This window comes from Megascapheus bottae, chromosome 12 (genome assembly GCF_031878675.1).
Source record: "Megascapheus bottae isolate mThoBot1 chromosome 12, mThoBot2.hap1, whole genome shotgun sequence".
NCBI classification, from domain to species: domain Eukaryota; kingdom Metazoa; phylum Chordata; class Mammalia; order Rodentia; family Geomyidae; genus Megascapheus; species Megascapheus bottae.
Genome location: NC_143520.1, coordinates 34,478,325 through 34,622,503, shown reverse-complemented (window position 1 = coordinate 34,622,503; position 144,179 = coordinate 34,478,325). Strand labels below are relative to the sequence as shown.

The 144,179-nt window shown below is 34.5% G+C and overlaps 1 protein-coding gene and 2 pseudogenes across 1 annotated transcript; all 3 read left to right on the top strand.

The window, feature by feature from the left end:
• The first annotated feature begins 8,605 nt into the window (after window positions 1–8,605).
• LOC150056417 (myosin light polypeptide 6 pseudogene) lies at window positions 8,606–9,099 on the top strand (annotated as a pseudogene).
• Window positions 9,100–13,069: 3,970 nt separating this feature from the next.
• On the top strand, window positions 13,070–13,692 carry LOC150056416 (U6 snRNA-associated Sm-like protein LSm1 pseudogene; annotated as a pseudogene).
• A 24,627-nt stretch (window positions 13,693–38,319) lies between these two features.
• Kynu (kynureninase) lies at window positions 38,320–130,107 on the top strand. Its single transcript, XM_090343129.1, has 14 exons — window positions 38,320–38,392; window positions 46,215–46,394; window positions 58,096–58,216; window positions 65,547–65,629; window positions 78,076–78,137; window positions 80,390–80,461; window positions 81,787–81,861; window positions 83,769–83,915; window positions 98,122–98,220; window positions 99,423–99,496; window positions 119,203–119,255; window positions 123,619–123,704; window positions 127,718–127,948; window positions 128,976–130,107. The coding sequence occupies exons 2-14, from the start codon at window positions 46,226–46,228 to the stop codon at window positions 129,099–129,101; spliced, it is 1,398 nt and encodes a 465-aa protein (XP_090199255.1). The 5' UTR covers window positions 38,320–38,392; window positions 46,215–46,225; the 3' UTR covers window positions 129,102–130,107.
• The last annotated feature ends 14,072 nt before the right edge of the window (window positions 130,108–144,179 follow it).

The window sequence follows — 144,179 nt, the reverse complement described above, 5'->3', positions numbered from 1 at the left end:
ACCCTGCTCAAGTTACTTGCAGTCAGAGCATGCTCAATATTTGCAAACTTCATTTCTATCTCAAAAGTTGAATCTCTCAGAGGGTAAAATGCTAGTGCTTTGGGGGAGAATGAATGAACAAATCAGGCATTGGCTGAAAAAACTCTATAAAATTTCTGAGTACTCAGAAACCCCAGGACTGACCCCCCCCCAAAAAAAAGGAATGAAGAAAAGCTGTCATGAATCTAATCTATTTTCAAATTTTCAAGAGCATGCATTTTTATCTTTTTTAAACATGTTTTTAATGCTAGTTCTGTGGCTTGAACTTGGGGTGAAGAAACTGTTCCTAAGCTCTTTTTGCCCAAGATTAATATCTGACCACTTGATGCACAATTTCAGTTCTGCCATTTTTGCTGTTAATTGGAGATAAAAATCTCCTTGACTTTTGTGTATAGGGGTGGCTTTGAGCCGTGATCTTTAGATCTCAGCCTCCAGAAAAGCTAGGATTACAGTTGTGAGCCCGTAGTACCATTCTAAGAGCATGCATTTCCAAGGTATTATACCAATTTGTAGGAAACTCACTTAATGCATCATTCATACAACTATTTTTAATTCAAAGGACAAAGAAGAGTTAAAATCAAGTTTTATCTTTCATTCTCTGACTTCTCTTATTTTCCATTCAATCCTGACATACTTTAAGAGAAATTTTAATGTCATATATTTTATGGCATTGAAAAATTTGGTGATGACTTTAAGGAGAATTTAGAAGTAATTTTTGTATCATACTTTCTGAAACTTAAATTATGCTGCTGTCTTTTGAATTGTTATCATTGTGTATATCTATTATAAATTCTCACAAAAAATTTGTGCTACTTATCAGTTCTGCCTCACAATTCCATTTAAAATACAGGTTTTAGTTAGTTTCAAAGGAAATTTGTCTTCAACAGAAATACACAACCAGTTAAAAAAAAAAACTCTCCTCAGAAATAAAGGAACCATTTACTACCTCAAAAGAAAGAAAGAAAGAAAAAAAGAAAGAAAGAAAGAAAGAAAGAAAGAAGAAATGTCTAACTGACTTTCTAGAGTTTCTAAATTTGTTTTGTTTAGCATTGGCCTTGGATTCATATTAGTGTCATCCATGTGTGAAATAATTTTATCTTTTGCATGTCTCACTGTGTTGTAGTACAAATGTGACCTCAAAATAAACAAAGTATTAGATTGTTTACACACATTGCCATTTAAATAAGCCAGTGAATGTTTTTTTAGTAACTCCAGGATAAATGTATTTAATTTAAATATATATATATATATTTAAGCAGAATGAGAGGCTTGACCCTTGTTTATAATTATGGGGCCGTAAGCCTGTTTAAAGATATAGAGAATGACTATGGAGTTTTATCATCAAGGTAAAGGATAAAAAGTTTGAAATTATGCTATAAATTGGGGGAAAGACTACTTTATCTATATACTTAGTTTATTATTCAACCTGATGCAGAAAAGACATTAATAGATGTCTTTTCAATAATCTTTAGAATTTTCCAAATTTAAACTTTGTTTCAAAGGTCACTAGAATATAAATATACTAAACATCTTCTACATAATTAGATACCAATTGTAAATTTATACACCACAATGACATTACCAACTACTGATGTATTCTATATCCTGAATACAAGTCACCAAGAACTGTGTTTAACTGTGTATGATGAAAACACTAAATGGCTACTCTCATAAATTTAAAAACAGTACAAAATCATCATTTTAACCAAAGTGTAACACAGAGATAAAGACTTGTTTAAAATATATTGATATGCAGTAGGGCACCGGTGGCTCATGCCTATAATCCTAGCCACTCAGAAGTCTGAGATCTGAGAATCGTGGTTCAAAGCAAGCCAAGGCAGGAATGTCTGTGACATTGTTTTCTCCAATTAACAAGAAAGCCAGAAGTGGCTCTGTGGAGCTTTAGCCTTGAGCTAAGAGCTCAGGGACACCACCCAGGCCCAGAATTCAAGCCTCAGGACCAACAAAAAATAGAGAGAGATAGAGAGGAGATAGAGATAGAGATAGAGATAAGAGATAGAGATAGAGATAGAGATAGAGACACAGACACAGACACAGACACAGACACAGATAGAGATAGACCATATAGCTGTAGATATGGGCTGGGAGCGTGGACTAGTGGTAGAGTGCTGGCCTAGCATCCATGAAGACATGGGTTCAATTCCTCGGTACCACATATACAGAGAAAAAGCCGGAAGTGGTGCTGTGGCTCAAGTGGTACAATGCTAGCTTTGAGGAAAGCCAAAGGACAGTGCTCACTCCCCGAGTTCAAGCCCCTGGAATGCACCCCCCCAAAAAAGTAGATAGACAGACTGACAGATAGATAGATAGATAGATAGATAGATAGATAGATAGATAGATAGATAGATAGATAGACAGACAGACAGACAGACAGACAGACAGACAGACAGACAGACAGACAGACATGGACAATGATGTGTAGTGATTCAAATGACCTTACATAAATATAATTGAATTCTCTTAAGATAGGGATTAGAGAGGCAAAATATTTGAAGAAAAATTTCCAAATATGCTACAAATATAAGCATACAATTTCAAACAAAAAAGATGGTAGACACAAGAAATTTGAAGGAAAATTACTCCACTACAGAATAAAAGTAATTATTGATTAAAACTAATAAGGAATTATGCTTTAAAGCCAACCTGAGAATTATGGCATATTACAATATCAAACTCTCATTAAACTCAAGTGAGAAAACAATGCATTGAATATTTCTAAAATATGAAATTACTCATCCATTTTTTTCTTTTCAGATAAAACAATATCATCCAGGCTGGCCTTGATGTTAAGAACATCAGCCTCTCATTTGGCTGGCCTTAACAGTGTATTTCAACACAAAATAGATAAAACAAATGAAGATTTGTGTAAAATGTGTGCATAAAAAAGTCCAAAATGTTCCCAAGAAAAATTAAAGTTGACCTAAAAACTGTTAAGATACACCATGTCTGCAGGTCACAGGTATGACATCTTTAAACTCTCATGTACCTTAGAAGTTCTTGTATAATGCTATCTCAGTCGAACATCCTAAAAGCTTCTTTCTTTTTCTTTTTCTTTTCTAAAAGCCTTTTGATTTAATTAACAGGTAGTTTCCACTGAGACAGATACATTCTGATGAGAGAGGTGGGGAAAAAGGACCACTCTTGGTATTGATTTCAGGGCTTCTTATGTTAAAATAATCAAGAAATGAAAGACAAATGGATTAATAGAACTTAAGAAAGGGAGTTTAAATATAGACTAACCTGGATAGTTAACTGAATTTGTAAGTTTAAAAAGTAGCTCAACAGAAAAAAGAAGTGCTTTTAAAACATTGCAGAAATAAAATATTTCAAAAAGTATGCAGATTTGAACATTTAAACAAAGAAGGTAACCTGATGACATATAAACACAAGATGTTCCAAACTATTAGTCATAGGGTAATTAATTAAAGTACAGTAGAATATCACTGTGGCTGTATTAAAGAGCAATATAATTGTATCAGGGGCAAATAACTCACCTATATTCCTAGTGAGGTGAAGTTTCATGTGACTTTGTAAAATAGTATGACATATTAAAATGTTTAACATTCACTGACTACCATGGAACCCTTTCATTTTACTCCTAGCTATTAATGTAAGAGAACTGTAAACATACCTCCAACAAAAGGCTTGTGCATGAATATTCATAATAGCTCTATTGCAGTAGTCAAAACCTGGAAATAATGAAAATGTCCATCAGAGTGCAATATATAAACACATTCCATCAGATGAACTTGTACTGGACCATAAAAGCAATTAACCACTGATGAACACAATATTGATGATTTCAGTAGAATTGTGTGTTATGAAGGAAGCCAAACAAAAAGTATTATTACTGTTTTGTAACATTTAGAGAATGGTAGCTTATGCATACTGGCCAAAAAGCAGATTATGCAAAGACAAGATGGATTACGTGTATGCACAAGCAAACACTTTCTGTTGCTTAGTGATAATTTGCAATACTTTCTTACATTAAATGAAGAAAATATGTTCTCTGAATTAAAATCTGAATTGACAGAAAAACCTTGAACTTCTCATCCATCCTGAAATGTTTGTAGATTAGGAGAGGTTTGTAAAAATGATATTTGAAATGAATTTCAGTTTTGCTATAACTTCCACATTTGGGCTTAGTCATTCTACCTTCTCTTGAAGTTAATGTTAATTACTAGATCTCTCACGGATTGATAGTAATGGATTTCTCCTTTTATTTTGGGCCAAGGTTTACCTATATAGTGTCTTCAAATTTGAGTGGAAGACCTAGTGTCATTTTTTTTGCCTGGAACATCCAAATAAGGGCTATGCTGTGATTTGGATGTAAGAGAGAGAGTGGAGGCCATTGGTAATATATTTAATCACAGTTTTCTAAGTAGACACATATGAACAGTTGGTGTGAACCATGAATGTGAACAAATACTATCATGATATATATACATACATTTATATTTGAGATCCCTAGAAGAGGCTGTATCTAACATGATACAATTTAAGGAAAGTAGAAGGAGCCAGACTTAAAATCTTTTTATTTTCCCTCATCATTTGACTTGACAGTTCCTAATACTGAAGGCTCTCAGAACATAGCAGAAAAGCACTAAGAAGAGGAAGAAAAATAGTTTTATATTCATGCATGTATCTGAAAGAGAAATGCCAGTAGATTAGAGTCTAAAATAGAGGACAGCCTTGGGTATCCATTTTCTCTTCTCCATTCTACCCACAAGCATCTTTCTTTCCTTGGCATCTTTCTATCCCCATGTACTTGTTCAAGTGTTTAGCCAGTTCAAGTTAGATTTGTGAAAGGATGAGATGGGAAAATCAAAAACACACTCTACCTATCAAAAGTATTTCAAGGAAGTGAATTTCAACCAGGTATGTCAGGGAAAAAAAAACTTAAGCTCAAAGTTTTGTGAGATAAAATTAGATTATTGTCTAAGTTGGACTGGTTATATATTTTATTGTTGTTATAAAGGTGACGTACAGAGAGGTTACAGTTATTTGTCAGGTAATTAGTACATTTCTTTTTGGACACTATCACCCTTTCCCTTTCCCTCCTGTCCACACAAACAAGCTGTATAGTTCACTTTAAACATAGTGTTGACTGGTTGTTACTGCTCACATTTGATCACCCTTTGTCTCACCTTTTTTTGTGCCTCCCTTAACCTAATTTGAAGCACCAACAATCAACTTTTATTATGTAGAAATATTTTAGGACTAAAGCCGAAGACTGAAGATTTATCCCTACTGCATCTATGCAATGGAAAGAGAGAGAACAATTCTTTATAGTTAATGGTATTTTTTAAATATTGTGTTTCATTTAGTAAATGAGAAGGATGATCAAATGTTAAATTCACTTCCTTTTGATAGAATATTTCAGAAATAGGCACATGAATAAGATCAAGTGGTACACAATTAATGAATCCTACTTTTTATAATTCATGAAAAGAGAATCAAAATGTTCCCTCAAAAATGCAGCATCACTAATGACTGCCCTCTAGGTTATAATGGTCCAGTGAATGCATGCATGTATTAGTCAAAACTCTTGTGTCACAATGACCTTTAAGTATTATGACCATTTGTAATTGAAAATGCTGTGTTACTGTATGAAATATTGAAAAGATTTGAGTATGTTCCACCTACAAATAAATCCCATGCCTCAACAGGCAGCTTTATTAGTTTGGATAAATGAATGTTTTGATAAATGTCTCCTATAAATAACACTGACCTTGAGAAAACCCAAGGCCAGTGCTCAGGCCCAGAGTTCCAGCCCCAGGACTGGCCAAAAGAAGAAAAAAAGAAAAAAAAAGAAAAGAATAAAAAGAAAGAAAAAATTCTAAACTAAGAGTTAGAAATTTTGAGTCCGTTTTTGTTTTTGTTTTTGTTTTTGTTTTTGAGGGCATGTTTCAGGCCTTGTGAGAGTAACTTAAGAAATGTTATTCAAGTGTCTGTAATGCCAGAGCTGATTGATATATGAATTGGGATGCTGAACAAACTGGTGACATCATCTAATTCCTCTGTAGGTGAGAACAGTATAAAGAGTAAAATACTTCCATTTTTTAAAAAAAGAAATGCTATTCAACTTCTCTGTCCTCTCTTTCATATGTGCTAATGACATGCACTGTATATTACTCCAAACAGAAATAAAAGTATGGGATCTATATCTAGTGTGGGTTCCCAATAGGTAGACCTAAGATAGACTTTTGGTTTTAAAAAGGGATAGAGAGAATTAAAATTTGTCTGGAAACAAGTAAATGAAAAGTAAAGGTAAAAAATGTATTCACAGTAACAACATGGATGCAAGCATAGAAATGAATGGAATGAAAGAAGTGCATAAAATCTACATAGAAAATTACCAAATTCGCCCAAAAACAAAGCTTGATGTGATCTAAATGAAGAAAGATTGGAAATCTCAATATTTCTAAGTTCTCAGTTCTCAAATTGATCTACAAATTTAATTTTGTGCCATCTTAATTATGTATCCCAGTAGAAACTTTTTTTTTCTTTTTGTAAATATTGACAAGTTTCAAGGTCATAAAGTAACTGACTACCAGAAGTAGTGTAAGAAGAAATACTATCTACTGGATACAGGGTTTCAGTCTCAGTTAATGAAAATACACTAGACAGGAACAGTAAGAATAGTTTCACAATAATGCAAATTTACTTAACAGTTAATTCCTCACTTAATTTTGCCAAAATTAGACAGGGGTAGTGGATGTGCACTTGTAATCTCAATAGTCAGGAGGCTGAGGCAGGATAGTCCTGAGATTGAGGACAAATTGAGATACCCAGCAAGGTCAAGACCAGCTTGACCTATAAATAGGGAGATCCTATCTGATAAACAAGGGCTAGAAACACAGATACACTCATATACACACACAGGCACAAATACACACAAATTTCAAATTTTTGAAAAGATAATTTTAGGTATCCTCTGCCATGATTAAAGAAAAAAATCATTAAATACTTGAGTAACCGAGTGTCAATTATTGCAGACTGTCGTATTACTATCTGCCTTATCAAGTAGGTAAAGTGAAACATCTTAGTCTTATTGAAGACAGGGGATTAAAAACTTGAAATCATATGCAATGTGGTGAAAAAATTTCAGACAAGTATATTTTTATAGTGTGAACCACAAAACATAATATAACTTCCACTGATCTATGACTGTTGGATATCTGTAGGAATACAATACTAGGATCCTTGCACAAATGTATTACTATTGTTATGACAACTTCCTCAGAAATCAAAAAAGTTTACTGATGGATCTGTTCATTACTTTTATTGTGACATTGACTCAATGGGAATATATGTGTTAAAATTCATCAGATACTACAGCTTGTGCACAGTTTAATGTGTACCAATTAATAATCGTGTGAAAAATGATTCTCAGTGGATAACAGGACAAAACATAAAACCTCAAAGTGGAAAATGTTTATAATAAAAGAAAAAATAACAAATACAAATATATTCAATATATCAGATAACAAAGTGAGTTTGGTTATTTGAAACTGGAAAGGGAAGGGGGGAAAACAAGATGAGGGGTGGGGGTTGGGGGGAGGGAAATGGAGACCAAGACATGAGAAATGGTATCAATGTATGTGAATTAATGCACCTTCTATCTGGTGAGTATAATGTAACCCTTCTATTAATTACAATAAAAATATATGAAAAAAAGAAAAAAATACCTTTATGAGACTGGGGTAAACATGTTTCTTATACAATAAAGCACAAATATTTTTAAAATTTTATAACTGTAAAATAAGATTTGATCATACAAAGGAACACTGAGAAATGCAAACATGTACACACAAACAGACAAAACAAATAAAAGTAATCCATATTTGATATAAAAATCACAATAATCAGGAGACTGAAACAAGTGAAGGGAATGAAGTATTTGCTATATCAAAGCAGATTCCAAGGATTTTTTTTCAGCTCTGTAATGGTTCATTATCTGCTGTACTGAGAACACAGGAACATTTGAGTAAATATTGATTGATTGAATGATTGCAAAACAAATTCGAGGACATTTAAAATGTGAGTGATTTGCCTGAGCTGTACAAATCAAATTACACAAATAGAACTATTCCCCTGTGATTTTTATGGCACACAAGTGTTCAATATGTTTGACTTGGCAATTAATACATGTTTATTGCTTATGAGAAGAAATCCTTGTTGGTTTATAGCTTAGGAATATAAAATGTGAAAAATTAACTCAGTGATTTTGCAATCAAATGCAAGAAATGTACAATAGCCATTCAACAGTTAGGAAAGATAAAAATTCAAAAGAAGATGTTCGTATGGTCCAGAATTGCATACCCATAATAATAATGTGCAGAGAAAGTTCTATGCTTCTCAGAGGACAGAGGATAAACACTTCTCTAACAGTCATGAATACGAATGAGACATGTCGGTGAATCATTCCTATATAACTGAGGAAAGTATTTGGATCCTATATTAATACTTTTAGGTGGAATTCTTTAATACATTTAACTGAAAAAGTTAAAAAGATGATGCTTTAGATTACTGCAGAAAAGGTCCCGGAGAGCCGAGCAGCCAAGATGTGTGACTTCACCCAAGACCAGAGCACAGAATTCAAGGAGGCTTTCCAGCTGTTTGACCGAACAGGTGATGGCAGTGTGGGGATGTGATGAGAGCCCTGGGCCAGAACCCCACCAACTATGAGTTGCTCAAGGTCCTGGGGAGCCCCAGGAGTAATGAGATGTAAAGGTGCTGGACTTTGAACACTTCCTGCCCATGCTGCAGCCTGTGAGCAAGAACAAGGACCAGGGAACCTACGAGAACTATGTAGAGGGCCTTCGGGTGTTTGACAAGGAAGGGAATGGTACTGTCATGGGTGCTGAAATTCGTCATGTGCTCGTCACACTGGGTGAGAAGATGACTGAGGAAGAAGTGGAGATGCTGGTCGCAGGGCATGAGGACAGCAATGGCTGTATTAATTATGAAGAGCTCGTCCGGATGGCGCTGAATGGCTGAGGACCTTCCCAGTATTCCCAAGCCTGTGCCTTGCCCCGTGGGAGATTTTTATGTGGCCCTTGAAGTTTCGTAGGCTCCTTTGTCACAGCATACCTTTCCCATTTGGTCTCTCGGGGGTTTGCCATCAGCATTCACCTCACCAAATAAATTAGCTCTCTTTGCCCCCTCTCCCCCCAAAAAGATGATGCTTTAGACTACTTCATTATGATGTCCTGACTATTTTAAAAACTACATATTTTTCAGGACTGAGGTTTTAGCCCAGTTTTAGTACAGTTTTGCACAATGTACATGAGGTCCTAGATTCTATCCCCATCACTGAGAGAGATAAATTATCTGTTTTGAAGAAAGAGACTTGTTTGTTGACAGCAGTATCAACATAAGTATTTTAAGGTGGGAGTGCAAGATAAAAAGCTTGACATCATCTTCTTAATTTGAGTGTAACATTTCCTATATTATTCTGGATATCTATGAATTCTTTGTTCTATTATACCTCACTCCAATAAATTTAAGGAGCCCATGATGAAAATCCAATTTAGCACCTAGTGATTAGTATTCATGTCTCCCCATAGTAATGCTTTTATTATGTGTGATGATGGGGTTAAACTAGTTTTCCATATGCAGAAAATTAAAAAAAAATTCCCCTGATAAAATACCAAGAAAATGAAAACAAATAGGTAGATTTATGGATGTGTACCTACAATCATCAAACAATAGCTGATTCTGCTTGCAAAACTACCTTAATAATCAGAAGAGATTACTGACCAATTATTTAGATCAAAGCCATTGATATCAGCAATAAAGAGGAAGAATTCTTTCAACTCTACTTCATCCTGACGCAGTTGTCTAGCCAGTCAGTCATGATCTGAAACACTGACCCCTGTCACTCTCTGTCCTTTATTTTCTCCCCGCCCTGTCCTACAAACATTCTATAATAAATGAAATACATAGACTATTTCTAACATAGACATTTCTAACACTAGACATATGAAGCTAAAATAGGCTCTCCTTCCTAGGTGTATCAAGATAGAGGATAGGTTCTGACAGGCATGTGTCTTCAGCAGCAATTTTTCAGTTTTGAAATGAAATAACAAGTGGTTCACTGCATTTGCACAAAGTAATTTAATCATTCCACCAGAAAACACTGTGTGCTTCACAATAATCTACTTTCATACGAGCTATTTCATAAGGTTTGCTTTTGTTTTAGGAGATACAAAGTACTTGTTACCTAAATAAAGTCCTTTGCACTTTTTAAACTGATGGTCTAATTCAAGTAGATAACTTTCCATATCACACCATGGGTAAATTTTCCCAGTTTACCCTGTGTATGTGTTCTCCAAGAGGACCCAAGACAATGTCTATTAAGAGTAATTAAGAATAAACACGTAAGCCAGGCATTCTAGGCAAGCACTCTACCACTAGGCTAAATTCCCACCCAAACTTAAGAATAATTTTAACTAAGAGTTGATGCATAACTAATTATCATATAATCAGTAATTATTTGCAACTCTTTCTAAAGGAGTCTAGTGGCCCAGGCTTGTACACATGCATTCCTACAAGATTTGTAGGCCAGTTCATGGGCCAGTGGATTTTATTCTTCTATATTCCCCAAATTAACAATTGTCATCACAATTCTCCATTTCTCACATTAGAAACTGTGCATTCCTCTGTGAACTTCAACAAAATCACTCGCTTCTAAAACATAACAACCTAATGCAGTATAATCCAGTTTAAATCTTCTAAAGAAAATAAATAACTTTATATTTGATCTCCTTTCACTTTTTCATCCAAGAAAGAAACCATCACTGCTTAAGCAGACACAGACCTAGCTTACTCAACATTGCAAAAGCTTATATTCCAAGTTCTATTTGTTCTCAGCTTAATGGATCAGTTCTTGTGATAAGCAGCAATTATATTTTTAATATTTCTCTATATGTTTATTCACAGTAACACAGATTTATTTCAAAGTCGCTTGTGAAAAAGTATTCTACCGATTCAGCCTTGCCCCAGTCCGGGAAGTAATGGTTGGATGTGTTATGGGATTTTGTGGGCTACAATAAAGGCACTCAATTATTCCAACTTTGTTTTAATGGCTCATTATTTACTTAACACTGACAAATTGAGATAAATGAGCGTTTTCCTTTTCTTCTGATACTGGGGATTGCACTGACTATCTTATTCATGTTAAATACGTATCCTACTAATGAGCTGTTTTCTCAGCATTTTTTAAATTTTGTAAATTTACAACCTTAAATTTGAGTCTCCCTTCTAAAACTAAATATCTGGTATTATGGAGATACCAAATCAGTTTAAAATGTTTTTACAAATCTCTGCACTTTATAACACATCCACACAGGCAACAATGTACAGCATCAGTGGGCATTAGCAGTGTGGGTTGTTTCTTTTAGAAATTGTGGCTTTGTCTAGCCTTGGCAGTTTCCTGGGTATAGCTTATTTCTGAGATCAGCATCTGTAGCATTGCCTAAACCCTAGTAAAAGAGTTGAAATACAGGAACTACAATGAAGCTAAAAGTAGTAGTCATAATAAATATTCCACATGAGAATATGATTAGGTATTCATGAGGAATGAAACTTGAAATTGATACTCATGATACCAAAATTATGTTCATATGATAGTAAATCTATTTTTTTTGGCCAGGCCTGAGAATTGAACTTGGGGCCTAGGCACTGTCCTTGAGCTTTCTCAAGATTAGCACTCTACCACTTGAGCTGTAGCACCACTTCCAGTTTTTTCTGTGTGTGGTATCAAGGAATTGAACCCATGGCTTCTTGCACGCTAAGCCAGCACTCTACCATTACACCACACTGCCCCCTGATAGTTAATCTTCAAGTACCTTCGGATACATTTCTTTGTACCTGCTCTATTTGTTGTAATTTGTATTACTCAAATGTATGTCTCTTATTTACCAGATGTATGTATGTATGCATGTATGTATGCATGTATGCATGTATGCATGTATGTATGTATTATCTCCAATGTTCAATTTAGAAGGATTTCCTTGTCAGATGATTTGAGGTATAATGAATAGAGACTTACAAATAGAAAGGTGTCAACAAATATCTGTATTATAAAAGGAAGATATAAGAATGTGAGTGAGCAAATAATAAAAGATATGATATTTTCATAAGGATGAATTAATAAAGTTGACAGCATGAAAGAAAATCTTGCATGTGTGTTTTGCAAAGTAATCTTGAGTGACTATGGAAGCCTGGTACAATATTTATAAAAGTCATCTTGCTGGACTTGGTGGCTCACACCTGTCATTCTAGCTATTCAGGATGCTAAGATCTGAAGATAATGGTTCACAGCCAGCACTAAAGTCCATGAGTCACTTATCTCCAATTATCCACTAGAAAACCACAAGTGACTGTGGCTCAAGGGATAGGAGGGGTAGCCTTAAGCTGAAGAGCTCAGACACAGCATCCAGGCCCAGAGTTCAAGCACCACAACTGACCAAAATAAAGGTCATCTTGAATATTTCCTCTGTTTATTAAAATAAAACATTTTTACATAAATGAGGAAATGGACATTTGATAAGAGGAGGGTGGGGTAAAGGGAGGGGGTAAAGAGATGAAGGGGAAAATGCAGTTAAAAAAGAAGTAAATATACATCCTATAACATTAAGAAAAGTGAGAGAAAGCGAGATTAGGGAGGGAGGGATGAGAATGTGCAAGGGTTACATTGAGTATGACTTTTTTTATGGTTCTGGGGCTTGAACTCGGGGCTTTAACTCAAGGGTAGGGCGATAGCCTTGAGCTGATAAGCTCAGGGACAGCACCCATGCCGAGTTCAAACCCCATGACCCATACATACATACATACATACATACATACATACATACATACATACATACATACATACAGCAAGCAAACAGTTCCCAGGTCTGTGACCTTGTTGCTGCTAAGGGAGGTTGACTGCAGTAGGGGATGGGGAAGGTTGTGGGAAGTGCTAACCCATGCACTGGTGGCAACTTTACCCCAGCACAACATGAACTATATGCCTGGCGCTGCTAGTATCCTCGAGGACAAAGACAAAAAGAACTTGGCCCTGCTTCATGATGGAAGGACACTTAGAGGATTCTTAAGAAGCATAGATCGGGCTGGTAGTTTGGCCTAGTGGTAGCGTGCTTGCCTAGTATGCATGAAGACCCGGGTTCGATTCCTTGGTACCACATACATAGAAAAAAGCCGGAAATGGTGCTGAGGCTCAAGTGGTAGAGCTCTAGCCTTGAGAAAGTCCAAGGACAGTGCTCAAGCCCTGAGCTCAACCCCAGGACTGGCAAAAAAAAAAAAAAAAAAAAAAAGTTAAGCATAGATCGGTGGAGCATATTCACGTGTGGGGGAGGGGGTGGTACGGTGATACTTCTCAAGGGATTTTGGTGGTCAGAATGCGGTCCCACTAGGAGAAATCGACTTGGACAAGGAGAGTGCCACACCTCAGCAATGACTGTGTGCAGATGAGATCCAAGAAGAATAAAAGGGTGGACAGCAAACCAAGTCGGAGGCGAGGAAGCTGAAAGCTCAGGCCTTAAAGGTCAGGGTCCCTCTATTTCCACAGTAGACACTCCTGATGAATATCAAGCTGTTTTGCTCCAAAGTGCTCACTCTTGATGATCAGGGGTCATATCACTGGAAAGTTACGTATTGGCCACTTCATACATGAAACCAGAAGCTGTCATTTTTAAGTTATTTTATTATTATTTTTTTTCTCATGGGTATTGTGAAGATATTGTGAGATTAATTATAATTACCTCCTGTAAATATTTATTTTACATTGTTCATTTTACATTATTTAAAAAATTGTTTAAGCAAACAGTGGCATGGACTGTTTCACAGTTTGTTCCTGCCGAGCTGGCAGCTACATCTTTATATCCCTTTTCTTCTCCTCGACTTTCGTTTGTGTGAGACATTCTGTATTTCTTGATAAACTGTAAATAAAATAGGAATTTACTTTTCCCTCCCAATAAAACAAACTAAAACAAGCAAAAATACTCTCAAAGCATGCTAAATCTAATGAAGATCTAAAATAAGTGAACACATGAGATATCACTGTTAGGCGATGCATTCAGGAAGAATCTCCATGAGAGGTGACTTAGCAACTGACCCAGAACAATCAAACTGCATGTGTTTAGAAAAGATTATGGACAAGATTATCCTAGGCAGAATGATGAGTGAATACAAAACACTAAAGGGCAAAATGAGCAAGAATGAGGCATATAATGTTGGCAACTATCTCTGAAGATGACTGGGAAAAGAAAAATAGATTATGAGCTGCAATGAGCAGAGTGATCTAGGTCATGCAGGATTTTGCTGATCTCTAAAGACAAAGGGTAATCTTTTCTGTTTGTTCAATTGCAGTAAGCAAGAGGGAACATTTCCTGTTGGAAGTGACACCATCTGATTGATACTTTTAGAAGAAATTGCAACCACATATATGAAAAGCCTGCACTTGTGGTGAAAAATACCCATATCCCTGCACTTTTCTCCTTCTTGCCAAGTTTTTAAGCAAGAGAGGATATAAAGGAAATATTGGTTTACTAGTGCAATTCTACACATCTTTGATGCTTTGAAAGTCTCTGTGTAATTTCACTCATGTCCATTATAAATATAAATATTTTGAGTATATCATTTATTTTTATTTTCAGAAACATTTCAAGGTGTTCACTTAATCTAGAACTAACCTTAATCCTCCTGGATCTAGGAGAAAATTAATGACCTTCATTCCAGTCCAAGAGTATTACTTTTTATAGATATAGCCCTAAATTTTTGTTGACTTTAGTCCTAAGTGAAATTGCACATTAAAACTGGCTGATTGAAATGGGTAAAATCATCAATAATTCACCTTTTACTTCTAAAAAAGAATAAAAAGAAAACTAAAGCCTGATGTGATAAACTAAATTTAAAGTCTAAGCCACAATGTTACATTAAATTTAGTTTTGGCAGGAAGTAGATACATTTTATCCTGCAACAACAGATGTGACTAAAAGAATCGATCATGTTGAGATTTTTACTCTTGTATGAATAGAAATCAATATTAACAATAGCATTCTCTACAGCACATTCTGGCAGGGAAATTTTTACCATTCATGAAGTCAGGTGGAGCTTACCCTTCATTGTAGTGTCACAGCCCACTCTTGATGGAAAACATTTTTATCTGCAATTCACTAAGTCATTTATCTTAGTAAGACATCACAGGTAATAAGACAGCATCTACAAGTAGCTATAGGGAAACTGTCTTCATTAATTATACGGAGGGGTGGAATTGAGGTCTGTGAGCTCCCAGTGGCAGAATCACAAATAAGGTAATGCAATTTGCCATTCAAATACAATTAAGTGCAATATATTGTTAATGTCTTTTTATTCACCTCATCAAATGAAGGCACAGCTCTTAAGCCTACATGCTAACAACTAACATGCAGCTAAATGTTTGACTGCATGAGCTAAACTTACTAATAACATTGTATTTAAGTTCTTTGAGAAATCTGCTGGCAGTTACCAGCATGATGTGGGTAAATTTAACCAGTATAATACATGAAGAAGAATAAAGCAATTTTCAAACCAGCTTTTCTATGACATTTTTATTGTCTAGATGATTAAAATTTGCAGTTTGCAAAGGCAATCAGTTTTCATGTCCATTTTCCAAAAACCATTCAGGTAAGTATCATTAGTAATAGAATAATCAACCAATATCCACTCTTGACAAATAGGACACAGCTTCAAAATAAATTTGATTGAGTCAATAAAGGTATATGAAAATCTTATCCCACCTTAATTACTTGTGTAAAGTGTAAAAATCTAGCTGAAAATGCTGGGCACAGTGGCTCATGCCTGTAATCCTAGCTATTCAGGAGACTGAGATCTAAGGATTGCCTTTCAAAGCCAGCCCAGACACTAAAGACTGTGAGACTCTTATTTCCAATTAGCCAGTAGGAAACAGAAAATGTCACTGTGCTTCATGGGGTAGGATGGTAGACTTGAGCTGAAGAGCTCAGGAACAATGCCCAGGCTCAGGGGTAGGGCAGCAGCCTTGAGTTGAAGAGCTCAGACAAAGCAACCAGGCCCAGAGTCCAAGCTCCATGAACCACACACACACACACACACACACACACACACACACACACATAGCTGAGTATTGGTCAATAACCAATAATAATAATTAGTAATAATGTGCAGTTAACAATCATTAATTTTCCATTATTAGTAATAATTAGTAATTACTAATTACAATTACTTATAATTGGTGATAATCAACATTAATTTGGTTTTATACACTATAACTATCAGCTTGATATATTCTGTTGTAGGATTGATATATTTTACATAAATTTTCTACTTATTTACATGTCTGAAATAGGCTCTTGTTTTGCTGGAAGAGCTGTAATACCTTTACCATGTTATTCTTTACCTCTATTCATTTATCCTATTAATATTTACAATGTGTTTGGGATTGAACTTAGTGTTGCCATGTGGTTATATTTTTCTTCTGTAAAACTACACTAGTTTTCTTTTTTTCTTTTTTCATATATTTTTATTGTAATTAATAGAAGGGTTATATTATATTCATCAGATAGAGAGTGCATTACTTCACATACATTGATACCCTTTCTTGTGTCTTGGTCCCCATTTACCTCCCCTCTACCCCAGCCCCTCATCTTGTTTTCCTCCCTTCCCTATCTGATTTCAAATAACCAAATACGCATATATACAATATATCAGATAACCAGGAGAAATACTGTAATAATATGAGATAACCAAGGGACAGCAAAAGAGATGAGAGATAACAGTACATTAAGGACAACAATCATTCATTATATGGCTTAATAATATAAATCTTTAGAATTAATATCTTATCCTAAAGAAAGATGCCAGGAAAATTGAATCTATATGAAATTGAACCAGGATGAAAACATATTGCCTCACAGGGCTCTTTGGGAGCAGGCAGGACTTCTTTGCAGAAGCTATGCAGTTTAATGCAGTTCCACTCATCCAGACTTTCTTTGATCTGTTGTGTTTCTGGGTCCTTATTCAGAAAGTTTCAACACTACACTAGTTTTCTACTTAAGTTTATCAGAACTTTTATATGTTGGTTCATCAATTTTTACCTTTCTTATGTTTTGTGAGTCCTGAGGCTTGAACTCAGTCCTGGGCACTGTCTTGGCCTGTCTCAAGACTAGTACTCTACCACAATATATCTTTCAACTTTTGCTGTGTATGTGATACATAGGAATTGAAGCCTGGGCTTCATGCTTGCTAGGCAAGCACTCTAACACTAGGCCACAATCCTTTTTTTAAAAATGGGAGCCTAATGCTATGTAGTAAAATCTTCTTACTTTTTTCATACAATTACCTGAGAGCAAGTAAAAAGCAATAAACAAATACTCATATATGTGTACAAAGTTTTTTCTCACAGTTATTAATCTCAAGATACTTTTCAGTAATATATTAACTTAAGGTAGATCTCAACAGATTAATTTTTAATCTGATTAAGATAAGATATATATGTTCATTGAATGCCTGTCATATTGTGAATGATTTGTACATTTTTCATTGGATTTAGGAGAATTAGTTGGTGTGGTATGGACACATAAAAATAGATTCGCCAAATTTAGGTTAACAATACTCGATATTTTTCCCATCTCTTATAAATATAGCATGATATCAGGATTGTTACCCTTTTCAGTCAACCTAAGAAAGTTGTTTATTCTTTTTTTTCTATATAGTGGAGGCATTTCTACAGATAAAAATTAACTTGGACATATTACAACTTATTTCTTTTGAGTATGAGTGTGATTTAAATGAACAAAAATAGAAACCCATTATCCAAGTTAAAATGGTCAAATGAGTTAGACAGTTATATATAAAAAACTACAATGGTTAGTAAATACATGAAGAAATGTTTAACATCCTTAAAAAAAGAGAATATAATTCAAAGCAACACTAGAATTCTAACTTATCAAAATCAGAGTAGCAATCCTCCAAAAAATAAAATTCTTGGGCATCCATCCAGAGGAGTATAAATCAACATGTAGGAGAAATAACTACATAGTCATATTTACTGAAACCCTATTCACAATAACCAAGCATTGCAAACAGTCTAAGTAAGCAACAGAATATGATTTAACCATAAAGAATAAAATTATGTCATTTGTAGGAAAATAAAGGGAACCAGAAATTATCATGTTAAACTAGATGAACCAAACTAAAAAAGCCAAACATTATATGGTTTTACTCATATGTACAAAATCTAGTCATAAAATGATGATGATGATGATGATGATGATGATGATGATGATGATGATAACATGAATATAAAAGGGAGTTTGGGAGATCAGCATGACAAGAGGTGTAAAGAAATAAAGAATATTGATGTATGCTACATATATATTCACACACATACATACATGTATATATATGCACACATATTAATGTACTTATTTATGTAAGCTTTTCCCTTTACTTTCTTAGACCTGGTTATATGTTTTCTTTTGTGAAGGTCTTCCCCGTGTCCTTACACCAAAATCAGGAATACCCATCAGTGACACAAAATTGCCCCTGGGATCAGATTATATAAACAGACCTTGCTAAAATTTAACCATTATGCTCCACTTCTAGCTACTTCATAGTCTCTCCCATCATGAGAGATTCATTTTTCCTTATATACCAAATCCTTTTCCCTTTTTGGTTACAGTATCTTATAATATTAGCTTCCTGAGTCTCATGGGGCAGGGAGGATAGCTCAGTGGTATTGTGCTTGATTATGGTTCACAAGATCCTGGGTTGCATATGCAGCAATACAAACAAAGTTGATCTCAAATATGTATTTTTATTTATTTTCTATGACTTTCTGTGATATAAACTATTAATTAAATTGTAACTGCTTTTCTTCTACCACATCTCACTAACCTAACTCAGGAGATTCTGGTTACTTCCCAGATGATTAAAGGAAAATTCTTCCCATCAAAATTACAATAGATAGACAATATTATTTTTATAATTTAAAATCCTTGGAAGTCTGAGTATATTCTTCAGAGCCTTTGACTCTGACAGTTTCAAAATCTCCCAATTCTAATGTAGTACATCATACCAGACATTGCTTTAGCATATTACAATGTAGAAATATATGTAAAATAAGTGAAGCTTGAATGTTTAGTTATCATCTTCTTAAATTATTTCCGTAATTGCAAAGGTAAGTGGTATGTAAGACTGGGTTCATTGACAGGAAGGTAGAGGAGAAAGAAGGAGCATATTCATAAACACTGCTACTTCAAGATTTGTTCCTTATTTGGTCTTTCCCAGAATTTCATTGTATAGGTTAGAACCATAAGTAGCATCATAATTATCTTAAAGTGGTGCATCATGACACTTCCCCAGAGGTTTTGAAGGAAAATGTGGCATTCTGAAGCCACAGGTCAGCATCCAGTACGATTATGCCTCTCCATACCAATCTCTGATGCCCTACTAAGTGACAAGATTCTGATGGGCAGTGCCCAGTTGACTCATTAGTGTAGAGCTCATGCTTCCAACTCATATCCATGGTCTCTGCTTTTATGAGGCCATCTGTAGAGAAATAAATCATCATAAAACTGACTGAGTGTGTCCTCTGTGCATCTGTTGGATTGTGTTTGATATAATTGACTGACAATAATAAAGAGTATTAGGGAAAAGAGGTCTTAGTGTTGTCAAGTGAGTGTCATCTGACTGGTGATTTCTAAAGGTTGGTCAGAATACAGATGGGCTTAGAGGAGAATGAAGCCATCCAAGGAGAGTGGGACAGACAGGACAGCAGGAGCATAGTAGCATGGCATCTGTGCCTGCATTAGGAGGGATTATATGTGAGGGGGATAGAAAAAGAGAGGAATTGTGGAAAATTACATTATTCTCAATAAAATAGAAAGTTTATTTTGTCAAGTACTAGGAGACAATTTTGAAAGAAAAGTGCACTGAAATTACTGAATGTCATCCTGTGATTTTGCTTTTAAGCCACACTGAACACCTCATTCCATTAAGACATGCAGAGCCACCTGTAGGTATCTTACATTTTTAAGCTCACCTTCTATGGAGGATATGGCTTTTGTGCTTTTCTCTTTCTTAGCATAAAAGAATATGAACCTGTGAAAGGCAGCATCCAACCAGAAGGCTGTAAATGGCAAAATTTAAACATGGGTATGAATGACAAAATCTTGAGAGCATTTTTGAAAGGATTGTATAGAAAGAAATGAAGAATATATAAAAACTAAGCCATTTCTGGAATGAGCATTAAGTACATGATACTCCATATGAAATGAATGAACTACAATCTATTTTAAGTGCTATGTCAGAATCTTAATAACCCCCATCTATCAGATAACTAATAAAAACTATTGGCAGAGCTGGGCATCAGTGGATCATAGCTATAATCCTTGATACTGAAGAGGCTAAGATCTGAATATCCAGGTTCAAAGCGATTTCTGGACAGGAGAGCCAATGATATCCTTATCTCCTATTCGCCACCAAAAAGCTTGAAAGAAAGCCGGGTGTGGTGGCTCACATCTATAACCATAGCTACTCAGGAGGCTGAGATCTCAAGATCACAATTCAAAGCCAGCTCAGGCACTGAAGTCTGTGAGACTCTTTTTTCTTTTCTTTTCTTTTTTTAAAATTGTTGGGATAATGTATAGAGGGGTTACAGCTACATTCGTCAGATACTAGGTGTATTACTTCTCAAACATTGATACCTCTTCTCATGTATTTGTCCCCATTTCCCTCCCTGTCACCTCCTCCCAATCATCTTATCTCCAATTAACAACTAGAAAATCCGAAGTGGCACTGTGGCTCAAGGGCTAGGGCTGTAGCCTTGAGCTGAAGAGCTCAGGGACAGCTCCCAGGCCCAGAGTTCAAGTCCCAAGACCACCACCAATAACAAAAATAAAAATACAATAAAAATAAAAAGCCTGAAAGGGAGTTATGACTCAACTGGTAGTGCGCTACCTTAATCAAAGCTCAAGGAGAATAACAGAATGATTTCATGCGCCAGGACTGGGGCGGTGTAGGGGAGGAGGGAGAGGAAGGGAGAAATAAAGGAAAAAAAAAAAAAAACACTGGCAGAAAATTCCAAGGATCTGATTTGATTTACTGCCTGCACTTTTGCTTAGGGTTGCTCCATGATTCCTATTGATTATCTGATATTCTCAATATTCTTGTATTAGTTTCTACAATAAATGTCTAAATAATTTCAGGAAATCATTGTTTGGGCAAATGTGTAATCTTGCAATCAGATTAAAACTTTTCCTTTAGACTCTGGTCATGGTTCCACTTCAGAGATGTTTTTTTACTCTTTTTTGGCAAAGCTGTGTATTCACAGCTACATACTGTTGGCTGCATACTTGTTAGGTGTGTAATCTTCTACTTGTGCCATACCTAAGTCCTTTTGCCTGTGTTTTCTGTTTCAGGAAAGGCCTCATGAGCAATCCTGGACCATGATGGTATGACTTCCACCACACCAGTAGCTGAGTTTACACATATGTGTGGACACATGGATTTTTGGTATTTGGAAATTTATAAATATCACTTCTTATAGTAACACTAAAGAGGAAAACAGAAAACAAAAACTTGATTTAAAGTGGACAAAGGAGTAGGTGGGCAGAGAGAACAATGAAAGGAGTGATTCCAATCAAAATGTACTGTACACATAGAAGCACCTAATGAATTTTAACCCCCTCTTATAACAAGTAGAAAATGCAATCCATTAATCAATACCTCAACATTGATAAATGGTTTTCTGCTAGATCCATATCAGGAATCACAAAAGAAGCTGATATAAATCTTGTCTTAGGTCTCATTTAGCAATCTCATTTTTATTCAAACATTGCTAACATTTTCAAATATTTAATATAATATTCCAAAATTACAATCTTTATTAATTCATATTTTAAAGGAATTGAGTGATATTAATGAAGGGCTTGGGGAAATAATTTTCTTTGCCTGTAAATCGCTTTCTCTCTCTGAAGATCATTATACCAAGATTTAGGATAAGCAGTTTCAGAAACAAATGTGGAATTTAGGAAGAAGAACTAACTTAGCAAAAGATACTTAAGAAAAAACATTTACTGTAGCATATTCTGAAATAGAGACATTTTGCTTAAGAGAAGCATTTCTTCATACACATAACTTGAAGTCCAAGAAGATGATGTGTTCTTCAGTGGTGAAGGTTTTAGCACAGGAAAAGGGACCAGTGTTCAGGGGACAAAGAACAGCTACTTCTTTAAGTTAAAGTAGCCTTAACATCATGTTGCTTCCTGATTATCTATTGATATTTTGCATGTGGAAAGTGTGTAAGTAATGCTGGAGGATTACTGTCATCTTCCAAGTCAAATTGAGACTTTTCTCCTCTGCCTTAAATATGTTTTGAGCTTCAAGATTGAAAATGATCAATTTCTATCAGAGGAACAGTACATTACCAAGAATATTGAGTTTATGATCTATTACTTGTTGAGCTATATTATAATAGTTTAACTTTGAAGATAATGTTACCAAAATAGTCCCAAAGCAGGAGCTAGATAATAGATTGTAATACAGATTAGAGGAAATTGCAGAATGTTTCTTCAGGGCATGAAGCAGGTGTAGTTACATCTTTGCATGTGCAGCCAATGTTTATGCATTTAAATGTAAATTGTTTCCTTTAAAAGAAAATATTATATTGAATATTGATGGAAAATAGCTGTATGTTGTGTTTCATTTCCCTCTGTGGGAAAACTCATTTTGTACCAATAAGTTATGTAAACTATTCCAGAGTGTTTGTATCAAATCTGGCTTTTAAGGAAGCAGATTTCCATAAACTGAAGCTGGGATTTTTCTATATCCTTATGCAGTTTCATTCTTAGCATCATTTTATACATGCTTATTAAGATTTTATCTATAAATGCATTCAAATATGCTTTGAATAGTAAAAGCAATGAAAATTTGTAATCAAACAAAACAAACTTAAGTAAGTTAGGAAAACAACAAGTTCTTAAATATTGAATTTTAGATAGAGGATAAAATATTCCAAGTAAAGCATAAGTATATAATCCCAGAATCACTTTAGGATTCAAATAAGAAATTGAAAGATTTTCTACATTTCTGCAATTATTATTTATGAGTATGTCATAGATGAATTTTACTATAAAATGGTAAACTTGTTTGGGTGCTACTTCTGAGAAAGTAAATGAAGCATTTTTGTGGCATTTTGTTGACTACATTTTTAGCAGTTCTTTTGTAATGAACAGTGTGCAATTTATTCATAAATCCTGACATAGTTTATATCTTAAGTATTCAGCCAGAGGCCTTTGAATTAAGAGCTGGTGCCCAACACATGGCGCTATTTGAGAGGTTTTAGAACATTTAAGTGATGGGGCCTGATGGGAAGGGAGGTTTAAAGACATTGGGGTTATTACCTCAAAGGAAATTGTTGAAACAACTTTTTTTTCTTTTTCTTCTTCTTTAATTTGCTAGCCATCATGAGGTGAGAAATTTGTTCCTCTTTTTGCTCCAGCTGTGATGCACTGCCTTACAACAGGCACCAAAGCAATGCCTTTATCTTAGTTATTTATTACAAAAATATAAAGCTGATAATTCTTTGAATCAAGTGAAGACTATAAGTTGAATTCTTCTAATAAGGGCTTATTACTAAGGTGTATATCTGTCCAATTTTAGGTTTTCACATAATAATCAGGAGAGAAGGACCACAAACCAAGAATCAACAATGCAAATCATTCATTTTCCAGAGAAGAAAATATATTGGATTATATATACCCAAATATTTTAAACTATGTTATTTATACCATTCAAAGGAAATAGTCAATGTATTTTAAAGATCATAGCTATCTCAACCCATGAGTACAATCATCCAGCCAAGAAAAGTGAATCTTCTCATTCCCAGCCAATGAAAAATCTTTTTACAGGGATGATAGAAGTCTGAAATTGGAATGTTATTGATATATCATTTAATCACTTAATATTCCTTATTAAGAACACCCAAGGTTCTTCTCTATATAAATTCTTTACTCAGTTGTATATAACTCAAGTTATTTTGTATAGGAATTTTTAATTAGTTTCTGCATTTTATATTCAAGCCTCTGGAATTTCTTTTATACTTAGGTTTTATACAGATCTTCTGGCTTTGTTATTTCTTAAAGGATCTAAAATATATCGATGTGATTATCCTAATTTTTGTGAAGTCAGACTATCATTAGACTGTTTAATCATTGCATATGTACTTTTTAGTGCTTCATTACTAAATATGATTTGGAAGTGTCTTTTCTAGATATAACTTGAGAAATAATTTCATGTGAATGTTATTATATCTAACCAGTCATTACTCTGTTCGACTGTCATTATGTCATAGTTCTAATAGATATACTTCAAGAAAAATTTTATTTTCCTTAATGAGTGAAGTTATAGCTTTTCATTGTTCATCCAGTTCTAGAGCCCACTGGCTCAATAACTTCAGCTTACTCACTTTACTGCTGCTTTTCTATTACTTACAATAGAAATTCTTGTTCTTTCATCCCTTCCTTCCCAACTCTTTGTCTGTACTCTCCTCTTTGCAATTTTTTTCTTTCTCTCTCCACATTGTTTTTCTTTTCAATTGACTCTTCACCACAAACACTAATGCCACCTTTGAGCCTTCACTGTTTAGTTTCCTCCCCCCCCCACCCCTGATAGGTACCAGTTAGCCAAACACCCATGGCTCATGATCAAGTAGTCCTAGCTACTCAGGAGCCTGATATTTGAAGATTATAGTTCAAAGCCAGACTGGACAAGAAAGTCTGTGAGATTATCTCCAATAAAAACTACTCAGGGGGGAAAACAAGATGAGCAGTGGGGGTAGGGGGAAGGAAATAGGGAACAAAACATGAGAAAGGATATCAATGTTTGTGAAGTAATGCACCTTCTATCTGGCAAATATAATGTAACCCATCTATTAATTACAATTTAAAAACTACTCAGAAAAAGGTGGAAGTTGCTCTGTGGCTCAGCGGTAGAGCATTAGCCTTGAGCACAAGAATGGTGAGGAACAGGGCCTAGGCCCTGAGTTCAAGTCTCAAGTTTTCCCCTCGTCCTACCAAAAGAGTACAAGTTACTTTGCTCACAATGTGCCAAACTGCTATTCTTGCCTTTGTGTGTATCAGTATCAATATGATTTTTAATAATGTTAACTAGGTGTGTTTTATACCCATCAATGGTGTTCTATAATTAACTTTGTAATAAAAATATCATGACTTCTGGCTTTCGTTGGTCATTTCATTTTTGATGTCTATATTATTAGACTTTTTTGTTTTACTGTTAGACAATATATCATATAGGCATATCTGTTGGTTTCCTTCTACTTGCCACATTTCTGAATCCTAGTTTCAGAAAGCATGTGAAGATGAACTTAGCCACATTTTTCTTTGTAACTGTGGACGGGTTTTTGCAGAATTTGGTGCAAACTGCAATCTCCCAATACAACTTTTCCACATTCTTCCAAGCTCTGAAGGTCATTTGAATGCCTAATTATTATCAATACAATTGACCTCTACAAGTTTCTCAGGATACTTTTGATATAGACTTCTCTGGTTGCTAAAGCACTTGGTTGGTCCTCCCTTTAAAAATGTGTTGATATTCAGCTTTCCCCTTGTCACATGCTTATATTTCAATCCCTTAGCTTTCTTTGCTTTTCTGCATTTCTTCTGAACAATTACTTAATTGTTAAAAAATGTATCCATATTTCTCATTCTCCTGTTCACTGAACTTATCTTATCTCTGTTCAATTTCACCTTTGTGAAATAGAAATAGTAATAATATTAAGCATTATATGAAAGAAAATGTAGTTGACTTCTACAATGCAAAACACTAAAACAGCATCTATGTGTAGAATGGGCTTTATTCATCCTAACAATGTATTAAAGATCCTTTGAGTTGAATTAATATGCATAGGTACATTTATACAAATTTAATGCTGATCTAGATTTAGACAATGTGGTATGCAATATCTTAAGTGACGTATCTTATCAGACTATGTACCCAAAGTTCAGCATCTATTATAAGAGTTGAAGAATGAGGCAGCTGGAATATCAGAAAGCTATTATGTTGCTCCTGAACTCCCATTAGCCCAACACTTCAGCCATGCAGCTGACCTGCTTTCCTGCATCATGCACCTGACCTTCTGGTGAAGGGGAAATCCAAAATGAATATGACTCTATCCCTACATTTGTATTATTAAAACATCAGTGCTTCCCTTTTTGAATACTTTTTTGTTAAACATGTCATGCATCTACAGAATGATTTATATGAAAAGATTTTGGAAAAGGCATCATGAAACACAATGTATAAGCTATATCTGCTTTCTTTACAAAAGGAAAACAAACCTAGAAGGAAAAGTAATGTATACTGCTAATATCATGAGAGTAAAAATCACCATTCATAAATTCATGAGGCAAGATTAATTTTCTGAGATTTTCAATATAGATATTGGTAGGAAGAGAGAGACATGAAAAATAGGGCATTCACATGTTCTTATATATACAGGACATTTTTCTCTTCATAGAAAAGTTTCTTCTTACTTGCTAAATCAATGCTGTAAACATTGAGAATATTTCAGAATTCCTCATGACATAATCAATAGAGTAGATTGCTAGTGTTTGGAAAGTTCCTATTTCAGAGTCTATTCTGTGTACTCTCAAATCAATATCCTTAGAGTCTTTACAAGCAAGTAGTCAAAGGCAGTGTTTTGTGTAATATAAATCAGAATAGTCTGAAATGCATACTGTTCCAGAAATGTGTATATTCAGTATAAGTTGGTAGAATATTTCATTTCTTAAAATTCATATTTGAATTACTATGCTAAGAGGATTCATGGCCATATCTTGGTGCAGAACAAAACAGCAATTTGTGAGCCCCAGTAGCAGTAACTGCCATAAGAAAGTAGCATTTTTTGTGTAACATCGTCTCCACAACATTTTCTCACCTTCAAGCAGAACAAATTCACCTGTTGGAAATTCTTGAGAATGTGCTTTCAGACTATTCTGAATAACTCAATTCTAATCATGTCCCCCTAGTAAATCAGGTAGAATTACATGGTAACTATCTTTCTTAGAAGCCTTTAAATTAGTCTAGATATTTATCAACAAATAGTCAATATAACAATTCATGAACCAAGTAGATTACCAGGTATGATTAGTTTAGGAAATGTGTGTGTGTGTCTGTGTGTGTGTGTGTGTGTGTGTGTGTGTGTGTGTGTGTGTAAAGCTTTCCAAACTAAGCTATCTCTTTTTTTTAATTCAGTGGGTATCGTATGTGTGTTCATATGGTATTAAGATTATTGAGAAAGCTGCATCCAGTTAATCATATGTCAACAGGCTCGCATCTCATATACACAATAAAAAGTGTTCCTTTTATTGCTTTGGACTATAATTGGACTATAATCAAGTTATAGAGCACACAGAGGGCACAGAAATAAATACACAAGGCACATCTCATAAATCATGACCAAAATTCATTTAATAAGCAAAGACTTTGGTCAAGTGTTAGGTTAAGAGGTACAGTGGCAAAGAATATCGTTTTATAAAGTTTCTAGCCCAAAATGCAAACACAATTGTTTTTTGTGGGCATATAATAAGAATGATTAATTCTAATTCTGGGAAGGTATAAGTATATACTTTCTTACCAATGCCCATGATTGTTCATAATAGTAACAATTTCAGTTTTGAAGGAAAAGACTGTGGGTTGTGATAATGTAGGGGGGAAAAAGCTCTTTATAATATTTTTACCTTGAGTGTACTACTTGGTAAGTATTTTATTACTATGATGGTTTCCTATAGAATGCATTTTCCTGGTAGATTTTTCCTTTATTTTAAATGAAACAGAGTCTCTGCCTTGGTGTATTTGAGAGAAATAATGTGGAAGTGAAAATGTACATTAAAATAAACCTTTTGGATTTTACTTGCCATACAATATTCTTTCTTAATTGAGAATAAAAGTAAATATATAAAAACACCTTAAAATTAGTGGCTCACATCTGTAATCTTACTATTCAAGAGGCTGAAATCTGAGGATGGTGATTCAAAGCCAGCCTTGGCACAAAAGTACCACAAAAGTACCATGAAACTCATCTCCATTTAACCATCTGGTTAAAACTGGAAGTGGTGCTGTGCCTCAAAATGTAGATCACTGGACTTGAGCTGAAGAGCTCAGGGACAATGTCCAGGCCCTGAGTTCAAGCCCCACAACAGAGAGAGAGAGAGAGACAGAGACAGAGAGACAGAGACAGAGAGACAGAGAGAGAGACAGAGAGAGACAGAGAGAGAGACAGAGAGACAGAGAGAGAGAGACAGAGAGAGAGAGAGAGACAGAGAGAGAGAGACAGAGAGAGAGACAGAGAGAGAGAGAGAGAGAGAGAGAGAGAGAGAGAGAGAGAGAGAGAGAGAGAGAGAGAGTAGAGGGAGTGGGAGAAGGAGAGAGAAAAACTTAAACTTGACTTTAATTTTGCTCATTTTTGGTCATAAACTCTTGGATTGTAGCCTAGGACTACCTTACACTCTCATTCATTTTGCCATGCCACAATATCTCAAGGACTGGGATTACAAATAGGTGACCCTAGACTCATATATTTTATATGAGATAATTTATAATATTCTGTTAAATATTTTTATTAAAAATATATTATATCTTATATTTAACAACATTCTCCTCTTTCTTCCAGGTTTGTGCCTATTTATCTTAGAACCCTTACATTCTTTACTGAAATGCTAAGTGTAGAAAATGAACAGATATAGAAGTCATGATAAAAAGTTTCATCTTTACCCTTTTTTCTTTTTTATGTTTTTCGTTTTCGTTTTGCTTTTTGTCAAGAAGGGAAAGGTGAGGACAAGTTGTTTCAATATGGTCCAGGCTGAATTTGAATTCTTAGCTTCAAACAATGCCCTCGCTTCCTGCCAAGTTTAATTTGTTATTTGATTTCTTTTATATTAGCTGTTAATTTTAGTGATGTTCTAATATATTTAATTGAATGGTATAATAGATTAATACACTTTTATGAATAGGGATAATACAAGTGTAATCAATATAATTAATCAAGGAGTTTAATAACCTGAATTTGGAAAATATTTGATTACTTCCTATGTAAAGGACAGTAAGAGAAGGTAAAAACATGTGTGCAAATAATACATACTACAGGAAGAATATCTCAATCAAGTCAGGGGCCTGTGAGAGTGCATGAATTCCAGCCAATAGAAGTTTATTTCCACAGGGCTTCTGTGTAGGAACTCCAAGATGTTGATTCTGGCAGGTACACGGACAGAATTTCCTTCCCAAATGGCGTCTGTTGCTCTGTTACCTGGAGGGAAATGAATGAATGTCATGTCCTCCATAGCCAGGTGGGGAAGGGAAAAATCTTAGGTTTGCTGCTAGGTACATGTGTTTATATTACAGGAGGATACTGGGATGTGAAATCAGTCCTCTGTAACGAAGAAAGTGATAAGACAAAGCCCAGTTAACTAGCTAATGAGGCCTAGTTGGAGGAAGTGTTTGAGGTGTGTCATTGAAGGATATATTGGGACTGCAATCTTTTTTTTTTTTAACTTTCTCTTTTCTTTCTATTTCCTGGGCCACAGAGTTCAGCAGTGGTGACCCCTCTCTGTCTAGTCATCAACCTGAAAAAGTGGGCTGAGTAAACATGAACTGAAATCCTGAAAACCACAAACTTAAATAAACCTTTTTCCTTTAAATCGTGTGCCGTAGAAAACAGGTTAATTGATGTAAGACCAATATTTCACATTAGAAAAAAAAAATGATGGCTTAGGATCATGCTTGCAATTCTAGCCACTCAGGAGGCTGAGATCTGATATTTCTGGTACTAGTTCAAAGCCAGCCAGGTCAAGAAAACTCATGAGACTCTCATCTTCACTGAACTCCTATATATGTTCTGGAAGTACAGTTGTGGCTCAAATGGTAGAGTGCTAGCTTTGAGCACAAAAGCTCATCAGTAGAGCCCAGAGCCACAGTTCAAGACGCATGACTGGCAAATGAAAGGAAGAAAGAAAGAAAGAAAGAAAGAAAGAAAGAAAGAAAGAAAGAAAGAAAGAAAGAAAGAAAGAAGTTTCTAACGTCTCCATCAAGAATTATAGATGAGAAAGAAGATGGCACCGAAACAATAGGGGCCCAGCCTAACTGCCAGAAAAAGAGAGAATTGGAGAATCCCAGGAGCCAACTCTTCAAGAAATCAACCACAACAAATTTAAGAAGCAATGGAGAAATATACAAACTGGAAAAGAAACACAGATAAAGCTTATAACCAATGCTCTCAAAGAGTTAGAAACACAAGTATCTCCCCGATACCCCTTGCCATGGAGCCTCTGAACCACAAAATCAGATGCCTGGGCCAGGAACCCCTGAATTCTAGCAAGCTGCAGAATCCAGATTCAGGAATCTCACACAGCCCAGGCACAGGACAGCACAAACCACCACTGAGACCAGAGGGGACACTATTGAACAGCTCATAACCAAACCCCCCAATGAGTAACTAGCCCACCAGGATGCCCCCAAACCCTTTGGGAAAGCAGAGCTGGTAGCAAATTACAGAACTTAACCCAGACCCCTCTCACTTCTGCTCAAGAAAGACTGATAAGCATTGGGAGTTGGGTGGACAAGGATATCAGAATTCTGTACATTCCCTCAACAACCCCCTCCCCCAGTCCATTATGACTTGGCACCCTCTCCCCCAGTCCACAATGACTGGGCACTGACAGGCAGGTGGGCGTTAAGATCCAGCACCCAAACAGCAGATTTGGGAGTATCTCTGCTTGCACCTGCCTGACAGCCCCGTCCCCCAGGCCACTGAAACTGGAGACTGAGGCATTAACACCCAGCTTCCCAACATCCCCTTGGGGGAGTGAATGCATGTGCAGTTGAGTGAGCCAAAACCTTGTGGGGCGACTTCTGCTCGGAGTCTCTGGCAAGCTAGCACCAGGGGACCTTCAAACTCAGCCAAAAAAAAAAAAAAGACTAGTAAAGAGTAAAAGCACTTGGAAGCTGAATAACAGACTTCTGAATTACTCCTGGGTTACAGAACAAATCAAAGAAGAAATTCAAAACTTTCTTGTAATAACAATCAAGATATATCACAAAGGAACTTATGGGACATAGCAAAAGCAGTCTTAAGGGGCACATTTATTGCACTAGGAGCCCATATTTAAAAAAAAAACAGAAGATCATGTAAATAACCTGAAGAAGCAATTGAAGCATCCAGAGGTGCAATAAAAAATTCACTCTAAAACAACTAGAAGGAAATAAATAACAAAAATAAAATCAGAAATATCAGACATTGAAGTAAGATTTATTATACATAAAATTAATAAATCAAAAAATTGGTTCTTTGAAAGAGTCAAGAAAATCAACAGACATCTAACAAGATTAATCAGAAAAGAGAGAGGGGAGACTCAAATAAACAAGATTAGAGATCCTATAGGAACAATCATCAGTGACATTCAAGAATTTCAATCCATTATGAATAAGTATTTTCAGAACCTATATTCAAAGAAACAGGAAAATTTATTAGAAATGGATGATTTTTTTAAAATAAACGTAGGCTACCAAGAAGAGATAAATCAATTGAACCAATTTCATACAATGAGATAAGCAATCAGAGACATGCCAATCAAAAAGAGCCCAGGTCCAGACCATTTCACTACGGAATTCTACAAACTTTTTTTTTTTTTTGCCCATCTTGGGCTTGAACTCAGGGCCTGAGCACTGCCCTTGGACTTTCTCTATGCTAGAGCTCTATCACTTGAGCCTCAGCAACACTCTGGCTTTTTTTTTCTACATATGTGGTACCAAGGAATCGAACCTGGGCCTTTGTGGATGCTAAGCAAGGACTCTACCACTAGGTCAAACTCTACAAGATTTGTAAAGATGAATTAATACCTATACTCTTGCAACTCTTCCAAGAAATGGAGGAGTCATACCATCCATTTTATGAAGCTAATATCACATTCATCAACAAACCAGAGAAAGACCCAACAAAAAAAACGAGACATAGTTGCAAATCTCCTCAATAAAATACTAGCCAACAAAATTCAGAAACAAATTTAAGAGGCTTTAAAATGCTTTCTGCAGAAGCCGAGAAGGCGTTTGACATAATAAAGCATCCATTCATGTTGAAAGCATTAGAAAAAAATAGGAATAAAAGGTATATTCCTTAAAATAATTAAAGCCATATATGACAAACCTATAGCCAGTATCATACTAAGTGGAGAAAGACTAGAACCATTCACCTTAAAATCAGGAACAAGACAGGGATGCCCACTCTCTCTTCCTCTCTTCAATATAGTGCTAGAACTCTTAGCCAGAGCAATAAGGCAAGAGAAGCATGTCAAAGGGATCCACATAGAGAAAGAAGAAATTAAACTATCCCTATTCACAGATGACATGGTTCTATACCTGAAAAACCCAGTAAACTCCACTCTCAAACTCCTTGAACTAATAAGCCACTTTAGCAAAGTGGCAAGATACAAAATCAACCTTCAAAATTCAGTAGCTTTTCTATATGCCAACCATACACAAACATAAGGAGAAATCAAGAAAATCATCTTATTTGCAATTGCCCCCAAAATAATAAAATATTTAGGAATTAACAATGATGTAAAGGAATTATTTAATGAAAACTATAAAAGCCTAAAGAAAGAAATTAAAGAGGACACCAGGAAATGGAAAGATATATCATGTTCATAGATTGGGAGAACCAATATAGTAAAAATGGCCACACTGCCCAAATTGATATATAATTTCAATGCAATCCCCATCAAAATCCCAAAGACACTCTTTACTGAAATAGAAGGTGTAATCCAAAGGTTCGTATGAAACAACAAAAGACCTAGAATAGCCAAAGCAATTCTAGGCAAAAAGAGCAATGCAGGTGGTATTAAAATACCAGAATTCAAACTCTACTATAGAACCATAACAAGTAAAACAGCAGCAGCAGCAATATGGTATTGGCACAAAAATAGACCAGAAGATCAATGGAACTGAATAGAAGATCCAGAAATGAAACCACATACCTACAGTCAACTTATATTCAACAAAGAAGCCAGAGGGATACAGTGGAACAAACACAGCCTATTCAATTATTGGTGCTGGGAAAACTGGGCAGCCAAATGCAGAAAGCTAACAATTGATCCCAGTCTATCACAATGCGCAATCATTAACTCAAAATCAATCAAAGACCACAATATCATATCTGGAACCCTAAAACTGCTACATGATAGAGTAGGAGAGATACTGGAACTCATAGGCACATGCAAAAAATTCTTAAACAGAGTCTCAGGGTCACAACAGATTGGAGAGAGATTTGACAAATGGGATTACCTAAAAATAAAACAGTTTGGCACAGACAAAGGCATAGCTACTAGAGTAGAAGGACAGCCAACCAACTTGGAAAAGATATTTATCAATAATACATCAGACAAATGCTTAATATCCAATATCTACAGGGAACTTAAGAAACTAATCCCCCCCAAACCCAACAAGCCAATCACTAAATGGGCAAATGAACTAAAGAGAGACTTATAAAAAGAAGAGGTTAAAATGGAAAAAAAAATGAGAAAATGCCATTATCCATGGTCATAAAGGAAATACAAATAAAAACAACCCTAAGATACCACCTTAACCCCAATTTGAATAGGTAATATTCTGAACTCAGACAATGCCAACTGCTAGTCGGGTTGTGGAGAAAGAGGAACCCTACTGCACTGCTGATGTGAATGTTCAGCCACTCTGGAAGGCAGTTTGGAGGTTTCTTAAAAAATGAAAATAGGGGGCCAGGAGTTTGGCCTAGTGGTAGAGTGCTTGCTTAGCATGCACAAAGACCCGGGTTCAATTCCTCAGTACCACATACATAGAAAAAAAAAAGCCAGAAGTGTTGCTGAGGCTCAAGTGGTACAGCTCTAGACTTGAGAAAGTCCAAGGAAAGGGTTCATGCACTGAGCTCAAGCCCAGGACTGGCAAAAAAAAAAAAAATGAAAATAGACCTTCCCTTCGACCCTTCCATACCACATCCTTATCATAACCTAGGATATGATAAAGACACTTGGTCAGCCATGTTCATCTCTGTACTAGTCACAATAGTAAAGTGATATAAACAACCCAGATGTCCTACTACAGATGAATGGATACAAAAAATGTAGTACATATATACAATGGAATTCTACATAGCCAACAGACAAGATAAAATAAAAATATTTGCAGGAAAGTGGATGAAACTAGAGTGAATCATGTTGAATGAGATAAGTGAAGACCAAAGGAGCAAAAGGCTCATGGTCTCCTTGATATATGGATATTAGATCTAAATAGTACAAGAGTGATGACTCATTATTTGGGTACCTAAGTTTATGGACATGGTCATGGTGATATAAACCTAACTACATGAACATAAAAATGTATGATGGGATATATAGAGACATAATGTTATATTAAGTGGATTGATATGTATCCATGACATACAAACCCTCAGCTTAATTTTAATTATGTTCTAAATTCTATGTGCCAGTGATTACATATAGAGATTCCCTTCTTGAATACTTTTTTGTTAAACATTAACATTTGAAACATGATGTAAAAATCAGTGTTAGTAAAATCTTTCAAAAAATTATGGGTAAAGAGAAGTTAGAAATAAGAAACAATTATTCTTACATGTTTTCCTGATTATATTTTTTGTCCTGTATCAGAGGCATTCAAATATTCATTCAAATTTGAGAACATCAAGCCTAGTTATTTATTAGTATTTGAGAAACATTAACTTTCTATTTCATGAAGACTGTTACTTTAGGAAAGTCCAAAGTTTTATTCTTTTAGTCAAAATAAAGATATAAAGGTCTTCTATAAGAAAATGTTTTCTAGAAATTCATTAGGTTTTCATGACACCAAACAAATATAATTGAAAATTTAGAAGGCCTATGTGTTGAAAGTAAGGCCTGTATAAATTACATAGGAAATATACTTCACTGCTTCATTCTCTAAATCCACTTTAGTGTTTATAGCCAAAGAAAACATCCAGATTTAAAAAAAAAAATCCAGATCATAAACCCTGCTTCTTAAATCCAACCAGCTGAGAATGCTGAAAATCAGTACTAGAAAGGTAATAATAGACATGACTTTGCTTTTTCTTTCTTGTTAGTTTTTAATTTGTTTTTCAGTATTGAGGGCTTGAATTCAAGGACCTGTAGCTCACATTTGATCCCTTCAACCTTTCAACCACTCTCCAGTCTTGTTATTTTGCTGGTTATTTGAAGATTTAATCTTAATGATTACTTTCTTTTTATTTCTTATTTTTTTATCAGTCATGGTGCTTGAACTCCTGCCAGGGTACTATCACTGACTGAGTTCTTTTGCCTAAGGCTGGCACTCTACTACTTTGAGCCAGAGCACCACTTCCAGTTTTTGAATGATTAATTGTAGATATGAGTCTTAAAGGGACTTTCCTGCCTGGGCTGTTTTCAAACATGTGATCCTCAGATCTCAGCTTCCTGAGTAACTAGAATTACAGGTGTGAATTACTGGCACTTGTCTTTGATTGGTTTTGATGACTTCTGTAGATGAAAGTCATGAAATAATACAGGAAAGGAAACATACTTAAAGAATGCAAAGAGTAAATGGATTTTAAAGAAACAACCAGAACTGGACAATACAACTAATTCCTCTTTCCAGGAGGTAGCCAGAGACAGTCTGACTCGCGGAAGGTTGGAATTTGAAGTCTACCGAGGAGAACAGCCTTGTCGCCAAAACTCCCTTTCTGTAGGATGAAACATAGCCTGACCAGAAATCCCCTGCCTGAAATGGGTCCTCATCTGTAACTGTAATTTCCTGACTGTCAATCACCTGACTGTGTCTTAGGAAAAGGACCACAGTCTCTGATTTCATTTCCTCATCCTCTGAAGGTTCTTCCACAACCAATGCAACCCTTTACTTCGCCTTTTCTTCTGTAATCTCTCCACTATTAGTTCCCTGTCTGCACACTTACATCTGGTTCAAGCTGGTGGTTTGTTTCTCCCAATAAATACTCAGCTGCCTGATCCACCAAGCTGTCTTAAGATTTTTGAAAGAAGACCACCGCGGGGTTCAGTTAGCAAGGGATTTAACTGTGAGAGACAAACTTCTGGGCCATGCTGGAATAAGGTTTATTGTTTTTAATTTATATTTTTCCATATATTTTATTGTAATTAATAGAAGGGTTATCTTAAATTATGTGGCAACTCCACTGATGGTGGAGATATTATACATGGGAGGACATGAAGGAAGCGTGGCTATAGCAGACCTCAGAGGATGAAGAAGTGACCTCAGAGTCTGGGAAACGTCCCACTGCAGTGGTACAGCAGTTACCTGGGTTATGAGTACTATGCAGGGACTTCTAGGGAATCCCTTAATGAGGTCATGCAGGGAGAGAGAACAACATTGAATGGGTCTACATGTGTCTTTTCATGGACAGAAAACAAAGAGGCCATCTTCTCTAGGTGGACCTAACATTAAGAATTTTTTTTCTCTTTGTTCCACCATAAATATCTCCTAGATTTCAAGCTCATTATTAATCTAGAATTTATATTCTCCCTAGAATTAGGCACGTTGTGCCTGGGTTAAGAAATATACTTCCTATGTATTTTAAGTAAATGAAAGTTACAAATGAATGGGATCAATACACAAAGCATAAGAAACACTAGCACAACTTTCAAGTGCTTTAAAGGAGACAATGGCAAATAATCGATTCTAAGACAAAATACTTCAAATAAATGCTTTTCAACAGTATTAGAGACAAAAAAAAGTGAATGCATGACTTTCCCACACTGGTTCACATCTATGTTTCCATACCTGTCTTTAGTATTCCAACAAGGGTGATTCTCTTAAACAAACTGACATGAATTTTCCTGAGGTTCATTTATCGTATATTAGAACAAATCATCTGAAGTGTTTTTGTTTTTGTTTTTTTTTGCCAATTCTAGATACTGAACTCAGGGCCTGAGCACTGTCCTTGGGCTTTCCTCAAGGTTAGTGCTCAACCACTTGAGCCACAGCAGCACTTCCAGCTTTTTTCTCTATGTATGTGGTACCGTGGAATTGAACATGTGTCTTCACGCATGCTAGGCAAGTACTATACCAATAGGCCAAACTCTAGGCCCATCAAAAGTTATTATAGGGCCAAAAGCCCAAGCAAAATAGGAAAAGAAGAGAAAATGATTTTGAAACTTTCCATGTTAATTAAACAAGGATATTCTAGCTATTTAGCAAGTTAATTGCCAAAATAAATTAGATTAAATGCATTTTGCTTTCACTGGCTCTTAATTTATTTAAAATTATGACAGCAAGTAACAGAGATGATTAATTGAAATAATCTTACTTTGTGTATTTTGGATATTCAAACAAAGTAGGTATAAATAAGTAATTCAATTATTCAAACCCAGGCTCAAGTTTCAATCCTAATTCTGAAGATCTTTGTTCTTAGTTTTTATGCTTGAAGAGATCTTTGTCAAAAAGACACAGTAATAAGCCTAAATAGGCAATATAGAACAATAAAATGCATAGAGATAAATAATTTGCAAAAGTATGACATATCTCAGGCTAATTTTGCTTGAATTTTCAAATCCTCAATTTTCCTTCTGTAATTGTCTCATTAACTGCAGAGATTATTAGCTAAAAGCTTTAAGCTCTTGTATATTAAGCAATGGAACATATTCTAGAGTTAATTCTCTGTTATTTTATTTTATTTCTTTTTGTTTTTCTGAGACAGGGGCTATCTATTCAGCTCTGGGTAGCAACCAGTTAAAAGCCTTAAACTCTGCTCTGAAAAGATATGACTGCAGAATTTGGCCTCAAAATTCAAAGGAAGTGACCTGAGAGAGAAAATTTTGCTTCAGTCTTCAGAGAATATCACATCTAACAGCAAAGACAAATTATAACATTTGGAATTTGAGTTCAATTAAGCTCATTAGTGAAAGCATAACAATTGTAAGTGGAAAACAGGAAAGTTTACAAGAGTCTAAAACATTAACTATAAGCTTGCAAAAGAAAAAGCCCTCAGTAGGTTGACCTATTAGTGCTTGTAACCATGCGTAAGAACAATTTTGGCTTAGATTTTTGTCAGTGGCTAGTGATTCACAGTCAGCTTAAGTGGAATGGGAGGAACTAAAAATTACCTCACAAATTCCCCACAGGGTGGAGTTTGAGCAGTTATTTGAATTTCTCACTTCAAGGTCTAGTCTATAAAGTTAGAAGAAATTGTTGAATGGCTCACTGAGAAATTGCAGAATCTGAGGACCACATCAGAATACAGGTAAGCAAGCACTAAAGCTATGGTTTAGTCAGTACACAAATTAAACCTTGTGTTTTCTGAATGGAAATGTTATATGACATAATAAAATATCATATTTTTTGAGGTTGCTTTTTCTTGTTTTCTGATTTTAATCAACTTCATAAAAAATAGCATGGTTGCTATAATATCTCCAACCCCTAAATGAAGATTAAATGAAGAAATCTATAGTTATATAATGAACAGAAAAGGTTGATTTCAATAGTACACTATGATTTATCTGTGAAATTTTGTGATATTTGACAAATGGAGGTCAGTACTGCAATTACTTGACTTTAAATGGTAATATTAGATCAAGATCTAGAGAGGGAACTTTACCTGGAAATTCACTTTAAGTTTTCTGTTTTCTTATAACTTATTGCTTATTAGTCATAGTAAAAGTTTAGAGAAGTGAAAATTCTATTTTTGAACATATTTTCTTCCCTTCTTGTAAAGTACTTGCCTAAGAGTGGAAAGTTTGTAGATTTTTCTCTGTGTTATAACTCCATTTTCTTTTTTTTAAAGGAACAAGTATTTAATACTTGTGCATACACTTGCATAACACTCAATGTATTTACTTACACATTTAACCAAGCTTAAACATATAAGGGAAAACACGCAACCTTTGTCTCTCTGGGCCTGACTTCCTTTCACCTTTATACTTCTTTGCTTTCGTTTTGAGGAAGGAGACAATAATATAAAAACCAATGTGCTTTTCTTTGTATGAAGGAGTGGATGCTATGAAGTCACCTCTCAATGATTCTCTAAAACAAAGCTTGTTCTGAGCACTTACATCAAAGAAGATTTACTTTCTTTCTGAGTGAAATGTCAAGTTCTAAACTTTGAACTTGGTACAATTTGCTCCCTTCTAGGAAGGATTGAAACTTTGCTGTGTAAAGATTAACTACTGAGTTGTAATGGTTATTTAACTGTTTAACCCTAAGCCAGAGATTAAGGTGAGCCTAAATATTATGATATCATGCAAACAAGCAGCTTTAAAGAAGACTGAATATTTTTGCCATATACATAAAATCATGGCAGAAAAATTTACAAGATTTCAAAAGCTAACCATGAATGGCAAAACAGTATTTATTATGAAAGTATCTCTTATTTTTTATATAAAAGATTCTCCACTGACCCAAGTCTGTAAATCTAACTACTTAGAAGGGTGAGATCTAAAGATAGTGTGATTCAACGTTAGCCAATGCAGGAAAGTTCCTCAGACACTTATCTCCAATTAAACAACAAATAACTGGAAGTAGAACAGTGAATCAAGTGGTAAATACTAGCTTTGAGTAAGAAAGCTCATAGTTGAGGCCCCAGGACTAGTACCAAAACAAGAAAAACAAAAATTGCAATGTAAATGGATCTTAAGCATCATCTCTTGAAAAAAGTACAATATGATTTTATTTTATACAGCAGTAGCAATGCTTTTTACCATACAGCACATGTTATGATTGTGCAGCTTCTTAAATTAACACTAAATATGTGAAATGCAAATTTTTACAGTTTTTACAAATTTACCGAAGCACATCAACTAATTGGTAAAAAGATACAAGGCACAATTTATGGCCTATGAAACATTGTTTAGCTTATGTGGTGAATGCAGAATTGAGCCTAAGTTGGTAGAGTTAATAAATTGCTTCTTGAAGTGATGGCACTGTGTTGTTTTGAAAACTGAAAATCATACTGAAATCTGCGGGAGGTTGAGCATGGTCAGGGTTAGAATATAGAAGGTGTTCAATCTTTAGGAAAAAGCTCCTCATACTGCAAGTATGACAATCCCAGTAATAGACTCCCCATCCCTACGCCCCACCCCACCTTGGGTGGAACTGGATTGTAAATAGTTCATTCAAAATAGTAAATGGGGTAAGCACAGGGGTTCATATTTCTTAGTTCAGCACTCAGGATTTGGAAGCAGAAAGAAGGTCAAATCTCTAGGACAACTGAAAGTAGGTCATAAGATGTTGTCTCAAATAAAATATTAAAAAAGAAAAAAGAAAGCTGAGAGGATATGTATATACAGAAAGAGAAAGAGGGAAACATAGAAAGACAAAAAGAGAGCAATAGGGACAAAGTATAAATTCAAAAGTAGTCTGTGTTACTGGGTAGACTGGAAAACTAACCAAAGAATTTAAAGGAAAAAGAGAATTAGGTACATACAGAAACATCAATTAAAAAATCAGGGAAAAAGATGCAAAGAGAAAATATGAGGCTCAAATTTTTGTTGTCTCACAAGTTATGTTCCCACATTCCATTTTGAAGGGAAGCTCCATCTTAGGCACAGCTGAAACACAAGCACTATACCCTTCTATCAACATAATCTACTTTACTTTTGTTTATTTATACTCTGTACATTGCAGGCCTGGAGCTTCAGAGAAAATAAAGACACTTTTACTTTTCAGAAATATTTATTTATGTTTTAAACTTATATTTATTTTCCTATTTTCTTTTTTTAGGATATTTTTATTTTATTTTATTTTTAATTCTTTTTACTGTAATTAATAGAAGGGTTACAGTTATATTCACCAGATAGAAAGTGCATTACTTCAAGTACATTGATACTGCTTCTCATGTTTTGTCCCCATTTCCCTCACCCTCCATCTTGTTTTCCCCCTTCCCTTTCATATTTCAAATAAACACTATACCCTTCTATCACCAAAATCTACTTTACTTTTGTTTATTTATATTCTGTACTCATTACAGGCCTGGAGCTTCAGAGAAAATAAGGACACTTTTACTTTTCAGAATTATTTATTTAATTATGTTTTAAACTTATATTTATTTTCTTATTTTCTTTTTTAGGATATTTTTATTTTATTTTATTTTTAATTCTTTTTTACTGTAATTAATAGAAGGGTTACAGTTATATTCACCAGATAGAAAGTATATTACTTCAAGTACATTGATATTGCTTCTCATGTTTTGTCCCCATTTCCCTCATCCTCTGTCTTGTTTTCCCCCTTCCCTTTCATATTTCAAATAAACAAATAAATGTATATACAACATACCAGGCAACAAGGTAAGATACTGTAACAATACGAGAATAACAAAGGGGCAACAAAAGATATGAGAAATAACATAGTACCTTAAGAACTACAATCACACATTGTATAGATCTTGTATCCATATCTTTTTCATGATTATTTATATTCATGATTATTTATATATAGCTGTTTAAGGGAGAAGTTGTAGGCAAGTAGAGTGGTACTTGCCTGTAATCCTGGAACTGAAAGGGCTGAGGCAGAAGGATCTAGAGTTTCAGATCAGCCTTGGCTACATAGGAAGAACCTGTTTCAAGAAACATAATTTTAGTGAGAAAGTTCGCTTTAATCCAGAATATATATTATGATAGCAAAGTATTCTGAATATCCAAGTAGCACCAACTAGGATTTAACATCTACTCTGTGGAGCTAGAAAGTGCTAATTCATCAAAAATGTTCCCAAGTATGAAGCAAGCTTGTATCTCTTTGAGTTCAAGGGAAATATTTCTTAACTGATAAGGAATGTCTTTTTTTGAATAGGATATTGGTTATGCCAAAACAATTCACACACCTGTTTTGTTTATTGCCTTAATCAGCTGTTATTTTGGGTGACCATATCGAAAAGAATGTTCAGTAATACAGTAGCCATAAAGATGCAGTAAATATGGAAGAACTTCAAGAATAAAACAGTTCATTAGAGAAGATCAGCATCTTAATCAAGCTACTACAAAATAAACAAAGCAGGTATACAGTAAGGACATTCCTATACAAATCTACACATGAAGCTTTGCACAGAATTTTCTGCAGAAAAATATTTGGTTATTGTTTACAGCTATTTATCCTCTGCCTTTGTGTAGCTCTGCGATTCTTCCTTGCTTCTGGAATAACATGCTTCCTTCTTTGCATCAATGCTTCTCTTTTACTCTGAAAACAAAACAAAAACAAAGAATCTCTCTTAACAACATTCCTCCTCCACCTTAGCTTCTTTCCCTGATTCTTCTAAAATTGCAGTCTCTTTCTAACTTGATGAATTTATGTATATCATAGTGCAAATTCCTGAACGAATTTAATTATATGCTCAGCTAAGCACCAATACCACTGTTTGCTTAGTGGTTTCACAGTAAGTCACTCACAGACCATGATCAGAGAATTGAGTTGTGGTTAGTGGGTCAAGTAGGGAGCAAATCTTCAACAGCCATGTGCTAACAGAACATTATGTCAAATTGGAGGGATACAATTTATTCATACCCACTTAGAATGGAATATGGCAAGCATATTCATCTTTCCCATCCGTGCATGTGCCTGACTGAGTACAGTACTTAGAAAAATATATTGTTTATTATAAGATGTGTGCTCATAAATATTGTTGATATTTAGAAGATACAACACTAAGTTTAGAAAGCACAGAAGATATAACACTTAATTTAGAAAACATACCATGATAGATTTTATGAAAAATGTGGTCTTTGACCAAGTTTTTTTGAATGGAGTCTAGCATAGGAATATGTAGAAGGGAAAGCAAAATATTTTAAACAAAGAATATGGCATTAGAAAATTCACAGATTTAAAATAGAACATGAGAAAGCTGAAAATAATTTAGTATGGTTAGATATTGAAAGACCATCAGCAATCTTAGAATCACTGACTTTGTTATAAATAACAAATTAAGTTACTCAACTGGCATCAGAACTTAAACACATTCACAAGTGAAATTTAGTATCTGTATAGAACAATAAAAAAGAAGTTAATAGGTCAGGATTAGCAACTGAGAAAGGCAATAACAATCCAGGTGGAAAATGTTCATTGCACTAGATAAAGTGTTCCCATTAATAATTCTTTAAGGTGGAAAATCAGAAAGGGAATAAAAAAAAGTGACTACATTCAAATTCTAGAACTCACTCTGGATTAGTGTTTGATCCAGTTTTTCATTCTAGACTTTAAAAATTGTATGAATTGAAAAATGTCAAACATACTTTGTGATAGAGTTTTACCATAAGCTACAGACTCCAATTTCCAATGAGACTCCCCTTGACATTGCTACTTAGAGATTCAATAGCAATCTAAATTTTAATATGACCTCTAGAGTTCTGTGATTTCCATCATCAATTTTTCTTCCCCATATATTTATTATTTTTATCACACTTCACATATATTATAGACCTGCAAACTAGAAAAAACTCCTTTCCTGTCCTCACTAGAGACAATTTGTTACAGTTCTGCCTGGTTTTCTACAAAGTAGGTCACAAATCCACATTCCTCTCTACTCATTCTCTCAGTCAAATTCAATTCATCAGATTTTCTCCTGTAACAGCCATACTATGATACTTTCGCAATTCTTATAATGCATGCAGATGCTGTCATTTTTTTATTAATGCAAATAATACACTATCCTTCTTCTACTCAAAACTCTCTATTGTTCTATGGCAAAGGAGATCAATGATTGAAATTTACCTGGGAAGTCAGGGCCCTTGGATTCATCCCTAGGACTGCAAATAGACGTAAGAATTTCCATTGCTTTCTCATTCAACTTATTGCTTTCTCATTCCAGACTTAAAAGTACTTCATAACGACTTTATGCCTCTTCCTATTCAAATTATAATCTATCATTACTCCCTCTGTCTCCCTTTTCAAATAGCATATTAGTTGAATTGTCTGATACCCTCACTCTTCAGAATATTTGCAGTTGCAGTCACTTTTCTTAAGGTTATAGTTCTTATATGGTTGACTTTATAACATGATTCAGAAATGTATTTTCTTTTTATTCTATTCTTCCACAAGTGCATACAACATGAGATTTTCACCTAAATATTTTCTCATTCTCAGTTCTTGCAAGGGTTTCAAGATAGAATCATAAAACAGGACTCTTTTTTCCAGAGAGTTTAAACAAGATGCATAGGGATGAAAACCACAGAACTGTCATAGGTAAATCAAGTTAGCCGGTGGATGAGAAATTATTTATAGCTTTGATACTCAATTCAAAATTGGTGGGAAATAAAAGTGAGTACAATCTTGAGTGTAGTGCTAAAAGCATATGCTGAAATCTTCATTTTCATTTATCCCCTCTAGAAACAATATACCTTCCATAAGACTTAGAAATATTGAATAAATGCTAAATACAGTAGAATTTTGTTCCACAAAAAAGCAGTATTCCCTCTTTCTAAGATGGTTCATGTGATTATGACAAGGAAGATCTTACTTACAATTCCCAGCAACAGAATCTTCTTTGATATTCATACAGAAAAGGTACCAATCTTTAATATGAAGTTATCCTCACATTAGTTCATTCACAAGTAAGCCATAGCCAGAGAAATATAGGATGCATAGTTTCCATCATTTGCAGTAGCTAGAATGTGCCTCTAAATCAAGTAAACATATATGTATATATACAACATATATAATTTATTATATATACATGGACACAGACACACACACACATATATATATATATATAAACATGCCTACACACATAAACTGGCACATGATAAATTATATAGGGCTGAGGCACAGAAGTGGACAATAAAAGGTCAATAGCTATGCGAATATGATCATATAAAATACTATTTTATGAAATGAACTTGAATAAAAGCAAACAAATTTATTTTAGCTTCTGTTGTTATGTTGTTGTTGTAGTTTTCATTTTGTTTGGGTAGTATTTTTGAGGGTAAGGGAACCACAAAGAAAGGTGGAAAAAAGGGTAACTAAATATGACCATGGTACTGACTAGACCCTATGTGGAAAATAAACTGAATATCTTGTGGGAGGGTAAACCTGGGCAAGGCAAGGGGAAGGGAGACAAAACAAATTGTACTCATTTCGGAGTCATGTAACTGTAACCGCTCTGTATATCACTTCTACAATAACAAGGAAAATAGCGTTTCTTTTTTTCCAGTCCTGGGCTTGAGCTCAGAACCTGAGAACTGTCCTTGCACTTTCTCAAAGCCAGAGCTCTACAACTTGAGCCACAGCACCATTTCTGGCTTTTTCTATGTATGTTGTATTGGGGAATCAAATCTGTGTCTTGGTGCATGCTAGGCAAGCACTCTACAACTAGATAAAACTCCTGGCCAAGAAAAATAGTTTTTTTTTTAAAAAAGGAAGAAACGTCTAAAATAATAGCAGCAGTACGACCACCACCACCAACAACAAATACATAGTTTGAACTGTGATTCAGAGCTCATTTGGGCTGAAGTAGCACAGGTGAGCCAAAGAAATTTTTCTTCCTAAATTTCCACAACAGCAAATTTTACTATTACCATCATGTAAGGGATCTAGAGGAAAGTGGATATCTCAAAGATATCTTTCCATTTTCCTAAGTAGCAAGAATAGAATCAATTAATATTTACTGACGACCTACTATTAGCTCAGCAGTTATCTAACTTAATCCTATTAATATCTGCTAAGATGTGGCTTTTTTATTTTTCATTTTATGGAAAAAATTTCAGTTACAGGTGTTAATGCTGGTAGGCAAATTATTTCTAAGTCTGGGAATTGACAATTTACTGTTTTATCTTTTCTGTTTTGTTTTGGCGCAGGTCCTAAGGCATTGCACCTAAGCTTTTTTGCTCAAGTTAGTTTGAGTCACAGCTCCATTTATAGCTTTTTGATGGTTTTCTGAAGATAAGAATCTCATGAACTTTTCTTCCCAGGCTGGCTTTGAACCATGATTCCAGCCTACTGAGTATCTAGGATGATAGGCATGAACCACTAATCCCCAGTGAGATTCCAAGTTAAATTTTTAATAAGATACATTAGTGAAAGGACACATTTTCTCCAGGAAAATGGTGGAAATGAGACTGTTTTATTGTTTCCTTTCTCTTTTAAAGAACAATTTATTATGGAGCCCCTACCTCTTGAGCTACCAGCAGACACTGTGCAGCATATTGCGGCTGAACTGAACTGTCATCCAACAGACCAGAGAGTGGCTTTCTACCTAGATGAGGAAGATAAGCTGAGACATTTCAGGGAGTATTTCTATATTCCCAAAATGCAAGATCTGCCTCCAAGTAAGAATAAAGGGAAGGGTTTTAAAAAATCAATTAATTAATTTACTTTTGCTATACTACATGTTTATCATAAATCTCTAAAAACCATTGTTCCAGGATATAATAAAGCCATTACAATTGTGTCTGAAAAATAGGAGGCCCTGGTATTATTAAATCAACCTGTCCGCCTACCTTAGCCTCATATTCTTTACATTTCTTATTCTCCATGGAATAAAATACTTATAGGGTGCTTATGTTGTCACCTACTTTCTCTGAACAATGCAGTGACTGATTGAAAATTATAGGCAGAAGTATTAACGTGTGCTCTCAGCACTTAGAGCTTAAAGCAATTTGTTTCAACATGATATTAGAATATCTCTTATTTTGTGGCACCTAGTTGATAGTGGTAAGATGTTCGTTTGAAATGAAATATGTTATGTAACCTGCACAGGTAAAGAGTAATGTTCTGTGAATAGACATAGTTTTTTGCTTGCTGTAATTTTTGTAAAGAGTTACCAAAAACATACATTCTACATTTCTAAACAGAATACAGGAAATTGTTTATGCTTTCGAGGAAGTAGTATTTAAAACAAACAAACTTGGGCAAGAAGCGTGGCCTAGTGATAGAGTGCTTGTTTAGCATACACAAAGACCCAGATTTGATTACTTGGTACTACATACAGAGAAAAAGGCAGAAGTGGTGCTGTAGCACAAGTGGTAGACTCTAGCCTTGAGGAAGCTAAAGGACAGTGCTCAGGCCCTGATTTCAAGCCCAAAGATAGGCAAAAATAAAATAAACTTAAATAACATTATGAAAAATATCAGAAATGTCACATCTAACTTTATTTTTTCATTTTACATCAACAAAAAATACTACAGACAGGCATGGGTTGCTCACAACTGTAATCCTAGCTACTCAGGAGGCTGAAATCTAAGAACTGAGGTTCAAAGCCAGCCTAAGAATGAAAGTCCATCAGACTCTTATCTCCAATTAACCACAAGAAAACCAGAAGTGGCACTGTGGATCAAAGTGATAGAGCCATAGCCTTGAGCTGAAGAGCTCAGGGACAGCACCCAGGCAGAGTTCAAGCCTCTTGACCACAAAAAAAAAAAAACAAAACAGAAAAAAAATACTACAAGGATAAGTGGAATTAATCCACTAAAATCATTTCACATAGCCTTAAGGTTAATGTATTTAGCAAACATTGTTATTAATTTTTGTCTATTTGACATAGTTTCCTCCTAACAACTTAGGTAAATAAGTCATTTTTGTCATGCATATGTGTTTATATAGTGTAAGGAGACACATAGCAAATTAAAAGAACTTAATTATGCTTGCTATGAAGTATTGCTTTCAGTGTTAGTGTTAGAGTCGTGAGCTGCATTTTGCCCACGGTAGTGTGAGATATAAGTGCTGATAAGGTGACAGTAAGTGGAGATAAGATGGTGGTGAGAAAGTGTGCCTGGCAGACTCAGTGTGAACCACAGCCTGGCAAGTGCTGAAGTTTGTTTTCTACAAACGCAATGATAGGGTTCTTGGGAGTAAATAATGCTAGTTTGCCTTTGGTATATATATATATATATATATATATATGATATATGTATGTATATGTCATGTGCGTGCGTGTGTGTGTGTGTCTGTTTGTTTGTGTGTGTGTGTGTGTGTGTGTGTATGTGTGCTTGCAAGGTAGAAAAACTTAAAATAAATCAGTATTTCCTGTCCTACTAAAATCTTCCTAGAGCATATAGTAGTGACATAAAATCTCAACGAATTTTAACATTCAAACACAACACAATAATGCTGACAACTCCCCCGCAGACTTTTCATCCTTCTGGCAATAAGTTAGCATGAGTACATTAGCCATGAGTACAGGACTAGAAATAGAAACATTTCATTGTCACCTTGCTCAAAGTCTTTCTTACCCACTGTTGTGAATATGTTATTTTAAAAATTAATTGATGGCATGGCATGGGAATACGTCTAATGGTAGAGTGCTTGCCTAGCATGCACAAATACCCAGGTTCAATTCCCTGGTACCTCATACACAGAAAAAAAGGCTGGAAGTGGTTCTGTGGCTCAAGTGATATAGCATTGAAAAAGCTCAGTACAGTGCCCAGGCCCTGAGCTCAAGACTCAGCAATGGCAAAAAAAAAAATGGCATGTCCACTCTGACCATTTAACTAAAAGATTGCAAACCAGAATACAGTAAAGCTACCACTACAATTATAGCAGTATTAACCATAGCCAAGGTATGGAATCAGCCAAGATGTCCATCAATGGACAAATGGATTAAAAAATGTGATATATATGTATGTATATAACATATATATATTGAAATTTTGTTCATCCATTAAAAATGATATTGTACCATTTGAAAATGAATAAAGAGACATGGAAAAATATACTAAGTATAGTAAATAAGGCCCAGAAAAACAAAGGATCCATGTTGTTTCTTATACGTGGAAGCTGTATTAAACATGTAAGCTCATAAGTAAATACATTGGTGGTATGCAAGTATACACAAATCTTGTAATTGAAATATGGTAGATTCATGGAAGATCTCAAATAATGTAATTCCTTCAAAAGCCAAAATCAAAATTTAGCAAAATAAAACACCAAGAATCAGGTATTTGAAAGAGGTGAGGTGCAGACGAGGGGAAATGGATAAAAGAATGAAGAGAATATAGGGGAGAATGCAGTTAATACAAAAAGAGATGAATAAGGGAAGGAGTTGGTGGGGAGGGATGGGGTGAGAATATTGAAACGGATGACTTTGATCAGGATGCATTATATTCATAAACTCCTTTGTTAATTGGCAACTCCTTTATAAAGCTACATGAAGATAATTTTTAAAAATTGTTAAAAAGGGCTGTGAATCAAGAGCCAGGTGATGAAAACAATCCAGATGCTCTACTGCAGATGAATGGATACAGAAGATGTGGCATATATATATATATATATATATATATAATGGAATTCTACATAGCCAACAGACAAGATAAAATAATGGCATTTGCAGGGAAGTGGATGAGACTAGAGCGAATCATGTTGAGTGAGACAAGTCAAGACCAAAGGAACAAAAGGCGCATGGTATCCTAAATATATGGCTATTAGATCCAAAGAGTACAAGAGCGAGGACTCAATATTTGCATACCCAATGCTATGGACATGGTACTGGAAATATAAACACAACTACATAGATATAAACACTTATGACTCTACAGACAATGTTTTTATTACATAGATTAATATATCTATGACATAAAACCCCCAGCCTAATTTTACACATCATTTGAAATATGATGTAAAAACCAATGTTAATAAATTCTTTAATAAAATATGTCAAACAAAAAAAAACAGAGCTGTGAATGTGGGGGCTGAAAGTTTAGCTTAATAGTTAGTTACCTTAAATTGGTTAGGGAAGGGGGGAAAACCAAGACAGGGTGGGGTGGAGGGGAGGATAATGGGGACCAAGACATGCGAAAGGGTATCAATATATGTGAATTAATGTACCTTCTATCTGGAAAATATCATGTAACCTTTTTATTAATTACAATAAAAAATAAAAAAAATAGTTAGTTACCTTGTCTAGAGCTGAAGGATCTGTCTTCAAATGCTACTACCACAAAAACTTATACATATTTTTTAAGTGTGGAGAATGCCTCATTTTATCAAATGCCTTTCCATTATCAAGCCACATCACAGAAAAGCCTAATGAACTCAGAATTAAACGTGAGTATAGAGAGAACATAGGAAGTATACTACACAAGTTATGCTTTTATTCTTCAATATTCTTTCTGGAAGTATTCTCAAAGACCTGTGAAATTTTCCAAAGCATCTTCTTGCATCCTTAGTAAATAAAATAAGAAGAGAAGTATTCCTGCAGAACAATACATGAAAATTACTATTATTCAGATGTAATTAGTTTTAATAAAACAATATTGTTAGGTGCATGATTATTAAGGCATTCAACAATATAAAAAGCTTTTGTGGATTATATTCAAATGACAATAAAAATGTAAACTTCTTATTTAATAAAATCTACAGAATATAGAGTCCTATGGATGTTATAGTGAGTGAATCTGTCCAACAAGATCTTAGATCAAGAAATGGAAAATTGCTACCACTAGGGGAAACTGTCTTCTAACTGTTCATTTTCCTGAGACAATGGTGCTATTTGGATCTATCTTCGGTATGTAACCATCAGTCACCAATTCAGGAATATATCCTGTTCTCAAATATTTTGGTCCTTGTTTAGGGTCAGATCCCCTTGTGCACAGTGTTCAGCATAGTCAGTAGCTTATATGCAGAGCCATCTGATGATCATTTTCTCAAGACTCTATTATTCCATGATAGTTCTGACAGTGTCTTCCACTCAGGATCACGTCTCCATTTTCCTCTTACCAGAAAACAGAATTTTATTTTTACAAAGAGAACAAAAGTCACCATGGTTATCAGCTAGACTTGTCTTCCCCAGAGATTTGGCACCTTTGTTGCTGCTGCTTCTGTGATACCACACTAACCAAAGGATTGAACTGATGAACAGCCTGAGAGAGGACAGAGAAAAGAGCATTAGAAATAAGTACAATTTCTTCCATTCTTTCTTTTGTAAGTTTTAGATACCTTAAAAAGAAGACTAGATATAGAGATAGTAAAATCCTCTCAGAGCTTCTACAATCCACACAGAGCTCATGGTTTGGGTTTATGGCCTATATTTGAATTCAGGCTTCCTTTGAATCCCCCTAAGTGGGAAAACAAATCCTGAAAAAGCACTACCAGTTTAGTTCTATTTCCATGTTTATTTTTTCTCCCACAGATGCTTCTTAATTTGATGATGGTTTTTGATCCCTGTAAACTAGTTTCTAAGTTGAAAATATTGTAAGTAGAAAGTACTTTTTTTTAACACTGACCTAATGAATTCCAATACAGTAAGCAATAAACAGCAACAAAAAACAGCAACACAGTAGACAGTAGAATATTGGTTTATTTACATTTTAGGTTCTATAACTTCCTTAGAATTGTGATTAGATTGTCCTACATTTTCCAAAACCCTAGAAATTATCAAAATTCAAAGATGTCAAATGAAACTATGCCCCATGTAAAATTCAAAACCAATGAGAAATGTGGAAAAAATTGTGTAAGGTTGAAAATGTTGTTAATCCCCCTTCAAGTGGAAGACTGTATCTGTTTCCACATACAGTATAATCCTCAGATAGCCATTAAGTATACTTCAGTTACATTCTATGGGTCCAACTGAAGTGTGTTTCACCATGTCAAGTTGTATCCATCTTCACTTGAAGCAGAAAGTTTTCCATTGTCTAAGAAAAGGTCTTAACTATACTTCAAACTTTTATCTGAAAGTATTTTTAATGTAGAATATGTTAGCAAACTACTCTTTCCTTCTGACAATCAGAAATATAACTATTACCAGGGAATTTTGATATGTAGTGCTACACATTGTCCACATTTAAATTTAAGAAATCCTATCACTGTTGGGTTGTTTCTGAGGAGTATTTTCCTACAGATAAAAGTTTTATCTAAGCCCGGAAAGGTGTCTCACCCTGTAATCCTAGCTACACAGGAGGCTGAGATTTGAGTATCAAGATTCAAAGCCAGCCTGGGCACAAAAGGACCTGAAACTCAACTCCAATTAACCCCTAGAAAATGGGAGATGGGGCTTGGCTCGAGGGTAGGGTGGTAGCATTGAGCTGAAGAGGCTAGGGACAGTGCCTAGGCTGAGTTCAAGTCCCATGACCCACCCCCCAAAAAAGTTTGATCTAATCTCTGATAGCAATCTGATTCCTAATTTATGAATCTAAGAATAAAACCCAGTTTATCACTATTGGAAACTGCTAAAATCCAATTCAATATGACCAACATTAATTTTTTTAAAAAGCCAAGCCAGGTACCTGTGACTCTCATCTGTAATCATACCTACTCAGGAGGCTGATATCTGAGGATGGAGGTTCAAAGCAAGCCCTGGCACTAGAGTTGGTGTGACTCTTATCTCCAACTAATTACCAGAAAACTGGAAGTGGCACTGTGGCTCAAGTGGTGGAGCGCTAGCCTTGAGCTGAAGAGCTCGGGGGCAATGCCTACACCTGGAGTTCAAGCACCACAACAGAAAGTGAGTCAAACTAGTAGGCCAATTAATAAGATTAGGGAAATTTTACTGTTTGATATATATTACCCTACAAATTCATATTTTTGATTTATTAATAACCAAATCACACGTATGATAAGCAGCCTGGATCGATGCATTCTGTCACTAATTATAGTGTACTCAGCAACAATTCCATGTTCATGAACCTGAATAAACATGATCATTTCCTAATATATTATTAGGAAACACCTTTTTTCCTTTCACATTTATTTTTCCTTTCCTTTCCCCCTACTACTTAACTACTTAAGAAAGTAGTTACTCACTTAAGAAAAATTAAAATAAAAAGCAAAACATTTTTTTAGATGAGCCATCTAATAGCAGAGTTTCAACAAAGTTTCTGGCTCCAGAGATTCCCAATTGATTACACCTAGCCACCTAGTAAGCCTGTTGAAGAGATGAGCAGTGATGGTAGAAATGTAGCAGTAAAAAAAGAGCTTTACTAACATCATGGTGACAACTGAAAGGACAGAAATATAATGATCTAAAGCCTATCGTCAAATAAAAGGAGGACTGAGCATTTCCATGGGTATAGTCCAGGTCATTGTGTGTAACCATGGCCAACCAGATCATTATCACCAAGGTCTCTGGTGTTTAGGGAAGTTTTGGGTCCTATGTCTTAGTCAATGATGTTCATCATTCAAATCTCCTGTCATGGTCCTCTAGCTGACTATAAGGGAAAAAGACTCAAGAGAGCTCAAGAGGAAGAAAAGGAAACAAAATGTATTCAGAAAGAAAATGGAGTTAGCTAGTTCAATGATTGGGCCCATGTGCAGACTCACTGTCAGTTATCCTTCCCTTTGACTAGGAGGTAGGACCAGAGTCATTTCCCCCACTACACTAACAAATTGACATTTTTAACTTATGGTTTCTAAACATGACAGCATTTTAACAGCACTAATACAGCCACTTAATATGAGGACCTTCAGGGAATCAATCGTGTTATACACATATGGGCAAAAACGCATGCTAACTATGAAGATATGGAAGCCAGGAGCATGACCTAGTGATAGAGTGCTTGCCAAACATGCAGGAAACCCTGGGTTTGATTCCTCGGTACCACCTACATAGAAAAGGCTGAAAGTGATGTTGTGCTCAAGTGGTAGAGCGCTAGCTTTGAGAAAGCCCAAGAGCAGTGGCCAGGCAATTGGAGCAGTGGGATTGGCAAAAACTAAATATGAGGATTTTTTAAAACAAAGGAACAATGTATTTCTGAATAGATCTGCAGAGACAGTTTCTTTGTGTTCCTTTATTTCATCTCTAAGTAGAACCACATGAAAAAATCTTAGCAGTAACAACTTTTATCAGAACTGTGGTCATCCAAGAAGCTTGAGCTCATCAGCTCAAGGCTACCACCTTACCCTTGAGCCAAGCCCCGCTTCCCATTTTCTAGAGGTTAATTGGAGATAAGAGTCTCAGGTCCTTTTGTGCCCTGCTTTGAACCTTGATCCTCAGATCTCATCCTCTTGAGTAACTAGGATTACAGGCATGATCCACTGTGCCTGGCTTAAGAAAATTCTTTACATAGAAAAGAAAGCACTTAAAAAAGTCTAACTTACCTTTACTGGAAAATAAAGCAGTCATTTATTAATCTATTTTTAATTTGCAAAAAAGTAAAAATATTTTCTATTCTATAACCTTAATTTAACTTTCAATATGAAATAATTAAATGGATATGTGTGTGCACGGGTGTGTGCATGGACTTGTTTTTCAGAGTCAGATATGAACAGAGATTTTAATTCCTTTAGCTCCTGAGGCAACAAACTGGGTTGAACATTTCACCTCCATCCTAAAATAGTTTGGTTTATTATAGTATGCTGAACAATTAATGTAATTTTTTGGTATTTCATCATATGAAAACTTTGTTCAAAAATAATTTCACATGTGTTTTGTTACTGAAATTTAAGCTAGCTAACATAGACTTAATTAAATATGAATAAATAGCTAATAAATATTAATTATAATAGTTATAAGCTTTATTACATTAAAGGTTACTTACTCTCTGTGACCTTGAACACTTTCATTAAATAATAATTCTCACTTTTTTCAAATCTTGTTTTTTATTGTGGTTTTAAATGAGTGGATTAAATGTAAGACCTCCTAAAACTAAGCCATTTAAGAAGTACTAAGTGACTTTGAAATGCTTATTCTCAATTTTTACACCAAGTCAATGAAATTAAAATCTATGGATCTAAATTTGTTAGACTTATTCCAAGCTTCCAATAGGAAAGAAAGAAATTGGGGATGGGAATTTGGCCTAGTGGTAGAGTGCTTGCCTAGCATTCAGGAAGACCTGGGTTTGATTCCTCAGAACCACATATATAGAAAAAAGCCAGAAATATTGCAGTGAGCTCAAATGGTAGAGTTCTAGTCTTGAGAAAGCCCAAGGTCTGTGCTCAGGCTTTAGTTTAACCCAGGACTGGAAATAAAAAGAGATTGTACTTTCTTTTAAGCATAAAATCCCTGGTTTGGTATGTTTTTCCAATGGAGAACATGTCTGACCAGATGTAACGATACTAATGAAATGTTTTCTAATCACATATGAAGTGCTTCTGTGTGGAAATCATTGTAGTAAGCAATTCATATAGGAACAAAATAAACAATTTTAACAAAGGACTTTGAAAATGTATAACTTAAAAACTTGAATCGATTTTATTATTATGTCAAAAATGTAATTAGGGTCCATTTTTTTTCAGTTAAATAAAATAAATAGCAGCTGGATCATACAAGCTACTCCCTTGGAATATGGAGTAACTTCAGCAGAAAATCTGGAAATGCACTCTAAAAATGGCAAGTGATGGCCAGAGCTGGTACCATGGTACATCAGATGGATTCTATATTAACTTCTTCAGGGAACTTGAGATTTCTTTTTTTTTTTTTTGCCAGTCCTGGGCTTGAGCTCAGGGCCTGAGCACTGTCCTTGGACTTTCTCAACGTTAGAGCTCTACCACTTGAGCCTCAGCACCACTTCTGGCTTGAACTTGAGATTTCTTGTTGGGAAGAGTATCTAAACTAGAAACAAACAAAAACAAAACAGAACAAAACAAAAAAATACTAAACTTACCTCCACAGGGAAGGAGCTATTTAAAAAAACAAACAAACAAAACAACATGCCAAAGCCAGATTAAGGATTCTTTGTGTTTTTCCACTTTACTGGAGAAATTGGAAACAATGGATGTAAAGAACAAAGCAATTATAATACACACAAATCTTCCCCAACTCCAGCATTTATTTTTTCATGTTGTTTTTTTGTGTGGTTGTTACACCTGATCAAGCCAACAGTGATGTAATCCAAAGCAATCTACTGTTAACCAAATTATGGTTTTCCACTTTATTCCTACTTTGGAAAGAAACTTACTTTGAAATTACTAATTACCTACTTGTACTGTTTCTGTTTCTTCAACTTTTACTGTGCCTAAAAAAGTGATGTAGTTGTTGTTTTCTTATCTTTTATTTTGTTTTGTTTGTTTCTTTGCTTGAAAAAGTTCTCACCATACTGCACATACCAGACTGGCATCAACTCACAATTCTCCTACCTAAAGCCAGTTACTTGCCTCAGTCTGTTCCACCATCTTATTTCATGAAATGTTATTTGACTCTAAAATAAAAAAAGCCAAATAATATCTTTAAACTAAGTTACTGTAGTGTTGTTTCATATAACTGAAAGAGTGAATAAGTGAATAATTAAGGTCCAGTGTGATGGACATTTTTTATTATTTAGAATGTTACTCAGAGGAAATCAAATGAGTTTCCACATCCATAAACTCTAAATCAATCATACTGTAGCCTTTGCCAAGGAAGAAAACTTCCAGAATAACTCCAAAGCATGCTTTCCTGAAATCTGTTTATAAGAAGTTAAAGTTTTTGAGCTTAAACAAGATTGAAATTCAGTGAACCTTCCTGGAGTGTTAGAGAGTGAATCAAGTCCCCTAAACTTTCTTACGCTGAAGTCCTAAACTTTTCTCCCTTAAAAAGTGACATTATTCTAAGATAGTCTTTTAACAGTAACCATGTTAAAATGAGATTAGTAAACTCTGCCCCTATCCAATATTTATATCCCAAGTCTAGTGATAAAAAAATGGTTTGAGGATATTATCTCAGCCTCCAGGGAGCTATGATTGCAAACATTTTGTGTTCTTTTAAACCAATATATACTCAGTAATTTAAACTATATTTAATGTTATATTAATTTATATACTATAAGTTTTATACTATATTTTTGTTGACCTAAAGAATACAAACTGTAAAGGTTGTCCACTGCATTACAGCCTCAATATCACTGTCTCCAGGTCTGTGTGCAGGCACTGTGACTTACACTCATGCTTGGTCTCCTGGGTTTTCCTCTGAAATCTGGGGGAAATGTCTATGATCTTGCAAATGTTGCACTTTGCAAGCTTTCAGAACCACATTCACATGGTTTACTGAATTATTACTTCCTTAAACATAATAAAAATAAACATTTTTTAAAAAGGCTTCCAAAGATTTGGCTTCCTTTTCTGTTTGTTTTATTACTTACAATTTTATTCCTCTTGAGGCAAATTGTTATATAATCCAGTCTAGTTTTCAACTTGCAATTTAGGCTCACATGGGTGACAAATTCACAGATCTCCTGTCTGCCATTGTAGTGCTACAATTACAGACATATTTCACTATGGTGGATTTATTTTTTATTTATTCTCTCCAAACTTTTCCAACCTTCCCAAACCACTTTTAGTTTAAATGTGTCAGTAGTAGTAAACTCTTCAACCAAGTCAAGTTTAAACAATAAAAAATTGTAGAAGTAATCAGGTTGAAATATAGTTTGCATTTGTATGTGTGTGCTGGTCCTGAGGTTAGAACTCAGGATGCAAGCAAATGTCTCTGAACTTTTTTGTTCAAGTGTAGTGCTCTACGACTTGAACCACAGACTTTCCTGTCTTGGCTGTCTTGGAACCACAGTCCTTAAATCTCAGCCTGATAAGTAGCAACCATTACAGGAGCTACGTGCATTCAGCCTAGAAATAAAATTTAAGCATATTAATTATTTGAATTTTGTTTGATATTTTCCAATGTAAGATGAAAATCAATATATTGTTTATTTAAAGAGTAGGGAAGAAGCATTGTCTGTGTGTTTTCCTATCATACACAGTTATAAAAGATGAGTAAACCAAAGCGAAATCATTTAGCTTAAAAATTCTCTATATTTACAATACTGAATAAATTAGTGTTAAAACTTGCTTAAATTCTGGTAATTTTATACATTCAGGTTGCTCTTATTTCCTGTGAAAACATTTTAACTCCCAATTACCTTTATCTATTTTTATTGTTGCAAATTTGTTTTCTTATATGGCACAGTAAATATGAACAATCTATGCAATTACTTTTATATGTATAAGTTATGTTTTCTTATACAAATGCAAGAGGTTAATTATTTTGCAGAATGACTGCTGCTTTCTATGTGAGTAACTGTAAGTTATTATACTATTTAGAGTTAATTATATTAATTGTTTATACTAAATTAACAATGCCAAATGCAAGTGTTGATTCATTTAATAAGCCTCTTGTGTTTTCTTATGTTTTAGTTGACTTATCTTTAGTGAATAAGGATGAAAATTCCATCTATTTTGTGGGAAATTCTCTTGGCCTTCAACCAAAACTGGTTAAGAAATACCTAGAAGAAGAACTTGATAAATGGGCCAAAATGTAAGTATTAGATCTGAGCCAAAATGAAAGTATTAGCTTTAAAGGCACTATTTGATATCACAGATAAAAAAAAATTAAAACTCACTGTAAGTTTTCTGGTATTTGGAAATATATAATTACCAAATCCTAAGTCTTAGGACACAGCAAGCACTAGAGATCACCCAATAATTCCTCTGTTCTTCTGGGGGTTTTTTTGATAAAGTAATTGAGGAGCAAAGGAACATGACAGGCAAGGTAGTGGCAGAAGAAAGAGTAAGACTTTTAACATATTTAAATATTTAAGTCATACCCCTGTGTTGACTCGTATGTATCACAAAATCTTTTTATATTCTTATTAATTTATATTATTATACTTGTGTTGTTATTTATTATATAATTTTGATTTATGTTATTTAACTAATGTAAAGAGGTTAATATACAGGATGTTTGGTTTTTCATTGACTCATTCTTAGCTAAACTGGCAATATTTTTTTATAAGGAAAGGGACCAAATTGTCAAGGAAATAATAGGGTAGGTGACGTGGTTAACACAAATATCACTTCTCTCTCAGATGAGGAAGATGATTCATGTGACCTGAGCGAGGCAGGCTAGCTTTAGCCATGAAGAATGTTTGTATCAAACCTATCCCTACCATCATTTCTATGCTATTCTCCCTCGCCCCAGTCCTTACTGTCCCTAAAGTCTTCAATTCAAGGCTACCACCCTATCCCTTGAGCCACAGCACATCAGTTTACTAGTGATTAATTGTAGATAGGAGTTTCATGGACTTTATTACCTGGGATGCATTTGAACTGTGATCCTCCAATCCATCTTCCTGAGTACCTAGGATTACAGGAGTGAGCCACTGTGCCCAGCTATGCTATTCTTTTCAGTGTGAAATTCTTCACACTTTCTTACTTCCTTAACAGTGTGAATATGACATTCTTAGTTGCACTGATTATCTTCAATAGATGTCACTAGCTATCAAACAGATTTTATCTTTTCAAATATTTAAGATTTTATGAATATAATACTGTACATGTTTATATGGCATAGCTTTATGTATGCACAAACACATATGTTAACTGCTTATCAGCCATGCATACATATATAAATGTAAGTATATATATGATCTGCTTATCAGCTATTATCATTATTTTGTTTTTGAAGAGGTTGACTTTTTTTGTAGTTATCTATAAAATGTGTAAGAGTCTATTTTGAACTAAAAGTTCCTCAGTTTTCTGGAACACTAGAATGCATTACTTTTATAAATCTCTGTTTGGGTGCTCTTTATTTAACCCCACATAATCTCCTCTAAGGGCTTGAGCAAAGTCTATCTCCAAAGTTGGAGACAACTTTTTAAAAATTAAATGTATATTATTAGCTGTATTATAAGACCCTGAAGAAAAATAATCTAGTTTTATGTGTTTTATCTTTTGCCAATAATTACTGACAAAGTTAAAAGCAGACACACTTGTTACATGTTTAATTTTTAAATTTTATTTCTAAATACTAAGTACGTAAATACTTTAAGATAATTTAAATGCTTAGAATTAAAAAAATAATTTCTATTTGATTAAAAATTCATTGCGGAAGTGAAACACACCTGAGGTCAAGAAATGAAATTTCAGGAAGATAAAGCTAAACAAGTAAGACTTTTAGAGGCAAGATATCTCACTCTTCCAGAAATTCAGTATTTTCTCATGTTTTCTTCAGTCTTTTTGCTATTGGTCTTTCATAACGGAAATAGAGCCTTCCTTTCTAAATTTAGTTTACACTGATTTTTCATCATGTAGAACTTACTACCATGAATGAAATGATACTGCAAAGTCTTCATTTTTGTGGTTAAGGCAGAAAGTTCTAACAATTAATAAACAAATGAACAAAGCTTATATAATATATTAAGCCTTTTATGACACTACCTGCCTAAATTTATGTGTGATAGCAGTTTTGACATTAATTGCACCACCATAATACCCTTCAGGTTCCCTAGGAAGGAGATTAGATCAGCTGTATTTATCCCTCAGCAGGCAAAGGCTAATCTTCCCTTTGTTAATGGGACCATCCTATTTCTATTATTGGGAAGCCTTCACTCAAGTTCAGCTACTATTGATCCCTATAACTAACTTTTGTCCCAATATTGTCATATTAGAGTAATCTTCATGCCCTTTGGTGGTTCATTAGCCTCCTTAGACACTTTTCTGACCTTTACTTTGATTTTTGTATGTGTTCAGATTTCCTGTACAACCAGGACTCTCATGATTTCTGCATGCTTTAACTGATCACATGCTTTTCATTGCCAGGTATTCTATTCCTTACTTGAAATTCAAGACAAGTCAGTTCCTTTCCTTCTTGACCAATGGAATACCATGAGCTCAAGCTTGGTATTTATTATATATTCTAATGCACATTACAGTTACTTGCTTAAGTAGAAAAGATAATATTTAAAACATGTTATCATAACATTAAAAATTGCTATACATTTATAAAGCAAGAAACAATTCAAGGATGTAGATATCAAAATTGTTAATTCAAGGTGCTTAATAAGACCAAATTAGTTATTTTGAATCTTCAATTATTTGAGGAAAATTGTCAAACTAATTTTGGGCCCACTTAGCATATTTGTTGTGGTAGTTTTAATATACTTATTATTGTTTACTATAGTTTGTTTTCATTGAGATTTTGAATATCAATAGCACTTCACATTAAACAAGATATTTCCTTTTTTTTTAATTGCAGTTTGTTGTCAGGATAATGTATAGAGGGGTTAGAGTTATATTCATGAGATAATGGGTGAACTACTTCTTGAACCTTGATACCCTCTCTCATGTTTTTGTCCCCCTTTCCCTCCCAATCATCTTGTTTTCCCCTTCCCTCAGTTGTTTCATATAAACAATTATATATACAATATACCAGGTAAAAAAAAGTCAGATACATTAACCAAATGAGATTAACCATAAGGAGAAAAAAGGGGGAAAGAAATAATTCTAATGGCATTAAAGACCTGTTAAAACACTTGAGTCCAATTTTATTAATCAAAATTGAAACCACCACCTTTATCTTCTAAATAAAGTCTGCTTTGTTTTTATTTTTTTTAAAAAAATATCTGCACATAGTACATTAAGAACAACAATCACAAAGATTAACCTCTTGTTTCTATGTCCTAGAGTCTCATAAGTCTCCATAAATCTCATCCTATAATACTACATGTACATGGGTTTTAAGTTATTGTGATCTCTTCTTAGGAGAATCCTAGATCTGTACTAAATATCACAAATGAGGGAAACTATGAAGCCTATGTTCCTTTGGGTCTGGCTTACTTCACCTAATATGATTTTTTTTTCCTGAGTCTCCATTTTCTTACAAATGCGGTGATGTCATTCTTTCTGATGGCAGTATAGAATTCAATTGTGTATAAGTACCACATCTTCTTGATCCATTCATCTACTGAGGAGCTTGGTTGGTTACATATCTTAGTCATGGTAAATAGTGCTGCAATGAACATTGTTGTGCTAGTATCTTTAGTATGGCCTTGTTTCTGAACATTTGGGTAAGCGATCAAGAGTGGAATTGCTGGGTCATAGGGGAACTCTATGATCAGTCTTTTATGAATCACCACGCTGCTTTCCAAAGTGGTTGAACTAGTTTACACTCCCACCAACAGTGTAGTAGCGATTCCTCTTGGGCACATTGCCTCCATCACCTGTTGTTATTAGATTTCTTGATCATGGCCATTTTAACTGGAGTGAAGTAGAATCCCAAAGTCATTTTTACTTCTCTGAGGAGGAAATAAAAATGGCCTATAGACACATGAAGAAATGCTCGACATCTCTGGCATTAAAAGATATTTGCTTTTGTGAAAAAGTTTCAGTCATCTTCATTGTCAAACTTTGTAGACAAATATTCTTCTTCCTTTTTGTTAAGAGCAATGTTTCTTAGAGTTGTGGCTTTATAGAGATTATTTCAAGAAGCAGGACAGAGCCAGCCATGGTGTCTCAACCTATAGTTCTAGCCGTAGATTAGGAAGGCAGTAGCTAGGGAAGTGCAATTTGAGGTTCACACAAGACAAAACATTTACAAGATTGTTTCTCCAACAATGGAGGTGGGTGACTTGGGCCTGTCATTCCATGATGTGGGTATGAATAGGACAATTACAGTCTAGACTGACCTCAGCATAAACATTCTCAAATAATGAGAAAACCTGTGATTTGATTAATAACAAAGAACATAAAATGAGATTCTTTTTTAAAATATGCAGAAATGGCAGACAAAAAGGCTCAAGTGATAGAATTTCTACCTAGTAAACATGAGGCCATAAATTATTTTAAATCCCAGTATGGCCAATGAAAAAGAGGACTAATAAATTGATGATTATTTCATCAGAGAAGTTGCCTACTCATTTATGTATCAAGGTTAAATTAACTGGTTGGTAGACAATGACTTACTGTACATGATAATGCATGTGCAATCACACTGATGATGTATGCAGAAATTTCTGCTAAACACACTTGTATAGTTTTATTTAGTTTAGTACATGGTTAAGAAAACACATGGCATAGGGTGTGAGAGAAACATCCTTGCTGGTTAGTCATCATTTGGGTGGTGGGAAAAATTGCAATAGCACTAAGCAAGAATGTGAAAATTTATGTGTTTACTTATGGGGGAAGCTTCCTAAAAGTAGAGCTGCTTTTCATTTTTGTAGGATGGTTAAAACATGGGCCTGTTTTAAAGAGGATCCAAGTTTCTATTAACTACCTTATTAGATTTTTATATCCTGCCAACTAACGTCTTGAGCAAATACTGCTCATAGATGTCTCAGAAAACACTCTCTTCATAGCAATGTTTTATACTGTGCTAGTGAGTTAACTCTCACATGTTCAGTTTTCCTTTGTGGCTATATAACAACTATTTCAGCAGTTTTGAATGAAATATATCACTTTTCCTAAACCTGTACTTCCTCTACCTCAACTTTCTGTAATGATGGGCTACATTAGTTTGGATTTATTTGGTTAATACTTTCTAAATACATTTCACTACCCCAGGCTAATAGGCTGAGGAAGCAGATTTGGCTTGTATATTTTAAAGGGAGGGAGATGCCAAATGCATTACAAGAAGAAAGAATCCATAAAGATTATTACCATGATATCTACCATAGTGAGAAGTAGGTGGCATAATATTCTGAGCTATATATTCTCTGAGTCAGAACATAGAATTTTACTACTTCAATGTAGTAAGATGTATTGTGCTATCAGCAAAGGCCATGGAGCTCTATGTGATTAAAATAAAAAAAAGATCCAAGTATCTGCCTTTAACTACCATTTAATGATAATGATTTTTGCCTTTAGCATTTATATTGGAAGTCAAGAAAGAGGCAAGCTGCAAGCTGTTCTAATAATAGTATGAATAATAATAACAACTAGCAATTGCCCCTTTATCTCTTCCTTAGTTCTTAGTCTGTTTATTCTCATAGTCCTTTTCTACCATCTTTATTTATGTGATAATGGAGATGTTAGTTTAAAAATCATGTTATATTCCACATGCTGGAGAAAAATTGGGCATGAGATTTACATTTGGGAAGTTCACTCAGTAAAAGTACTATATACTTGTCTCTTTTCTAAGTGATCTCAATGTCTTTTTTCATGGCCACCTATTAAGCTACATATTGTCATTCATTTACTTGTATTAATATAAAAGATTAGGCTCAATAATCTAATACATGTCATCTCCTATTAGTAAAGACCATGAATTTACTTATAGTATGCAATGAAAGACAATTGTTACACACTCAGAATTATGTTGAATGCATAGATTCTGCCATGACAGAAGTGAGTGTGCATGTCATGAAGTCAGCAAAGGCTGATGAATAGGGTTTTGAACAACTGAACTAGCCCTTTTGAGATTAGGGATCCAGGATCACCAAGGCTAGTTTATTGATTTTCTATATATGGATTCAAACCCAGACTTAAATTACACAAATGGCACAGGGTCATTCTTTTATTGCAACTCTACAAAATGTTGGATTAAGAACAATCTAATGAGTGGGGTGTGATGGTTCATGCTTGTAATCCTAGCTAATCTGGAGGTTGAGGTCTAAGGATCTTGGTTCAAAGCCAGCCTGGGCTCTAAATCCTTGAAACTTTTATCTCCAATTAACCATTAGAAAATGGGAAGTGGCACTGTGGCTCCAGGCACAAGGCAGTAGCGTTGAGCTGAGAAGCTCAGGTGCCAGTGCCTTGTATCTGTAATCCTAGCTCCTCAGGAGGCTGAGATCTGCAGATGGCAGTTCAAAGGCAGCCATGAGACTCATCTCCAATTAGCCACCAGAAGTGATGCTGTGGCTCAATTGATAGAGAGGTAGCCTTGAGTTGAAGAGCTCAGTGATACTGGACAGGCCCAGAGCTCAAGCCCCACAACACACACACACACACACACACACACACACACACACACATGTGTAAGATTTTAAAGGTATAAGTATAAATATCATTTCAGGTACTTCCCCTTATTTTATTTGTTTTCTGTCATTTATTTATTTTCTATCATAATTTTAAGTGTATTTGTTTCCCTCATAGAATGAAAATATCTTCAGTATGAGATTTTGTGTATTTTGAGTTTTTACATTTACTGCGATATTTGATCAAATAATCAAAATTGAGTTGTAATATGATAGCTGACTTACTAGAAAGTGAATCAGTGTATGGCTGTCTTTGATTTTTACTAATTATTTAACCAAGGGGCTTTGTCTAATTATACAAGAGTGGGAGTGCTGCTGAGATATGTCATAGTTTCTTGATACTTTACTTTTTTTTTTCAATTGGGAGATTTGAACTCTAGACTTAGGCATTGTCCCTGACCACTTCAGCTCAAGGCTAGTGCTCTGCCACTTGAGCCAAAGTGCCACTTGCAGTTTTCTGGTGGTTAATTGGAGGTAAGAGTTTCATGGACTTTAATGCCCAGGTTGGCTTTGAACTGCCATCCTCAGATATCAGCCTTTTAAAAAAACAAGCTAGGGGCCCCAAGTTTGGGCTAGTGGTACAGTGCTTGTCTAGCATGCATGAAGACCTGGGTTCGATTTCTTGGTATCACATACATAGAAAAAAAAACTGGAAGTGATGCTGTGGCTCAAGTGGTAGAGCACTAGCTTGAGAAAGCTCAAGCACTAGCTTGAGAAAGCCCAGGCCATGAGTTCAAGCATTCAAAAAAAAAAAAAAAGGACAAGCTAAAAAGTCGTATTCTCAACATGATTTCTTCTTTCTTAAATAATATGCATTATATAATTATTTAAAAATCACATGCAAATACACAATCACACAGTCAACTAAATATGGTTATGTCCTTTTTTTAATTTCAGAGGTGCCTATGGTCATGATATAGGCAAACGACCTTGGATTACGGGAGATGAGTGTATTGTAGACCTTATGAAGGACATTGTAGGTAAGTGCATAATTTTCCCAAAGAATCACAAATATTTTATTATTTAGTTATAACCCTACAGTATAAAGTTAAAAACTTATCTCATTGGATAGTATCCAAATATTCTGTTTTAACCCATGAGAGGAAATGGTTAAGAATACCTTTCACTTACATTTGGTTATTGTTGTAGTGCTGAGGATGGAACTCAATGCCTACTTTCTTCTTGGTAAATGCTCTGCCATTGATCTACATCCCTAACCTAGTGTTAAAAAAATAGTTTTGGAAGGGCGCTTTATCATGTATGATTGTTCTTCTTAATGTACTATGTTATTTCTCTTCTCTTTTTTGCCCTTTGGTTAATCTCATATCATTACTGTATCTGAATTTGTTACTTCATAGATTCTATATATGCTTATTTGTTTATTTGAAATAGGAAAGGGAAGGGGGGAAAATAAGATTAATGGGAGGGAGTGGAGGGAGGAAAATGGGGACAAAAACATGAGAAGGGTTACCAATGTGTGAGAAGTATTGCACCTAGTGAATGTAACAATAACCCCCTATACATTACACCTAGAATAAAAAATAAAAATTGAAAAAATTAAAAAAGGAAAGAAAGAACCAAAAATGGTTTAGGGATATTATTTCAGCCTCCAAAGAATTATGATTGCAAATATGTGCCATCATAGAGCCTTTTGTATTCTTGTAAACCAGTATATACTAATAAGTTTAAACTATACTTAATGTTATATTAATTTATATACTTTATTTTTTATTCTGTATTTTGTTGACCTAAAGAATATAAACTGAAAGTGACTCCAAATGAATTTTAAGCAATATTTTAGAGCTTGAGTTTTAAAAATTTTAATAAATACCTTATCTTTTATTTCTAAAATTATATTTGCTAGAAAGATGATTTAAGTCAAATTATTTTAAAAAAATATTTAATAATATATAACCACTTAATCTAATAGGAAAAGGTCTGTTGTTAATTAGTAATTTAAGCTAATTTACATAGTTTGCCTTTGCTTGTTTGCTTCAGACAGGGTTTAACCAAATAGTCCTGGTTCCCAGATTTCTGAGATTAGAAGCTTGATGTTCTCTTTAATATATGTAGGACACATTCTTTTTTTTTTATTTGTAATTAGTAAAAGGGTTACATGTTATTTGCCAGATAGAAGGTGCATTAATTCACATACATTGATACCCTTTCACATGTCTTGGTACCCATTTCCCTCCCCCCCCACACCCCCCACCTGTCTTGGTTTTCCCCCCTTCCCTATCAAATTTCATATATCCAAATACAAATAAATTCAATATATCAGATAACAAAGTGAAATACTATACCAATATGAGATAACCAAGGGATAGCAAAGGAGATGAGAGACAACATAGTACATTAAGGACAACAATCATTCATTATATGGCTTTTGTTACAATATCCTGGAAGTCCTTTCAATTAGCTTCACATTATATGGCCTTATGTATCAAGATTTTGCTCTATTGCAAATCTCTGCTAGTAGAGCCCAAGGTTTCTACTGATTATGACGAATGAGGGAAACCATTGAGCCTAAGTTCCTTTGAGTCTGGCTTACTTCACTTAATATGATTTTTTCTAAGTCTTTCCATTTCCTAACAAATGGGGCGATGTCATTCTTTCTGACAGCAGCATAGAATTCCATTGTGTACAAATACCACAACTTGTTGATCCACTCATCAACTGAGGGACATCTGGGTTGGTTCCATATCTTTGCTATGGTGAATAGTGCTGCAATGAACATTGTTGTGATAGTGGGTTTAGTATGTCCTTGTTTCTGGATGGTTGGGTAAATGCCAAGAAGTGGAATTACTGGGTGATAGAGGAGTTCTATGTTTAGCCTTTTGAGGCACTGCCACACTGCTTTCCATAGTGGTTGAACGAGTTTGCACTCCCACCAACAGTGTAGTAGTGATCTCTCCTGGCCACATCCCCTCCAGCATCTGTTGTTATTCGTTTTCCTGATCCTGGCCATTCTAACTGGAGTGAGGTGGAATGTTAGAGTTGTTTTGATTTGCATTTCTTTTATGACCAGAGATGTTGAGCATTTCTTCATGTGTCTATAGGCCATTTTTGTTTCTTCCTCAGAGAAGACTCTCTTTAAGTCTTTGGCCCATTTTTTAATGGGATGGTTGTTACTTTGGAGGTTAGTTTTGGAGTGATTCAATTTTTTGAGCTGTTGATATATTTTAGATATGAGGCCTTTGTCCATTGTTTGGTTGGTGAAGATCTCCCACTCTGTAGGCTTCCTGATTAGTTTACTAGCTATGTCCTTTGCCATACAAAAGCTCTTCAGTTTAATGCAGTCCCACTTATCCAGCCTTTCTCTGATTTGTTGTGATTCTTGGTCCTTATTAAGAAAGTTTCGACCTGTGCCAAGGAGGCCTAGTGTATCTCCTATTCCTTCCTTTAAAGTTTTCTGTGTGTCAGCTTTTACCTCCAGGTCTTTGATCCATTTGGAGTTAATTCTAGTGCAAGGTGACAAAGAAGGATCCAGCTTTAGTTTTCTGCAGGTGCTTAACCAGTTCTGCCAGCACAACTTGTTGAAGAGGCTGTCTTTCTTCCATTCTATTTTTTTGGCTCCCTTGTCAAAGATTAGGTGGCCATAGGTCTGTGGTTTAATATCTGGGTCCTCAGTTCTATTCCGTTGGTCTTCAGGCCTGTTCCTGTGCCAGTACCAAGCTGTTTTGAGAATTATAGCTCTGTAATAGAGTCTAAAGTTTGGAATTGAAATTCCTCCAGCGCTGTTCTTTCTGCTAAGAAGTGTTTTTGCTATACGGGTTCTTTTATTATTCCATATGAAATTTTGGATTGCCTCTTCTATTTCTTTCAAGAATGACATTGGGATATTGATGGGTATTGCATTGAATTTGTAGATAGCTCTTGGCAAGATTGTCATTTTCACAATGTTGATTCGTCCAGTCCAGGAGAATGGGAGGTTTTTCCATTTCCTTAGTTCTGCTTTAATTTCCTTTTTTAGGGGTTTAAAGTTTTCATCAAAAAGGTCCTTTACATTCTTAGTTAAGCTAATTCCTAGGTACTTTATTTTCTTTGAGGCTATTGTGAAAGGAGCTTCTTTCCTGATTATTGCCTCGTTCCTCTCACTGTTGGCATAAAGGAAGGCAGTTGATTTTTGAGGGTTGATTTTATAGCCTGCTACTCTTCCAAAGTTTTGAATCAGCTCAAGGAGCTTGGCAGTAGAGTCTATAGGATTCTTTAAATACAGAATCATGTCATCTGCAAAGAGGGATAGTTTTATTTCCTCTTTCCCTACTTGGATCCCCTTTATGCTTGCTTCTTGCCTTATTGCACTGGCTAGGAATTCTAGTACTATGTTAAAGAGGAGTGGAGAGAGTGGGCATCCTTGTCTCGTTCCTGATTTTAGAGGGAATGGCTTTAGATTTTCACCATTAAGTGTAATACTAGCAGTAGGTTTCTCATACACAGCCTTTATTACATTGAGGAATGTTCCATGGATTCCTAGTTTCTCCAGAGCTTTTAACATAAAGGGGTGTTGGATCTTGTCAAATGCCTTTTCCGCGTCTATTGAGACAATCATGTGATTTTTGTCCTTGCTCCTGTTGATGTGTTGAATTATATTAATTGATTTGTGTATGTTGAACCAGCTTTGCCTCCCTGTGATGAATCCAGTTTGATCATAGTGTATAATTTTTTTGATGAGTTGTTGTAGACGGTTGGCCAGTATTTTGAGAAGTTTTGCATCGATGTTCATCAAAGATATAGGTCTATAGTTCTCTTTCTTTGATGAATCTCTGTCTGGTTTGGGGATGAGGGTTATACTGGCTTCATAGAATGAGTTTGGTAAGGAACCTTCATTTTCAATTTCGTTGAAGAGCTTGAGGAGTATTGGTGTGAGCTCTGCTTTGAAGACCTTATGGAATTCAGCTGTGAATCCATCTGGCCCTGGGCTTTTCTTAGGTGGAAGTTCTCTAATTGCCATTTCTATTTCAGAGCTTGAAATAGGCCTGTTGAGTTGGCTTAGTTCTTCTTGGTTCGGTGTGGGTATGTTAATATTGGCTAGGAATTCATCCATTTCATCTAGATTCTCAAATTTGTTGGCATAAAGGTTTGAGAAGTATTCCCTCATGATATTCTGGATCTTGGTATTTTCTGTCGTGATATGACCATTTTCATCTGCGATTTTGTTTATTTCGATATGCTCTCTTCTTTTTTTGGTAAGATTTGCTAAGGGCTTGTCAATTCGTGGATTAGAGCCAGAGCCCGCAGCCTCTTTCCCAGCGTGGAGCTGGCACCCGCTCAAGCCGCTTTTCACGGCTTGATAGGCTTGACCCGGCGCCTGTTGCCGCTTTTTGCGGCTTTCCGTGGCTTTCGGGGCTTGGATCTGGCGGCGAGAGGTGGGGGAGGGGTCCTCGCATTCCGAATTCTTTGAGAAAGTTGAATGTGAGCTTTATCTGGATTTCTTTTCCGGTTTGAGTCCTTCTCCGTTGCTTTTTGAGTTTGTTGTTGTGGATTTCTTAAGGTAGTTTGCTTGTGGGACTCCCTGGTTCTCTCTTTTTGTCAGAGAGAGCTAGGCAGCGTCCCTATTGTCTGGGCGCCATCTTCCTTCCCAGGACAAATTCTTTTGAAAGGTGTGTGTGTGTGGGGGGGGGTGTATGCTTGTATTTACAAAATGACAACAAATAAGGTCTTAAGTTTATTTTTAAGGAGAGTTTATTTTTTAATACTAAATTTAATCTCACTTTAATCTTAAATTTTTGTTTTTTGAATGAAGAATTGAGTAATACTTTAAACTGAACTGAGGACATTGGGTTTCTAAGAAAAGAAAATAAACAGTTGAAGTAATCAACTGTTAGTTTCAAAATTATTTTCCAATGCAGGCTAGAAAAGAAGTTGATGGGCTAGCATCCTCTTATGACAGTTTACCTCTTTTTTGAGAAGATTAAGGCAGTAGGAACTTCTGTATTATGACAGTTGGAAGTGGCTAGATATTTCTGGTGGTCTGATACGCAGTTTAGTTTTAGCTTGGTGGAACAGTAGTGTAAGTGGCTTTGTTTTGAATATTGGTCCTTTTTTATGGGGGAGGGAGAAGACTTAACAAAGGAGCTTTCTCTATGACAATGGCTTATTGGAATGTTTATTTAACCTTCTGTCCATTTTGTCTATTACTAATAACATGTTTGGTTCCCTTTGAACCTTATGTACTAGTAAATTCGGAGAAAAGAACAATAAAAATTATCAAAAGAAAAAAAAGAAAAGAAAAGAAAAGAAAAAAAAAGAAAAGAAAAAGAAAAAAAAAGTAAAATGATACTTCATGGAGATTTTTGCTTTAGAAAACACGTGACCTCTGATGTTAACCTTACACAAAGGTGAAGCTTAACAAGGCATTCTCTTTTTCCCTTTCTGCTATCAATGTACTTGAAGGTGAAAATAAAAATGTCATTGTGTAGGTTTAGCCACCACATGGTGACAATAATATGTTAATAAATTCCCCACAAAAAAAGAACAAAAGGTCGTTTGAACTGCCAAAACAAATCAATATTTTCTAATTAGTGTCTTTACACATTTTACTCCTTTGTTGTGTGCGAGTGCCTGTGTGTGCGCATGTGAGTGTGTGTTTGTGTGGGGGGGGTATGTGTGTGTATGGTGTATGATAGGCATACTAGACAACTACTCTCCTATGAAACTATATCTTTGGGCTGTATTTTATGATTGTTCTCCATAGTCATAATGTAATATATGAAAATTCAAACTTTTTGGAAGTAGATTAACACAATTATTTAAAGAGTTCTGCTGAATATTAAGAGTGTAGCAGATTTCAAATTTCTCCCCATTTGTTAGCAAATTTTAATCTGTGCTGAGCAAACAGACATGTTGAACATGGTGTGTAATTTGGGTCATGAATGACTCTCCCAGTATCTTAAAACAGCAGCTCTTATTTTAACCTAAATTTCTTCAAAAAGAAGTAGCAAACAGATAATAAAAATTATTATGTGTTCAAACTGATATAATAGTGGAGAAGAGAAACAATAAACAGCTACATATATTCATAGATGCAGAAAGGAATTTCAATTTTAGAAGTGAAGATAATCTATTAATAATACACTTTATATACTGCCAACAATTCCACAAAACAAGGAATAATTTTTCCTAGTAATTAATGTCATTTTATCAAGATGCTAGAAATAGAGTTGCTGAAGAATCTTATTAGTAATTATATTAAGCCACATCTCCCTGGGTGCATAAAAATCACAAAGGGCTGGATGCAGGATTGTGAGCATATAAAAATATTGCAATGTGAATATAGATTTACTTTATGAAACTTATAACTGACCCTCAGAGAAACAACAATCCTTGCAACCTCTGCTCTTGTAGTTACAGACCATCCATCCTCTACCAGCCACATCTGAAGGTCATAAATTTTATTCTTTTTCTTTTTCTTTTTTTCCTGTCAGAGGGGTTTGAACTCAGAGCCTGAGCACTGTGCACTGTCCTTGGACTTTTCTCAAGGCTGAACTCCTGGTCCAGCCATAAATTTTAATTATAGAGTGGAACATTTCTTGGAGTTCACCTAATTATAAAGCTGACAAGTAAGGCTACAATAACATTTTGTCTGCTTTATAAAATATGAAGAAGGTGATACAGCAATAAGGAGACCCAAAATGAACCTTTTATCAAATGGTAAGCATTTTGGGGCCTTGTCATGCTCCCTTTGCAAACATAGAAATGACATTACTACTAAGGAGACAAATGTTGGTTATGACTCTCAATCTCCTATATTTGAATGACAAGGAGTGGGGAGATATATTGTAACATACACTTCTGAACATGTTTTTTCTTTCCTAAGAAACTTTTAGTTACTTCAGTAACCAATTGCTTGAAAAAATAACAGAAGGGCCAGGAGTTTGGCATAGTGATAGAGTGCTTGCCTAGCATGCAGGAAGACCCGGGTTAGATTCTTCAGTATCACATAGAAAAAAGCCAGAAGTGGTGCTGAGACTCAAGTGGTAGAGCTCTAACACTGAGAAAGTCCAAGGATAGTAATCGGGCCCTGAGCCAAACCCTGGACTGCCAAAAAATTAGTAATAATAAAAAAGGCCTCATCAATTTGCTGTGATGACTGGATGAGACAATATAAGTCTTAGATTTGGAAGCTTTAGCCCATCACAAAGGTTATATAAATGCCAGTTCACCAATTCACAAGTCACTATTTGTATTTCTTAGAAAGCAAAAATGATATTATACAAACAAATATATAATAAACAAAAAAAATCTGTAAATGAGTGCGCTGGCTCATGTACATCTCAGATGAAGTAATTCAAATTTTGATAGTTGTGGTAGTAAATTGTAGAAGATCTTCAAAAATAATGGTCTTTTCAAATTCTGTTTTGGAGAAGTCTTTTTAAAGTTTTATCCCTAAGTAATTGCAGTTCTTTGTGCTTCTACCTTAATTCAAATTAGGCTCTTAGAAAATAAAAAGGAACAAAGATAAGCAATTTGAAAGAATTTCAGTGTACATTGAAATGAAGATTTGTTTTATGGAATGTTGTTGATATTTAAATACCTTAGCAAAACTTTGTTGTTTCAGAAGTACAAACTGAACCCAAAGCAAAGAAATAGGCCAATTTGGTACATTTTCTTTTGAAAGTAAACTAAAAATCAGTTCATTTGTTGATGCTCTAATGTTAAGAAAGTTTGCTTCTGCAGTGCCTTTGGGATGTATTTGCAATGGACATTTCTGTCAATGTCTTCCAAGTTTAATGTTAGTATCTTTCCTGCGTAAGTAGAATTTGCATTCATGCAAGTGAAACAGGCCAGTTTTCTTCTTGTGCAAATTTCAATAGTAGCAAATGGCAAGAGAAAATCTAGATTAAGTTTTGACAAACACATCTATGGGATGATGTGTATGGAGGCCATCACATTCCCATGCCATAAAGGTTAAGTGCTTCAAGATGAACATTATATCACTTGGACTACCTAAGAATTTCCTAAGAATTTGTCATTTTACTCATAATGTGATGATTTGGCAAAATAGAACAATTTCCTCATTTCCTACCGCTTTTATTTTTTTATCTTCATTTGTGATTACTCAAAATTTCTGTTTTTACTATTATTGCTTTTAAATGCTTTTTCTTCTGCTCCCTCAACACATTGCTTTTCCTTCATTTGTGTCTTCTCCATCTCCCCAAACATTTCAATAAGTTAATTACAAAAATTGTATCTGTAAATAACTAGACAAGATCATAATTAGATCAGATATGGTCCATAATATTTTATTTCAGAAATAAAAGTATGAGCTCATACCATAATGTAGGGAACAATGTATAATAAATTTTCTTTTTTCTTTTTTAATATATATTTTTTCATATATTTTTTGTAATTAATAGAAGGGTTACATTATATTCACCAGAGAGAAGGTGCATTACCCCACATACATTGATACCCTTTCTCATGTCTTGGTCCCTATTTCCCTCCCCCCACCCCCACCTCTCATCTTGTTTTCCCCCTTTGCCTATCTGATTTCAAATAACCAAATAAGCATATATACAATATATCAGATAACAAGATAAAATACTGTAACAATATGAGATAACCAGCAAAAGAGATGAGAGATAACATAGTACATTAAGGAAAACAATCACTCATTACATGGCTTTTGTTTCTATATCCTGAAGGTCCTTTCATTTAGTGTTATACTATATGAACAATCTATAGTCATACTATATGAACAATCTGTACTATATGAAAAATCTATATTCATTTAGTGTCATACTATATGAACAACCTGTAATAAACTCATGGGTTTTTTTGAGCATATTTAAAATAGACTCACTTACTATAGGAAAAGTTGCTCATCACTACATATGACATAAACTTATAGCATTTGTCAAATATAAATATGATCCATTTTAACATGGATCTAATATGTTTACAAAGAGAATGATATATATAAGCATATATGTATGTATTTGTATGTATATGTGTATTGCCAGTCCTGGGCTTGGGCTCAAGGCCTAAGCACTATCCTTGGGCTTTCTCAAGGCTAGAGCTCTAACACTTGAGCCACAGCACCACTTCTCACTTTTTTCTATGTATGTGGCACTGAAAATCAAATCCGTGTCTTCCTGCATTGCTAGGCAAGCAGTGTATACCCATTTCTATGCATATTTTTTAAACCAGTCCTAGAACTTGAACTCAGAGTTTGGGCACTGTGCTTGAGCTTTCTCAAGGCTAACAGTCTGCCACTTGAGCCACAGTATCACTTCCTTGTTTTTGTGTGTATTTGGGACCAAGGAATCTTGCCCAGGGCTTCGTGCATATTAGCAAAGCCCTCTACCATACTCCTGACCCTGATATTGTTTAAATCTATCCTTGACTTCACATATTACATTATAACAACCAGGATATTTCAATATCTATCACTTATTACTCAAGCTCTTACAGCAAAAAGAAATCTACATGAAAATTATAAAGCTTTTCTTGACTAAAGGCCAATATGAACTATTGCTTAAAAGATCATGTTAAGCCTGCCCGGTGGCTCACACCTATAATCCTAACTACTCAGGAGGCTGAGATTTGCAGATCAAGGTTCAAAGCCTGCCCAGGCACTAAAGTCTGAGAGACTCTTTTCTCCAATTAACTACTAGAAAACCGGAAGTGGCTCTATGGTGCAATGGTAGGGCGATAGCCTTGAGCTGAAGAGCTCATAGACAATGCTCACACCCAGAGTTCAAGCCCCATGACAAGGGATGGGAAAAAGATGAAAAAAATACTAATTCTTGATCCTGGCCATTCTAACTGGAGTGAGGTGGAATCTTAGAGTTGCTTTGATTTGAATTTCTTTTATGACCAGAGATGTCAAGCATTTCTTCATGTGCCTAAAGGCCATTTTTATTTCTTCTTCAGAGAAGACGTTCTTTAAATCTTCAGCCAAAATTTTAATGGATGGTTGCTTCTTTGGAGATTATTTTTGGAGTGATTCAATTTTTTGAGTTGTTGATATATTTTAGATATGAGGCCTTTGTCCGTTGTATGGTTAGTGGAGATTTTCTCCCACTCTGTAGGCTTTCTAGTTAATTTGCTACCTATGTCCTTTGCCATATAGCAGCTCTACAGTTTAATGCAGTCCCACTTACCCAGCCTTTCTCTGATTTGTTGTGTTTCTTGGTCCTTATTAAGAAAGTAAAAATCTTGGGCTCTCCTAGCAGAGATTTGCAATAGAGCAAAACCTTGATACAAAAGGCCATATAGTAGGACGCTAAATAAAAGAATCTCTAGGATACAGAAACATAAGCCATATAATGAATGATTGTTGTTCTTAAGGTACTATGTTATCTCTTATCTTTTTTGCTGTCCCTTGGTTATCTCATATTGTTACAGTATCTCACTTTGTTACCTGATATATCGGATATATTTGTATTTGCTTATTTGAAATTGGATAGGGAAGGGGGGAAAACAAGATGAGGGGTGAGGATGGGGGGGGAGGGAAATGGGGACCAAGACATGTGAAAGGATATCAATGTATGGGAATTCATGCACCATCTATCTGGCAAATATCATGTAACCCTTCTATTAATTACAGTAAAAAAAGAAAGAAAGAAAAAAGAAAGTTTCCACCTCACTCCAGTTAGAATGGCCAGGATCAAAAAAATCTAATAACAACAGATGCTGAATGGGATGTGGCCAGGAAGGATCCCTACTAAACTGTTGGTGGGAGTGCAATCTCATTCACCCACTGTGGAAAGGAGTATGGCAGTTCCTCAAAAGACTAAACATAGAGCTCCCCATTGACCCAGCAATTCCACTACATGGCATTTACCCAACTGTCCAGAAACAAGGACATACTAAACCCACTAGCACAACGATGTTCATTGCAGCACTATTTACCATAGCAAAGATATGGAACCAACCCAGATGTCCCTCAGTTGATGAGTGGATCAACAAGATGTGATATTTATACACAATGGAATTCTATGCTGCTGTAAGAAAGAATGACATTTCCCCATTTGTAAGGAAATGGAAAGACTTAGAAAAAATCATATTAAGTGAAGAAAGCCAGACTCAAGGGAACTTAGGCTCAATGGTTTCCCTCATTTGTTATAATCAATAGAAACCTGGGCTCTCCTAGCAGAGATTCACAATAGAACAAAATCTAGATACATAAGGCCATATAGTATGACACTAAATGTAAGGACCTCCAGGATATAGAAACAAAAGCCATATAAAGAGTGATTGTTTTCCTAAATGTACTACGTTATCTCTCATCTCATTTCTGTCCCTTGGTTATCTCATATTGTTATAATATTTCACCTTTTTATCTGATATATTTTATATATGCTTTGTTTATTTGAAATAGGATAGGGAAAGGGGGAGGGAGAAAGAGTATCAATATTTGTGAAGTAATGTACCTTCTCTCTGGTGAATATAATGTAACCCTTCTATTAATTACAGTAAAATATATGGAAAAAATGAATTCTTAAGCACATTTCCAGTGACTACCCTAAAGAGACTTTATCCTGAAATCTATTCCATTTATTATTTCACTTAGTATTTAGTTTTTAAAATAGAATGCCAGAGGTATTTATTTGGAAACAAAATATATGGCTATTAATATAGACTTTAACATCTAGTATAGGCTTGTAAATGAAAAGAAGCATAGCCTATCTTTTGCGTGTGGTTAAAGAGACAGCATTCCTAATACCCAACTCTAATTGCCTATAAAAGACATCATAAGAACTCAAAATAAGAATGATATATACTTATCGTTACTATGCTCTTAATACAGTCTGTTCTGTGAGTCTATCTTTCCTGTGCAAACCTAGTTAATAGAATTAGATGAAGGTATGATTACATAGTGCGTATCTTCATTTTACATATTTTTCACCAGAGAATATGTATCAGTATCTCCATGTTTCTGAATAAACTCCAGACTATGCAGGCTGTTGTAAATTGATAAAAGCTCCTTTTACTTCTGAACTATATCTATCATATTTTAATAACAGAGACATGTTTGACAATGTAACCTTCTTTTATTAAAGATTCATTTTATTTGACATTAGAAACAAACAGCTTTGTAAAAATATGATTGGCCTTAATAACTCTTTTAGATTACATTGCTAGGTCCATTTTCCACAAAAATGACTCTGGGAATTTTGATAATAGGGTATCAGCAGTTTTAGTATACAGTCAAATAAAATGTTTCATTATTTTTGTCTTATTATTTATAATATCAGAAAGGAAACACAGATTTTTGCTAGCTTTGCTATATAAGTCCAGATTCCATTTGGAAAAATGAGCCAAGTAGGAAAACTTCTACTTTTATATGATGACACATCAAACATGCTTTTATCTCTAAAACCACTCTAAATGATCAAGTGTACACGCTCTAACTTGTTTATCAAGTATGTTTATGACTCATAGGAAAATCTAAATTGCGAGATGTTTTATTTTGTAGGAGCCAATGAGAAGGAAATAGTCCTAATGAATGGCTTGAGTGTTAATTTGCATCTCCTAATGGTAAGTGTCTTTTCCCATCAATGCTTAGAATAAACTCATCCAAACAATCTTATGTTCTCCTATCTTTAATTCATAAGTTTCTGATAGCTATTTAAAAATAAGTTGTGAGGTTGTATTCATTTTTACCAGGAAATGCTGGGCCATGATATAATGGTTTCTTCATAATCATGGGAGAGCTGACCTTTGCAAGGAGCTTTTGAATAATAAAGAGATCTTATCTTAGGACATAAGAAAATAAAAAAAAGTCATAGTGAGTGAAAAGAGAAACTGCTGGCAAGCACACCAGACAGTGATGTTCAATTACTAGCAAAGGACTGAGCCACACATTTCAGGCAATTTCCAGTAGCTGGACTTGAGCATTATGGGATTATGAATCAGAACACTTTGGTGAATGAAGGTTTGAGGGATAGTTTTACAACACTGGGCAATAAAATTGAACTGGAGAAAAGGAGCTAACTGTTTAATTAATCCTTTAAATGATTTTTGAAGTATTTCTTTTGTTTAATAGTTTTACCTTAAGCTGCCAAATACACTCTCAATTTTGGAAATTATGTATATAATAATCATTTGATGCTTTGAGAGTTTTTAATTTCATTTAAAAAGTATATTTTTGAAACAGTTTACAAGTTCATATAACCCAAACTTTGATTCCCTAGCTCTTGTTAATTACTATCTATTGGATGGTAGACAATCTTTTTCACTGTCTCTAAGTCAGTATTTTCTACTCATGCTTACCTTATTTATTTGTTTGAGAATTAATGTCATAATATGTAAGAATTACTTTAGCAATTGGATTTATAATCAATACCCAGTTAGTATCTACTCCATTCTCACTGTTAAGGTTGTTGTCCTCATTTCCCAGCAACTAAATAGAGAAATTGACCTTTTGTTTAATGATACTACTTTTTACTTATGCCTCTAAGATGGGAAAAAAAAAAACTTATGTGAAAGATGAGATGTTTATCAATAAACCTAAACTGAAAGGCTATTAAAAATTACAGTGGAAAATATATACAATAAAATCTAAATTTGTAGTATAAAGTCAGTGTGAAAAATACATACATACTCTGGGAAATTGCCCACACTACAGGAATTACCATTAAATGTTCAAGAGGATAATTTTTTTTGATAATTTTTTTATTGTAATTAGTAAAAGGGTTACATGATATTTGCCAGATAGAAGGTGCATTAATTCACATACATTGATACCCTTTCACATGTCTTGGTACCCATTTCCCTCCCCCCCACACCCCCCATCCGTCTTGGTTTTCCCCCCTTCCCTATCAAATTTCAAATATCCAAATACAAATAAATTCAATATATCAGATAACAAAGTGAGATACTATACCAATATGAGATAACCAAGGGACAGCAAAGGAGATGAGAGACAACATAGTACATTAAGGACAACAATCATTCATTATATGGCTTTTGTTTCAATATCCTGGAGGTCCTTTCAATTAGCTTCACATTATATGGGCTTATGTATCAAGATTTTGCTCTATTGCAAATCTCTGCTAGTAGAGCCCAAGGTTTCTACTGATTATGACGAATGAGGGAAACCATTGAGCCTAAGTTCCTTTGAGTCTGGCTTACTTCACTTAATATGATTTTTTCTAAGTCTTTCCATTTCCTAACAAATGGGGAGATGTCATTCTTTCTGACAGCAGCATAGAATTCCATTGTGTACAAATACCAGAACTTGTTGATCCACTCATCAACTGAGGGACATCTGGGTTGGTTCCATATCTTTGCTATGGTGAATAGTGCTGCAATGAACATTGTTGTGCTAGTGGGTTTAGTATGTCCTTGTTTCTGGATAGTTGGGTAAATGCCAAGTAGTGGAATTGCTGGGTCATAGGGGAGTTCTATGTTTAGCCTTTTGAGGCACTGCCACACTGCTTTCCATAGTGGTTGAACGAGTTTGCACTCCCATCAACAGTGTAGTAGTGATCCTCAAGAGGATAATTTTTCAATTAACATTTAAATACACTTAGAAAATTTGCTTTTCTCTGATTCACATTTTTTTCCTGAGTTTGTTTTTCCATTGATAAACATAATGAGACAATATCTTCTACTCCTTTGTAATTCATTGGAAACAAAGTTAATTGAAAATTGCCAGATACCTTAAGATGATTAATTAATTAGTACCTTTAAAATGTTGGAGATTGTAAAATGAAAGTATGATATAAAGTGAACAAATGTATAAATTGTACATTAATGTTTTTTCCAATAAATCCATTTCATTTCAGCTCTCGTTTTTTAAACCCACACCAAAACGGTATAAAATTCTCCTAGAAGCGAAAGCATTCCCTTCTGATCACGTAAGAATTTCTTCACTTTGTATTTATGTTCTGTTTACTCTTCCTAGTGGGGTATTCATTTGTTTGACTTGAATGTTTATTCACTAGTCCTCTCCAAGTAACTTCACAATAAAAAGATCTGTCAAGTGCTTTTGATTTAAGCTTTTTTATAAATTGTTGATTTATTTATTTTGTTCAAGTAAAACATGTGTTAAGGGAGGGAAAGATTGAATGGGAACATTGATTTATTAGTCTTTTTAAAGACACTGAGCAAACTGCTGTCCTAAATCAAGTGTGGTTATAGATGTTTTATTAATTCTTGTTGCCGTTTTATTTTTATGGAATCAAATGAACACAAATATCTGTGCTTAACCCTTTATCCATATAAAATTGAAATGTAAACTTTATTTAGTTTCCTTTTCATAATTTGGCTTGCACAACTTTTGTGCCTTTAAATCATAAAATGTGTTTATTATGGATTTAAAAATGGTTCTTATGGTTCACTAAAAATTCCTGCTGTCTTAACAGTTTTTAAGAAATTTGATTTGAAATTGGATAGTGAAGAGGGGAAAACAAGATGAGGGGTGGGTTTGGGGGGGAGGAAAATGGGGACCAAGACATGAGAAAGGGTACCAATTTATGTGACTTAAAGCACCTTCTATCTGGCTAATATAATGTAACCCTTCTATTAATTACAATAAAAAATATATGAACAAAAGAAATTTGACCTGTATACAAATAAATGATAGTGCATTCTAACATTCTAATTTTAGAGAAACTTGATTTCTTCCTTTGTCCTATTATTATTAATTATCCTAACTCATCTCTTGTAGGAAATGTAATTCTATCAAAATTAGTAGGCATGAACTTGCAAAATGGACTACAGCATAAATAATTGGGGGAAAATCTGTTATCTAAATGTTCCCATGCATACCTTACATTTTCAATTATTTAATACCTTTTCCTTTACTAACTTAACTCTTTCTAAGGTAAAACATTTTAGAATCCTGTATTGAGGCCTAGAATATTCATATCACTTATATCACTAAATTAAGTGATTGGTTTGACTTTGGTTGGTGACTGTTAATATAAAAATGTCTTCTAATTCTTAAAGGTCTAAGTGACCTATACATTTCCATTTGTCTCGAATATGTAGTATTTCAATAAATGTTAAGTTTTCTGTTAAAATTATACTTAGTAATTCTATGTTATATTGTTTATTCACTATCTATGACTTTGAGTGTCACATAATATGTATTTGATTGATGTTTTGTTTTCAGAGTTATTTCAGAGTAGTAATATGATTTCAAACTTCATTGAATAAATAAATTGCCCCTCTTTTCCAGTATATTATTGAGTCACAGCTTCAACTTCACGGACTTAACGTTGAGGAAAGTATGCGAATAATAGAGCCAAGAGAGGTATATGAGAAAGAAATATTTATTGTACTTCTATTAACATTGATTTTCCCTGTTGCCTCAAAAATTGATTATCTTTATTACTTTAATGGAACTATCATGGAGGCATTAAAAAGGCATATTTCTATTACTATTAGATCATTTTGTTGAAAATAGGAATAACTCAGAAATGCATTTATTTGTATCTTTCAAGAACTAGACATATGGAAAACAAACTATTTTCCGACTTATACCACCATAGTCAACCATACTCTTTAGAGACATGAAAAGTGGGTGACAGATAGGACATGTCATTTTTTTAAATTTCAAATGTACTTGTCTTTTGGTGTCACTATAATCTAGCTAAGGACAAGTGATATTTGTTGAAATTCAAAGATGGCTATCAATTGTTCTTTTGTAATTCGTTTACCAAAATTTTCAGTGTGCTAAACTGAAGTGGAAAAAGTAGGGAGGTATAGCTTCAGACTTTATAACATGGCCAATACACACAGTAGCATTCTAGGCCTTTACAGTTTGTGGAGGAGGGACACTTGTCTTAGATTTATTAATATTTAACAAGGAGACAAAGTATTTAGCTAATATAGCTTAAACATATATTGAGGATCTAAAATATTATGCGTTTTATCCAGGATACAAGACTAAGGTATACGGAATTAGCTGTATCCACTCTGCAACTTATGTACTTTGCCAACAAAGAGAACCATGAAAACATAAATTTCAAGTTTTTTATAGGATACTCCTGGGCTGTTATACAATTGTTCCTTTCAATGCCAAATTACTTTAAATAAATGTAAGACGTGCTATAGCTACTTCCCTACCTGAAGTAGATTTGTGAAATAAACACTTTTATACCTATGAGACTATAGCTCTTAACATGCTCTTAACAAATTAATAACTACTAGCATATATGAATATGGCCGTTAACTTTTATTACTAGTGATCAATATTTTAATATCACATGAGTTTATCATAATCCTAAGACTTTATCATTAAGTCTTAATAATCCTTAATAAGCAAGTCTCAGTATTCTTGTAATAATAGAGTACATAAAACACATATGTATGAGAATGTGTGTGTGTGCACACACCAAAGCACCTCTAACATGGAGCAGAGTAATTGGCAAGTAACGAAAATCATGAAAGATTTATTAAAAGTAGCTGGAGAAAAATGTAAGAATAATGAACAGACATCCCCCCAATATTAAAGATATTTAGTGATATATTTCTTCTCCAATTCATATCAAAGTTATTGCAGGAGAAATAAATAATTTTAAGTAGGTCAGAAATGTTAGACTATGCAAAGATATTTTGTATTTAACTGAGATATTTTAGCTCCAGTTGTTTGGAAAGCCAACATTCAAAGTATTCACCTGCTGGGAAAGGATTGAGATTGGGGTTGCTAATATCCTTGATACTAGTGAGGTGTTTTGATCATTTTCTTTATATATTGATCTATATATTTGCGAGTTTGATTATTAAATTATCAAGCATAATGTTTAGGTAAATTTTCAGATGAGACATATATAAGTGATTACTTTGGAAGCAATTATACAGTATGTTATCGATGCCAGATGGCCTTATTGAATATTTTTTAACTCCTTGAACTTCTGGGTATTTTAACAGAAGAGAACAATAACAAAATAATGGAGAGCTATAGAAATAATAAACTAATTGTAAAAATGGAAGGCAAATCAACACATTTGAAGAGTTACATTTTAAAACTTATTTTTACCATTTTATGATTATTTCTGAATACTTAGAACATATTTATCTCTGATTGAAATTCTGAAGTGCATTAGTGTAAGGAGATTTTTTTTAATCATGTTACTTTGGTGGAACTTAGATTGGAAAATATAAAACAATGAACTCACAATAGCTTTCTGTGTGTAATGTTTCTCTTACATGATTTAGGGGGAAGATCTCTTAAGAATAGACGATATTCTTGAAGTCATTGAGAAGGAAGGTGATTCCATCGCAGTCATCATGTTTAGTGGGGTGCACTTTTATACTGGACAGATCTTCAATATGCCTGCCATTACTAAAGCTGGACAAGCAAAGGTTTGCACCTCATTTATCTTTCTGCCACACCCCTAACCTCATTCTGCTAAAAAGTATAGGTCCTGCTGTACTTCATGTGAAGTACCTTAGTTTGCTCTTTTGTAAAAAACTACTAGATTTTCATGAAACAGGGTGACATTTTTTAAAATCAGTATTCTTTCTTTTGCTTTAAGCATCTTTATTGACGCTGGGTTTTGCTACTTCTGTGGTTTGACTTCCTCACTAGCAGCTATTCTTTCTGCTGACTCTCGCCAGCAGACCAGGCAAGCTTCCCTGCACCTACTGCTCTAATAATCAGCTGCCAGACTAGGAAGCAGACAAAAACTCAGGGGAATCACTCCAGGCAAGGACGTCCTAAACCCTGCTTCAGTACTTCCCTGTGTGGTAACTCCTTCTAAATGTAAACCAGTTTATATTTAGAAAAGAATGACCATGGTTTTGGAAAGCAGTATAAAAGTTCAGTTCGTGGCCCAGTCATTTACATGTAATCTTGAGCAAGTTGTTTCCACTGAATCCCTACTTTTAAAACCTATCTAAAGATGAATGAAGGCAGATTTTTATAGGAGATCCAGTAGGTGTTAGAGTTGATTGAGTTACAACCAACTTACTTTTCTTTTTTCTTTCTTTCGCTCTTTTTTTTTTGTGCTTGAAGTCTAGACTAAAATTATAAGATTAGGCTAAAATGGAGGATTTTAGACCTAACAATCTTAAGAAAGTGTCATAAAAACTTTCTTTTGCTACACATTATTAAATCACACTTAAATATGTCACCACTTGGAGATTATATCTCTGTTTATAAGAATGTGTAAAAAGAAATCAGGAGAGCAAAATTTGAAATTCCCACTTGGTATTTAAATCCTTAATAGCAGTTTTATTTGATTCAACAATCAAGTCATGTACTTAAAAAGGTGACAGTTGAATTTTATACTGAACATTAATAAGTTATGAGATTAATATATACGTGCAGTTTAGTTAATATATTCAGTTATTGAAGCTAATGAATGGAACTAATGAAAAGAAATTTAGTACTGTTATCAGCAGGCTCTGGGAATTCCGAGTTATGACTTCCAACTGGTTTGATGGATAGCTCTGAAAGTGGTGCATTACAAAGTATATAAAGATAATGTCTTCTTAATTTGGATATTAAATGTTAAGCACCAAAATAAAGGGAGACCAGTAAAAAAATCATATTTTAAAATACTATGGAAGTAATCACCTGTCCCTGGTCCCTTAGTATACATTCATGTTTCATTAACCTTGATAAAAATGAGATGGGAAGACAAGAAAAGGGAGACATTGGATTTGGGAAACAGGGTACCAAATTTCAGAGCTTGGCCTACTTATTTCATTGTTAAATCATTTTGGATCAATGACTTGACCTTCTTGGATCTTTGTTTACAAAAATGCTAAGTTTGAACAACAGTACCTAGCTCATAAATTTAGTGTGAGAATGCCAATGTATAAAATATCTCTTGGATTGCCATGTGTTCTAATATTAAGTTGTCTTCTCCTTTATTTATCATCTTCAATTGATATGACTTTACAGGAAGGGATTCATGTGGTTATTTTATTCTCCATTAAAAATAAAAATAATTTGTCTAGGGCTGTGTATGTGTGCCCACATTTGCGCGTAGGGGGTGGGTACTGGACTTTGAACTCAAGGCCGCACTCTTGCTTGTAATTTTTTGCTCAAGGTTGGCATGTTATCATGTAAACCACATATCTACTCCTTTTTTTTTTTGGCTAGGAAATTGGACATAAGAGTTTTATGGACTTTTATGTCTGGATGGGTTTTTAATTTTATTTCTCATATTTCAGCAACCTCAGTCGCTAGGATTACTGGCACAAGCACTAGAATCCAGCTTATTTAAGTTTAACATGTAATTATTCTTAAGTATTTTAGTTGCTCAAACATTCTTTAAATGTATCTAAGACTTTTTTCCCTTAAAAATCTAAGTGCCTACCAAGTCAGCTTCTCCTGGGAATTACAGTGAAGTCAGTAAAGGCAGAGATAAGTAGTTCAAATCTGCACAGAACTACAAAAATGTGGCAGCTACCTTGGGAATGCACTGAGAATGCAGCAGACTTAGATTTACCCATTATCAAAATTATTCTAATAAATGTTTACCCTCTCACAAGGCAATTCCTCCATTCTCAATTGAAGGTGAGGAAATAGGCTAATTTAAAATTAGATTTACATAATTCTCTAGAGTGGTCTATGAATATAAAGCAGAAGAAAGAATTTAAAAAAAAGAAAATTAAAGGTGTCAATCAAGAAAAAGAAGATTCTAAGGGAAAAGGGGCTTCAGTCTGTTATGATAGGCTAAGTGAGTTAAAAGGAAAGTTCCCAGCAGTTTACCATGACAGCAATCCAAAACAAGCAATGAGTATGTTTTGAAATGCAAACTTCAATATCATTAAGTAAATCTTTAAAAATCATGTGATAGGAAAATGGAAAAATGAATATTGAGCAATGAATTAAAGAAATGCTCATACATAAATAGCACAAATGGCAAGTAAAAGGCGTCCTAAGTCATTTTGTGGCATCATAGCAATCACCCCTATTGGAAAACACACTCTAAACCTTCCTTTGTTTTCAAGATACTTACTGCCTGTTATAAAAGAAACTGTAATCTCTTTGTGATGTTATAACAAAATATTTGTGACCCAAAGGAAATCTCATGTAAGTTAGAAAGTTCATGGTGCCTGAGCATCCCAAGGGAAACATAAATGGTAGGATCATGGCCTAGGCTTATCTAACCGAAAACAGAATAACCTTCTTGAAAAAAATAACAAAAGAAGAGTTCTGGGGGCATGGCTGAAGTGTTTTAACAAGGATGAATCCCTGAATTCAAATCACAGCACCACAAACACAACAAAATAAACCCCATACTCAGACTCAAAACTTAATATATTAGTTGCAGTATACAGAATCCCAGTAAGAACCAGCCAAAACACAGTGATTTCTTTTTCTAACTACAGAATAGTTAAATACTAAGGGCACAAGAAGCCCTTCCAAGCTCAGAAATCTTCATCAGAGTTGTGCTAAGCATCTTCACAGACTTTTCCCAACAGAGTCACAAGGTGCTGTCCCCAATCCAAACACCACATTTCTATTTCAGGCAGAGAAGGAGGAAGGGAGAAGTGGCAGTGCAGCTTGTCTTTCCCTGGCATCTACAGTGCCTATCTATTCCCAGAAAAACTTAGCAGACTTCTTTGTATGACTCACTGCCTTCTGAAGTGTGAGCTAAAGTGAGCATTGGTGAGGAAAAACATGTGCATTTATAGACCCACCATAGAGAGACATAGCAAGAAGGGTTTGTAAATTGGATTTGGGTTTGCTAACTCACGCTATTTCCCAGTTATACCCATTGGGATCTTGGAATTTCTAAGATTATACCTCCTTCCCTCCCTCCCTCCCTCCCTCCCTCCCTCCATCTCCCTCCCTCCCGACCTTCCTTCCTTCCTTCCTTCCTTCCTTCCTTCCTTCCTTCCTTCCTTCCTTCCTTCCTTCCTTCCTCCTCTCTTTCCCTTCCTCTTCACTTTTTCATTTTCTTCCTTCCTTTCCTCCCTCTCTACCACTTCCGTTTCTTTCCCTCAAGTCTTCTCCTTTCCTCCTGTTTATTTCTTTCATCATTTTATTTCTCACAAAGCATTTGAAAACATCTAATTGTAAATTTGGATGATGAAATATTAAAATATAAAAGAGCCAGATAGTACCAGCTCACATCTGTAATACTAGCTACTTAAAAGCCTGAGCTATAATGAGCTCACTCAAAGTCAGCCCTGGCAAATCTAAAGGACTTTTACTTCCAATTCACCAATAAAATGTTAGAATTTGAGACACAGATTCAAACAGATAAACTGATATTACCAAAAAGATCTCAGTGAGGATTATGGTAATAAATATGTAGCTGGGATGGTATGATTCACTCTTACAATCTCAGCACCCAGGAGGCTGAGAGAGGAACAGCACATTAAGATCAAACTGGATTGGTTAAGTTTTGACAAGAAGTGTGGAGGCAGTATTTCTAGTCCCTATTATGAAGCCTATGAAAGTAATAGAAGAGTATCTGTACTTTTGTATAAGGTATCAGTATCTCAGCAGTTAATTAGCCAGAAAAATGTATTACTAAACACATTTTCTTATGACTACAATATAATCTGGTATATGTAATATTTAAATATAAAAACAACCTCTTTCATAAATATTAGATACTTATTAAGTCATACTTACTAGAAATAGTAGATTTCAGAATTATTTATTTTCCAAAGTCATTATCCACTTGATAGGATCTTATCTTGATAGGGCACTGAAAATCACTTGGGTGTTTTGCTCATAGATGATTTTATACCACTTGAGTCATACCTGCAGTCTAGCTTTTTCACTAGTTAATCTCGTGGACTTTTCTGCTCAGTCAGGCTTCAAACCACTATCTGTTCTGACCACTGCATCCTAACCAGCTATAACTGCAGATGTGAGCAATTGAGGATTAGCAATTGAGTACTTTTGTTTAAATTATTATCTAAACATAGTTGTACAAAAGGATTTCAATTCAATGTGAAAACCCTGAAAGTACAATTTACCTGGATCATTAGTACATAAAAAGAATTTTATTACTATGCTCTATTGTAAAGTAATACATACTTGGATTTTTTTCATTCATCACAAAATAGGATAACTGATATTGTGTTATTGGAGTACCCACTATCAGCTAATTTAATGTGAAATGTCATGGTGCTTTTTTTTAGACAAAACAATAGGGGAGCCAACTCTAGAATGAATAGAGACAAGATAAAAATATTGCTGAGAGGAATAGCTACATGTTGAAGATTATTCTAGAAATGTAAAATTATTGGCAGGATTGAAAGTCATATATTTCTACATACTTTGGTTGAAGAATTTAAGAAAAGAAAGGTCCAAAATGGAATCTCTAAAAGAGGTGAAAGCCAGGTACAGAAGGACTTATTAAGCCATTTTGGCTTTCATGAAAGATCGATTAAAAGTCATGGAAGATGTTCAAAAAGACAGCTCTATTTGATTTTTAGAAAGAAATGTGATGACCCAAAGTCATAAAAATGGATATGAGTACGAGTGGGCAAAGGAAAGGAGTTAAATTCACTATCATCATGAGAATTTAAAAACTATCCTTGAGACATCGTGACAGAAATGCAGCTCACACCACATAAATCCTTTAAATCTCAATAAAATATTCATATTTATCTTCATCTTCTCAATAATAATAAATAGGGTTTCACATAACCAGAATAAATTAAGCTTCTGTAGTGTAATTTTAATCCTATTAATAGACTATAAGAACAGGACAGTTCAAATGTGTTTGTGTGCGTGATTGTGTGTGTGTGTGTGTGTGTGTGTGTATTTGTACATGCCTATTTTACTTTCTTTGATCATACACTTTCTCTGGATAATAAAAAAGATACATTAAAGCTGGTATGGTAGCATATGCCTGTAACCTTAGGATTTATGATACTGAGACAGAAGGATCTTGAATTCTAGACCCGAACAGGAGTATATTAAGACCTTACTTCAACCACCAACACCTCCCTCCACAACCCAGAAGAAAAAAGTAGATTTACTGCAGCTGAACTGCACATAAAAAATGATTGATTGGGGAACCTTGATCTATACTTTGGTAAAGGGGAAAATAAGTTTTAGGTGGAGTGCGCATTAACTTATTGACCTTTACTCTTTGCTTTAGGAATAGCAAAAGATTGTTTTGTCTAGCTACATCAATAAATATCTGTAGTCTTCAATCCATCCAGAAATGTGGGGACTGCCAAATATCACTAAGACAAAATATTTTGATAAGGATCAGTACCAACATATCTACAATGTTTAAACTGCTCCTAAGCAGCCTTCACCAGGTGTTTTATTTAATTGAAGATTCAATTAAATAGACCATATGAGATAGAATGATTAAGTCTCAACAGACGAAAATTCTAGACTCCAGATGTTATTTTAGGATTATAGATCTGGGAAAAACAAGCCACTTAGATGTCAATCAGGATTTGTGATTTTTTTTTTAACAACAATTCTCTTCAAAGCCAGTAGGGATAGCTATTTCTCCTAAACCAAGTTTCATTCACTGGCATAAGAGCTAACCCCAGGGCCTTCTGAAGTAGATATTACATGCCAAGCTCCTTATAGGTGGTGCACATTTTATAATTAGTTGCTAAGACCCAAGACATTTTCTCAAATCTTCCATATTCCATGCCTCTTGACTAACAACCAAGGAAGGCTGGTGTAAGTCTGTTAATCTGAGGAACAGAAGTTTTTCAAGAGGAAGTGAGCATACCATTTCTAATTTATCAACTGAGCTATGTAAAAGTTGAGGGATTTTATAAAGATCTTTGGGCAGAAAGGAAAAAGTCCCCAATAAAAGATCAATTCTTTAATATCTAGCATTTTTCTGAGTCAAATTATTTACAGAAATTTGGATTAAGAATATGAAGAACTAGAATATCAGCATCTAAGTTTACTTTCATTAAGGAAAAAAGGTTCATTTCCTTAGCAAATTATTTGTAGTACATACAGAAGAAAGAATCATATTGCCTAGAAAAGTCCAGGTTGGTCACTAACTTGAAACCTTTTTTCAATGCTGAGAAAATGTTTATGTCAAAATACCCCAGGTTAAAATTGGCTTTAAGGGCGGAAACAGAAGTGTCCTTGAGGCCAGGAGTTTGGCCTAGTGGTAGAGTGCTTGTCTTGCATGCAAGAAGACTGGCATTCAATTCCTCGGTATCACATACATAGAAATAAGCCAGAAATAATGCTGTGGCTCAAGTGGTAGAGGTCTAGCCTTGCGAAAGTTCAAGGACAGTGTGCAGGCCCTGAGTTCAAGGCCGAGGACTGGCAAAAATTATCATGTATAGGGTGTAGTTATTTTAAAAAGCAAACATGTTTGAGATTGATCATTCACATAGTAATTAAATAATCTTATAGGAAGTAATTCTGTCAGCTCATATCTAAATGGAGTTATCTCCATATATAATCATTACTATCATAAGATACATGAACAGATGCTTTAAATCTACTTTAACACCAGTAGATATATTTAAACTTAAAAAGTTAGCATGCATTTGAAATTCCAGTTGTGATTTACTGGTAGGGTAATAACTGAGTAGATACATATTTTCTTGAATTTCCTATATCATATTTCTCCCAAGAATTGTCAATCCTTTCCCCATTAGTTGTAGAATAAAGTCCACATATGATTTGTATATATTTAAATGATCACTACATTAATTTTTACCACTCTCCCTCATGTAACTTTTATAGTACCTAAAGCATATATTGTATATATTGTATATATTCTCTACTAGAAACCCTTCTTTCCTAGCATTCCAATCTCTGAAGACTGTAGATTCCTACTTCAGCTCCACCATTAGCTGCTTCACAGTTTGAAAACTATCTGAATATTTTTGTTGTGTACTCCTCATAATGTTAATAGCTGTGGTGTAGATTAAGTACATGACAAAAACTAAAAATCACGAGAATTCATATAAAAACTCCTATTTTCAAATATCATCTGGAAAAAAAGAAGAAAAAAAAACAACTTGTATGTTTAGAGCATCATCTATATAGGGTAATGAGTGACAAGGTTCATTGGATTGGACCTCAGACCTTTAATCCCAGTGCCAGTGCACATAATGTCCTGACCAGAGATGCTCAGCCATAGCTGCTATATAGATTCATGCTTCTTTTTTGGTAAAGTGAAGTAATTTTACAGACTTCCTAACTCATCTGTCCTTTACTGATCATCCATTGAACTTCCATGACATGGTGAAAAAATGTACCATCAGCCACTTTTGTACTGTCATGTAACTATTGTCAGGCTTATTTTAATTCAAATTTAGCAAATTTATCTCTGTAGGTTCTTCAATGATGATCAAGGTAAAAGTGCAAACACCACAGACTCTGCATAGTACTTTGCACATATTACTAGATGCCTATATATTGGAAAACAGTGTTGTTCAACTCACACAAAGATAGTATCTCTGTCGCTTTGTCTTGGTTTCACTTTCTTTCACATGCCGCTTAGGAAGAAAATTAAAAAAAAAACAAAACAAATTCAGTAATGTTTCTAGAGCTTAGCTGATAAATCACAGTGTTGAATAAAAAGTAGAACTATGTTTCCATTTCAATCCAATAAGAAATTTCTTCAAAATTACTTATAATGCCTAATTAGTCTACCTTTTTTTGCAAAATTTTCAACTTTTTTTTCTAATTCCATTTCTGGCATTTGACATACTTAAGACATGTAGACATGCTCCAGTAAGTCATTAAATTTTAAGTGAATTAAATTAGGCTTGAAAAATTACCTTAAGCTATTTTCCTATTTTTTGTCTTTGAAATAAATGAAAATAAGTCTATTTTGTGTGAGATTCTTGATAGTGACAGCCAGAGAAACTGAAGAACAGTTCTGAATTTATTTTTACAGTTTTGTCCTTCTGAAAAAAAGAGAAAAACTTGGAGAAGAAGGGAGGGTGAGAGAGACAAACTGGCAAAGTATATCCAAATTAATTTTAAAAATATTTTTCCCAATAACAATAGTAACAGCAGCTGCAACAACAGCAACAACAATAAAACCACAGCAGGAGTTTGGTCTTCAAAGCATACACTGGTCATACAAAAAGGGATTGTCACTTGCAATTTGCACGATGCTTAAGGTCTCAAGCTTGGTTTTCTTTTCATATCTTCCAAATCCTTTCCTCTTACAATCCATGCACATATTAGTTCTATTTCATAACTTCTAAATTGACACATTGAATTATACTATATTATATTAAAATATAAAATATTCCCCTTCTCCTCTGCTTTCATGTTTTCATTAATTTTGAACCTGAAAGACAGATATACAGAATACCTAAACACTTCTTAAGATGGCGTAAGTCATCATTCTCCTAAGCACTTATGAGTACACACAGGAGTACCAGGTAAAAGTGATACAGGGCTTAGGGACTCCTCTATCACAGTGCTCAGAACAGAGGTGACATAACTGTGTGGTCCAGGGCAGCAAGACCTGAGTATTCGGAGGTTCATATCTACAAACAGCCATTGGTAATCCTTCCAGGCACCCACAGGGACCAGAGAACTGCAACTTCAAGTGGGCATTCATTTAGGTGGCTTACAACAGACTATTTCTCTACCTTAATAATTTTGCTATTTTAACAATTCCTATGAGTATTCTAATGCCTTCCAGGTGAATGTCAAACCTGAGATTATTAAAAAATATCTTGCGCAATTACATCTAGTTCACATCAAATCTACTGTGTACTAATGATTTTCCTAATTCAGGGGATATCTTTAGGTAAAGGAGGAACAGATTCAACACTTTAAAAGTTAATTTGCTCAGAAGAGTAATAAAGTGTTAAAAATTTTAATGATGTACTCTTTCATATTTCATTTTAAAAAACCAGTGTTTATTCAAGTTGAAAAGTGGTGAACTAGAACTTCCCTGCAAATTTTCCCAAGCCACATGTATTTCAAACTCTACTGAACAGAAAAAAAGCAATTTAATAGAAAAAGTAAAATATATTTAATCAAAAGGATATTCAATATATCCACCTATAGTAGTCTTCATTTTAAAAGATGCACTATCTGAGCAAAGATTTTATGCCTCTAAAACAAACTGCAAAGATCCTGTTTTAAAATGCAATGTGAGCTGAGAGAATATTAACAAGTGAGTATTTGTAATCGTTTATTTGATTACTGATATATTCAAGATTGCTTAGGCTCACATGGTATGAGAGTAGAAGACAGTAAAACTAGCAAATTCTGTGAGAGATTTATATATCTGAACCAATCACTTCAGTAGATCACTGTAACTCCTATAGTACACCAAACTGAGTGCTGAAGAAGAGAAAAAGAGTTGCCAATTAGCCCTCCCTCCCACCTGAAAAATTACTTGTGGACAAAAGTCTAACAAAACCAGGTACCTTAGTCCATTTTCTATGGCTATACTGAAGAGTACAGACAGGACAGTAGTTTCTGAGGAAGAGTGGTTTATTTAACTTACAGGTTTGAAGATTCATGCAAGAATAAGCCATTGGCATCCAGTGAAGACCCTTCGTCCTAACAAGGCAAAACTGAGCTGGGTGTCAGCTCTCCTTTCTTATAGCATGCCACCATGGAAATCCACCCTCAGTATCTGATTTAACATTAATCAATGCCTAAATACCACACCTCCAAATATCAACTAATATACACCTTATGGACTGAGGTACATTCAAACCATATCAGTAGGTACCTTGGAAGAAAAAGTATAACAATGAGAAGAAGTGTATGCAAATATATAGAGAGGTTTGGGAATTTTGAGAAGAGCTATTAGGGACCAAATATTTAAGACTCCTAAGAAGAATTGAGAAGTTCTTTGTTTTGTTTTTTTTTTCCCCATTGCAGGAATTTTAGCTTCATTTTGTGTCAGTTTAGTTTTTAGTGTTTTCCTTTTATCCTCCTGCTTCCCATCGCCACCTCTCAAGGAAAACAGAGAAACCTTCATATTTTCTTGTAGGATTGAATGTTCTATGGAGCAAGGCCCAATAAAAGCACTCAGATGCCTTTTTCAGGATTGTGATCATTTCGAGAGGTGAGTAGGCAAGGAGGTGTTGTGTTGGGTGAACATGTGTGGTAATTCAAACATGAAGTAAGCATCAATGGGTAATTTTGAGGAAAAGTACATTGGAAAATACTTTAACTTTTACTTACAAGTTCTATAAAGTATATAGGAAGGGCAGAATTGATTTTTTTTCTTTTCCTGGTGCACATTACATTATGTACTATTAAAGGTAAAATAATAAAACTACTTATAGCGCCTGATAGCTTTTGAAAAAAAAAATTTCATTATTTTTATGATACTGCCCTCTAGTGACATTTCGATGACTTCATTTTGTGAAGCTCTTGTTCAAGTTAGAAACTTCCAGTCATATTTATTTCCCAAAGCAGTCTGTGTTTCTGACATCCACATCGAAAGGATTGTACATGCATGAAAACATTGCAGCAGCCAATGAGTAATTTTCTCTTGTGTGCTACAGCTGTGGCTGCAGGCTTTTAATAATGTGGGCAGGGAGGGAAAGCTGTGTGACTTCTTCAAAGTTCCATTCTTCATACATAATTAATATTAAAAAGTAGAGCCTTTTTTTACTTCTTAAGCTTTCTAATGAAAGTTGATGTATACAAAAAATCTATGAATATGGAAAAAATCTATGAAAACTTGAGTTTGAAAAACTTAATTAAAAATGATCACTGTTCTAAGAAATGAGTGAAAAAACTTTGCAAATTCAGAATGACATTCTCATTTATTTCCAAATAGAATTTCAAGTGCACAACTATTCTTAAAATGCAAACTTATGAGTACATGTATCTGCTAAGCCTGAACATTGTCTGGCAGCCTTTATTTTGGCAACTTGTAAACCTCCAAATATTGTTGGAGATTAATTGCATTTGTTCCCTATCATATGTAAGAGTTTGTATGTATCTGTGAAAGGGTATCAATGTAAGTGAATTAATGCACCTTCTGTCTGGCAAATATCATGTAACACTTTTATTAATTACAATAAAAATATATTAAAAAATTTTTCATCTGCTAATAAATGAAGAAAAGTCAATCAAATAAAAAGAGTTTGTATGTATCATACGTACAGACTTTTCTGTGTGTATATTAACAAGGAATTGAACCAGGTTTTCATGCATGCTAGGCAAGAACTATATCAGTAGGCCACATTCCCAGCCCTAATCTGTCTTTTTTTATACAGCATACATTGAAAAAAATCTATTATATTTTGGTAAAAAATATTACTCAACACCAGAAAACAAAGTGAGTTACATAGTATAGATAGGAATGTATCTTTTATAACATACTAGATCTTGTTATATTAAGTACAGTATGAAATTCATTTTTTTTTGCCAGTCCTGAGCTTAAGCTTAGGGTCTGAGCACTGTCCTTGGATTTTCTCAAAGTTAGAGCTCTACCACTTGAGCATCAGCACCATTTCTGGCTTTTATTTTTCTATGTATGTGGTACCGAGGAATCTAATCTGGTCTTCATGCATGCTAGGCAAGCACTCTACCACTAGGCCAAACTCCTGGCCCGAAATTCATTATTTTTAAATATATTGTGCTATAAGTAAGAACAAGCCTGTCTTTTCTGTTGTGGAACATGTAGCATGTAGTACAAATGTAGCCACAGTCAGTATTAACAATGGTTCTGTTGCATTTCACAATATCACTTTTTAATAAAATGCACAGATCATAATTTTATCCCTACTCCATGAGAAATACCAACAGGCAGAATTTAAGGTTATTGATGCTTTTAAATGTTCATGAGTACTTTTTTTCTGTGAGGAAACAGCTTTGCACAAAGATCTTACTAAATAGTTTAGGCTGCCCTGGAATTTCTTCCACCTGTTGAATGCTGAGATTTTTGCCTGTTTAGTCAAATTGAACTTGGATGCTCATTTTTCAGGGATGTTAGGAAAAAAATCTTAAATTGATCTTGTCTAAATTGTTTATAACAAGTATATTACTTAAGTCAATAGATATGTTCCTTAGTATAGTAATTTCAAAATTTAGAGCAAGTAATTATGATGAGTGCAATTATAAATAACTAAGGCAATATCTTGAGAAACTAATGTAAGTTCACCTCGATATATGAGAAGGGTCAAAACTAACCATGATCTCTCAAACAATATGACTACAATTCCCATTAAAGAAACTAAGTAAGAGATGACATAACTGGCTCACACTAGGGTTTGTGCTGTATTCAAATACACATTTGCACTTACAAAACAATATCAAGCATGAACAGATTGTCTCCTCCTAAGAGAGGCTAAGAGAAACTCGAGCATTAACTGACCATAATCTTCTATATTACAGCTTCTACAACTGCAGTTCTTTGAGTAGACTATAACTGTGCCTCATATGACCAGATAAATTATGCCCTGCTATGAATGTATATGTTAGCTCTTGCTTGTCGATGCATTTCAAACTTTGTTGGCTTGAAATGATACTCATTATTTTGGAGAGTGATTTTAGTGTAAGCTGATATAATCAGGACTTGGCTAGAGAGCCTGGCTCACCTCTCACTTGAACTCACTTCTGCATGGGACCTACTCAGAGTTGAGAAACCCTAAGATTCCTTTGCATTACTATCATGTACCAAAGCAAACGTTCTGAACATTTTTAGAAATGGAAATACTTTACATTTCTAAAACTTACCAGAATTTACAAAAAGATCTGAGATTATATCTTGTCTATATAGTATCTGCAATTTTAAGACTTAAATATAAATATGTATGTATGTATGTATGTATGTATGTAGGCACCAATTCTCCAGAATTTTAATTTGTCATGGAAACTAACTTATCTATGGGTATAACTGTACTTTAGGTTCTTTAACTGAAAGTGATTCCTCATTTATTTCCAAGACAGTGTGTCTAATACTTGAGTCTGAATTGAAATGGTCTATGACTTATTATGCAAAAATGAACAGTTCTGCTAATACCTCCAAGAAGTGCACAATTGCATTAGTTTGAGACAAATCACAAAATGTGGCTGAATGTTTTCTATGCAATTAACATCTATGTAATAAAATGGAGACTATCTAACAAATGCTGAACTTTTATAGCTTTTCCAAGAATATTTTAAGTGAATTCTCCCTCTCCCACAGGAGTAAATGAAAACTTTTCTCCAATATTTGGTTGTAAGATTCCTGATATTTTTTTACTTTTACTTTTACTTTTATTCTTATTTTCACAATTGCAAATATTATTTTTTAGAATATTGTGCTTTTGTTACTTTAAATCGTTTTTTTTCTTTTATTGTAAAGTTGATGCCGGGGTATTACAATTGCATAAATAAGGTAATGAGTACATTTCTTGTGTGACATTGTTATGCATCATCATGTTTTCTCCTAATTTCCCTCCTCCCATTCCCTGGATTTTTATCTCCATTCTACTTCTGCATCAGTGAGACCATTAGCTTAGCTAAAAAAGGAAATATGCCTCAATTATAAAAGTGTCTTTGATCTGGTAGCCTTGAATAGTGTAGATCACACATTGTCAGCTATAGCATCACAAAATAAACATTCATTTTAGACAAGCAAGTGTCTAGAATTTACTTAAAAATATGTATACGTACGGTTTCCAATCAGAAACCAAATTAAAAACCAATTATGTTCTTCCATAGGGTTGTTTTGTTGGTTTCGATCTAGCACATGCAGTTGGAAACATTGAACTCCACTTGCATGACTGGGGCGTGGATTTTGCCTGCTGGTGTTCCTATAAGGTACAAACTAGTTGAAATACATATATATATATATATAATTTTAGTTCATATTGACAGAAATCTAGAGGGAAAACTAGATTTGTGGGCCCATTTAGAATCTGAGTTACTTTTTCCTGTCAGTATTTCATTTTCTGATTGTCCTTAGTATTAAAGTGCAAAGAGGTTAGTATTTCCACAAGTACAGAGAATTTACTCTTTTTTATTCAACACATGAAGTTGTATAAAAAATCAGGAAGATCTAGAGAAAAATGAGCCCACTAGAATTTAAATCGATTAGAGCCCTTAGTTTTGTTACATTTTTGTTGTTTTCTTCTTTTCTTTTTGGTGTGTGCATTGGGGGTAGAGATGTGGTGCTTGATGAATTTCTGTATACCTGAATGTAATTTTTTCTTTTTCTTTTTTTGCCAGTCCTAGGGCTTGAACTCACAGCCTGAGCACTGTCCTTGGGCTTTCTCAAGGCTAGAGCTCCACCACCTGAGCCACAGCACCACTTCTGACTTTTTCTAAGCATGTAGTACCAAAGAATCAAACCTGTGTCTTCTTGCATGCTAGGCAACCACTTTACCACTAGACCAAATTCCCCTAAATGTAATTTTTATTTTTAAAAAATCAACCTAGTACTGATATTTGAATATGAATTGACAGCAAATACATAAATTAAATAATCCAGTTTTAATTTAGACATTTTGTGTTTTTAAAAGATTTTATTAAAGAAAACTTGAATATATGCCCTTTAAATAAATTAGAATTCAGTGTTATGTGAATAACTGTGGCAAATTTTAAAAAAATTATGGCTACTTACCACTTGTGTTAAAAATTAAACTATTTATCTCAACCCAATATTCTTTTTACTTATATACTTATTTATTATTGTTAGTGTATTTATTTTTTCAGTCAGTAATGGGAACTTGAACTCAAGGCCTGTTCCTGAGCTGCTTTGCTCAATACTAGATCAATTAGAGTCATAGTTCTACTTCTTCCTCTTCTTTCTTTTTTTTTTTTTTTTGGTGTTTAATAGGAATAAATGTAGCACAAACTTTCTTGTTTCTCTTTTTAGAAGTGATTCAATATTTTATTTTGTCATGAAAGCACAAATAATAACACACAGTCAAGTTATAGTTTAAGAAATCTAAAATAAAAATATTGTTCATTCATCCTTATATAATCATGTGCCTCACAAAGTTTTCTTATTTCAACTCCAGTATTTAAACTCAGGTGCAGGAGGTCTTGCTGGGGCCTTTGTCCATGAAAAACATGCCTATACAATTAAGCCTGCGTGAGTATCATCCTTGAACTTTTTTTTGTAATGAGCAGATGAATGTAGATTCATAGCATATTAAATTAACATGAGTTTCCAAAGATGTTATCCATCAGAAATCCAGATTTGATTATAATTATCTTACCACTCTATTATCAAAAATAGTATTGGAAATAAAAATGCTTTCAGAATTCAACTGGTTTAACAAGATATTTAATCATAAAAGGGGACGCCTGTAAGTTAATACGACTTTTCAATAATGGAAAGCAAGTGCTTTCGTGTGAAAAACCACTTTAATTTTTTAAAATTTAGACCTTACCAAATTTCAAATTTCTCACACTGATGAATAAATCAAAGACAATGGGAACTGTGCTTATTAGAGCCTGAAATGTGTCTAGTTATTATTAAAATTACATCAACCTTTAAAGGTATAAACGTTACAGAAATATCTTCTGTCCTAAAGTACTTTATAAGCCATGAAACCTTAGAAGCTGAATGCTGAACAACAGACTGACTGCATAAAAAGTAATATTTTCCCATTTTATATAGCTCTCTGTGAGTTTTAGAGCATGTATAAGTGCAAATGCAATGCTGCACCACATTTAAACATTTTTTATTTAACTAGAAAACTCCTTTTAGTTTCATTTGGGATGGAGATGCAAAAATAATATTCTAGAGAGGGAAATAAAGCTTATAAATGGTTGTTATATTAGAATTGTTTAATGGGGGCGTGTCTACACAGCCAATAGATCATACAATAACATTTGATTCATTTTTCGAATCATCTCAGCCACTAGCTGTGTAGTCTTACCTTTTCAGGAAGTATAGGAACTGGAGTAGATCATATAGTTCTGAAGGAATTTAACATACTCTTCATAGTTTATTCGAATGGATTAGTGGGTGTTCTTTAAGAATTATTATTTTGTAATGAATTTATAGTCCCAGGTGTTTTGATAACTCACTGCAAATATGCATGCTTGCTTTTGTTTTGTTTTGTGCTTTTTAAAATTTTTAGCAGTGCTGGTGTTTAAACTCAGCATCTAATACTTGTTCTCTGAAGCTAAGCTATAATTCCAATTTATTTATTTATTTGCTCACATTCACAGTATTTTTGAAGTACAATCTTATTACTCACCTGGACCACAGTATACCTATTTTAGGCTTCTAACCTAGTTGGTGTGACATGTATGTATTTCTATTCCTAACTTCTCTTACTGAAATGAAGTTGTGTGAACTTTTCTGCTCAGACTGACTTGAGTCTGTGGTCCTACACAACTCAGCCTTTCATGTACTTCTAATGACAGATACTGGCTACTATACTGTGCTCAGCTTGTTGCGAAGTCTAATGACCTTTTCTATATAGCTTGGCTTGGAACCAATTTTTCTTTTTCTCTGTTTTCTTTCTTTTGTTTTTTTCTTTGTTTGGTATTTCACCAACCTTATTCCAGCAAGACTTTGACTAATAGACTGTATACATTTTTGTCTTTGGATTTAACTCTTCTACTGGCATATTCATCTTATCTCATCCCTCTGTTAATTAGGTAAATTTTGTCTACTCGTTTACTTTTACTCTCCTTTTCTACCTTCACTTCCTTTCTCTTTTCCTCCATTTCTTTCATCTTTCTTTTCTCCCATCCTATTTTCTTTGTTGTCATTTTATTTGGTTTTGCTTTCATTTTTGTTTTTATTATAAGATTCCATGAGGTAGCCTAGCTTGCACTGGAAATGTCCATTCTTCTGTCTGACCCTTGAGTGCAAGGGTTACAGGTGCACACCATTTTGAGATGTTTTCTTGTATATTCCTTCCATATTTGCATGAAAGTCATACTTTTCTCATTTTTTAATTATTTCTTGCTATCTGCTGCATTATAATTAGTTAGCTTTGCAGCATGAAGAGTTTATCTGGCAGAGCCAGACATTCATTATAGGAATCCCTGTTTTGTTTTGCTTGTTTTATTTTCTCAAACTCGTAAAAGTTCCTTGCTTCTGAACCAAGCATTGCTTTGTAATTCACTTGAGTGAGGGAATTGGAGATCTTTAGAAACGATTTGAACAAGATAAGAATAAGCTTTTTACAGAGTATGTGCTCATCATCACAGAGTAAAGTGTATTTTGTGTTCTGTCATATGTTTTACATATATATATATATATATATATGGCTTCAACAAATTGAAGCCATAAGAAATAAGTGCAATCAAATAAGTACTAAACTTAGTGAATAAAAGTAATTTTATACATACCATAGGGAGGTTTCATAGAAAAATAAGAACATTTGCAAAATGAGATGAAGAAATTTTCCTGTGGGCAATATTTACAACAAAGGGATAGAATACGTTTTGAATTTTTGAAGTTCCAAGATATATATCAACTTGATTGTCAATTAATAACTTTATTTTAGTTATAATGTCTTTTATATCAGCTGTTTCACTGTTGGAAAAAACTTTCACTCAAACATTTTCAGTTTGAGAGAACAGTAGAAAGACTAAAGAGAGTTCTTAGTAAATTTTAGTATTGTAACTAGATCAATACAGAGAACATTAAGTATAATGCAATGAAAGTAACCAATATTAAGAAATGGCACAGAGAAGTCAAATTCGTTGCTTAAGGAATGGTCCCATCTAGTGGCAAATTGTGTAATTTCAACTAAATAATATCCAAATTGCAGTTGCTTGCTAACAAATATTTTAAAGTATATATATTTAAATTATTTATTTTGGGGCTGGAGCTATATGTTTATAGCACATTAATTTTTTTGTTAAGCCTCTATTAGTTGAAAGAAAAGGATAAAGGTAAAGATGAAGGAATGTTTCAGGTATGTTGTTAAGCAAAGTGGTTTAAAAAGTCATAGGGCAGTGTAATTCAGGTATTAAGAGACTAGATGATAGACATGAGAAAGGGTATCAATGTATGTGAAGTAATGCCCCTTCTATTAATTACAATAGAAATATATGGAAAAAGAAAAAAAGAAAAAAAGAGACTAGATGGCTCACTTTACATAGAGTGAACACTGAGATGTGTAATATGAAATTACAGGAGGTTAGTATGTAGTAGATCATTTTGAAAGGAACTTTAATGTGATAATTCTATTCCCAACAGATGAATTACTTCTATAGCAACATATCACATTTTCTTTATGTTTATTGTTTAAGTAGACATGCTGACCTTTATTCAAAGCAGATGACCTAGGCCTTTTTCCAAGTTCTCTGCTCCTGACAAGAAAGAGTTGATTTGGGATGATCTAATGTATTATGTATTGCAACTCTAGTTGCCTTTCTCCACTGGACCATAAACTTTTCCCTTTCTGCCTTTTTGAAAAGTTTTGACAGGGTTTTGCTTTGTATCACAGGCTGGCTGCAGACTTTAGATTCTTCTGCTTCTTCTTCTTTGGTATTGGGATTACAGGCATAGAGCACAATGCCAGGCTGCAATGTCATATTATAAACCTGGTCTGTACTGAAGAATTAACTTAAATGTAGGATGTTTATGTACACATTATTCTGAAGAATGCACACGCACACACACACACACACACACACACACACACATACATGCTCTTCAAGGAATACTTAAATTCATTCTACAAAATCAATGATTGCTCTAAGATAGGAATGACTCCATGGGATGAAATTCAATATATCACACTCAGCTATGAACCTAGGATGTGATGATGCGGTGCAATGAGGTGCTAAAAGTCCCCTTTATTAGCTTTTGTCTACTCAGCACAATCAAACACATTGGAAGTGGGGACTATTACTTTCAGCGACATAACAAACCTCACTATGTCTCCATCTGGTTAGACATGAAATGTTCATTTTTCTTGGGATTTTGAACGTGTGTGTGTGTGTGTCTGTGTGTGTGTGTGGTCCTAGAGCTTGAACTCAGAGCCTAAGCTTTTTGTCGCTGAGCTAGTCAAGCATTCTGCCATTGAGCCAGAGCTCCACTTCCTACTTTTTTGCTGCATAATTGGAAATAAAGCATCCCATGGCAGGGGCAGGATTTTGGCCTAGAGATATGCCTAGCATGCACGAAGATCCGGTTTCAATTCCTAGGAATACAGAAAAAAAATGAAAGTGCCCTTGTGGCTCAAGTGGTAGAGTGCTAGCCTTGAGGAAAGCCCAAGGACAGTGGTCAAGCCCTGAGTTCATGGCCCTGTACTGAAAAATAAAATTAAAAAAAAAGAGTCCCATGGATTTTCCCCATGCAGGCTTTAAACCATAATCCTCAGATCTCAGCTTCCTGAATAGCTATGATTGAATGTGTGAGCCACTAGAGCCCAGTTCACTGCAGATAATTTTGATGAGAATGTTCTAACTTTAAGTTATGAAAACAGATTGTTATAATGAAAGTATTTTACTGAAATATTCAAATAGGTACTATGTTTTTCAAAGCTTTATTATGGGCTTTAGTCAGCTGCTATAGTGATGCAGATAATTTTTAGATTAAAAACAACCAGCTAAAGTGAATGTTGACTTCAGTCTACACTGAAGAAAATTTAAAACTCAGAAATTATTATTTGAGAACTGAAACACATGAAACATTTCTCAAGACATTCCAGGAAGGAATAAAACTACACATCAAGAAACTTCAGTGAAAAGCAAAAATCAATATACAAGCCTATGTCATGTTGGCACAACTGCACAACTCATGTTACTTGTGAAAATAGCCTGTACATATTTGTCCTGTGGAATGCTGATTTGACCCACTTCAACTGCATATACTACCCCAGGCAATGATTGGGAATTTAATACCCCAACTCTACTCTACAATTTAAATCTTGTTTCAGTTCTTTAGTGATCCCTTCTGATTTACTACATAGAAAATTCTATTTTCTACCTGAATAATATCTCCTGTATTTAAAGTCCAGAGGACAAGGCAAACATATGCCAGTGGAAAAGTGTATGACCTTGCAAATCACCTGACCCTTTCAAAGGGAGAAACTAAGGTCCATTGATTTGGGAAGTGCTTTTGGAGAATCCCAAATTAAATGAGACTTCTTTGTGACATCTGTGCAGTTTGTTCAGGCTGTGTGTGGAATTATGTGTTTAATATGGATGCAGCTATAATGATATATTATATACAACTTCCACTAGGATGTCAACTTTTCATTTATTATGTACTTCCTATTCCTGTAAGTTTATGTAGTATTATTTTCTCCGGCTTCACCAAGGGCTTGATTACACTTCTGTAGCTCATGAGGCTTTCTCCTTGAGCTGCTAGTTATTTTCTTACCATCTCAGCCTTTATAGCTCTTGTCTCATCCCATCATATCCACATGATTTAACATGATTTCAAGTTGTAGAAAACATTAGTTTCCATTCTGAGGTTTACTACTTGCTGATTTTTAGCACCTGTTTTTAACTCATTGCAAGTGTTGCACAATATTCAAACATTACCTAGGTCTCTATCATACAAAGGTAATGGAGCAAAGCAAACATTGTCACAATAGATACAATATAGATATAATAGTCTTAATTTCTCCTTGATTTGTATATCTCATTGTAAATATAATAAAGGGAAAATATAATGAAAATGGATTAAAAACAAAGTTTTTCCGAAGATACAAACTTCCTCCATGTGAAAAAATCTTGGCTAGTAAGAATGTTTCGTAGAATTATTAAGAGATAGAAGAGGTTTGACAAGTTATTACCAAGGAAATAGCTCAAATATCAAGGATTTAAGGCAAATAATATATCTTTCAAGGAAAAGATTATCATCTTTGAGGACATATTGAAAACAAAATAGAATATGCAGACTATTTTACAACCACATTGAGTAAAAATGGAAAAGTATATAAAAATCACTTCTAGATTGCTCATTTCTTTAAAAATTAAATGCTATAACTTTAATCTAAGCTTTGTAAAATTGTAGATTAAGTCCCTTTTTTTCATCCTTATATTGTTTTCTTTTTTTTTTCTTTTTGTTTGTGCCAGTCCCCGGGCTTGAATTCAGGACATGGGCACTGTCCTTAGATGGTTTTTTTGGTCAAGGTTAGCACTCTGCCACTAGAGCCAAAATACCACTTCTGGCTTTTTCTGAGTATGTGATACCAAGGAATCAAACCCAGGCTTTGTGCATGCTAGGCCAACCCTCTATCAGTAGGCTATGCTGATGGCCCCACCCTTGTATTTTAAGTTAGCATCTCAATCAATTTTTTCTCCATTAGTTTAAAAATTAGCTCAAGATGCTTTTTTATCATCAGATATGTTTATGTGAATGTGTACATATACTTGCATATTTCTATTTACATAATTGTTTTTTCCCATTTGTCTAGCCCAAGTATATTTTTTACTTTTTCTTTTTGTCTCTTCTTTTTTTTTTTCAGTTGTGGAGCTTGAACTCTGGGCCTGGACACTATCCCTGAGCTTCTTTTTGTTGAAGTCTAGCACTGTACTACTTGAACCACAGCACCACTTCTTTCCTTTCCTGTTTAGGTGGTACTAAGGAATCAAACCCAGGGCTTCATGTATGCCAGCCAAGCACTCTTCCACTAAGCCATATTCCTTTATCATGTAAAAGGAATGATGTTGACATGATTAAGGAGACAGATAAAACCAGCAAGTATTTTTGTGCAAAATAAACCTTTTTTATGAACAAATGTTATATATGGAAAAAAGTATAGGACATATCTATGACTTTAACAGTCCATGATTTCCATTTGGAGACATCATTTAGACAGTAAAATAATAAAGTATCTAAATGACCAACAGAAAAAAAAAGAAATGAATCCGTGTCCTAGTACTCAAAGCTGCTTGGAAAAAGCTTGAGTAAAGGAGGTGGTGCACTTGTCCACACAAATCCTCTGTAAAATAGAGCATGGTGTTACCTAAGTGAATCCACTGACTCTGTTACCTTGAGAGATAAAAATTACTGCCAGAAAGATTTACCTCATAAATTTCATAAACTTAAGAAGGCATATAAAGAGAATGAAAGGACATTTCTTAAAGGGATATCAAGGAACTTTTTCTTTTTATTCCTTTCACTAGCAATTTTATGCAATTGGAGTTATTGATTTAACACTTTAAAGCATGCAACATTGTCATAAATTTACCCTTAATTCCCATTTTATAATATTTTAGAAATCATAAACTGTGGTAGCAGTCAGTTGCTTTAAACTCTTTCTGGAAGCCTGATGAGAAAGTCACACCAGGCTTTTGTCTCGTCTTTAGAGTAATCTGGTAGGAAACCTTGACATAGACAAATCACTTAAGATAGTTCCTCTCCAAAATCATGACAGGACAATTTTACACAGAAACGGTTTTACATGAATAGCTGTGAAGATTTTCTTATTTTCTTGCCCTGGAAATTTTAATTCTCTGAAATTTTCCAGATAATTTCTTCATTTGGTATTTTTAAGCAGTGATAATAAAAACAAGTGATCTACACTAAGGTAGAATCACAGATAAAAGTAGATGTAGTGAATAATCTTCTTTTGTAACAACTAACAAATAAAGTAATTAGAGCTTTCAAAGATAGTCAAACTAGCAAGTACCCATATTAAAAGATGCATTAAGTCCATCCATACCCTCAAATCACCGCTCCCCGACAATGATGACATAATCAATAATTCGGGAATACTGAAGTCCTGTGAAATCTCAAAATCTATTTTCTGTTCTGAAATAACAGTCCAGTGTCTCTGAAAATTTATGAGGTCAATGATCCTTTTGGACATGAAAAATAAAACTTGTCAAAGAGCCTTAGTTCTTGTTTTAATTACTTCAAATTTGTCCCAAGAGTGACCTTTGGAATCTATAGGTTTCTCTCTCTCTCTCTCTCTCTCTCTCTCTCTCTCTCTCTCTCTCTCTCTCTCTCTCTCTCTCTCTCTCTCTGTATGTATGTATATATGTATATGTTTCTCATTTAACTATGAACTATCAGTAATAATGATTATGTTTTTATATATTCTATTATATAAAATTACTTTCTTTTTTGGTTGCCCAAAGATCTAGGGTAGAAATATGCTGAGATGCACACATACCTGGGAGGTGACTGGAAGGAGAAATCACCTTACACACACAGAGCCAGTGGGTGCCCAGATCAGGTGGGCTAACTTCATAGACAACAAAACACTTGGACTATATCACTCACAACAAATACCCAAATGTTACATCTCATTTTATCTTTCTAACCTGCTTTGCCCCTCCTTGGGAAGGGATTTGATCCGGATATGAGGAAACCTACATTTTAATTTTCACTCTGCTCGGGAACAGGTAACATAACTGTGATTTCTGTAAGATATCCTATTCCAAATTGCTCTGTTCAGGATCCCAAAAGATTCAGACTTTAGCATAGCCATGTAGACATGAAACATTCAGGTGGCATTTTCATTTAAAAGGGGATTGTGATCATATTGAGACTTTATCTTAGCCTACCCAATAATGCTGAATAATTGAATATGAATTGAACCTTTCTTGTGATTCCAAATTCCTATTGCCCTATTAATCTTGTATTAATCCTCCTCAGGATCTAAGAATATATCTCTATATATAATTAATCACTGAATGCATAGCTCTTTCTTTGCTTGCAGCATAACAGGAAATTAATTTAGCATATGGAAGCATTTCTGCTTCACAAATTATTCTGAAAGGTGTGATTCACAAAATATGAACCGATTAAATATGTGTTTCAATATGTTTATGCAAAAGCCAAATATGTCCTTGAAAACAAGCTGGAATTTAAATGATTTGTCATGAGGTTTCAGTCAGTTTTGATGAATATTCAAAGTTGTTTTGTTGTTGGGGAGGAATCATTGGAGCTTACTAGGTAGCCTAAAGGGCCTTAAAATAGAGAACCACCTGTTCTCTTCCTCTCAAGTGCTGGGATTACAGAGCTGAGCCCCTATATTGATTTAAGCATCAATTCCTAAAGCCCTACATCAAGATATGTTCTATTTCTTGTATTTAGAAAGTTTCTAAGCACAGACGTCTTCAGAATTATTTTTAAAAAATCTCAAGACAATATTTCATGAAGTTATACTAAAAAATTGCAGATTCCTTGTTAATACTATTTTACACTAAAAATTATCTTAGCACATACAAGAACAACATAGTATTCTTAAACTTGAGACAGTGATCTTTATTAAATAATTTTCCCCTTTTTAAGACATGTTATTTGATGACATGTTAGTTCACTTGATATATTTGAACAAATTTCTTGCAGAGCAAGATTTGAAGGAATAACTGAATATGTAACAGAATCAAGCGAAGCACCAATATTTACAGATGGATGGGCAAATGTGATAGAAATAAATGAATTGAACTTGAAGTTACTCAGTCTACTATCTCCAATAGCATTAAAGTGCTTCACTTGGAACTAAACACAGTGAATTTGAAAATATATGCATTTTTTTAAAAAAATAGAAATTGATAGAGATCTTTTTGCCAAGAGTGAGTGAGTGAATGAGTAATAGTCTTGTTCAGTATCATGTCATGTCAAGTCTTCTGTTGTTGTTGTCAGCTATAAATCTTGGACCCTGGGCCTGGGTACTGTCCCTGAGTTCTTCACCTCTAGTAGCTCTTCAAGGCTACTACCCTACCCCTTGAGCCACAGAGCCACTTCCAGTTTTCTAACGATCAATTGGAGATAAGATTCTCATGGTCTTTAGAACCCAGGCTGACTTTGAACTGAGATCCTCAGATCTCAGCCTCCTGAGTAGCTAGGATTACAGGTATGAGCCACAGAGCCTGGCTATGTCTAGTCTTATATCAGGCTTACTTAGGTTAAAATAAAAATAGAGTTGCAAATCAATGTTTTGCTTACTAGTAAGATTGTTTTCTTTGCTTTTGTGATTTTTGAATCTCTTAGTATTACATAACCATATTTTTATTTTCATTAAAAATTCACTGATTAACAACTGCCTTGTGTTAGGAGAACACTACTAGTTTTTTGTTTTTAATTCTTTGGTTGTTTTAAATTTTCTATGTTGGTTCCTATCTACTGTTTAACCGTTATTCCTATGACCTGGCTCTACCTTTATATAGGCCTGCACTGCTATCTACTTGAAATTCCACAAATGTATTTCTGTATGCCTAACTTTCCTGCTTGTTCCTCATGGTAGCTAGGAGTCAGTTCCTGCTGTGAGATCCTGGCTGAGGGGTATGAGCAAAAGACTTTTGTACTGATATGACATGTTACTGACCTAACTTCCCAGAAGACAGAGTTTCAATCTTCTCTAGGTTGTGCATGTTTGAATTTGGTCACCCAAGTTTGATTAATGATACGGAATAAAATAAAAAATGGACGACAACAACAACCAAAAAAAGTTTTGTGTGGTAACAGATAGAGTTGTTTCCTTGTTTTTATTTGTTGTTGTTAATTTGGCTATGTTTTTTTTTTTTTTTTTTGCCAGTTCTAGGGCTAGAACACTGGTCCTGGACGTTATCCCCAAGGACCTTTTTGATCAAGGCTAGGGCTCTACCACTTGAACCACAGGACTACATCTGGCATTTTTTTCTGATTTCTTAGAGAAAAGAGTCTCACAGACTCCCTGCCAGGGGCTGGGGGCTGGCTAAGAGCTAAGATCCTCAGAGCTCAGCTTCCTGAGTAGCTAGGATTACAGGTGTGAGCCATTTGTGTCCAGCATGAATAGACTTTGAGCAGTCAAAAAGAAAGAACATAAATTAATGATTATTCATGAGAAGAAACTGCTTTTTCAAACTTGTATATAAGCTTATATGTAAGTAGGAGCAAACATCCTACATGCATAATATAGATTCAATTTTATGATATGGAGGAGAGCAAAGTACAAGGATTAGTTGAAAAGTACAAGAGGAAAAGGGGACATAGTCATATTTAATGTGAGATCCTTGGCAATATGCATATACTAAAAACATATTCGAGAAAGAGGGTGCAAATTAAGGCAATTTAGATGAAGAAGTGAATGTAAGGAAGAGTTGACAGAGTCCAGGTGGAGGAACTGTTTTATTAAAAGCTGTCAGAAAAGACCCTATCTTGAATAGAGTTGGATGAGCTGGAGATAATGTTATGCAGATGATGTTAGAGCAATAAAAGTTTCCTGGTATGTAGCTCTTGTTCAGCAGTACAAAACTTGGAATCATTGTGCATTTTGGCATGACAATGATGTGACCTACTAACCTTTAAAATCATCATGGTGGATTTGTTGGGAATGGGCTGTAATAAAGCATGGAGTAGAATTTACAAGACCTGCTGTGGGACTATTAGAGTAAATAAACAGTAGAAAAGATATCAGAAATGATGAACAGCAAGGAGCCATGCTCAGGCATTGAAACCAGAGAATATGTGTCTGTTTGGAATAGTTCAGAATAGTGTCTGGCAAACAATGGAAGCTCAGTTGTTGTTTGTTCATGTTGCTCTCAATATTGTTAAAAGAAAATCCATGGAACTATAAAATGGAAAGATCTCACATTCCCTAAATCGTGTTTGGCTCTTTTTTTTTTCAGTTTAGCTAAATATTTGGAGAGTCATAAATCAAGTATGCTGTCAATAAAAAGGTAATATGAACTTAAGACTGTAGCACTTTACTATGCTCTTTAATTAGATAAGCTACTCAGGAGGCTGAGATCTGAGGAACATGATTCAAAGCCAGCCTGGGTACAAAAAGTCCGTGAGACTCTTATCTTCAATTAACCACCAGTAAACTGGAATTGGCACTGTGGCTCAAGGGGTAGAGAAGTAGCCTTGAGCTGAAGAGTTCAGGGACAACACTCAGGCCCAGAGTTCAAGCCCCACGATGGACAAAAAAAAAAAAAAAAGATTTTTCTCTTACTACTTCCTATCAGTAATGATTCACTCTTAGTTAATTATATATTAGCATAGCCTCTAAGATTAAAACATGATGTCATTGTTTCTTTGTGGTAGCATTCAATATAATTTTTGAGGTATTTTGAAATATATATATATATATATATATAAACTATAATCAGTCTAATGTGTCACACTTCCTATTTAACTATGGTTGGCTACCTGTTATCCACTTCTGTTTCTCCACCTTATGACTCCTTTTCTAGACTCTAGTGACCAAAACTCTTGAGAGGACTAACTATTTTAGCATCTACATTGAATGATAACATGAATTATTTTTCCTTCTGTGTCTGGCTTATTTCATTCTCTACAATATCTTCCATTTCCATTCACAGTGCCACAAATGACAAAAGTTGCAATGTGTATATAAATGTTTCCTTTGTCCATTCATCCATCAATGGACATCTCAGTGGATTATGTTCCTTGGATATACTGCTTCAATAGACATGGGAGAACTGGTATTTCCTTGTCTATATCTATGTATGGATGTGCATATTTGCATACATACAAATATACGGTGGGGTATAATTTGTAGTCAGAGCCTCATAATTACTAGGAAAGTACTCTGACATGTGAGCTCATTTCCAGCCAATTTTTGCTTTAGTTCCTCATACAATCTTTATTAAAGACCACAAACATTCTACAGCACTTCTCCCATGCAGCTATGATAACAGATACATGCCACTGAATCCATCTTGTTAGCTGAACTGAGGAAGAGGGATTTCCTGCCTTTTTGCATGGGGTAGCCACAAAAGAGAAATTCTCATCTGTACTTTCCAAGTATATGCCACCATGCTAGGTGTATCTGTATGTACATTTTGAATATAATTATGCTAGGTTCTGTATGAAATTAAAGAATATATAGGAATCATCTGAATGTATAACTTCCAGTTTACACTTAAAAAAAGATTTGTGAAACAATTGACTCCATAAAACATGGAGAATATCTGATGAATAGAATCATTTATTTACAATAAAGCTGCGTATGATGTTCAGATGACATTCTAACATATTACCAACTGCTTTTACAGATTTTGTTTATTTAAAGAATAAACAGTTAAGTTTTACTGCACATGTTCCATGCTTTTGCAGTGCTATAACAATTTGTATGTGTCAGTCCATTTGTAAAAGCCATAAAGCCTGTAACACAGTTACTTGTACTTGGTTATGATTTGAGAGAGAAAATGTTTGTAAATAAGATTGAGATATAGTTTTATTATATTTTAATCTTTGCTCCAAAGGTGTTTTTTTTCATATAAACCAGAAAAACAGGAAATAGTTGTTCTATTTAGTATGGATGAGTTTTCTAGTAAAAAGAGATAAGTAATTTAAAGGATAAGTTAGATTGATCCAGTCATAACTCTTGAAGATACATAATAAGGACTTTGAATTTTTTGGTCAGTCATGGTGGGCACTGCACCAGAGCTCTTCAGTTCAAGGCTAGTGCTCTACCACTTGAGCCACAGTGCCACTTCCGTTTTTCTGGTGGTTAATTGGAAATAAGATATTTAGCTGGGTGCGGTGGATCACGGCTGTAATCCTAGCTACTCAGGAGGCTGAGATCTGAAAATAGAGGTTCAAAGCCAGCCCTGGTACTAAAGACTATGAGACTCTTATCTCTAATTAATCACTAGAACACTAGAAATTTGGAAGTGACCTGGCTCAAGGAGTAAGGTGGTAGCCTTGAGGTGAAGAGCTTAGGGACAATGCCCAGGCCCAGGTGTAGGGTGGTAGCCTTGAGCTGAAGCACTCAGGGAAAGCTCTCAGGCCCAGAGTTCCTAAAGTTCAAGACCTATGACCATCCCCCCAAAAAGAAAATAAGATTGTCCTGGTCTTTTGTGCCTGGTTATCGTCTAAAGGGTCTCATGGTATATTGTGTAAACATTTATTTGTTTATTTGAAATAGGGAAGAGAAGGGGCAAACAAGATGATTGGGAGGGGGTAGGGATAGAGATAGAGATAACAGGAATAAACAGAGAGATAAAGACAGAGCCAGAGATAGGGACTGGGACTGAGGGACAGAGACAGACAAAAGAGAGAGAGGAGAGATAATTTAATTAGGTAACAATAGAATTTCCAATAAAAAAAGAAAGAATACACAAAAGAGGAACTATGTCTCAAAAAATAGAATCTCTAGTAGCAAGTATCAACCCCTGCTAAATTCCAAGTTATTGAAAATTTTGCTCTATGTAACTCTACCATTAGCTCTTATTTGATTCCCAGTAATTGAGTAGATCCACATCTTGATTCTTGACTGGTTAATATATTCACTTTCACCTCCACATTCTCTTATTCTGATAGCACAACAGTTGCCACCTCATGTTGCGTGTTGCTGTATGGCTGCTTATTTGAAAAGCACATGGACTTTACTAATGGCTTCCCTTTGCATCAGTTATTCAACTTCACTACACTGTACTTTTCTTGAATCTAAAGCTATGGAAAAATGTCTACCTTAGATCATGCATGTAAAGTTTAAGTGAGAATACATGAAACTAGTATGTCCATTTCCTAGAAACATATCTTTGTTTTAGTGTTCTTAGCTATGTGAGGCATTTTCCTAGCCAGGACATCTTGTTGTCATGAGATGCCATCATTTGATAAACTAATCCATTCCTGAATACTACATGATTATGTTATTTATAATCCAAGAGTAATATGTGCTCATGGTGAATTGCTGTGGGAAGAGATGAAGGATGTCAACAATTGAAACCTTACTGGTGCTGGTTTAAGTTCCAAGTCATATATTCAGGTCCTTTTCAATAAGCCATTAAAGAGAGAAGTACAATTTTTTTCACTGAATTGAAAAGAAGCATACAATGACTAATTGGTGAGATTTGTCTACACAAATCAGAAACTCTTCTTTTTATATAATCACATGGTATTTGCATTTCTTTGATATAGATTAAATACTTTTAAAGCTGATGTAAATAATGGATAAAAAGTAATGCCTTGTCTTCACTTACAGAATCATTACAGAGATTTTTTTATAACCTAAGAATAACATTTTTTTCTCTTTTGTGTAGTCCCTGTTTCTTTCTTTCTTCCTATCATATATTTTCTAAACAAATTACTATTTCCTCCTGTGTTCAAGTTCCAGGTCATTGATATTTCTGATAGGTACACCAGGCAGTCGCCATAACTCATGTTCTTGAATTTTTAATATCACTCCATAAACAGAAATGAAAAATATTTAGTTCTTTAGTGAATATGTGAAAATGATAGAAAACTTTTACTACATAATGAAAGATTGAAATATTGCTTCTAAGCTTTGTTTGTATCTCACTGAAAATAAGTAGAAAAGAACATTATTATAATTTCACTGTTCTATAAGGAGACCATAGGAAAAAAATACTGAAAGAGAAAGTTTGCATCATTTTCACAGGAAGCAGTGTGTGTATATGAGCTCATACATTATTTTTTCATGTATCAATATAAAAATAATTCTATTTAGCAAATTATAATCTTTTACTTCTTTTTCAAAATATACAAAGTGAGAATAATTTTGAGTTTAATTCCAGTTTGTATTTTTGTCATAAAGGGTATTTATTGTTTGTTGTTGATGGTGATGATGATATTTGTTTTTGCATTCACAGAGTGCCACAGAGCTTATACATTAATCAGGCAACTTAAATGAGGAATACTCAACATATAGCAAATATGTAAAGCTTTCTACTCTATGCTTTTCTTAATTTCATGTAACTGTAATTATTCCTTATCAGTACATGTGTTTCTTCCCCATTTACTTTTAGCTTGGAACTATTTAGAATTTTACTACGTGGATTTATTATAATTTTACACACATACACACAGCAGTCTCATAACTAAGAAATTAAAATTTCCTTTTCATTTTGGACTATTGCAAAAATATAATAACTATGTTTGTATATAATTGGCTTTATATGTAGGTAACTATTTTTTCAGAATAAATTCACAAGCAGGTATTTCATGAGTCAATTACATACATATATATATATATATGAACTATAAAGCTAGTAATCATTTGCATGAGACTACTGAAATAATAAAGTACTTTACAAATCATACTCCAGCATTAATGCTCAGAGATTGTTGTAGCAATAGAGTGGATAAATAAGATTTAAAAAATATTAGCATATACTAACTGTAAAATAATGGGTCTTATTCTGACAATTTCACAAGTGCTTAATGCACTTTTTCACCTTCATCCTTTATTTCCCTGTATTGCCTTTTCTCCCTCCCCACTTTCTGGCACTCTTCCTCTTCTCCAATAGTTTTCTTCTACTTTCCTATTTCTTTAAAATTCTAGATGAGCATAGGAGAAAAGAAACAGAATATTTGTCTTTCTAATATGACCTGTCACACTTAAAATAATTATCTCTGGATCTATGTTTTCCTGAAAGGGACAAAATTTCTTTTGTTTTTATAGCTGAATAAAGCTCCTGTTGTGGATACAGAGAGTAAACTTGGCTTATTCATAAATCTATTACATAATCAGGTTGTCAAAAATAAGTTTAAAAAAATAAGTGGGGGGGGGGGGGGGCGGGAGTTTGGCCTAGTGGTTAAAGTGCTTGCCTAGCATGCATGAAGACCCGGGTTCGATTCCTCGGTACCACATACATAGAAAAAAGCCGGAAGTGGTGTTGAGGCTCAAGTGGTAGAGCTCTAGCCTTGAGAAAGTCCAAGGACTTTGAGCTCAGGCCCTGAGCTCAAGCCCAGGACTGGCAAAAAAAAAATAAAATAAAATAAGTGGGGGGGAGGGTGGGAGAGAAATGGGGACCATGTCATAAGAAAGGGTATCAATGTTTGTGAAGGTGTATCTGGTGAATATAATGTAACCCTTCTATTAATCACAATAAAAAATAAAAAATAAATAAATCTGATATGGACAATAACATCACTACTACTACTTGCATTAACCCTACAATGACACCATGTATGGTCATCTAAAGAGTGGTTCTATCTTTTTCCTGAGCTGATGCATAGAGTAAAGGAATTACTTTTTTTGTTTGTTTGTTTTTATTGACATTTCCACATAATGTTGGCATTATGATAGATAACTTACTGTTTATAATTTTTTAAAAGAAAAAAAAACACTCATTAAATTCATAATCCATTATATGCTAAGTATTAAAAATGTATTGGAATTAAGAAGTAAAAAAAATCAAAAGAAATTCTAAAACCAAAAATTTTAAATTCTTGTGTACGTTCTGTAGATGAACTGATACAGAAAAACTGTTAACCTTTCACAGATTTTAGTTGTATTTAAATATTCTGTTTCACTGCCCTTACTTTTGTCATTAGTTTTCATAGAAAACGTATGGTGCCCCCAAAACCAAGTAAAAGTTTACATGTTTAATTTATGTATCTGATATGTAATTTTTTGATTTCCAAAGAGGCATGTCCTTTGCAGAAACTGAGCAGCTTTATGGAAGAAATGGATTAAGTATCCTTAGTACATCCTAAAGATTTGTGATTTGGGTCAACCATGGTCTCCTCAGAACTGTATCTCCATGAAATCTAAGTCCATGCTGCACTATACTTTCTTGACTTACTCATTCATGAACAAATAGGCACATATTCAATTCTGATATTTAGCTATTCTTCATAGTGTTAAAATGGATACATAACCAGGAGTAATATAGCTAGACCACACAATAAATAGGTCTATATTTTAGCATTTTGAAAACCCTATGCTTATTTACAAAAGGACTGAACTAATTTACAGTCACATCCACAGTATGTCAGTGTGGCATTTCACCTATATCCTTGGATCCTTGAAATATATGTTGGGTTTTTTTGTTTGTTTATTTTTGTGCCAGTCCTAGGCGTGAGCTCAGGGCCTGAGCACTGTCCTTGGATTTTCTCAAGGCTAGAGCTGTACCACTTGAGCCTCAGCACCATTTCCAGATTTTTTCTATGTATGTGATATCGAGGAATCAAACCCAGGTCTTTGTGCATGCTAGGCAAGCACTCTACCAATAGGCCAAATTCCTGACCCCTGGGTTTTGGTTTTCTTGAAGATAACCATTCTGACTGGGATGAGATGAAATGTTGTGATAGTTTTGAATTACCTTTTTTGCTGTTGTGGTTTAACTTATGAGTAACAACAACCTTACATGAATAGTTTTCATGAATCTAGTGTCCATTGTATTTCTCTGCTGGTATTTTCATAGATCTACCTTTGCAAGTAACTTGGTATTAATATCTTGTGACTTCCAATATCATTTTGCTTTCTCTCCTTGGCCTTTAGATTGTATTATGCCATGGGGAAACTTTTCTGTTTCCTTTTTCGGTACATTTTTTTCAATTTGTTTCATTTTTCTCTTTTCTTTTTCTATCTTTTTATTTTTATTTGTTGCTGTTTTACATTTTGCTCTTTTGCTTTTAAATGTAAATAAAATTCTCTCTGAAAATAATATAAATATATATATACATGTGCTTCCATTTTGCATATTTTATATATTTAACTATATTGTCCATCAAGATATTACCATATCTTGATGCTACTTCTTTTTGCTAGTAATATGATCACTCATTAAATATGTTTTGTAATATCCCACATTATCTTATACAAATTACAAGATATTTATAAGGAAATTTCGCATATTGTTCTCTATACCTTCTTATTTCAACATTTTTTTATTTTCATGTCTATGTTCTGTATAAATATACAACTATTTTGTTCCAGAAAAGAGATTTCAAATTTTTCAAAGAATTAAAACTAAAATGCTGCTTTCTTAGCCTTTTCACTAGCATGACAAATACCAGACAGGAACTATTTAAAAAGAAGGAAGATTTCAGTGAGAGACATGAGTCAAATGGTGAAAATAAAAACCAGAAGAACATGAGGGCTTGATTCAAGAGTCAGTTATGAAATGGGGAGAGGGAGAGAGAGGGAGAGAGAGAGAAAGAGAGAGAGAGAGAGAGAGAGAGAGAGAGAGAGAGAGAGAGAGAGAGAGAGAGAGAGAGAGAAAGAGAAACAGAGAGAGACAATTTATGTTTTATATTTGACTCACAATTTTCCAGGTTTTATCCTATGCTTGTATAACTCCATTGTTAGCCTTATGACACACAGAAAACAAAAAGCAGAGTAAAGAAGAGGCTAGGAGCTGTTAAAGGCACACCCCAAGCAGGTTCACCTTCCAGTTTCAATACCTCTCCAATCTATTCAATTCTTTTATTTAGCAATAGTCTAAATTATTTATTAAGTCAAATATTTCTGACTCAAGTATTCAGAAAACAGAGAGAGATGAGCTTTAGGCATTTCTCCATTTGATAATCAACATTAACAATGACAAGCATGAGGCTGAGACCAGGAGAATCACAGTTGGAATCCAGCCCAGGCAACCAAATATTTGATACTCAATTTCTAACTAAAACTGAACAAATGTGAGGCCCTGGTTTCAAGTTCCATATTAGAAACATTAATCAAACCATGTATTATTTAGAAAAGGTTAATACATTGCCTATTTTTCTTAGGTTTCTATAATTTCTTCTAAATCTCCATACGTTTCTCTCTGACTCATTAGCACACTACTAACAATAAATAAGCAGTTTCTTTAAGAAACCTTAAAACCTATAGGGTTTTATTTAGAGTACTATTTCTCTTTAGAGATTTTGTGATTAAATATTCTATTAATGCATTACCTTCTTTTAGATTTATTTTGAAATTTGGAAACCCTCCTTCATAGTTTCAATTATCTTATTTTGAGTAAGAATACATGTTATACACTATAATTCTTCAGAGGAAGTTAGCTACACAAAATTAGGTAGTTAATATAGGAAAATTGATTATCTTTATTTTAGTGATGTTATAAATGTGAACTGTTTTCTTCTGTCATACAGCATTTATGTACTTCATTATTTGATTATTTATATCACAATTTTAATATGCTAGGCATTAATTTCTAAAGTAAATATAGTTATCAATTATAGTGAAAATTATGCAATTCTTTGTTTTATTTCAGGTTAGTGGGTTGGTTTGGCCATGAACTGAGCACTAGATTTAAAATGGATAACAGTAAGTCTTCCATCTCATTTCAAGATTTATTTTTTTGCTTCATTTCAAGTTTTGTCTCTTTTTATTATACATATATAAAATATAAATGTCCCTATCGAGAAAGCAGTTTGAAAATGTCACTGAGACTTCTTAAAATAAGAAATGACATTTTCAATGTGTAAGACTACATGTTTATAGGTTTTTAACCTGATTTTAAGTCTGTTCTTTTGTAGAGAGATAAAATGAAATCTAGCATATGACTCTTGAAGTTTGGCAGATCCATAAGGACAGAGAGCCAAAACATTACACAGTGAAAACAGAAGGGAGTTTGGTACTTGTGGTCAGACCCGGGAGGCCTGAGTAATTCAAGCTACTTCTTGTGCTTCATTTGTTTGTTATCTTTCAAATCAAACTGCATCTCCTAGTCATTGTTCCTTCTCTCCCACATATCTAATGAATACTACAGATAAAGTAAATGGATACTATCTATTTTGGAATTTGGTTTAAGGGTAAGACAAGTCCTAATCTGTAAACCAAGTAGCATATAATATTAAGTTTTAAAATACTTATTTTATTGCTCTGTTTTCTGAAATATTTCCTTCTTTGGGAGGGGCCTCTTGCTACATACCAGAGAATAGTAATTCAGCCCTATTGGGTAAGAGTGAATCTGTGCCACACAAGGGGCTTACAAAAGCCCTACTTCTTCTTTCTGACTGATTCTTCCTCAGAATAGTGGGACACCATATGTATTATGTGTTTGGAGAGTTCCATATAAGCTAGATCTTCCAGTTTCTCCAATCCAGCGCTAATGTTTCATACAGATATTTGAATGTGCAATAACCAAGATTCAAAAGATCTGAATAGCAGCCAGACATTGTGGTTAACACCTGTAATCCTAGCTACTGTGGAGGCTGAGATCTGAGGGTCAAGTTTCAAAGCCAGCCTGGGCACAAAAGGACCTGGGACTCCAGTGAACCTCCAGAAAACAAAGAGTGGGGCTTGCCTCAAGGGTAGGGCAGTAGTCTTGAGCTAAAGAGCCCAGGGACCTCGCCCAGGCATAGTTCAAGTCCCATGACAACCCCCTCCATACACACACACACACACACAAAACAAACAAAAAACCCCTAGATGGTCTGTTCTAGTCCAATCAGAATATCTAAAGAAATTATCTGTTGCCTTGTTTAGTTTTTTGTTTTTTGTTTTTTGTTTTGTGGGCTGTGGGACTTGAACTCTGGGTCTGGGCACTGTCCCTGAGCTCTTCAGCTCAAGGCTACCACTATACTCTGTTAACTTAAATTTTTGAGTTGAATTTTCTGATTACTAAATGAAAGAAGACAACAGTGTGCCCAGATATGGGCAAACTTTTTAAAAGACAGGAATTTTTTTTTCTTTTTTTTGGCAAATCCTGAACTTGAGCTCAGGGCCTGAGCACTGTCCTTTGACTTTCTCAAAGCTAGAGCTCTACCACTTGAGCCTCAGCACCACTTCTGGCTTTTTCTTATGTATGTGGTTCCAAGGAATCAAGCCCGGGTCTTCATAAGTGCTAGGCAAGCACTTTAACCACTAGGCCAAACTCCTGACCAAGACATGAATCATTTTTGAAAGGTTTTTGAGGAATGCACAGTCTGTTCGCAAATATTCAGCTTTGTATTGTGGTTCTAAATCTGGCATCAAGCTAAATAAATATGCCACTATGTCATTGTTCAATGGAAGATTAAAGAACAGATAAGGAGGGGCTGGAAGCTCGGCCTAGTGGTAGAGTGCTTGCCTCATTTTAACAAAGCCCTGATTCCTTGGTATTACATACACAGAAAAAGCTTGAAGTGGTGCTGTGGCTCAAGTGGTAGAGAGCTAACCTTGAGAAAGCTCAAGCACAGTGCCCAGGAGTGGAGTTTAAGTCCCAGAAATGGCTAAAAGAAAAAAGAAAAAGAACATATAGGGGATTGAATTGACCCAGCAGATTACAATCCAGGTTAGATGGATTTCTAAATACCTATAATGTTTTCTTAGGTGTAGTTTTTTGGTCCCCATTACCCTCCCCTCAACACTCCCCCCGTCTTGGTTTTCCCCTCTTCCCTATCCAATTTCAAATAACCAAATACAAATAAATCCAATATATCAGGTAACAAAGTGGGATACTGTAACAATATGAGATAACCAAGGAACAGCAAAAGAGATGAGAGATAACTTAGTACATTAAGGACAACAATCATTCATTATATGGCTTTTGTTTCAATATGGCCTTATGTATCAAGGTTTTGCTCTATTGCAGATCTCTTGCCAAGGTTTCTACTGATTATGACAAATGAGAGAAACCACTGAACCTAAGTTCCTTTGAGTCTGGCTTACTTCACTTAATATGATTTTTTCTAAGTCTTTCCATTTCCTTACAAATGGGGCAATGTCGTTTTTTCTGACAGCAGCATAGAATTCCATTGTCTATAAATACCACAACTTGTTGATCCACTCATCAACTGAGGGACATCTAGGTGGGTTCCATATTTTTGCTATGGTGAATAATGCTGCAATGAACATTGTTGTGCTAGTGGATTTAGTAGGCCCTAGTTTCTGGATGGTTGGGTAAATGCCCAGTAGTGGAATTGCTGGGTCATAGGGGAGCTCTATGTTTAGTCTTTTGAGGAACTGCCATACTACTTTCCATGGTGGTTGAACGAGTTTGCACTCCCACCAGCAGTGTAGTAGTGATCCCTCCTGGCCACATCCCCTCCAGCATCTGTTATTATTCGTTTTCCTGATCCTGGCCATTCTAACTGGAGTGAGGTGGAATCTTAGAGTTGCTTTGATTTGAATTTCTTTTATGACCAGAGATGTAATGCATTTCTTCATGTGTCTATAGGCCATTTTTGTTTCTTCTTTAGAAAAGACTCTCTTTAAGTCTTTGGCCCATCTTTTAATGGGATGGTTGTTACTTTGGAGATTAGTTTTGGAGTGATCCAATTTTTGAGCTTTTGATATCTTTTAGATATGAGGCCTTTGTCCATTGTATGGTTGGTGAAGATCTTCTCCCACTCTGTAGGCTTCCTGATTAACTTACTAGCTATGTTCTTTGCCATACAAAAGCTCTGCAGTTTAATGCAGTCCCACTTATCCAGCCTTTCTCTGATTTGTTATGATTCTTGGTCCTTATTAAGAAAGTTTTGTTCTGTGCCAAGGAGGCCTAGTGTATCTCCTATTCCTTCTTGTAAAGTTTTCAGGATTCATCACAGGGAGGCAAAACTGGTTCAACATACACAAATCAATTAACATAATTCAACACATCAACAGGAGCAAGGACAAAAAATCATATGATTGTCTCAATAGATGTGGAAAAGGCATTTGACAAGATCCAACACCCCTTTATGTTAAAAGCTCTGGAGAAACTAGAAATCCATGGAACATTTCTCAATATAATAAAGGCTGTGTATGACAAACCCACTGCTAGTATTACACTTAATGGTGAAAAGCTAAAGCTATTCCCTCTAAAATCAGGAACAAGACAAGGATGCCCAGTCTCTCCACTCCTCTTTAACATAGTATTAGAATTCCTAGCCAATGCAATAAGGCAAGAAGCAAGCATAAAGGGGATCCAAGTAGGGAAAGAGAAAGTTAAACTATTCCTCTTTGCAGATAACATGATTCTGTATTTAAAGAATCCTGTAGACTACTCCAAAGCTCCTTGAGCTGATTCAAAACTTTGGAAGGGTAGCAGGCTATAAAATTAACCCTCAAAAATCAACTGCCTTCCTCTATGCTAACAGTGAGAGGAACGAGGCAATAATCAGGAAAGCAACTCCTTTTGCAATAGCCTTTTAGGTATAGTTTTAACTTGACTTTTAGCTTGCTATCTTAACCATATTGAATTTAACTTTCTACAATTTAGTTCACTTAATCCAATTATCATAAGAACTTCTATCTCTGTGTTTTAATGTATCCTGAACATTTTTTATGTCCACTTTTGCCTAAGGGAGTTTTGTAATCCTAAGGACCAAGCAACCTCCCTACATCCCTGTATACATCCTTCTGACGGATACACCTATGTGATGTTCACAATTTGATGCTCTCACTCATGACAGGCACTTCTGACAGAAAAACAAAGCATGTCCCAAGGGGCTTGAAAATGGGTTGGAAATGGAAAGTAGAGGACAGTGTCCAGGTAAATCTTCTACAAGAGGTTCTGTGTATCTAGAATGTGTACAGTAGAGTGCTGAGAAGGCAGAACAGGGAAGATCAGAATGGCTATTGCAGCAGAAATGTGCCAGAAGTTTTGCTCTGCTCAGCCTCTCCCAATCATCTCTGACATTCTATTGTTTCCCTCTCTATGTTTTTATGTATTCTATGTGCCTTTAAAATATATTCTAAGTAGTTATAAACATTTTTTTTTCAGAACTAAAATTAATCCCAGGAGCCAGTGGATTCCGAATCTCTAATCCTCCCATGTTATTGGTTTGCTCCTTGCATGCCAGTCTGGAGGTAAGAAATCTACTCAGGCCTCAGCCTTCCCCATCATCATCTTTTACTTCATCTGGCTAGAACAGATTGCAGTAATATATACACATATATAATACATATTACATATATAATATATTATAAATATGCTATAATATGCATATTACCTGTAATATATTATGCATATTTCATATATATTATACATATAATATATATTATATGTATAATATATATATAGGTAAGTAAGCATGGTAGCTCACTTCTCTATTACTTAGCTATAATCAGGAAGATCACAGTTCAAAGGAAACTCAAGCAAAATATTAACAAGACACTATTTCAAAGAATCAACTAAACATGCCAGGTAGTTTATACAGTAATAATAACTAGACAGGAGGCAAAGCAAGGAACATCATTGTCTAAGGGAATTGTGAGCAAAAAATGCAAAACCCTGCCTAAAATAAACCATAGGCAAAATTAAAGACTATAGGTATGACTCAAATACCAGAGCTTTGCTAGGGCAAGGCTTGGAGTTGAAATCCCAGAACAAATATTAGTAATCTTTGGACCAAAAGGAGCATTTGTTTTGTATTGTGACTTTGTGTAATGATTGTTATTTTCCATTTTATATTTGATGTCCCTGTCCCTGTCCTGGCTTGTCACTTTGCTGTTTTATAGAATTCATTACATGTATCAACCTGCACAGAGAAATGTTTTCTGTTCCATTGTGTATATTTGAATGTACTAATGAAAACAATGCTTAGTTTAAATCTGCACTTTATTCACTCAAGACATGTTTTATTGAGGACATATTATGTGTTAGATATCATTGTGTTGCCTGGAGATTTTATTTCTTTCAGTTTCAGGCACCTAGCAAAGATAGCTTTAAAGGAAACAAAGAACAGTGTGAAAGTGGCATCTAATCATTACCTTGTTAAACAGGTCAGGGGTTTGTTTTCTGGGGACTTTGAAAATTATGAATAATATCTCCTATTATGATTCATATTTTTCTGTAATTTTTTCTATTTCTTCTTTTGTTTCATCCCATCCTAAAATGAGACAATATTTTCATAATCCAGTTTAATGTAAATTTGTAAATAGATAGATAGACATATCTAAAATACTGTGATTTGTGTGATAACACTTCAAGATATTCTAAATTAATTCAAGCAAATATATATTGCTACATATTAGTATTTCATATGTAATAACTTACAACATAAAATATTAACAAAAATGCTAATTGAACATTTTTCTAGTGTACATATTTCAAGTATGCATGTGTTTTAGTAGATGTCTTATAACTATTTATAGGTTCAACTACAAATATTTGATATTTTAAGTAATCTTGTTGAAATTTGAGAATTAATTGACAGGATTAAAATTTCCTCAAATCTTTCCTAACAACTAAATTCAGTGAACAATCATAGCAGTTTCTTATTTTAGCCACTGGATGGCAGTGCCAAGTTCCTCTGCTTTATTAAATGCTACCTTCTAGTGACAATTGCATATTCATTGCAAATTTGAAGAGCACTTACTCAAAATGACCACTAGAGGGAGGATGTGCTGCTTTCACTTTTTGACAGATTATTACTGAAAAGTTTTCAGCCTGTAATACACGTTTTAAGTTTCTTTTTTTTTTTTAATGCACATTTATACATAGTAGACTGGTTGTAATGCTTAAAATTATTTACAATATCAAATTAGATACTTATTTTGTTTAAACATTTTAGAACAAAATTTACCTTATTTTTCAAGTTTCTGTTAAGGAAAAGATTAATTAAAAGTAAAAGGCACCCACAGGGCCTAGTGGCTCAGACCTGTAATCCTAGCTACTCAGGAGGCTGAGATATGAGGGTCAAGGTTCAAAGCTAGCCCGTGTACAAAGGGACCTGAAACTCTTAGCTGCAGTTAACCTCTAGAAAACTGGAAGTGGGGCTTGGCTCAAGGGTAGGGAAGTAGCCTTGAGCTGAAGAGCTCAGGGACAGTGCCCAGGCCCAGTTCAAGCCCCATTATCCCTTCCCCCCCACAAAAGACATACCTTAGGAGGAACTAGTATTTAGCATGACTTCTTTCATTTTTTGCAAATAATTCTTGAGATATAGCTAGTATAGCTAGAAATATTTGTCTCCTTTTTTGTCAGATATTTTTGAGTCAGGATCTTGCTTAGTCTGACCTCCTTGACCTTGCTGTATAACTCAGGCTGAACTCAAATTCAATATTTTCCTCCTCCAGCCTCACAAGCACTGTGGTTACAGGCATACATCACCATGCCTGACTAAATGTTCCTTTTAGACACTCATTTTAGTATAATTTCTGCTGCAAAATTTGTTGTCTTCCACTCTCGCCCCTTCTCTTCTCAGAAGAGAGGAAGTTCTTTTTTTTAATTGTTTTTCAATTACTTTCCTTTTATACTGCTTTAGTCCCCTAAAGGAGGTTTTATTGCTGTCCTTAAGGGCTGATTTACTTTTCCCTTTAATATTTCAGCTAGAATTTAACAGGGCCAAATAAAGTAAAGGAAAAAACAAAGAGTAAGTAAGAAAAGGACAGAGAGAGGGCAGGAAGAGGAAAGGAAGGAAAAAAGAAGACAGACAGGCAGACAGGAAGGAAGGAAAGTTCAAATAAAAATATATTATTTACTTTTCTCAGAGAATATTTTGTTTGACAATTTAACTGCTTATTTTTTGTAACTTTTAAAATAGGAAATGTTTGGTGAAACACAATACTGGAATACTTTCTTCTTTTGTTTTTTCCCAGTCCTGGGGCTTGAACTCAGGCAATGTCCTGACACACTTTTATTCAAGGCTAGTGCTCTGCCACTTGAGCCACAGCATGATTTCTGGCTTTTTCTGTGTATCTGGTACCAAGTAATTGAATTGAACCCAGAAATCCATGCATGCTGGGCAATGACTCTACCATTAGACCACATTCCCAGGCAATATATGTGTGTGTGTGTGTGTGTGTGTGTGTGTGTGTGTGTGTGTGTGTGTGTGTGTGTGTATAAACACATGTATACACATATACACATTATCTCTATAGCTTTTGTAGAGTACACAACTCATGAGGATTGAAAGCTTTGTTGATAAAATGGTTCAGAAAGAAAAATTAAAATTTTATAGAATTTGAATTCATTTACTAAAGTCTGTTTCACTTGGTGATTATGCTACACTAGAGCATTAGTGTAGTATCATGGAACATACTTGTAATTGCTTATTCATTTATCAGTATTGTTTAATGACATTTTCTCAATTCAAATTCTACTGTTATAAAAACTACTTTCATTATTTAATGGTAGAGTATTTAAAAGTAGGCATGTAAACAAGAGGTTTATTCGTGTGGGTTTTTAATTTGTTTGTTTTGGTTGGTTTTTATTTGTCAGTCATGAGGCTTGAACTCTGGGCCTGGGAGCTGTCTCTAAGGTCTTCAGCTCAAGACAACCACTTTACCCCTTGACCGACTAGGCCATTTCTGGTTTTCTGCTGATTAATTGGAGATGTGTCTCACAGACATAGAGTTCCTGGGCTGGCTCATGATCCTCAGATCTCAGCCTCCTGAGTAGCTAGGATTATAGACATCACACTCTATGTCGGGTTGTGGTTGTGTTTTTAATGTACTATGTGGAGTTATCTCTTTTCTCTTTTTTTTCCCTTTATGGTTTATCCCCTGTTGTTATTGTATATGACTTTGGTATCTGATATATTGTTTATACATTTATTGATTTATTTGAAATAGGGAAGGGAAGGGGAAAAAAGATGATTGGGAGGGGTGAGGGAGGGGAAATGGGACAAAAACATGGAAAGGGGTATCAATGTTTAACTGTTAATGTGTACTCACTACCTGGAAAATATAATTGCAACCCCTCTATACATCACCCTGACAATTTAAAAAAGGGTATGTTTTTACAAAATGATTATCTAAAATCAGATATTGATTTGATAAGTCAAAAGCATACATTGCCACCCTATTATGACTTACACTTAAATATTGCTTTTTTGTGTGAATCCTTATAATACTTCATCTTAGTGTTTATTATTCTGTAGATCTTTAGGGAAGCAACCATGAAAGCATTGAGAAGAAAATCTATTTTGCTTACTGGCTATTTGGAATTTTTGATCAAACATTACTATAGCAATGATAAATCAGAGACCAGGGAACCAACGGTGAAGATAATTACTCCATCTCATATAGAACATCGCGGCTGCCAGTTAACACTAACATTTCCCAATTCTGAGAAAAATATGTTTGAAGAACTATCAAAAAGAGGAGTGGTGGTAAGTATATTAGTAGTATTGCTCCCTGGGTGTCTTTATGGGCTGCATGTTAGGGAGAGATTTTAGATTCGTCAGTTTACTCCTTGTTACTTGTCATTTCACATCACTCAGTCAGTATCAATAAGCATTCAGTGCTAAGCTGATTGAAGAGAACAGAGATCAGTTGGTCATTCTGATGAAAGGGAAGAAACCACTAATTTAGAAGAGGATTAGGTGCCTTACTCCTTTGGGTCTATGTAGCCTAGAACTCATAAATGTTAACTCAGTAAGTTCAGGGACAAACCATGACAGGATATTTATTTCTAATCATTATGCAATTCAGGCATGTGCACTCACATTGTCCTCAGATCTTTAGAAGGGGTCCCCTCAGATATTGAAGGTATAAATAAATAGTAGTACCAGCTCTGTTTATTCTGCCCTTTTAGAAAGCCTGGAAAACTTCATTCAGATTTAGAGGTCTAATGTTTCTCACTTACTTAAAAGAATTGTTATGGGGATTTAGAAAAGCAGCATACACATAGATTATATTATCCAGCCTCAGTTGGAGACTTTTTAAATTAGCCATGAAGGACTTGGAATCAAGTCAACTTTTTTGGCCCTACTTAAGAAATTCTCAGCCATTGTAAAGAATTAAGCCATCTTCTTGTCTATATGATCAAGAATTAGAAAATTACACTTAAGGAAAATTTGCTAAAACTCTCCAGAAAGATTCTCACTCATTTAAATTTCCAGGATATTCCAGCATATTCCCTCAGAATTACTGAACATGGCCATCTAACCAGTACTAGATGATGGAAATACCTGAATGTATTTAAGGAAAATTCCATTCATATTCCAACCTGTTATTACTTTAATTATTTTTGAAAGTTTCAAATCACAAAGCACCCTATTTTATTTAAATTGACATCACTTATGGAATAATTTTAGAGAAGTCAGTATAAGTGTTTCATGGAAGTTTTTGTTAAGTGCAGATGTTCAGAAGGTAAAATTATTAACATTGTGGACTTTTCTCCTTTTTTCTTTTCAGTGTGACAAACGGGAACCAAATGGCATTCGAGTGGCTCCTGTTCCTCTGTATAATTCTTTTCATGATGTTTATAAGTTTGCCTGCTTGCTCACTTCCCTAATTCACCCTACAAAAACAAAGAACTAGCCATGCTTTCTACAATAACTTTAGAAACTATTACCAAAAACTGTAGTGGCTATTTTACTATAATTCAATTTTAATTATTAAAGGTATTTCAAAACTGATTGTATATGATTGACATGCATGGATGTCCAGGTTCTTGATTTAGAAGGAACAAAGTCTGCATGGTACAGCCATTAAGTTGAGAGATTTAGATATTATGGTCACTTTTTATGATCACTGAAATGTTTTCAGTTGGATTATTTCATAACTTCACTAAGAACTTTATATGTGGATTTATTGTGTCAATATTGGAAAATACTTCACTTTTGCATCACCAAGAAATATGTTTAAGAATTATAGTTAGTGTCTGATATAGGTATGATCTTGTGATGTTACAATTCATTCCATATTTCTACATATCAAACCTCTCAGAATGAGTATGCATTTCTCCCTTTTTCAAAAGATAGCTTTGCTAGTTTTGTGGCCATTGGTGCTTATCTGATATTGCCATTTCTTACAACAGGAGAGTAGTATGTGTAATTTGACTATCTGATCCATTTATGTACATAGCTATATAAGTGTATACATAGGTATATATGGGTATGTATAGCAATACTAATTTTATGAATTATTTTGCTGCTATTTTGACAATCATTACACTATTTTACCCTATTCAATAAACATTGGGGAAACATATACATAGGTATATATACATATATGTATATGTATATTATGTATACAGAAAGAGAAAGAGAAGCATAGAAACAGAAAGTGAGAGAGAAAAAAAGAGGAATTTCTTTCTGGGCTCTCTGTAGTTTCCAATTTGCTATTTTTCTTCTTTCTTATCAGCTCCAAACTACCTTAATTACTTTAACATAGCAGAACCTGGCACCTGGCATGTGTTAGATTTTTATATTTCAGTTTCTTTTTGTAAAAAGTGTTTGACTATCCCAGGCATCTTTATATTTAGTTATAAATTTAGAATGCATCTAAATAAATTTAGAATAAATTTATTGTGCTCCATAAAGTCTCCCGCTAAGATTTCAATTGAATTGCAATTAAATTTTAGATCTGTTCTATAAGAATTGACTCATTTCAATGTTTATTCTTCCTAGTAAAGAACATAATAACATTTATCTCCAATTATTAATGAATTCTTTAATGATTCTTAAAAGTTCTATTCTCTCCATTAAGACATTGAACATTTATATCTCAACATACTTTTAAGCATTTTATAATTCCATTATTATTCCAACTTTTTTCTTTCATATATAATGTAATGTTTAACTGATACCGGGCATTGTGTAGACATGCAATTAGCAGAAACATTTTGATATTTTATTATTCAGACATCTTTTTAAGATTAGTTATTTAATTGAAGAGTCTTGGTGTAGGAAATAATTGTCTACAAATAAACACAATTTGCATTTTGTTTATAATTCTCACACCTTTTATAAAAGTTCTTATGATTCTTATTTCTTTTGATTTCATGTGTATGTATGGATCTGTTTGTGGCTTTCCTTTCACTGTTGTGAAGCTGATTGTCTATCCTGCCAGGTTCACTTTCACATATATGTTTACAAAATTAATCTATTGTGTTCACTTTTTCCCAGACCAGGTACAGAAAGTACAAGTGCTTTCTTTTTTCTCTTTTGTCTTTTTTTCTGTCAATTGAAGAGCTTGAATTAAGGGACTAGGTGTTGTCCCTAGGTGATCTACCACTTGAACTACAGTACCACTTCTGGTTTTTGAGTGGTTAATTTCAGTTTTTGAGTGGTTAATTTCAGATAAGAGTCTCTGGCTGGCTTCAAACTGTGATCCTCTGATCTAGGATTACTGGCTTGAGCCACCAACTCCTGGCTCAGAAACTTTAGATGCTTTAGCATCAAGCATCCTCCTATCTGCTGTGTGTTGGTTTAATTCAACATAGCCTGGCTGGTTTCTCTTTCTACTAATACACACATATGCTTCAGCCTTTGCTTGCATTGTCTCCTCACAAATTAGAATCCTATTTGTGAATGAAACTCCTTTAAACCTTATTTTAATGACTTTTTTCTTATTCTGATGTTTTTCTTATTCCTGTAAACTAATTTCATATGTTATATATGGACAATTCTTTACCTTCAGGAGGTAGAAAATACTCACCTACTTGTACCTCTCACTCTTATATAGTCATTCATTATTATTTTCCATGCTTTTTATAATAATCTACAATTTTTCTTATATATCAGGTAGCATTAACTTTATTACTTCAAGGTTTTTTGTAGAGTTTTTTTTTTCAAGTAGAGAAGTGAAACTATGTTCTTATGTAAACTATATGACACTATGCATAAAAGACTATAAAGATCTCTTGTGAAAACTTTAGGAGTAAGGCCCTTCTCACCATAGGTAATATCCTTGTATGTATGCATGTATGTGTCTATGCCTATCCAGTCTGGGAATGAATGCAATGGCTATTTCTTATGATGCCTTCAATATTGTTCCTTTCTATTTCATGCAAAAGTTTAAGTATCATTTGATTTTTGATTTTTCATAACATCTTAAACTTTGCCAGTGGATTTATCTTGTTGGAAAATTCTTTGTTACTATTTAGTCCCAGTGCCCCTTACAAATCTTTCTTTTAATTAGTCATGGGACTTGAACTCTGGGCTCTGACCCTCAGATCTTCAGTTTAAGGCTAGTGCTCTACCACTTTGAGACACAGTGCCAGTTCCAGTTTTCTAGTAGATAATTGGAGATAAGAGTCTCACAGACTTTTTGTGCCCAGGGCTGGCTTTGGACCACAATCCTCAGATCTCAGCCTCTTTAGTAGGTAGGATTAAAGGCATGCACCCACCAGCACCTGGCCTACAAATCTGTTTTTAGTCATTCATATCTTCTTTGTATAAATTTGGTAGATCAACTGTATCTAGAAATATATTTTTCCCTTTTCCAGTTTATTTAAAAATAATTCCTCCTCAAAATTCTTTGACTTGCATTCATATTTTTGTAATATTCTAAGTGGAAGCTGTATTTTATTAATATGAGTCTCCGTTTTAATGTAATAGCTTTCATTGATTTTTTTTGTAGTCTTTCAGTCTATTTCAGTCATTTATTGCCAGCCCTGGGCCTTGAACTCGGAGCCTGAGCACTGTCCTTGAACTTTCTCAAGGCTAGAGCTCTACTACTTAAGCCAGAGCACCACTTCTAACTTTTTTTTTCTATGTATGTGGTACCAAGGAATTGAACCTTGCTCTTTGCGCATGCTAGGCAAGCACTCTACCACTAAGCCAATATCCAGACCCTATTTCAGTAATTTCTATTCTGTTCTGTATTGTTTATTTTCATCTAAAAATTAAAGAAAAACAATAAATAGTGAAGATTTAGACTAGAATCCATGAAATACACTTTCAGATGAATGACTTCAGTAAGTTCATGGTTATATTGCTTTCCACTATATATCCTAATTTTAGGTGGTGCCTGTTAGTAAAGTCAGGGCCTTATGTATGTTTAGACACACACTCTATCACTGGGATATATCTGTATCACTACATCATACAATCTTATTAAAAACATACATCTGAAGCATAATAATTAAGAACTTTTTTCATATATTTTTATTGTAATTAATACAAGGGTTGCATGATATTTGACAGATAGATGGTGCATTAATTCCCATACATTGATACCCTTTCACATGTCTTGGTCCCCATTTCCCTCCCCCCCACCCCCAGCCCTCATCTTGTTTTCCCTTCCTTATCCAATTTCAAATGACCTAATATAAATATATCCAATATATCCGATAATGAAGTGAGATACTGTAACAATATGAGATAACCAAGGGACAGCAAAAGAGATGAGAGATAACATAGTACCTTAAGAACGACAATCATTCATTATATGGCTTATGTTTCTATATCCTAGAGGTCCTTTCATTTAGCGTCCTACTATATGGCCTTTTGTATCAAGGTTTTACTCTATTGCAAATCTCTGCTAGGAGAGCCCAAGGTTTCTACTGATTATGATGAATGAGGGAAACCATTGAGCCTAAGTTCCTTTGAGTCTGGCTTACTTCACTTAATGTGATTTTTTCTAAGTCTTTCCACTTCCTAACAAATGGGGAAATGTCATTCTTTCTGACAGCAGCATAGAATTCCATTGTGTACAAATACCACATCTTGTTGATCCACTCATCAACTGAGGGACATCTAGGTTGGTTCCATATCTTGCTATGGTAAATAGTGCTGCAATGAACATTGTTGTGCTGGTGGATTTAGTATGTCTTTGTTTCTGGATGATTGGGTAAATGCCAAGTAGTAGAATTGCTGGGTCATAGGGGAGCTCTATGTTTAGTCTTTTGAGGAACTGCCATACTTTTGCTTTAACTAATCTTCAATACGAAGAATATCCTCAATATGAAAGGAGGAACAACAAATTCATATGCAGATTTTGTGATGTAATTCTATAGAAATCGTAGAGCATAACATCCTGGAGGATACACACACACACACACACACACACACACACACACACACACACACACACATCCAGACATACACAAAGGACAGAAAACAAGCAGAGAAAGAGAGAAGTAACCACCATAGGCCAGCTTTTATTAGGTGTAGGCCTTATTCACACACACACACACACACACACACACATATAAATATATATTGCTGTGATTTAATTGTAAAGTTAAAGCAAGTAGGCTGGTATTTCTGGAGGTTACACAGTGGCTAAGATATGGTAACAATAATATATCTCTATTAGAAACCTGGGCAGAGTTCTTGGATTACAGGAAGATTTCCAGTAAGAAAGTCAAGAGCAGAATGGACCGTGCCAGGAAGAGATTTAAAACAAGAAGTTGTGCCAAGTGTTACTGCACTTTGACTCTGGCATGAGTCTGTCCAACTTACATTTGCAATCGATGATGAGGCCACATAAATTTGTAACCTGACTAGAAGTTTAAACAACATTACTTCTTGCACATATTTGGCCGTGACTGTTCGTTCCTTCCTTTAATGTCACTTACTCAGTGGCACAGTTAAGACTTTAGATTTGGGTGCACTCAATGTGCCCCTCTACACATACAACTATGGGGAAAATGTACTCAGCCCTTCATTAGAGGGTAATTACCTGGAAAATAAGCAGTTCTTCCAAGTCATATCTACTGTCTTCCTGTCACTAAGGCAAGTCATGGAAAGTTGGAAGAGCAGTTTGATATAAATCCTTTTAAGTTGAACATGGCTCAGTAGATTCAATCTAATATGACTGAATCATATTCACTAGAATATGTCAGAAATATGATACTTCACCTGAATGGTAATAACTCACATCTGTGATTCTAGCTATTTGCAAGACCCAGAAAGATGCAAGCTCTTTCCAAGCCATCCTGGGAAGACAAGATTTCAACACTGTTTCTCAGCCTATTACTGAGAGAAGTGATGTTCACCTATCATCCTAACTTACTTGGGAGGTTGAGATCATGAGACCATGTCTCCAGGCCAGCATGGGTGAAAAGCATGAGAGATTCCAAGAGATACATAAGGCATAAGCTTGTAATCCCAGCAATGACAGAAGAATAAAATAGATAACTGTACTCTCAACATATTCCTAGACTAAAAGCAAGATTCTGTTTCAAAAAAATAACCAGCAAATAGCCTGGCTTGGAAGCCCACCTAGTAAATATGAAAGCCTGATTTTAAAACCCCAGAACCATATATACATATGTGATATTTAGAATACCTAACTTAGCTCCCAGTTTTCCAAATGCACAACTTCACTTGTATTCTCTTATCCAGTTCAGATGCAGTTTTGAAAAGAAAATCATATGGAAAACATTTCAGTACATTGATTGTGGCAAATTTACTGTTATATTTCAGCATCTCCTTTACCTTAGGACCTCAGAGACCCTCTCTCATGGTTTTACCTATGGCTAAGTGGCTACTAAGTCTAAAAATATGAGAATGTTTGCAAGGCAAAGAGCATAACATTTGATTCATTGGCCCCAGCTGAAATTTCAGTCTCATATAATATTACCTTAGGTAAAACAAAGAACTGCATTTTGTGCCAATATTTACTAAGCAGAGGTCTTAATTTTCTTTTTCCCAGCATGTGAAAGCTGCACCTCATACAGCTCTTCTTGTATGCTATTCTGTTAAAACAGCAAGCTTGTCAAGAATGTAGACATTGCAGTGATATACAGAGTCTATGGGAGACATTTTCTGTGGGTTAAAGTAAGTAGTTGGATCAAAGTCAGGACATAGATGCTACAGCTGGTCTGGGAAAAATGGCAATTAAGAGGGGAGAAAAATGAACAGAAAGAGAGAATCACAGGCATTCTTTTTTTAGGATGCAACAACAGAACCAGACTGCTTGAAACTGGTAACTGACTGCAAATGTCACATTTTCACTGAATGCTAAACATTGTTGCTTATTTTTAACTGGTACTTGATTATATTGGTGGCTATATTAATTTATTATATAAGCAACTTTTCAATATATTTTTATAAACTATATTTGTTGTTTTTCCTTTTTTTTTCTTTGTTGGTTGTGGGGTTTGAACTCTGGGCCTTGGTACTGCCCCCGAGTTCTTCAGCTCAAGGCTACCACCCTCCCCCTTGAGCCACCAAGGCACTTGCAGTTTTCTATAGGTTGATTGGAGATAGGAGTCAGTGGCTAATTGGAGATGAGTTTCATATACTTCAAAGCCACCAAGATCCTCAGATTTCAGTCTCCTGATTAGCTAGGACTACATGCACATGTTTTTCCAATTCTTATGCTTGCTTCTTTGTTTTAAAAATATTTAGTAAGATGGAGGAAAAGCCATTTAAAAATAAGGGACATTTCTTTGAATGGCATAAAGTTCAAGCAAAGCTGGCATATTCATAATGATATGTTTAAGAACATAAATGCAGTTTACTCTTCATCACCCGTGGGGTTACAGATCAATTTCAGACTCATTAGTAAAAAATAATTAAAAAATAATTTTAAAAAGTCTCAATAATCTGTAATACAAAATAATGCTATATGCATACTATACAGATACAGAGAATGTGAGAATGTACAAATGAAATAAAAAGTCAAGAAATATAAATATTTGAAAATACAGTCCTTGGCCAAGATGAAAATTTTACAACTAGGAATGGAAAATTGTTATGTAACAATTTGTATTTCCAGGTAACTTCAATCACTTAATACATAAAATGATAATAAGTAGAAGTGTTTCAAAACAAGCAAAAATATCTTTTCTTCAAATAATCATGACTTAAACCGAGGATGAAAGAGAGAGAAACAGACAGAGACAGAGAGAAGGGGATAAACCGGAAATAGAAGAAAATGACCTACCAGAGTGGAGAAAGTTAAAACATACTTCCTTTGAGTTGGGATCAAAGAATAGAAATCTGATTTAGTCAAAGAACTATTGAACTATTTAGTCAAAGCATCAGTTACCAATCAGGTTCAGGATGCAGATGAGATGGGAAACAATTAGCTGAAAATCTATTATTTTGCCAGTAATTCCATCTATGAAGGTATCAGAGACCAGAGGACAGCCATTCTAGGCCTGCCTGGATAAAAAGTTAGTGATAGACTAAATAAAAATAGCAAGCAAAGGCTGAAGACACATGTTTATAAACCCTGCTAAGCAGAGATACAGAGAATCATTGCCTGAAGCAAAGAGGGCTTAGTGGCACAGGCAAGAGGTAGAGTGCTTGATTAACAAGTGATAGGCCCAGTGTTCAAACCCCAGTAGTTCCCTAAAATTATAAATAAACAAATGGTCTGTAAAATTTTCAGTTTCCACACAGAACCCTTTATTTGGACTGTGCAGCTAGAATTCTCGATTCTTCTCAACCTCAAAAATGGTTGAAGTTGACTGTCTACAGAGAATGAACTATGTAGCTACAGACTTAGGGACATGAGTACAACTGAAGAGACTAATGAAACAATTGGCTGAATGAAGCAAAAGCAGGATGGATAAACAACAATTTGAATTCTAAACATTGAAAAGCTGCATCTTTGTTTTTCACTTGGATCTAAAGTACTTACTCATATATCAGGTTTGTCCACATTTGTCTCTGCCTATCATTAGGGATGGCTACAATTTTCTTTTTTAATGTATTTTTATTGTAATTAATAGAAGGGTTACATTATATTTGCCAGATAGAATGTGCATCGCTTCACAAACATTGCTACCCTTTCTCATGTTTTTGTCCCCATTTACCTCCCCCTCTCCCTTCCCTATTCCTTTAATTCCTTCAAATCCTTTAATGTAGCATTTAAAATATAGATGGAATCCCAAAAGAAAAAATAATAATTTGGTGTATACAGAAATGCCAAGGTAGAAAAGGGGAAAATACACGTAGTTAAAATCATGAAAGACAAATTGTATTTGAAATGGCATAAAGGACCAATTAGGAACATGGTATGGAAAATAAAAAATTCAATGTAACTTTGTAATACAAAATTGAAAAACTGACCCCAAAATAACAACAGATGGTAACTAGAATATTAATGCAAGGGGCCAACGGGTGGAAAATGATTTCTTTGTTAAAAGTCCATGTCAAGCCAAACTATCACTTTATGTAAGGGTAGATTAAAGAAATTCCCTGGTGAACAAGGTTTCTGAGTATTTATTTCCCATCCTCAACAGTTCAGGAAGCAACTTCAAGATTCAAAGTTGGAGATGGAGAAAAGAGAAGTATAATTTCCGAAGTAAGTCTGAAGACAAGTCCCCAGACAACAGTATTCCATCATGTCAGAGAAAAATGAACTGGGTTAGATGACTTTCTGTGCCATCTTACCCGCCTGCATGCCTATTTGACTCTCTTTTTGTGTGCCACTATATTTACCTGCAATCAGAAGCTATCTGATGAGTCCCTGGTGTACCTGACTATTCTCAGAGGAAATTTAAGTTCTGTTAAAAGCTATTTGAAGTTACAAATCAACACAATAATACTTGGCAAATATAAGAGGGCAATTATCAACTCAAAACTTAAAATACTCTCAAAGAAACTTTGAAGTAAGATTTAAAATATGTTACATTAATTATTTCAAATGATGAACTTTTTGCCTAATTTAGCATATTCCCCAACTCTATCATGAGTTGTAGTATTTATATAATCAAAAACATACAGAAATCACTACTGATATGAGAAAATTGTTATCTTACCTTATTTACACGATAAGGGGAAAGAAACTGAGAGTAGAGTAAATCTAGAATTTCTAAATCCTCAATGGTCAGAAAACAAATAATATTGAAAATGTAAATACACTGAATTTAAAATATGGAGTTAAACATTAGCAAAAATAGAGAATATATTTTGAAACTGCTTCCCTCTTAACAAGTTTAAAAATTAGTTGTGGCCACCTCCATGGACCACTGACTTGGGTGTGAGATTTGAATTGTGTGAATACCTGTTAAGACCTGCAGTGGTTAGGTTTAAGATCTGAAACCAAAGTACAAGGCTCAGATCCTAAATCCAATACATACTAATTATGACCCTGTGCCTTACATTCATGTAACCTTTATTTCATTTTGCAAATGAAAATAATAAGCTTGGTGCTGGAGTCTAATTCCTTTAATCCTACCTACTGAGATCACAGGATCCAGTTTCAAAGCCAGCCTAGGCAGATAAATTTGTGAGGTTTTTGTCTCCTATTAACCAGTAAAAGGCAGGTAGTAAAGATCAGAGCTTAAGTAGTAGGGTACAGCCATGAGAGACAAAGCCAGGGAAGAAAGTAACCAGATCCTGAGTTCAAGCCCTAGTGCAAGCACATGCAGTAATGCACTGTTGAATGATAATATTGCTGGAGTATTTGAATAGTTTCATACACTGTTTAAGACTTTAATAGCATTATTTTACCATGGGCTTGTTAACTATTTAAATTACTTTGATATAAAAAAATAAAAGAAAGCATGCAGCGTGCAATATATAAAATATAGGATAAAAGCAATACAATAATCTATAAAAAAACAGAATATTTAAATATGTGAATGTTCAATAATGAAATAAAAGCATATATTTCTTATTGTCTGAATATGGCATGAATATTTTATTATTCACTAATTATTATTTCTTTTATACTGTAAATTCAAATTTTAACAAAAATTATATTGTATATCTTGTTTTCTCCTCAATATGAGTAAAGCCAGTTTTGGTAAATAAGAAATGTTTAAAGACATGCAGTACAGTGGGAAAATTTGGGTAGTGTTTTGTTGTGTTTCTCTTATTAATTATAACATTTAGTAAGCTATGTTTGTGTTTTTATTTATATTTTCAACATTCAGTGTAAATAAGAACACCTCCAGATATTCTTTTGGCAGGCACAAAAGCTGTTTATTCGACAGATGATATAGACAATAATGTATGGTTCATAATTAGGGAGAAAGCTGTAACTTAAGAAGTTCGGATGGCATTCAAACAGTTTGTGTGTAACTAAACTAAGGCTGTTAGTGAATGGCAGCTTCAAAACATTTTAAACATGTGGACGAAAAATTGAATTTTTATTATTGTAAATGAAAAGGGAAGATTTCTGGAGAAGCTAGACAACATACTGCAATCCAGGCTTGAGCGAGTTGAGGAAGAATGGTGCTGTGTAAACAGAAACCTGCTCTACCATGCTTGGGCCAAGTCTACGCTTCAAGTCTTCCTGCACAGCACATTGAGGAAGTGCTTAGTAAATGATGAGGCCAGGATAGCTGGGTGTGGCATATGGTGAACAAAGAGCTGGCTAGGGAACATGTACATACATACATACATACATACATACATACATACATACATACAACTCATGCATACATAAATACATATGTGCAAACATACATAAACTGCATACATATATAGAGATTCAAATTAATTACTCATCCCAATGGCATGAAAATAACCTAAACAATATTGATTGATTAATATGGCCAGGTCATGACCCTTAAAATATAGTTAACATATTACTTACCAATATTTTGAGTATCTGTCCACCATCCTGAATTGTCATATTCTTATCAGTTATATTGATTGCTTCACAATTAAATTTCACTGCAGAAATTCAAAAGTAAACACACTTTGGTTAATGTTGTCTTTTTTCGTTGCCACAACTCTATTAGCCAGCTATGTTATTACAACAGTTCCACAAATTTAATTTCCATGGATTGTCAAAAACCATAGAAAATAAGAAATCCATCTAATTTGTAAGGAAATGAAAAGACTTAAAAAAAATCATATTAAGTGAAGTAAGCCAGACTCAAAGGAACATAGGCTTAATGGTTTCCCTCATTTGTCATAATCAGTAGAAACCTTGGGCTCTCCTAGAAGAGATTTACAATAGAACAAAACCTAGATACATAAGGCCATTAGTATGACACTAAAAGAAGGGACATCCAGGATATAGAAACAAAAGCCATATACGAGTGATTGCTGTCCTTAATGTATTATGTTATCTTTCATCTATTTTGCTGTCCCTTGGTTATCTCATATTGTTACAGTATTTCACCTTGTTATCTGATATATTGGATATATGGCTATTTGGTTATTTGAAATCGGATAGGGAAGGGGGGAAATCAAGATAAGAGGAGGGGGTAAGGGGAGGGAAATGTGGACCAAGACATGAGAAAATGTATCAATGTATGTGAAGTAATGCACCTTCTATCTGGTGAATATAATGTAACCCTTTTATTAATTACAATAAAAAGTATATGAAAAAGAAACAAAAAATCCATCTATAATTTGTTTACATTTGGCATATATAACCGTGTCAAATTTTAATTTATAAATTATATACAGTATCATATTTTTCATTGTAATTGCTTTATTTATTATTAAGTATGATTTTAATGTCTTACTATACATAAAGTTGACAAGTATTTTGCTCCTGGAATTTTCCATTTAATATTTTGAGCTATATTTGTATTAACTGAAATCATGGAAAGTGAAACTGCAGATAAGGAAAAAATAGCAATTTTGATTTACACCAGTACATATTATCATAGTTTTAACGTGATGATGGTGTGAAAGTGATAATCATTCAGTAGAAACTCTACCTAAGCTTTGAGTTTTGACCTTTACTGAGTTATTAATATGTAGGCTTGCAGAGCTAGTCAGTGGCTTGGACACACATTCCCAATGAGTCACATAACATGTAGAGCACACATCAGATAATTCTATGTATTGTATGGTGTTGTTAATATATGAAATTGCATACTTCAGATACAGCTAATATATTTTGACCTAACGATACATTTAACTTAATAAAATTGTGTATAGTCCTTCTGATGTACTTAGACTAATACATACAGAAAGTTTATCATTGGGACTAAGTATCCCAGTAGAGATACATTAGCTTCCTAATTTGTATCTTAAATGTATTTATATTTTGAGGGAAGGTCTCACTATATAACCAAAGACAACCTAAAAATCATAATCCTTTTGTCTCAGTCTCTTAGTCAAACCACTATGCCTGGTCATTTAAGTAGAATTTAGGCAGAATTTATACTCCTGCAGTCACAAGTAAATCTTCACTTTCTAAGTAACAAGTGGGCTACATAAAATTACTCTTATTAAATTGACTTGACATTCAATTTTCCTGACATAAGGCTACTGTGACAAATAATATTTATTTGGAATTTGCCAAATTAAAACACTGTACTGTATTCCTTGCATTCAATATTATATATAGTTCTTGCAATATTGTGAAATGCAATATTATTTATTATTCATTAATTACATATAAGGTAGTTGGGGCTCATATTGTGGAATAGTTAAGTTTACTATTTATTTTAATATGAATAACCATAAAATTAAAATTTTAAAATATAAACCAATAAATGTCTTTATTCTATCTGAAACCAAAGAAAGAAACACAAAGAGGAATATATAGGATATACAATTAAGCAAATAATGGAGATTTCGAAAAAAATGTCCAATTTTTTTAAATTAGTGAGTGAGTCTACAATTTCTGAAGGAAAGAAGTTAACAAAAAATTATAAATTAAATTATTATAAATGCCATTATAGACCATTTCTAGTCAGTTGCGCTAAGGTATGGTAACTTTACATGATGGTTGCTGTTAAGGCTCATTTGCTCGTACTTAGTTTCAAAGATTATAGCTTAGAGAGCATACTAAAGTCATACGAATAGGTTCTTTACAAAAAATATCTTAAAATTTTAAGAGAAATTAGGAGTAAAAAAATAAAAACTGAATGAATAAAGCAATGATGTATTAATAAAACAAAAAAGACAAATTGCTGTTTCCTCTGGAAACTATTTTTAAATAAGATTAGGATTAAGCACCTGCAGAACACTAAAGTTGGATCCTTCTTTGTCACCCTGCACTAGAATTAACTCCAAATGGGTCAAAGACCTCGAGGTAAAAGCCAACACACTGAAAACTTTACAAGAAGGAATAGGAGATACACTAGGCCTCCTTGGCACAGATCGAAACTTTCTTAATAAGGACCAAGAATCACAACAAATCAGAGAAAGGCTGGTTAAGTGGGACTGCATTAAACTGCAGAGCTTTTGTATGGCAAAGGACACAGCTAGTAAACTAATCAGGAAGCCTACAGAGTGGGAGAAGATCTTCACCAACCATACAACAGGCAAAGGCCTCATATCTAAAATATATCAACAGCTCAAAAAATTGAATCACTCCAAAACTAATCTCCAAAGTAACAACAACCATCTCATTAAAAGATGGGCCAAAGACTTAAAGAGAGTCTTCTCTGAAGAAGAAAAAAGAATGGCCTATTGACACATGAAGAAATGCTCGACATTTCTGGTCATAAAAGAAATGCAAATCAAAACAACTCTAAGATTCCACCTCACTCCAGTTAGAATGGCTAGGATCAAGAAAACTAATAACTACAGATGCAGCAGGGGATGTGGCCAGGAGGGATCACTACTACACTGCTGGTGGGAGTGCAAACTTGTTCAACCACTATGGAAAGCACTATGGCAGTTCCTCAAAAGACTCAACATAGAGCTCTCCTAGGACCCAGCAATTCCACTACTAGGCTTTTTCCCAATCATCCAGAAACAAAGACATACTAAATCCACTACCACAACAATGTTCATTGCAGCACTATTTACCATAGCAAAGATATGGAACCAACCTAGATGTCCCTCAGTTGATGAATGGATCAACAAGATGTGGTATTTGTACACAATGGAATTCTATGCTGCTGTCAGAAAGAACGACATTGCCCCATTTGTTAGGAAATGGAAAGACTTAGAAAAAATCATATTAAGTGAAGTAAGCCAGACTCAAAGGAACTTAGGCTCAATGGTTCCCCTCATTTGTCATAATCAGTAGAAACCTTGGGCTCTCCTAGCAGAGATTTACAATAGAGCAAAACCTTGATACAAAAGGCCATATAGTAGGACGCTAAATGAAGGGACCTCTAGGGTATAGAAACAAAAGCCATATAGTGAATGATTGTTGTCCTTAATGTACTATGTTATCTCTCGTCTCTTTTGCTGTCCCTTGGTTATCTCATATTGTTACTGTATCCCTGATATGGTACCTGATATGTGGGATATATTTGTATTTATTTATTTGAAATTGGATAGGGAAGGGGGGAAAACAAGATGAGGGGTGGGGTGGCGGGGAGGGAAATGAGGATCAAGACATGTGAAAGGGTATCAATGTATGTGAATTAATGCACCTCCTATCTATTAATTACAATAAAATATTTTTAAAAAGATTTAGAATTATGTAAAATAATTTGATATTATATGGACTATATATATTTAGATATTTTAGGAATATTTTCTATGTAATAAATGAATATGTTCTTTAACAATATTTTTTTCTGTTTCAATAGTTAAAAACAGTTTATTTTTCTCCAACAATAAAATTATGCTTTTTACTTACTTATGTTTCTTAAAATAAATGGTATTCCTAACGACTGCTTCATGAACTGAATTAGAATGTAGAAAATATGGAACAGTGGTGTCTAATTCAGTTTATAATTTGGATTTTTAAATTACTTGTATCTGTCTGTATTACTTATCCAGTGATCTATCTGTCCATCTATTGTGAATAACAGACTACATATGCACATAAGAGATATGAGCAAAGATCAACACATAGTTGAATTTTAAATTAGTTTCAGTAGTTGATATCTCA

What these genes read in the sequence shown, in the direction of transcription:
- Kynu (XM_090343129.1), top strand. Translation starts at nt 46,226, where the DNA reads ATGGAGCCCCTACCTCTTGAGCTACCAGCAGACACTGTGCAGCATATT. An exon ending in CCTTGCATGCCAGTCTGGAG is followed by an intron (nt 123,705 to 127,717) that starts GTAAGAAATCTA and finishes ATTATTCTGTAG; the next exon opens with ATCTTTAGGGAAGCAACCAT. An exon ending in TATCAAAAAGAGGAGTGGTG is followed by an intron (nt 127,949 to 128,975) that starts GTAAGTATATTA and finishes TTTTCTTTTCAG; the next exon opens with TGTGACAAACGGGAACCAAA.